Here is a 138,954-nt window from a genome sequence, read left to right as displayed (position 1 = left end):
CCTTTCTGGTACTTGATGATGTCAGTCTTTTCTGCTTGTTACTCCTCTAGGCATTGCTCTCACTGCAGCTCAACGCGCATGGACTGGTGTCTTAGTTATGTCTCGTTGCTGCAGGGAAATGCCTGACTTGAAAGCAGCCTAAGGCAGGAAGGGCTTCTTTGGGCCTGCCGTCTGAGTGAACAGCTCATGAGGAGGAGCAGAGCTGGACCCCCTGAGTCCTCGGGGAGGGAGCAGAGACCACGATACTTGTGTGTACTCAGCGTGATTTCAGCTTTTAATCCAGTTCACAGCCCTAGCAATGCCGCCTGCAGCCAGGGCTAGCCTTCTCCCTCAATGACCCTGATCTAGACCTTCCTTCTCAGACAAGCCAGAGGTTTGTTTCCATGACGATTCCAAAGCCCACCAAGTTGGAACTGGAGAGATGGCTCAGAGGTTGAGAACACTTACTGTTCTTTTAAGGGACCTGGGTTCAAATCGTAGCACTCTGGGATGATCACATCCATTCACAACTCCAGTTCCAGGGGATCTGACAACATCTGACCTCTGTGGAACCCAGACAGGCATGTGGTGCACACACCACGTACATACACACAGGCAGCACACTCAAACACATAAAATAAATAGATCTAGAAACTAAATAAGTCCCATTAAGTTTATAGTCAATACTGACTGTCACACCTTAGGACTCGTGCATTGGAACATCTTTTCCTGTGTGTATGTGAGGCTATTCTGGTACACCTTACCGTATCTGTCAGTGAAGGTATAAAGCTGGAGTGTGCCCATAATCTCAGCCTGCAGTAGGCTGAGCAAGCAGGTCCAGGGTCTGAGGGCAGCCTAGACTACAAAGCAAAACTTCCCTTATCTTCTGTTGTTGGGGATCAGGGATGCTAGACAAGCATTCTACCAAGTTATACCCTGGCCTATGCTACCTATTTTTGTATGTATGTATGTACACATGTCTGTATGTACACTGTGCTTGCACACGTTTGCTTGTACATGAGTCCATAGTGTAAAGGTCAGAGGTCAGGTGTCATTCCTTAGGAGTTATTCACTTTGTGTTTTGAGACGGGGTCTCTGTGATCTGGGGTTCCCTAGGTAAGTGAGGCTGGCTGGTCAGGGAGTTCCAAGATCTGCCTGTCTCTGCCTCCCCCAGCACGCCAGGTCTACATGCCACCAAGCCCGGCTCTTTATGTGGGTGCTGAGGCTTGTACTCTGGGTCTGACTTTTGAGCAGCAACCACGATACCCTCAGAGCCACATCTCCTGTTACATGTTTTTAAACTGTTTCCCATTTAAAACTGTGTAAGTGTTGTGTGCACATAGGCACGGGTGTGCCACAGAACACGTGTGGAGGCCAGAGGTCTGCTTCTAGGAGTCTGCTCTCTCCTTCTGACATCTGTGTCCCAGGATTGAGCCCCAGTGGTCACAGGGAACTAGGATTCAGATTCTCTGATAAGCAGGTGGACAGGGAGAGGGGACATGGTCTCTCAAGATGGCTGTCTTCTTCCTCACCCTCCTGACCCAAGACAAACCTGGCAGTTTAAAACAAAGGCTTTAGCTGGGTGGTGGTGGTGCACGCCTTTAGTCTCAGCACTTGGGAGGCAGAGGCAGATGGATCTCTGTGAGTTCAAGGCCAGCCTGATATACAGAAGGCATTCCAGGACAGTCAGGGCTACACAGGGAAACCCTGTCTCGAAAAACCAAAAAGAAAAAAACAAAAACAGAAACAAAACCAAAGGCTTTGTGGGTTTATAAGACTGGATCTGAAGCCAGGCGTTGGTGGCGCACTCGGGAGGCAGAGGCAGGCGGATCTCTGCGAGTTCGAGACCAGCCTGGACTACCAAGCGAGTTCCAGGACAGCCTCCAAAGCCACAGAGAAACCCTGTCTCGAAAAACAAAACAAAACAAAAAACAAAACAAAACAAAACAAAAAAAAGACCGGATCTGGACATGTTTACAGAAGAGCTGTGGGTCAATCAGCCATCCTGCCTTTCTTCAAACTATCAACCTAAATTAGGGAAGGGAAACCCTTCAAAGACCTTGAAACTCCCAGCCCACTGGAAGCTGGACATGGCTTCCTGAGCCCGCTGTCTGCTGTGCAGAGAGGCCTTTTTCTCTGTGTGCCTGCTGTATACATCTCCTCACCCCTAAAGAAAGCCTCTCGATGCTGAGTCTGTCTGCTTCCGTCTGTGTTCAAGATTTTGCCGATGCTGCCGGATTTTCCCTACCTTTTGATTCTTTAACTCAGTTAAAACCCCTACAGGTCAGACATGCAGTAAGTGCCTTTGCCCACTGAGCCCTCTCAGTTATAATTGTTAATGAGCACACGGTACTACAACATTATTTCATTTGGTCTGTTTCTGTGCTTGTACAGCCTTGTGTATGCATTTCTGCACACTTGCCTGCTTCTCCCTGTGGCATGGGTGGGTGGAAGGGACACTTTAAGGCTCTGGAACCCGCCCCAGTTCATCCCATGCCCTTGGCAGCATATAGAAAATGGTTCCTGCTTCTAATTCAGGCAGAACCCTCCAGAGTGATGACTTACAGGGTTAGAGGAAGTCTTTTAAGTGTGACCTTCTGACTTCTGGCAGAAAGCCAGAAAAGAGGGTAAATTAGCCTCAGGACTCACTCGAGGCTGCCTTGGAAAGTCCTCTGGTGGGGCTTGGGGGAGGAGGCTTGGGATGAAGGGAGGTCTGGGGTCAGACCTGGGCCTGAGTCCCAATGTCGTCAGTCCCCGCTCTGTGTCCCTGGTTCTTCCTAATTGTGGTTTTTCCCAGATGTGGACGAGAGCTGCTAGTACTAGCCCCAAAGTGTGGCAACTATTCTAAGCTCAAGTACTTGCGTTTCTTCAACAATCTGGACGTTGACTCAAATACGGAGTGGAGAACTGAGGAATGATACAAGAGAGTAACCTCTGGCTTCCACATACACCACTAACATACGCAATTAATAGGTAAAAATAAATAAATTTCAATACCTATGTATTTATGCGTTTATTTATCGGTAGGGTCTCATGTAGTATTTCAAACTCAATGTTTGGCCACGAATGATCCTGAACTCCTGACCCTCCTGCCTTTACTCCCGAGTACCGGGACTAGCAATACATAGTGATACATTGCGCCTCATTCGTGCAGTGCTGAATTTCAAACCTTCACGCACACCAAGCAAGCACTCTGCCAGCTGAACTATAACCCTATCCCCGCACTGTTTGTTGAGCATAAGAACATTACGTGATATGGACTGGGAGTGCATCCCGGTGGTTAGAGCACTTGTTCACTGTCCCCCTGCATGGCATGGCCCTGCTGACGTCTCTCCTTCAGCCTCTGCATTCAGGCCTGAATGAGTATTGCTCGACCTTCTCCTCAGGGGCCTTTGCACAAGGAATGCAGCCACCCGGCTCTCCACCCACGTGGCCCCTCCATCTTCTGTCTGATCCGAGGTTATCTGGCTTCCCCACCTTCTGTATAACCCATTCCCGCCACAGGTATCCCTGTGTTCACCCAATGGATCTGCTTCCCCCAACACATCCTTAGGGCTGAAGGAACAAATGTGTTCATTGAGGGGGATCACCACCAAAATCTCTGAGGCCGGTAGTGTTCTTGTTCACAGTTTCTCTGTGTGTGTCTCTTTTGGGGTCATGTAGCCCAGGTTGGCCCTAAATGTGCTATGTAGCCAATGATAACCTTGAACATCTGATCTATTTACTTCTGCCAGGATAAGCTCCAAAGCTACACAGAGAAACCCTGTCTCAAAACAACAACAACAGCAAACAAACAAACAAGAAAGCAAGGCAAAAATATTAAAAAAAAAAAAAAAAAAGGAACTGTGTATGAGACTAGCGGTTCTCAGAGAGTCACCAGAGGGTTTGGGACAGCTAGCCTGTGTATACAATGCTGAATGGCAAGAGAGCCTAACTACAGAGGACTCTCTGACCTCATGAGCCATGGCGCGCACGCGCGCGCGCGCACACACACACACGCGCACACATACACACACGAAGAATTAAAATAAAAACAAATGAAAAGACAACCCTATGTCCAAGGAACCAGGAGCCAACCCAAAGAAGCTCTTAAGTTCAAAGGCAAAGCAATCTGAGCAACAGTCAATAATATAGCTATGGATTGGGGGCTGGAGAGATGGCTTAGTGGTTAAGAGCACTGGCTGCTCTTCCAGAGGTCCTGGGTTCCTTTCTCAGCACCCATATGACAGCTCACCATGGTCTGTCACTCCAGTTCCAGGGGAACCAACACCCATGACAAAACACCAATGTAAATAAATAAAATAGAAACAAATAAAATTTTAAAATAATTTATTTGTATTTTATGTTATCCGAATTGATGTTTTTACCGCATATATATGTGAGGATGCTGGATCTGCTGGAACTGGAATTACAGACAGGTGTGAGCTGCCATGTGGGCGCTGGGAATTAAACTCAGGACCTCTAGAAGAACAGTTAGTGCTCTTAACCACTGAGCCATCTTTCCAGCTCCGAAATAAATAGATTTTTTAAAGAAATAAAATCTTTATTTATTACATATACAGTGTTCTACCTACATACCAGAAGAGGGCACCAGATTGAATTGTAGATGGTTGCGAGCCACCATGTGGTTGCTGGGAATTGAACTCAGGACCTGTGGAAGAACAGTCAGTACTCTTAACCTGTGAGCCATCTCTCCAGCCCGAAATAAATAAATTTTTACAAAATTTTTAAAAATGTAGCTATGGATTACAGTTTGAAGGATAAAATGAGGATCTGGGAAAAACTTAAAGGTACAGAATTTCCCCAACACGAGAGGATCTGGTTTCCAGCCCCCAGTACTGGGAAACAACAAAGTCAAAAATAAATATGCATGCACACTGCAGAAGTCAATGACTAAGAAATAGATTGGAAGAAAGGACCTTCTGTCTTCATAGTAGAACTCAAATAATTTATGGTTCTTTGTCCCGGAAGTAGTTCAAGTCCCTGCCCCTTGAGTGAGCTTTTGACTTAGTGACTCACTTCTAAAGTATAAAGAAATGACTGGGCTGAAGTTCAGAGCTGGAGAGCACGAGCGAGACCTGAGTTTGCTAAAAGAAATTCTGAGCTGGGCATGGTGGTTCAAAGAATCCAACACTAGGGAGACTAAAGCAGGAAGGAGGCCAGCCCGTGCTATGTAGTAAGACCCTCTCCCTCCCCCCAAAAAAACCCTACACTATAAAACAAAAAGAGACAGAGACACAGGAGAGGAGAGAGAAGGAGAGAAGGAAGGAGGGGAAGGGGGATGAGTAGAAAGGAAGGAGAGGGCACAGGAGAGGACACAGAGAAAGAATAGCCAAAAGCCAGCACCGTGCATGCCTTAATCAGGTTAATTCTGTGTGTCCTATGGTGAGTGTGTGTGCCTGATCCAATGTAATGTAATGAGCTAGCATCCAAGGTAATCAGGAGAATATATATATATATATATATACATATACATATACATATACATACATACATACATACATATATATATATAATCACCTGACTGGCAAGCCTCAAAGTTCAAGACTGAAAATCTGTCACTGAAGAGAGTCAAAGAGACATGGCCACATGGTCACACATTTGGATCCAAGGCAGGACCTGTGTGTACCATCGAGTGAAATCTGAATTCAGGCTGGGTTTGGCTAGCAGTCATGACAAACTGCTAACAGATTTGGACTAACAGTTCGTGGTTGGTAAGGTGATGACATGAGGGTTAGTACACAAGGCATGTAAACTCTGTAACCATCGGTCAAGGTTTCTGTAAAGGAAACAGTATCCCAAACTAGTAAGTTTGTTAGGAGCTGTGTCCCAGGGGAAGAGCCTAAACTTGATGTGTGTGAGGCTCTGGGTTCTCTGGCCAGCACACCCCAAAAGAAACCTTAGTAAAGGAGAAAGCCGGGTGTAGGAACAAAGACCTTACATCCCAGCCCTGAAGAGGCAAAGGCAAGTGGATCTCTGTGTGTCTGAGGCCAAGCTAGGCTGCATACTAAGTTCCGGCCATGTATGGCTACACAGTGAGTTGGGCTGTCTGTAGTAAGTTTGAGGTCAACCTAGACTGCAGGGTAAGAGCTACTCAGAAGCAAAATATGACAAAAGCAAAGGATGGCATTGCTTTTGAGATTAGATTGTAGAGATAGACTGAGGATGTAAGTCACACACTGGGAATAAATCAACGTTCTGGTTCACACCTTCTCTCCCAGCACTTGGGAAGTGGAGACCGGAGATGAGGAGTTCAAGGTCATCCTCTGCTACGCAGTGAGTTTAAGGCCAGCCTGGACCACGTCACATCACAAAACAGAACAGACGGGCTGCTGTCTTGCTTGCTGTGTCTGATGAAGCCACCTGCCATGAATAGACAAACAGACGGATGAGTGGATGAATGATGGGGGGGGTGCGGAACCGAGGACCGAGGGCATTGGCTTTGGAGTCCCAGGCTGTACCCTCTCCCAGCCTTTCCCTTCCGCAGCCATGGGACCTCAGGTGAACAACACAGTCTCCCTCTTCCTGAGAATCACAGGCTCTTAGCACAGGCCCTACTGTGCCCACAGGAGAGTGTCCTTTACAGATCTATGCCAAGGTCCTGTGGTTCCCGCTTGGCGTTAGAGGCAGGCAGGTGCCTGGGGTGGTTCATAAAACCCTTGGGAGGGTTCATGATGCAGAGCCCTTCCCTAAACAGCCACACCCCAGGCCATGGTCCTGACCCTGGGTGGAGATGCAGGAGGGGTCAGAAGACTGTGTTCCCAGCTGGACCAGACAGGCTAGGCCTCCCTCTGAGGAGAGTTAATAGGTTTCTAGAATGTTCTGGGAGGCCAAGGGATGTGCTCTGGGGCGTCATCAGGGCCTGTGCCCTGAGATGACCGTGGCCAGTGTCTGTGAACACCAGTGAAAGTGGAGGCAGCATGTGTCGATGAGGGAGGGCAGCTGAGGGGCAGGAGGTCCTGGGTCATGGAGTGGGAGTCGTGCCAGACTGTGACTGGATCCTGACAGAGGGGACAATGGGCTGAAGGGACCCAGGCATCACTTCCAGAGCTGAACCACAGCAAATCTCCAACTCTTCTTTACTCTCTTACCCACCACATCTACCAGCAGGACGTCTGTGGCCATGTCACATGTACGTCAGATGACTTCGGGGTCACCTCTCATTGTCTGGTCGTGATCAGGACCTATGACACCGCTTGTTGTAGACCCTCAGGCAGACTCTACGTTGGCTCGTCTCTCATCCTTGTAGGCCTTATCTTCCTACAGTACTTCCCATCAGTTTATAAAAAAGACACAAGTATTACAGAAAACACATGTATCAGTCAGATGGGGGGGTGCACACTTACAGTCCTAACATTTAGGAGACAGAGGCAAAAGGGTCTGTGAGTTCTGGGCCAGCTTGCTGAGTTCTAGGACAGTCATAACTGCATACCAAGACCCTATCTTAAAAAAAAGTTTGAGCCGGGCAGTGGTGGCGCACGCCTTTAATCCTAGCACTCGGGAGGCAGAGGCAGGCAGATCTCTGTGAGTTTGAGGCCGGGCTGGACCGATAGCCTCCAAAACAATACAGAGAAACCCTGTCTCATAAAAACCAAAAAAAAAAAAGTTTGAAACTAGTCTAGGTCACATGTTAGGCATTGATTCAAAAGACAAAACAAACAACAGAAAAAAAAAAAAGATGCAACTATCACAAAACTGAATGAAGGTCTCTGCAATCCTTCCTGACTTCTGGGACAAGAGATAACAGCTGGAAAACCCTGCTTGTTACTGTAAATACTCAGCATATTTTTCTGCAAGAGCATCATAGCTGGGCAGGTCATCCGAGCACTTGGGGGGCTGAGGCAAGCAGATTGTTCTATGAGCTACATTGTGAGTGCCCAGGCCAGCCTGTGTTACACTATGAGACCATCTCAAAGGAAACAAAACTGCCTCCCCAGTGCTGGGATTAAAGGTTTAAAATTCTATTTGTATGAGTGTGTGCCTGCATGTAAGTATTTGCATCACTGAATGCCTGGTGCCCAGGAACCGGATCCTGAAACTGGAGTTACAGATGGTTTTGAGCCACCATGTGTGCTAGGAATCAAACCCAAGTCCTTTGTAAGAGCAACAAGTGCTCTTAACTGCTGAGTCGTCTCTCCAACCCCAAAGCACACCCAACATTCTGTGTGTGTGTATGTGTGTGTGTGTGTGTGTGTGTGTGGTATATGTAATGTGTGTATGTGTGTAAATGGTGTTTGTGAGATATGTGTGGGTGTTTGGTATGTGATGTGAGTGTGTGGTGTATGTGGTGTCATATATATATGTGTGTGTGTATGTGTGTATATATATATGAGTGTATATATATGAATATATATTTGTGTGTGTATTGTGTGGTATATGTAATGTGTGTATGTGTGTAAATGGTGTTTGTGAGATATGTGTGGGTGTTTGGTATGTGATGTGAGTGTGTGCTGTAATATATATGTGTGTGCATATATATATATATGATTGTGTATATATATACACATATATGAATATATATATGTGTGTGTGTGCGCGTGTGCGTGTGTGTGCATGTGTGTGTGCTCTCCAGTTGTTCTTCTGAGACAGGATCTCACTATGTAGCCCTGACAGGCCTGAACTTATGGCAAGCCTCTTGTCCAGGACTCCTCAATGCCGAGATTATAGTTGTGAGCCACCGTGGACATGGAGTTAAAATAAAAGTATGCATTTTCGCCGGGCATTGGTGGTGCACGCCTTTAATACCAGCACTTGGGAGGCAGAGGCAGGCGGATCTCTGTGAGTTTGAGGCCAGCCTGGTCTACAAGAGCTAGTTCCAGGACAGCCTCCAAAGCCACAGAGAAACCTTGTCTCAAAAAACCAAAAAAAAAAAAAAAGTATGCATTTTCTTGGGCTTGGGGGCAAACACAAACCTCTGACCCTATCTAGACCATTCCTGCCACCTAGAAGCCTGCCCCATTTCCCAGATCTAGCCTTTCCTTTGCAGTGAATTCCGGTCCAGGGAGCCCAGCAGCAGGTGCTGTCTTCCCTGGAAGCTTCCCTGCATCGCATGGATAGTGCTGCCTGTGTCAGTGGTTGGCCCGGTTTACTGCTGAGCAGTATTCTGTGACTACAGTACAGTTTGCTTTTCCATTTCCTGTTGATGGCTGTCTGGGCCGTTTCCAGCTTTGGAGTTTTATCAACCAGCTACGAATAGTCTTGTCTACGTCTCTCTGTGGACACACACTTGGTTCTTAGGTAGGACACCAGGAGAATTGCTGACTCATGGGCTACAAGGGTTCTGTCTCTTTCACATCCTCACCCATTTTGGATGCTGTCAGTCTGTCTACTTTTAACACATTGGGTGACTGTGGGAAATTCCTCAGCAGGATCCCCACCTGATGGTTCAGCGGATGCAAGCAAGGGGCTCCCCAGCCCCCCAGTTCAGATTCCAGCATCTACTTAAAAAGCTGGGTTTGGCTGCACGAGCTTGCAACCACAGTGCTGGTGGGGCGGGGCAGAGAAAGGAGGATGGATGGGGCTTGCTGGCGGCCAGCCTGGCTCCAGGTTCAGTGAGAGACCCTGCCTTGTTGAAGTGGAGAGTGATGGAGTAGGACACACAGTGTGTTTGTTCCTTTGGGCTCTGAGAGTGCAGGCATACACCAACGCACACACAAATATGTGTATACTGTGTTACATGCACACTCACACACACCCTTTGCACAGATTTTGATGTGCATTTCTCTGATCACTAAAGATGCATTCATTTCCATGCACATAGCAAGCATACACCTACCAAAGACTGTTGCCCATTTTTATTGGATTTTCTTTTTGGGGGGTGTGGTTTCTCTGTAGCTTTAGAGGCTGTCCTGGAACTAGCTTTTGTAGAGCAGGCTGGTCTCGAACTCACAGAGATCCGCCTCCCAAGTGCTGGGATTAAAGGCATGCACCACCACCGACTAACTTTATTGGGTTTTCTTACTGAATATTTTTTAAAGATTTGTTTATTATATATACAGTGTCCTGCCTGTGTGTATGCCTGCACATCAGAAGAGGGCATCAGATTTCATTATAGATGGTTGTGAGCCACCACATGTGGGTGCTAGGAATTGAACTCAGGACCTCTGGAAGAGCAGCCACTGCTCTTAACCTCTGTGCCATTTCTCCAGTCCCTTCTTATTGAATTTAAAGGGTTGTTTACATTTTAACATACCTTGCTTATCAATATTTCATCTGACTCATGTTTTTCAGATATTTTCTGTGACTTTACACTTAACACTATTTTGTTCTGTCTTTTTAAGACAGGGTCTGATGTAGCCCAGGCTGGCCCCAGACTCTGAGTGTAGCCAAGAATAAGCGTGAACTTCAGATCTTTATCTTTCCACCTCCCAAGTGCTGTGATTATAGGCATGTGCCACCCATCATGCCAGGCTGCCTTATTTTGTTTGTTTTTTGTTTGTTTGTTGTTGTTGTTATTGTTTTGAGACAGGGTTTCTCTGTATTGTTTGGAGGCTGTACTGGAACTTGCTCTGTAGACCAGGCTAGCCTTGAACTCACAGAGATCCGCCTGCCTCTGCCTCCGGAGTGCTGGGATTAAAGGCGTGCGCCACCAACGCCCGGCTTGGTTTTTGTTTTTTGAGACAGGGTTTTCTATATATATACCAGTGGCCAGGCTGGCCTCAAACTCGTGCTTGTTCCTCCTGAGGGCTTAAATCGCCAGTGTGTGCTGCAAGTACAGCAAGACTTTCTTTCATATATCTGCACACCCAGGGAATTCTGCCAGCTTTGGACAGTGGGGTCTGTGGCATCCTTTTGTAACTTTAACGTGTTATCTCCTAGTATGTGTGCATGAAAATATACTTAATGAGTCTTACCTTAGGTCTTACATCCACCTGCCTCTGCTTCCCGAGTGCGCCACACCTGGCTCTTCCTCACATTTATGCCGTACTTTTTTTTTTTTTACACTGCTGAAAGTACTCTATTAACATTTTCACAGTCTACACTTTTTTTTTTTTTTTAAGATTTGGTCTTGTTACCTTGCCTAAGTTGACCTTAGCTCCAGGGCTGAAGCCATCCTGCCTTGGCCTCCTGAGAGGATGACACAGAGACACATCTCAAAGCTTAGCAGCCAAGGGGCTGAGGAGATGGCTTATTGTTCAAATTGCTTGCCTTGCAAGCCTGAGGACCAGAGTTCAAATCCCCAGAACCCATATAAATGCTGGGGGAGCACAGCGGCATACCTATGATTCCAGCCTCGGCAGCCAAAGACAGGGATCTCCAGAGCAAGCTGGCCAATGAGGCCGCCTATCAGCCAGCTCTGGGTTCAATGGGGAGACCCTGTCTCAGGAATGGCGTAGAAGAGTTGGCACCAACCTCAAGCCTCCACAGGCATGGGCACTTTACTCCTACACACATGTGCCTGCAATGTGCACTTTAACACAGCTACTCTACCATACACCCGTAAAACAAAAAAGAAAACAGCAGCTTAGAACTGCGAGTATTTGTTGTTTCCATTTCTGGGGGGCAGAAATGAGGGGGAGAGCTTTGTGAGTGGTCTGGCTTGGGGTGTTTCAGGAGGTGATGGCTGTGCTGAGTCCTCGAGGGGCTGGGGTCCGACCAGCAGGCTGTGGATCCTGTCTGGATCTCAGGGTTCTCACTCTCTTGCTAGCTCTGTCCCTGCATGACAGCTGCTCCCCCAGAGAGTCCCTGAGGGAGCATAAGAAGAGTGCAGCTTCTCTAGTAACTGACTCTGAGATGTGCCCCCACCACTCCGCCACGGGCCCTGCCAGTTCTTCTACAATGCACCGGTTTGCTGAAGTCTTGGGTCAGCTGAGACAGTAGGAGATGGGCTCCCTCAGGCTGGAAAAGCATCCCTCGGCTAGCCAGCCACGTGACTGTCCCAACGCCCTCCTTGCACACCTACAGAGAGCAGGTGTTCTGTTGGAGCAAGAGCCGTGGCAGAGTGGAGGCACCGTTCCCCACTTCATGCCCCTCTGGTAAAGCCCACAGGGCCACCATGCCCATTTGGCAGGTACACGACTTGGTGCTGATGGCCACAGGAGCCACTCTGGGATTCTGAACATCTCGGTAGGTAGTTTTTGGTTGGTGGGTTTGTTGTTTGAAACATGGTCTCACTCTGCAGCCCTGGCTGGCATGGAAACCAGATCTACCTACCTTCCTCCGCCTCCTGGGTGCTAGGATTATAGTGTGGACCTCCATGCCTGTTGGGATATATAAATAGTATGATTATCTAACCCTGCTTTCTCGGTGGGAGGAGAGTCCCGCAAAGCTGAGGATGGAGAATGTCTGCCAACCGCAGGGGTGCCTCACAACGGATCAGCTTTGGGTACATGAAGTGGGAGAGTCCCTCCCTCCTCCATCTCACCCATGAGGTGATGGGGGACTGGAGAGGGACAGACACTTGCCTCAGGTAGCACAGCTGATTGGTGACAGAACCAGGAGTCACAGCCATGTCCCCTGAATCTACTACCCTCATTCCAGACTCCACCACCAGGGTTAAATGTCAGGTGAGGAGCAGGTGTCAGCCACCCCCCCCCCGCCCCCTCACCCCTACGGGGTTCCACGAGAATCCCAGGGTAAGCTTTATACTGGAAGAAACCAAAACAGCAAAGCAGGAGGTGTGCAGGGGCTATGGGCAGTCTGGGACTTGCTGGGGTTTTGTGACAAGGACAGAGGAGAGAGGAAGGAAAGAGGGGGTGGTGCTTCACATAAGAGATCAGTTCCTGGTGCCCCGTTATCACGAATTCATATCTCTGAGGCAGCAGTGGAAACAGGATGCGGGCTTCCTTTGAGGAGTTGGTGCCCCAAATTGACGAATGCCGTTCCACACGTGAGTGTCACGGGAGAGGCAGTGGGGCTAACTGGTCGGTATAGTTGGGCTCCTAGCTGTGTGACAGGAGATGTGTTGCTCGACCTCTCTGGGCCTCTGAATAGAATCTACATTACGGGCTGTTGGGGCTCGTGGGATGGCGCTTCACTGATGGTGACAAGAGGCTTTGTCACACCGGAGGAGCACTTAGCTCTTCTCTACGCAGTGGCTCGGCCAGTTTCATCCTGTTCATTCTTTAGTCATCTAATATCTATCCCAGCCCTCAACCCCAGGAGTCCAAAACACACACACTATTGGAACAAAGAGAGACCCTGCTATGTACACAGCTTCCAGACAGGCCCAAATCTTCCCCAACATGTCCTTCCATGCTGCTGGCCCAACTCCTGGCCCAGAAGCACCTTGTAGTGCAGGTTGTCTGGGTCCCTGCCAGGTGTCAGCTGCTTTGCATGGGTGGAGAGGCAAGGGCCCTGCCCTGTCCCGAGAGTCACCACCCAGGGACCTGCTTGGCCCTGTGGGTGTCACATGCACACAGGAGCCACAACCCAAGTTCTCGTCCACACAAGATTACTAGACGACATATTAGAGGCTCTGAGCCTTACACCCAAGGGGTAGGATTTGGGCTTCTTTCAAACCAGTCAAAACAGAAGGAACTGCTCTGCTCTGGAGTCAGACGTCCTGAGGTTTGACTACTGTCTGACTTCGCTGGCTGGGTGACATTCAGGAAGTTATTTAACGTCGCTGAGCCCATTTCACCAATCCAAAAGCTCAACCAACATAAGGATTGCTTAGAAAACTAAATGTGTCGGGCGGTGGTGGCGCACGCCTTTAATCCCAGCACGCGGGAGGCAGAGGCAGGCGGATCTCTGTGAGTTCGAGACCAGCCTGGTCTACAAGAGCTAACTCAAGGACAGTCTCTAAAGCTACAGAGAAACCCTGTCTCGAAAAACAAAAACAAAAAAATCCAAAAAGGGGAAAAAAGAAGAAAAGAAAGGAAACTAAATGGTAACTGAGGAAGAGAGGAAGAGCTGTGCTCCCAGCAGCTGCTCCTACAGAGAGCGCACTTTTTTTTTTGAACAGTGCCTCACATAAGCCCAGGCTGGCTGGGAACCTAGATGTGTAGAAATCAAGGATGTCCTTGAATTCCAAGTCTTGCATTACAGATACGGTCTACCATGCCTGGCTTTCAAATCTCTACTTTATCAAAAAGAATGCCACACTTCAGTGAACCTCAAATCACCAACTATGGGGTACACCTCTCTTTATATACCAACAAGAGAGTCCACTGGCAGGCTGGCCAGGCAGCTCAGTCCGAGAGGCGTTTGTCAAACACCCAGAAGCACCTGGGCTTGATCCCAGAATCCACATAAAAAGCCGGGCGTGGTGGGGTTGGCGATCCCAGTGCTGGGGAAGCAGAGAGAAGGGTCCTTGAGGCTCTCGGGACCTATTAATCCGGTCAAAGGGCCAAAGAACCTAACTAACACGCCAGGCAGGTCTCGATGAGAGGCCCTGGGGAAGTGCACCCAAGCCTGTCCTCCTATGTACACACACACACACACACACACACACACACACGATGGTAACTGTCGAGTACACCGCCAGCCGTTGAAGGCGCACCAGATGCTATAGCACAGAAGACGCTAACGTTGAGGAAGTGGACCTCTCCGAATCCGGAATCCGTGAGCTGTGGTCTGTGCAGGAAGAGAACAATCATCTTGTTACCCACCGGGTAGTTTCCCCTCTACCTCTGAGCTCCTCGCCTGCCCCCAGAAGCATCCTCTCTCTGCTCAGAGCTGATTATTTTTCTCTCTAACACTCGCTTATTTCTGAGAAATGAGCCCACACCGCTATCTCTACAACAATACAATCTGCCTCCAACCCTACCTTTCCACCCACCCCCTGTCTGCCATGGCTGGGACCACTTAACACACTGGAAGAGGACTCACTCCTCCCCATTCCCAGCCCATCTTCCCCTCCCTCATGCATGGTGGAAGTAATGTTGCAACTTGGGGTTAAACTGCTGGTTCTTTTTCAGCTATGTTTGTTCACTTGCTGGCTTAAGACAGAGTCTCGACGGGCGGTGGTGGCGCACACCTTTAATCCCAGCACTCGGGAGGCTGAGGCAGGCAGATCTCTGTGAGTTCGAGACCAGCCTGATCTACAAGAGCTAGTTCCAGGACAGCCTCCAAAGCCATAGAGAAACCCTGTCTTGAAACAAACAAACAAGACAGGGTCTCTCCATGTAGCTCTGGTTGTCCTAGAACTTGCTCTGTAGACCATGCTGGCCTCAAACTCACAGAGATCCACCTGCCTCTGCCTCCCGAGTACTGGGATTAAAGGTGTGTGCCGCCACCATGGCAAGGATTTTTTTTTGTTGTTGTTTTTTCGAGACAGGGTTTCTCTGTGGCTTTGGAGGCTGTCCTGGAACTCGCTCTATAGACCAGGCTGGCCTCGAACTCACAGAGATCCGCCTGCCTCTGCCTCCCAAGTGCTGGGATTAAAGGCGTGCGCCACCAACGCCCAGCTTCATGGCAAGGATTTTATGACTGTAATTAAATGTAAATTTATCTTGTAAGGCAGTCAGGCCACGACCCTTCCCACAGCAAGACAGACAGTGTTCCAGTCAGTCCACACGCTGTTTTGTTTTTTGAATAAGGGTTTCTCTGTGTAACCCTGACTGCCTATAGACCAGGTTGCCTTGAACTCAGAGATCTTCTTTAAGTAGCTTTTGCTAGGGTACTTAATCACAGTGACAGGATAGTAACTAGCACAGTAAGGTGATCTTCATTTGTTTGTTTGTTTATATGCATAATAAATATGTTTAGATGGGGTCTTGTAGTTCTGGCTGGCTCAGAAGGGCTATGAACTTGAACTGACTTGAACTGTATTTCTCCTGTCTCCATTGTCTCCTGAGTGAGCACCCTGACTGTGGTTCCACAGTGGGTGTCCTAGTAGAACACCATTCAGCAATAGAAAGGAACAGACTAGCTGGGAGGGGTGGCCCATCTCTGTAACCCCTAGCATTTATGAGACTAGAAAGAAGGATAGTCAAAGGTTCAAGGCCATCTTACTGAATGAGATCCTGTTTCAAAAATAATTGTAGGATAGATGGTTCAGTTGTTAAGAGCCCTGGCTGCTCTTTTACGTGTACCTGACTTGCTTCAGGTGATCTTATTTTATGTGCATGTGTGTCTTGCTTACATGAGGAGGTCAGAACAGGCTGTCGTATTCCCTGGAATTGAAGTTACAGATGGTTGTGAGCTGCCTGGTGGGTACAGAGAATCCGATCTGAGTTCTCTCCAAAAGCCAGGTGTGTTCCTAACCGATGAGCCGCCTCTCAAGATCTGCTTTGCCAATTTGTTTGTTTGTTTGTATGTTTGTTTGTTTTTCAAGACAGGGTTTCTATGTGGCTTTGGAGGCTGTCTTGGAACTAGCTCTTGTAGACCAGGCTGGTCTTGAACTCAGAGATCCACCTGCCTCTGCCTCCGGAGTGCTGGAATTAAAGGGTGTGTGCCACCACTGCCCAGCTAGAAAACTATTCTTAACAATGACTTTTTTTTTGTTGTTGTTGTTTGTTTGTTTTGTTTTTCGAGACAGGGTTTCTCTGTGGCTTTGGAGGATGTCCTGGAATTCACTTTTTAGAGCAGGCTGGCCTCGAACTCACAGAGATCCGCCTGCCTCTGCCTCCCGAGTGCTGGGATTAAAGGCAGGCGCCAGCAACACCCGGCAACAATGACTTTTAAACTGTTATTATTATTATTGGTTTATTTTTCTGTTTCTCCTCTAATAAATCAATGAATTTAATCTTTCTTGTGTTTGGTGTGTGTGTGTGTATGTACAACATACCACAGCATGGAGGAATTAGAGAGCGGCTTTCAGGAGTTGGATCCTGGGGATCAAACTCAGGTCGTCAGCCTTGGCAGTAAGCACCTTTGCCCGTGGGCCATATCAATGACCTCGGCAAGCACTCAGAGCCCATTTCTTCAGGGAGAAGTCTGCACCTGTGCTGTGGCCCTCCTGTACAGCACGAGAGGACGCGGTGGGCTCCACCTTTCTTCCTGCTCTGACCACTCACAGACATTCCTCTGCAGAAGGCCATTTAATCTTTTGGAGCCTGAGGGTAAGGAGAACATGAAGGGTGAATAGCAAGGTAGGTTAGGACACGGCTGTCACAGGGCTCTGCTGCTTCTTGGAGAGGCCAGATTGAGAACCTTTGAAGTCTCCACGCACTCTGAGCACTGCAGGGGAAACTGAGGCCCAGAAGGGGAGGAGCAGTAAAACCTATAGCTAGTGGGGGTGGAGACCCTGACTTCTTTCCTGAGCTCTCTTTGTACCCAAAACAACCTCTGTGCTAGAAGGGTTTGTAGAACCGGCTCGGTCCTCTCCCCGGGGTTCGAGAGGCCGGCCAGAGCTGGATTCTCTGTGACCCTCCGGGCTCTCACTCCAGCCGGAACCGCGGGAGCCTGAGGCTTAGTGCAGTTGTCTACCGCCACCTCCAGGACGGAGATCGACACATCCGACAGCTTCTGTCCGCCCCAGTTAGCCACATATACACATCTGTATGCCCAGGCTAGAGCCCCGTGCCCAGTATGGGCCACTTGAAAGATCTATCATTCATTGTATTGCCTAAAAAAGAAACATACTGCCTGTTAAAATATAAAACCACCCCTATTAGTTGGACATTTTATTTTGAGCTACGCATGTGGTACACACCTGTAACCCAGCACTTGGGAGACGTAGGCAGAAAGATGAGGCGGGTCAAGACCAGCTTTCGCTAAACTTTGAAGCCAGATTGGGCTACATGTGACACTGTCAAGGCGACTTGGAGATGGCCCTTGCTGCTCTTGCAGAGGACCTGGATCCAGTTCCCAGATGGCTCAGCAGTAAAGGAACTTACCATGAAAGCCTGGAAAACTGAGCTTGATCCCAGGAGATCACATGAAGGTGTGAGAAGAGGAGTCTGCAGAGTTGTCATCTGACCCCCACACACATGCAGTGGTACACACGCCCTGTCCCATCACGCACACATGCACAATAATAGTACATCTGCAGAGAAACCCCGCCTCAGAAAACTCAAAACAAAATAGTACATCTGAAAGACATTTATTTGTTTGGGTTTTCTTTTCTTTCTTTTTAGTTATTCGTTTATTTATTTATTGAGACAGGGTTTCTCTGTATTGTTTTGGAAGCTGTCCTGGGTGGCCTCAAACTCACAGAGATCCGCCTGCCTCTGCTTCTGCCTCCTGAGTGCTGGGATTAAAGGTGTGCGCCACCACCGCCAGGCAAGATTTTTAATTTTTTTTTTTTTTTGGTTTTTCAAGACAGGGTTTCTATGTATTGTTTTGGAGGCTGTCCTGGAACTTGCTCTGTAGACCAGGCTGGTCTCAAACTCACAGAGATCTGCCTGCCTCTGCCTTCTGAGATTTTTAATTTTTAAAGACGTTTGTTTATTTTTGTTGTTGTGTGTTGGTTTCTTTATTCAAGACCAGGTCTCACTATGTAGCTATTGCTGTCCCGCAAAATCACTCTTTTGGACAGGCTGGTCTCCAACTCGCAGAGATCTGCCTGCTTCTGTCTCCCAAGTGCGTGGATTAAAGGTGTGAGCCACTACAGCCAGCGTTGTCTATATTTTATGTGTTCTGCCAACATGTATGAAAGTGCCCCAAGTTCATGCAGTACTTAAGAAGGCCAAAAGGGGGCTCCAAATCCTTTTGGAACTGAAGTTATCAACAGTTGTAAACCATCGTGTGAGTGTGTCTTTCACAATTGTGCATACACCACCAGACATACATCTTTAATTCCAGCACTCGCTGAGCATTGGTGGCGCACGCCTTTAATCCCAGCACTCGGGAGGCAGAGGCAGGTGGATCTCTGTGAGTTCGAGGCCAGCCTGGTCTACAAAGCGAGTTCCAGGACAGCCTCCAAAGCCACAGAGAAACCCTGTCTCGAAAAACCAAAAAAAAAAAAAAAAAAAGGAATCAAATAAAGACTCCCGGGTAGGAGGTCTGTCGGGTGGTTGTCTCTGACTCTGCTCTTGCCTATAGGCTGCCTACAGTTAACGAGCACGGGAGGCACAGCACAGCCCTGAGAAAGCAGGCTTGCTGGGACCCTGCTGGCTCACTGGTCAGCGTCCCAGTGAGAGACATCAGCGGTGGGGTGACTGGTCTGGGGTCCCAAGGGCTACTGCCTTAAGATGTTCTCTGCTGCTGTAACTGAATACAATGGGCTGGGTTGTTTGCAGAGACAGGTTTATCGAGCTCATGTTTCTTTAGGATTCCACGGTGCTGACACAAAAGGGACCGTCTTGCTGTCTCATGACATGGGAGCAGGGCAAGCATCAGCACTCTCCTCTCTCTCTGTCTCTGTCTGTCTCTCTGTCTCTCTGAAATAGGGTCTGTCTACATAGTCCTATTATAGACCAGGCTGGCCTCAAACTCAGAGATCTGCTTGCTTCTGCCTCCTGAGTGCTGGGATAAAGGTGCACACCACCACTCACAGCTTATTTATCCTTCTTAAGGATATAAGTGGTTTTGCTTGCTCACACATAAGTGCACTGTGTTAGCAGAGGTCAGAAAAGAACACCAAGTCCTCTGGAAAGGTGCAGCCACTGCTCTTAATCACTGAGCCATCTCTCCAGTCCTACATACTTTTTTTGTTTGTTTGTTTGTTTTACGAGACAGGGTTTCTCTGTATTGTTTTGGAGGCTGTCGGTCCAGCCCGGCCTCGAACTCATAGAGATCTGCCTGCCTCTGCCTCCCGAGTGTGAGTGCTGAGATTAAAGGCATGCGCCACCACCGCCCGGCCAGTCCTACATACTTTTAAAAAAGAAGTTTTGCTATGTTTTAATTTCACCTGCATGTATGTCTGTGTACCGACTACATGCTGTGCCCTCAGAGACCAGAAGAGGACATAGGATGATCAGGAACGAGAGTTACAAGTGAGTGTGAGCCACCACGTAAGTGCCAGGAACTGAATCCCAGTCCTCCAGCAAGTGCTCTTCAGCACCGAGCTGTCTGTCCATCCTGAATGCACATTGCTTTGCATGGACAGATGAGCCTGTATATGTATGTATACAGGAACATGTACGCGTGTACACAAACATGCATATGTGTGTAGGTGCTTATACATTACAGTTGGACTTTTCTTATGGCTGACAACTCACAAAAAAATGACATGGAAACTTATTAACTATGAAAACTCAGGTGATAGCTTAGGCTTGTTTCTAACTAGCTCTTATAACTTTAACCCATTTCTGTCAATTTACTTTCCGCTTTTTTTTTTGTTTGTTTTTGTTTTTGTTTTTACGAGACAGGGTTTCTCTGTATTGTTTTGGAGGCTGGTGGTCCAGCCCGGCCTGAAACTCACAGCGATCCGTCTGCCTCTGCCTCCCGAGTGCTGGGATTAAAGGCATGCGCCACCAACGCCCGGCGGAACTCACTCTTGTAGACCAGGCTGGCCTCGAACTCACAGAGATCTGCCTGCCTCTGCCTCCCGAGTGCTGGGATTAAAGGCGTGCGCCACCAACGCCCGGCTATTTGATTCCTTTTTGAAAAAAAAAAAAACTAGAACAAGGCTGAGCAGCGGTGGCTCACACCTTTAATCCCATCACTTGGGAGGCAGTGGCAGGCAGATCTCTGTGAGTTCGAGGCCAGCCTGGTCTACAGAGTGAGTTCCAGGACAGCCAGGGCTTCACAGAGAAACCCTGTCTTGGAAAAACAAACAAACAAACAAAAACCCCAAACAAGAAAAAAACAGAAAACCAAGAGACAAATCACCACAGTCTCATATAGCCCAGGCTGGCCTTGAGCTCGCTTTGTAGCTGAGGATGGACTTGAACTGATTCTACTACCTCCTCCACAGGTGGCTTCTCTAGGAACATTGGTGTCCTCAGGACAGCATTAAAACAGTGTGAGGAGAGTGAATTCTGGCGATAATGAATGAGCATTCCTGTGCCCACCAAACTGCGGCCAAGTGAGAGGCTCTGTTGGGTCTGTTGAAGCTTCGAGTCTACCTCCCTTGACAGGGTGTAATTTGAAATGAGGGCTGCCAGAGGAAGGTGAAGTACTCTCTTCTGTCACTCTGTCTTGAGTTATTGGGTCCACCAGGTGGCAGCAGAGCCAGGACCTTTCACTGTTACAACAGTGCAACTGAGATCATTAAGCAGTCGAGTTGGTGTGATGTCTGGGGGAGTCGGTCTGGTTTGGGGTGTCTCCTATCCCGTGCATGGGCCTAGCATGGGACAAGTTCCCAGTACTGTTGTTAACACATGGTGTGGGCGACACCACGCTTCTTCTGTTCTAGAAGAACTGCATGCACACGGTTCTGTAACCCGCATGCACACGACCTAACGCCTCTTAAGGTCATAGCAATCAGGTAACAACCGTGACGCACTCAGACAAGGCCTTCTCATGAACATACAGGGAGAACACTGAAGCAGGTGAAATAGAGGGAAGCCCCAAAGAGAGGCCACATCAGCCATGCTCTGTGCAGCATGGAGGTCAGAGTCTGGGAGCACAGCACATAAGTGGCTCTGGGCTGAAGACCCAATGCTCCTCCATGAAAGTCATCTCAGGAGGTTCGATGCTCGATGTTGCACATACAGATGTACTTAATAGGAATACATCATCATTTTATTTATTTATTTATTTATTTATTTTGGTTTTTACCAAACAGGGTTTCTCTGTATTGTTTTGGAGGCTGTCGGTCCAGCCCGGCCTCGAACTCACAGAGATCGCCACCTTAATCCCAGCACTCGGGAAGCAGAGGCAGGTGGATCTCTGTGAGTTCGAGGCCAGCCTGGTCTACAGAGCGAGTTCCAGGACAGCCTCCAAATGTACAGAGAAACCCTGTCTCGAAAAACCAAAAAAAAAAAAAAAAAAAAAAAAAAAAAGGCGTGCGCCACCAACGCCCAGCTACTTTCTACTTTGTGGCTTTATTATCTCATCTCCATAGTGCCCATCCTGCTTGCTGTATGTCTCCTGGTGTCTCCCCCTTTCTTTTTCCCAACATCATCTGTGCCTGGAAATCCTGCCTAGCTATTGGCCGATCAGCTTTTTATTAAACCAATCAGAGTGACACATCTTCACAGTGTACAAAAAGATTATTCCACAACACACATGTGTGCATGACCATGTATATGTGTACAGGTGCATGTGTATGTGTACAGGTGCATGTGTATGTGTAAAGGTGCATGTATATGTGTACAGGTGCATGTATATGTGTACAGGTGCATGTATATGTGTACAGGTGCATGTATATGTGTACAGGTGCATGTAGAGGCCAGAGGTTAATGTCAGGTGTCTTCCCCAACCATTGCCCACCTTAGTTTTTGAAAGAGTTTTCCTTTGAACCTGGAGCTTATCAGTTCAGCTAGACTGGCAGGCCAGTAAGCACAGGAATCCTATGCAATGATAGGGTTATAGGCACACGAACCACCACACCTGGCTTTTACATGGGCCTTGGGGCTAGAACTTAGGTAGGTCCTCATGCTTGCACAGTAAGCACAATTGAGCCATGTCTCCAGCCCCCATACTCTCCTTATAAAGCCAGCGATGCTGCAGCAGCGAGAGCTCAGCACTTACCTCATCTAACCCTAGGCAACAAAAGTCCCACCTCAACACTATCAACACATGGTTGGGGGGCGGGGGCAACTGCTGTCACTACTGGGGTGTCCTCAGACAAGACAGCAATGCCAGTGAGTGGATTGGTAACAGGCATGGAGATGAACGACTCCAGAGATGGTTTCAGGGAACACTGTCTGCTTTTATTGCATACGAACAAGTATGATCGGTTAGCACATTACTTCCGATCGGACAGTGAGCGCTCATACCATCAGGGTCTCTGTGGCGGAGAAGCATGTAAAAGGAGACACGGAGAGCACAGACTCCTCAGCAGGCTTGACTTCTAGGAATATTCAGTAGCATGATGTGCCGTGCTCCTTATTTAGAAGTGCAGTGTGCCAGTTCAAACCTCAATTTTCTCCTACATGTAAGTCTTCGGTGCAGGGATTTTGGGGAGACATCCTGACCACAGCAAGTACTCCGATTAACTAAACCATGAACTGTGAGGAGCCAGCTGGGGGGGGGGAGTGGAGAACACGAGAGGACGAGGCCAGAAAATAAGTAAGGGGCTGCGGCTGGAGGGGGAAATTTAGGGGCTTCTCTGCACTGACAGGTAGCCAGTGTGGTTGGCGTGTGACGGCATGTGATGAGTGAGGGACAGGAGCTGGATGATGGGAGGGGACAGGAGCTGGCAGAGTTGTTCCCCAAACTACAGTGAGGGAGGGGCATTGCTGAGCTTCAAATCGAGAAAGACATCAAGCTACCAAAATTAACTCACATTCCTGCAATCCTAGCACTTAGAAGACAGAGAGAGGAGGATTGGGAGTTCCAAACCAGCCTGGGCTGCACGGCAAGGACTTGTTGCAATAAATAAAAACTACATCAAGTCACAGAATGTGGTAGGGCTGGAAACGAGACCCAGGCCTGGTTGTGTCTACGTATGAGCTCTCAGTCCCCTCTGTTGTCAGTTTTGGTTTGGTTTTCAGTTTCAAGACAGGGTTTCTCTGTGTAGCCCTGACTGTCCTGGAACTCCCTCTGTAGACCAGGCTGGCCTCAAATTCACAGAGATCCACCTGCCTCTGCCTCCTGAGTGCTGGGATTAAAGTAGTGTGCCACCAACGCCCATCTCTCAGTCCTCTCTGAGTCTCAGAGCAGACTGATCTACTTTCAGCTCTGACCACCTCAAAAAATGGGGCCTAAGGGGGGAGGGGCTTGCCATAAGTGGCAGGCACAGCAGGTCAGACTCTAATCTAGATATGAAGTTTCCAGGCTCCTAGGCTTCCATGCTCCCAGGCTCTCCAACCACATGCAGTTCCAGCAGGCCAGGCCAGGTCTCAGCCACAGCCACATCGCTCTGAGCCCCAGAGAAATCACCAGTGCTTGGAGGGCAAAGGGCTGTGTGTGTGTTCCAGGAAGTGGTGTCTGCAGCAGCCAGGTTTTTGGTCTGTGCTGGTGGAGGCTGGTTTCAGCCACCTGGATCTCTCCTAGGCCATGAGGGCTCCAAGTGGACCTGGGCTCGTGAGGCAGCTGGTAACACCTGCCCTCGTCGATTCTCTGCCCACCATGCTGGGCTCAGGTTGAAATTCGGCCCCTGTGATTCTTCAGTCCCATTGAGCCCTCTACCAGTGCTCGTGCTTGGAGACCAAAGGGCTCTGGCCGTAGGATCCAGGGATGGTTCTGGGATCCATGGCCAGCCAACCAAGCAGGCCTGCAGTCCCCTCCCCTAGCCAGGACCAAAGATCTTTTTTTTTTTTTTTTTTTTTTTTGGTTTTTCGAGACAGGGTTTCTCTGTGGCTTTGGAGGCTGTCCTGGAACTCGATTGGTAGTCCAGGCTGGCCTCGAACTCACAGAGATCCGCCTGCTTCTGCCTCCCAAGTGCTGGGATTAAAGGCGTGCGCCACCAACGCCCGGCTTCAGGACCAAAGATCTTAGGACAGATAGTTTGCGACTCTGGTTTGCCTTTTTCCCCCCAGAAAAAGAAATCTCTAGAATGAATCTGCTGAGTCAAAAGAACATGCATTCATTCATTCATTTATAGATGAGCTTTCACTGTGTAGACTAGGCTGGCTTTGAACTCACACAGGTCTTCCTGCATCTGCCTCTGGACTTCTGAGGGTGAAGTTGTATTCCACCATGGCCAGCTTACTTATTTATTTTGAGAGGTCTCCCTGAGTATACCTGGCCGGCAGTGGATCTCAGCGCTCACTAGTTAGCCTTGACCTTTCTGTGATCTGCCAATCCCTGTTTTTGGAGTGTTGGGGTACAAGTACCCACTACCTCACCTGGCTAAAATGTTTGCACATGTTCTGAAGGGTGAGCACAGGTGTAACACAGCTTGATGTGGACGTCAGAGCACATTCCTCACCTCCCACTGCTGCATGTGACAGGCCAGGTGACTCCTTCCTGGGACTCTCTAGTCTCTGCCTCCCCTCTCACCTTTGGAATGCTGGGATTACATGAACAAGCCTATCTGGCTTTACATGTATTCCACAGATCTGAACTCAGGCTCTCATACTAGTACATGATCTGAGGTTGCTTGGGGATAAGGATAGGGGACAGTGGGGATCAGATAGGCCCACACACAAGCACTGAGAACCCTCCCGGGAGTTATAGGGAAAGTTTGCATGACAGCTCATTCCCGTCATCAAAGCCATGGTATCCCAGATGTACATCCAGATTCATCAAATTACTACATGCATGGATTTTATTGTATGTCAGTTATACTTTAGTAAAATTGTAAAAAAATAAAATATAGATAACCAGGCCCCATCAAACCTACCTAATGACCCCAGCTTTTACATGAGGCCCTAGGCAATCGAAAAATTCCAAGGCATTACTTTTCAGCCTGCTAGCTATGATTGGGTGTTTAAAAAAAATAATAACTACGGGGATGGAGAGATGGATCAGTGGTTAAGGCTATATGCTGCTCTTCCAGAGGACCTGAGTTTGGTTCCCAGCACCCACAACATATGACTCTAGCTCCAAGGGATTTTTTTTTTTTTTTGGTTTTACGAGACAGGGTTTCTCTGTATTGTTTTGGAGGCTGTCGGTCCATCCCAGCCTCGAACTCACAGAGATCCGCCTGCCTCTGCCTCCCGAGTGCTGGGATTAAAGGTGTGCACCACCAACGCCCGCTGCTCCAGGGGATCTTAAGACCTGGCTTCCAAGGTGCACAGGTGGCAGACACACAGACACATAAATAAAAAATTTAAACTAGCTGGGCGTTGGTGGCACACACCTTTAATCCCAACACTCGGGAGGCAGAGGCAGACGGAATTCTGGGAGTTCGAGACCAGCTTGGTCTACAGAGCAAGTTCCAGGACAGCCTCCAAAACAATACAGAGAAACCCTGTCTTGAAAAACCAAAAACCAAAACAAAACAAAAAACAATTTTTTAAATTAAATGACAACAATAATAAATAAGGTGCATGCCTTTAATCCCAGCACTCAGGAGACAGAGGCAGGTGGAGCTCTGTGAGTTCGAGGCCAGCCTGATCTACAAGAGCTAGTTCCAAGACAGCTTCCAAAGTCACAAAGAAACCCTGTTTCGAAAAAACAATAATAATAACAATATTAATAATAATAAAATAATAGTAATTGATAAGACTTCCTAGGCACTTAAGTGCAACCTCAAATTAGAGAAGCATCATTGTAGCAAAATACAATGGCTGCTGTATCTATGTCATTAAGACCTCTTAATGGAGTGGTGAATGCTGGCACACCCCAGGAGGCAGAGGTAGATGAATCTCTGTGAGTTCAAGGCCAGCCTAGTCTACAGAGTAAGTTCCAGGACATCCAGGGCTACAAAGAGAAACCCTGTTTCCAAACTCCAAAAAACTCACTGGCCTCTGAAAGTTCTACACCATGTGTGAACACACACACACACACACACACACAATTTAAAATATAACTTTTAAGAAAAGATTTTGTTATAGAAGGAGAGGCTTAAGCAGGGACCGGCCTGTGACCTGTGGGGAGAGGGTGCTGCCATTTTACAGTGAGGAAACAGGTCTTGAGGTAAACTACAGCTCAGGGGAGGAGCTTGTGGTGGCTACTGTTCATTGTAAACACAACTGGCCCTGGAATTACCCAGAAGTGTCAGTAAGAATATTTCCAGGGAGCTTTAACTGAGAAAGCTGGAATGGGTGTGGTTGCCGTACGGGCGGGCTGTCGGCCTGGGCTGACTAAAAAGAAAAAGGAGAAAACGATCCAGACGGCTGCATCCATGCCCTTGCTTCCTGCTCTGTGGTAATAACACTACCCGCCTTGCCCTCCAGCAAGGACAGCTCTCTCAAAGGGTGAGCCAAAACAAGCCCCAGCTCTTGTCAGGTGTGTTGTGGTCACGGTAACAAGATAAGGAAGTCACTGTCTTTCCAAGTAACAGGACCACAAAACAAAAAGGGAGCGGTCAGAAAAACATGAAAATCCCTCAAAGGCACATTGAGGGCTCAGCGTCAGTCCTGAGACGGTCAGGAAGCCCAAGCTGTCTGTTGGGAGAGTCCCAGCCTGGCTTTTCACTCCGCTGTTTGCATCTCCTGCCTGTTGGTGTGTGGGGTACCACGCACGGCTGCGAAGACTGGGTAGGTAGCCCTCTGGATCCAGTGCTCAGTTTCCAGAGGGTTTGGACTTTGAATCCTTGTCCAATCAGCCGTGGCCACAGGGGCAGCGTCAGGAAGCTCACACGTGGAGAGAGAGGAGGGTCGGAAGGAGGGGGAGGGAGCACCGATGGGCGTGTGGCTTGGTTAATCATCGACACCCCACGGCCTCCCTCCCACCCACACATGGTTCCGAGGTGGGAACCGGAAATGCGCTTTAGCACCCAGGACGCCCCGTCCCCGAAACAAGGCTCCCAGCGCCAGTGAACCGCTGTGGGATTTAGTTTTGAATCCCGGCTCTCGGGTGAGGTAGGGGGCATGAGGACGCTTCCAGCTGCTGACGGCTGAGGAACGCAGACTATCCAGGAAACCTAGACTGGCCTCAAATTCCTCCGCCTCAGCCTCCCACACACGAGGGACTTCAGGGTGGAGTCACAGGCACCTGTGTGCTTGCCCGCCCGCCCTCCCACCTCCCCTCCCCTCCCTTCCACCTCCCCTCCCTCCGTGCCTCCCTCCTTCCTTCCTTATTATGGGCAGGGGGGGAGGGAGCATCGTGCCTGGCATTAGTGCAGAAATCGAAGGACAAATTTGTGAAGAAAGTTCTCTTCTACCTTTATGTGGGCTCTGAGGATCCAGCTTAGGCTCCTGTCCCAGCAATCACCTTAATCATCTTGTCAGCAGCAGACCTACTCAACTGGTTATTTATTTATTTCTCTGTCTATTCCTGGCTGTCCTAGAACTCGCTCTGTAGACCAGGCTGGCCTTGAACTCACAGAGATCCGCCCGCCTCTGCCTCCGCCTCCCGAGTGCTGGGATTAAAGGCGTGCACCACCACACCTGGTTTAAAAGTTACCGTATGTGTTTTTGTCGCTATGTATGTCTGTTCACATGTATGCAGTGCCCACAGAGACCAGAAGAGGACAAAAGCTCCTTGCACCTGGAGTTACAGTCGGCTGTGAGGTGTTATGTGGGTGCTGGAATTGAACCCGGGTGCTCCGGGAGAGCAGCCAGTGCTCTTAACCACTGAGCCTTCTCCCCAGCTATCCCACCCACCTCTTTATTTAAAAAACAAACCACGGTTTCTTGCATCCCAAACTGGGCAAAAACTCTCCCATATAGCTGAGGATGGCCTTGAACTCCTGACCCTCTGGCTTCTACCTCATGAGTGCTGGGACAGGGGTGTGTTTCACCACACATAGTTTGTGGGTTACTGGGGATGGAATCAAGGGCTTTAATGTATGCTGGGCAAACATTCTACCCGCTGAGCTGTACCCTCAGCCTAAAACAGGCTCCTTTTGCCCTTTGTCCAATATGTCAGTCCCTAGAACAAGACTTTTGCAAAAGATGAATGTTGTTCATTATTCACCAGTTGTCTGATTTTGAGTCGGGGGAGTCGAGCTCCCTGTCCATAGGTGCAGAGAGGGGTTGGGTTTTTGTTTTTTCTCATGGATAGGACTGAGCAATCTCTCTGTAGTCTAAGGCATGGGGAAAGGCGCTTGGGGGTGATGAGAAGTGTTTGTGGTCTCCACATGTGTGGTCAAAGTTCAGGGCTCCTATGCTACATATTCCCAAAATGGTAGCTTCACGTGATCTGAGGATCAAGTTCTGTGTCCTCTCAAGCCAAAAGATCACCATCAGACAGCTGTGCAGCCCTAACAGCTAATCTGAGGTGGACAAACAACCTCCTAATCTCCTGAGGAGCCATTTCCACAACCGTTACCATGGTGACTGGGCCTAGGGGTGTCACAGACCGCAGAACTAATGGGAATGCTGCTTAGCTGTGGTGGCCTGGAAAATCCATAGTCAAAGCCAGCAGTGGAACGAGAGAAGGTCTGTGCAGGGCTGCCCTTGGCTTCAGACGTGTCATTCCACGGGTCAGCCCGAATCACATCCTCCCCACTGAAGGACAAAGGGAAACCTTCCAACTACACGGACTAAGAATAGGAAGAATGGAGCCGGGCGTTGGTGGCGCATGCCTTTAATCCCAGCACTCGGGAGGCAGAGGCAGGTAGATCTCTGTGAGTTCGAGACTAGCCTGGACTACCAAGCGAGTTCCAGAACAGCCTCCAAAGCCACAGAGAAACCCTGTCTCGAAAAACCAAAAAAAAAAAAAAAAAAAGAATAGGAAGAATGGCCCTCTGAGACAAAACCAGACTTCCATGTCCGGGAGAGCCCTGTGAGCTGTGCAGACACCAGTTATAGCCAGAAGGAGGAGAGTGTGTGTTTGAAGCCAGCCTGAGCTACATAGAGATACTTTGCTTCAAGGAAGGAGAGACATGACTCCCCGAGTTGTCTTCTGATCTCCACGAGTGCCCCAAAGGATATAGGAAACAGACAGCCGCTGATGAGGAATCAGTGCAATGGGGAAACAAGTGTTTTTATTAACAGGAGAAAGCGCTTACACACAAGCTGGGAAGACAGAAGCGTGGCCGGCTTCCAAGAGAGGGGGCTTTTGCTTTCTCTTTCCCTTATATCCTCACCTGTCCCCTTTGGGCATGGACAGTATTGTGGGCTCACCCCTACACTTCCCCTTTTAGTCTAAAGGAAAGATTTAAACTTGATACAAACCTCAAACATATACAACATATATACACAGGTGATAAGCAAGTTATAATCCACTTATATCCTAAACTAAACATATCTATCCCATCTAAATCCTAAACTTATCTGAAAGAGATGCCCAAGTCTGAACACCTCCTTCCAATCCCAACCCTAAAATAATTGAAAACTAACACTAACAGGTGCAAACTATCCTGTAATATCAACAGTAGGGAAAGAAAGAACAGAGATACCTTGCCTTAACAAGGTGAGAGGACAGAACCAACCACTCTCAAACATTGCCCTTAGACCCCCACACACTCTGGGACATGCACACAAGCACACACAACAATAATGAATAAAATTAAAATGGAAATAAAAATCTGGGCATGGGGCTGGAGGGATGGCTCAGAGGTTAAGAGTGGTGCTCCACCAGAGGTCCTGAGTTTAATTCCCAGCAACCACATGGTGGCTCACAACCATCTACAATTCAATCTGGTGCCCTCTGCTGGCCTGTAGGCAGAACACTGTGTATGTAATAAATAAATAAATCTTAAAAAAAAAATCTGGGCATGGCTGCACATGCCTCTAAACACGGTGCTAGATGAGGGGTCAGGCCAGGCCAGAAGGGAATGGGTAATAGAGGATGGTACAAAGTCCTTCTCTGGCTTTCTTACACACACTCACACACTCACACACACACTCACACACTCTCTCACACACACTCACACACACATACACTCACACACACGCCAGGCCAGAAGGGAATGGGTAATAGAGGATGGTACAAAGTCCTTCTCTGACTTTCTTACACACACTCACATACACACTCACTCACACAGACGCCAGGCCAGAAGGGAATGGGTAATAGAGGATGGTACAAAGTCCTTCTCTGGCTTTCTTACACACACTCACACACTCACATACACACTCACTCACACACACTCACACTCTCACACACACTCACACACATGCCAGGCCAGAAGGGAATGGGTAATAGAGGATGGTACAAAGTCCTTCTCTGGCTTTCTTACACACACTCACATACACATTCACACACACTCACATATACACACACACTCTCACACAACACTCACACTCTCACACACAACACTCACACACACTCACACACACACACACAGAACCGGATGATATTAATAATACGTTTTTTTCTTTTTGTTTTTTGGAAACAGGGTTTTTCTATGTTCTGTGTAGCTTTGGAGCCTGTCCAAGCATTCACTCTGTAGACCAGGCTGGCCCTGAACTCACAGAGATCCTCCAGCCTCTGCCTCCCAAGTGCTGGGATTAAAGGAGTGTGCCACCAACACCTGGCTAATGATACATTTTAATCTAGGATTTTGCTGGAGGTCCTCTGTGACCTCAGCCTAGGTCTCCTGTGACATCCAGTCTCCCTTTGTACTCGATTGCAGACAAATGGGTGGCATGTGCGTATCACGGCAGCTTGTCACCCTGACTCAGTGAGGACAAAGCAGAGTCTAGTCTAGGTCCCCAAGGTGAGTCAGGCTGGCCTGGGCAAAGGAGGCTTGTTCCTTACCAGAGGCAGCCCAACCAGGACAGCCACTCCATTGAGGAGGGGAGTCAGATCTCGAGAGGAAGAGGGTCTGGCCCTCCAGCCTCCTGCGGGTCAACCTCCACCTCCAAAGACAAAGGCATTAGTCACTGGCCCCAAAGACTTTGGGTTGGGAACTTGAAGACTGACCCCCGTGGGTTGAATCCAGCCCAGTGGTCCTCACTTGGCTCATAGGAGTTTTGGAAATGTATGTAAGAGTTCACATTCAAGCCTGGGATTCTTGTTTCTACTGAAAAGGATAGTCAGGCAAGAGCTCATCTCTGACCTTGAGAAGCAAGTTCCAGCCTCCACCTGCAGAAGCCTGCAAGGAAGTCCTTATCAGTGCCGTGCTGCTGCTGTTATCTGAGTAGCCTTGGTCTGTGGGCGAATGAAACTCTGAGACGGGGCTAGCACACCCTGGAAAACTGTGCTGTCTTCCCAGATGGGCCTCTTCACACTCTTTCTCATCATTTCTTCCCGTCTATTACCCTCATGGCCAGGCTCTGGACCATTGATCTTGGCAAACCCGTCTCCATCATCCCTTGGGCAGGGTTACTCTGAAAGCACCTGGGACCCAGCAGGTGGACTGCCCAAGGTCCCCACACTCAGGTGTGTCTGGGACTCACAGGGTGAGGCCCTTGATGCTTCTGTCACAGGTCCAGGGTCCAGGCTGCAGGAATGGGAGGGTGATTCATGCCCAGGTTGTCTACTGTCACGGGAGGGTGACTCACCGAGGGAGGCTGCAGCAGGCACACCTGGTGGGAACTTCTGGCTCTGCCACTTACAACTATGCGCCACCGATGAGTGAGTCTTGGCTCTGGTGTCTACCTCTCCAGTAGTGAGGTGTCCAAATTATCTTACCGTGATGTTGTCAGCCTTCGATTTAGGCAACACTCCAGTAAAAGGTGTAACAAAATGGTCCAGGTCTGTGGCGTGCACTTGAACAGTAACTATATCTAAGACTCATGTTGTCATCGGAAGAGGAGATTTTTGTGCCTTCCCCCAACATTTGATAAGGTCTGGAAACATCATTTCCGACAGTCACAAAGGGAAAGGGCGCTACAGTCTTGTAGTGGGTAGATAATTGTCGATGAAAAACATTCTAAAATATCCTGTACAGGCCACGGACCCGAGTCAACTGAAGGTGTTGACTACCAAGCTTGATGACCTAAGTTTGGCCCCCAGAACTCACAATACTGGAAGGAAAGGACCAACTCCCATAAGTTGTCTGTCCTCTGCCTCCACGGCATGCCATGGCACATACGTAGCCATATACAGATATACACATACAAGACATCCCTCAACACCAAGTAATCTAGCCCCCAAAGGTAACCACGCGAGTTCCCACAGCTGAACACAGACGTTTAAAGTGATTGCATGCATGTACACATGAATCCAATGTGGTAAACACAGGACAGAGGAAACACAAGGTGTGACCCAGAAAGGCTCCTTGGAAGACGTATGTCCACACTGGACACGAAGGATGGCTAGGAGTTAGGAAAGCCAGGGAAGGGAAAGGGTCCTGAGCGAGAGAAACCACAAAGGCTGAGATCAGCAGGCTAGACCTAGCCTGGGGTCTTTAGGTGCTAAACTTCTGTGGTGCCTGCATCTAGGAGCACAAAGGAGGAAGGGGGTAGAGCCAGAGGACTTCCAAAGTCACGTGGAGAACCTAGACCTCATCCAGAGAGTCAGGATGAGAGTGACTGAAGGGAAGGGCCTGGCTGGATTGCCTGTTGAAGGAGCTCCTTAGAAGGGCCTGGAAGCAGGGAGGCCAACAAGGAGGCTGCTGAGACTCACTGCAGAGAGAACCAGTGAATGGCCTCAAGGATGCCATGAGGTCTTATCAACAATGTATTTTTAAATTTCTTTATTTTTTTTTCAAGGCAGGGTTTCTCTGTGCAGCTTTGGAGGCTGTCCTGGAACTCACAGAGATCTGCCTGCCTCTGCCTCCGGAGTGCTGGAATTAAAGGCGTTCGCCACAACTGCCTGGCTTATTTTTACATTTCTTTTTTTTTTCCAGAGCTGAGGACGGAATCCAGGGCCTTGCACTTGCTAGGCAAGCGCTCTACCACTGAGCTAAATCCCATACCCCTTTACATTTCTTAACTATATTTAGTGTGGAGGGGATGACAAGCAAGTCGGGGTACAGGATAACTTTAGGGGGGGTTCTCTCCTTTTACCATGTGGGTCCCAGGCATCAAACTCAGGTCATCAGGCTTGGCAGCATGTGCCTTAAGTTGTTGAGCCATCTTGTCAGACCCTTGCCAACTATTGAATTTGAGGGGTGACAACCCTGGTGATCATCTCTGAGAGCTGAGACTGATGGCGCCCCTGAAGAAGGTGACCTGGAGCCATAGACCTCTGGAAAAGGGAACCAAATAGGGAACAGGAAACCCCACAAAGTTGACAGAGATACTTGGGGCCACGGGAAGGGCAGCAGGGGACAGTGGTCTATACTGCTTGGGGCTTGGAAAGTTCCCTTTAAAAAGTAAAACATGGGTGGTGGTGGCGCACGCCTTTAATCCCAACACTTGGGAGGTAGAGACAGGTAGATCTCTGTAAATTCCTGGTCAGCCTGGTCTACAGAGTGAGTTATAGGACAGCCAGGGCTAATACAGACAGAGAACATTGTCTTGAAAAACCAAAAACCAACCAGACAACAAAAACCAAACCCAAGCAGAGCCAGAGAACTAAATGGAGCAGAAGCAGCCTTGTGGCAGAAAAGAGACAGCAAAATCCCGTCCAGCCTCTGGGCCTCCATCCTGGGAAAGGCCAGTTTAAGAGCCACAGTGGAGGCTTGGCAAACATCCATGCTAGGTTGATTTCATTATCTTCAACCCAATAGTTGGGTTTGACCTAGTCTGCTTTTCTGAAAGTCCAAGCAATGTCTGAAATCCCCAGGGTGAAGAGATCTTTCCAGGGAGATTTCCAAGCAAGACAAGTCAGTCACCTTAAAAGTGTATTTTCCAGCACTGGTAAGGCTATTCAAATTGCAAAGTCTTGAGCAAGGGCCAGGTAGGGTGGTACACGCCTTTAATCTCAGCATTCAGGAGGCAGAGGCAGGGTGCAACACATGGCAACTGACTTCATGGTGTCAGCCCACCAGGAAGCTGGCCTCCAGATGGTGACAGCAGGGGATCTCTGTGAGTTCAGGGGGCAGTATGATCTATATAGTGGGTTCCAGTTGGCCAGAGCTGAGACCCTGTCTTAAAGAAAGAAAGAAAGAAAGAAAGAAAGAAAGAAAGAAAGAAAGAAAGAAAGAAAGAGAGAAATCCAGGCGTGGTGATCTTTGTCTTTAATTCCAGTACTCAGGAGGAAAAGGCAGGTACATTTCTACAAGTTTGAGGCCAACCTGGGCTGTACAGAGAGGCCCTGGCTAAGAAGAAATAAATACATAATAAAATATCTTCATGGGGTTGGAGAGATGGCTCAGTGGGTATTGTTCTTACAAAGGCAAGAGTTGGCTCCCTGCACCCACAAGGTAGCTCACAGCCAGGGGATCCAGTGCTCTCTTCTCCAAGAGTACCAGCACCACACATTGTGCAACAATACGTGCAGCCAAAGCACTCACATACACAGAAGAAGTAGATCTACAAAAAGAATTAAATTCGTAGTGAGCACATGGCGCTAGTTTTAAAAGCCCTGTCTTAAGGTGGGTTTGCTACACTGCAAGCGCCTACTGAAACAAGAACCTACTTTGACTGGGCATCAGCCTCCAGGAACCCTGTGAAGTGGTCTGCCAGCAACTTGCCAACTTCCAATCAGCCTTGCTTAGAGAAGGTGTTTGGATGAGGGAGTGGAGGCACGGAGAAATCAGAGATCCTCTCCCAGGCCACAGCCTCTGTAAAGGACAGGCTGACTCTGAAGACCTCCACGTGATCATGCAGGTGGACTGTAGGCAGCTACAGAGGTTCAGACAGGCAAGCCTTCCGTGGAGGGGAGAGATGCCCTTGTCATTCCCAGACTTGGTATAGCCAACCAGCCAATTAGCCTTCCTGACCCTCCATATACTTATGCAAACCTGTGTTCTTGGTTGGGATGCCTCCACCACAGGCCTCTTTACTAGGCATGCTCAATCAATCAAAGCCTTTTATTTATTTATTTATTTATTTATTTATTTATTTGGAGGCAGGGTTTAAAAGCCTGCACCACCAACACCCAGCCAAAGTCTTTTTTTTTTAAAGATAGGGTTTCACATCTTCCAAGATGACCTTGAACTCAATATGTACCTAAGGATAATGTTGAGCTTTTGGTCCAATAGACTTTATCTCCCAAGTGCCCAGATTACAAGCATGCGTCAGTCACCATGTCCAGTTAACATGCTTCTGGGAATCAAGCTCAGGGCTTCCGGCATTCTAAGCAAGTGCTGTAGCACTGAATTACATTCTTAGCTCTTTAACCAAAGCCAGAGCCTTCCCTCGTCTCTACCAGGACCCCACAGCCAGAACTGGGAGAGGTGGTGTCTTGAAGACTCGATCCAGGAGGGGCCAAATAATTATTTTGTTTGTTTGAGGTAGGGCCTTGCTATCTAGCCCAGACTGACCTAGAACTTGTGCACTTCCTGTCTCTGCCTGCTGAGTACCAGGATAACTGGCTCCAAAGATGCCTGAAGATGCTTTAGGCAAGGTATTGGCTTTTTTCATTCTTTCATTCTTTTTCTTTTTTTGGTTTTCTGAGACAGGGTTTCTCTGTATTGCTTTGGAAACCGTTCTGGAAGTTGCTCTGGAGACCAGGGTGGCCTCTAACTCACAGAAACCTGCCTGCCTCTGCCTCCTGAGTGCTGCCTTTAAAGGCATGCGCCACCAACACCCCACCTTGCAGCCTTGCTATGTAACCTACTCTGACCTTAAATCCAAGCTCCTCCCACCTAGGATCTCACATTCTGACTTAGAGCATGTTCGGGTTTTCTGAGGGAGTCTGGCTATGGAGACTTGAACCTGCCACCTTCCTATCTCAGCATCCCAAGGGCTGAGGTCAGAAGGGTGTGCCACCGGTGACACCTGTCAGTGACTTGGAAAATTCTGTTATATGAAATTCCAGCCAGGTGAGGTGAAACACACCTGTAATCCAGAGGCAGGAGGGCCACCATAAATTTGACAGCAGCCTGATCTATATGACAAGTCCCAGGCAAGTCAGGGTTACAGACTAAGACTCTGTCTCAAAAACAAACAAGCCAAGCCTTTGACTTCAGTACTCTGGAAACAGAGGCAGGTGATCTCTGTGAGTCAGAGGGCAGCCTGGTCTACATAGCAAGTTCCAAACCAGCCAGAGATATACAATGAGACCCTGTTTCAAAACAAACAAACATTTCATATTTTCAGGGGATAATCCCCCCAAATAATACCTCCAGATCACCCTTATTTTTGTATGTGCAAGTGCTGGAGATAGAACCCGTGGCTTTCGCATTTGCTAGCAAGTGCTCTGTCATTGTCCTCACTCTAAATAACCTGAAACAAAGGAGAGTTCTGCCTGTGTCATATCCATCATAGTACTTTGGGTTTATTCTAAATAAACCATTATTGTCTCCTTCCAAGACAGGGTTTCTCCGTGTAGCCCTGGCTATCCTGGCACTTGCTCTGTAGACCAGGCTGGCCTCAAACTCAGAGATCTGCTTGCCTCTGCCTCCCGAGTGCTGGGATTAAAGGTGTAAAGGCATGCATCACCATCACCTTTTCTCTAAATAGAAGACAATGCAGTCATGAGCAGGGGAGCCTCCTTGACCTAGAAGTTCCCCAAGGGCGGTCTGTTAGTACTTGGGCACCTATACTGGCCTGCCCTTGAGGTTCTGACAGGATACGCCCTCAGCTGCAGCTGCTAAGAGCACCTCCTGTGCATAGTCACTATGTTCTCTCTTAAACGGGCCCCACCCACCTCCCGTTCTCCTCTCTCTCCCTGCCCACCTCCCATTCTCCTCTCTCTCTCTTCCTCCCCCTCTCTCCCTCCCCTCTCCCTTCTCTCCCTCCCTTTATCTCTCTTTCCTTTTCTCCCCATCTGTCTCTCTCCCCCTCCCCATCTCCACCCCCCTTCGCTCCTCTCTTTCCTCTCTCTGTCTGCTCCTGTCCCAGAGGCCAGCCTCCCCCCTCCCCTTTCCCTTTTTTATGATCCCTTTCCCTAATTAAAACAAACAAACAAAAACCCTGTGCTTGAACCCTGTCACATGGTGTCTTTCTCTCTGTAGCTGCTTTTCTTAAATTACAACACAGGCTTAACTCATTTCCAAGTGACTTTGAGTCTCACAGGCCCAAAGGCCAAGGTAGGTTAGGAGCTAAAAGCAGTAATAAAACCTGGCTTGGCATGGCAGGCCTGTGAACCCAACTACTTGGAAGGCTAAAACATCGAGATGTGAAATTCAAAGTTTTTCTGGGTGACAGAGTGAGTTCAAGACCAGCCAGGCTGATTTAGCTCACTCAGAATAAAAGGTTAAGCAGCAAAAGGACTAAGGATACAGAACAATGGTAAGAGCACTAGAAAAAAAAAATATGTAGCTAAAGGCACAGACTTCCCTGGAGAGCAAAGTTGCTTGGTGGCCTTTCACAGGCTGTTTGACCTCTGACCCTTCAGTGTCCTCAACTGCGCAGTGAGAACCATATCGGCACCCATTTCCTGCCGCTGCTGTAGGGACTCAGTGACTACAGCTTCTAAGGGCAGGGCCTTTAAACAGTGACAGGGAAGAACAGAGCCCGCCCTGGGGAACCCAGATCCTTTCAGAAGACCAGTCTGCCAAGCAGACTCCTGAGAGGCTGCACTCTGGGACGGGATCTGGAATCCTGCCAAAGCTCCACGAGACTCATTCTAAGAGCAGGGTGTGCTATGCCACATCATTCAGCCCAAGCACTCTCTCCTGGAGTTTATCCTAGGTTCTGGGTACGACCTGGATAATTGTCCCTACATCAGAAGGCCATCACTAATCCGGGTATATACTTCAGGCTTTGTGGTCCAGCTGTTGGTGGTTACAGCTACTCAACTCTGTTATCATAATATAAGTCAGCTAGGTCAGCCAGTTTCTTAAATGAATGCATGCCTGTTTGTTTTTTGGGACAGGATTTCTCTGTGTAGCTTTGTAGACCAGGCTGGCCTTGAACTCATGGAGATCTACCTGCCTTTGCCTCCCAAGTGCTGGGATTAAAGGCATGTGCTACCACCACCCCAATGCAATTTTTTAATATAGCCAGATTATCTCTAATGATACACAAATGGTTTGTATAGAAACAACAATTTTCTCTTAAAGCCATACAATGACTTCCTTGTTCTATATATAGCATATTGAGTTCCCTATCATATTGTAAAACTACTTTAGCTAAAGAATCTACCTGTGGATGGATCTTGGTCCATTTGGCTTTAACAGGCACTTTCCCTGGTATGCCAATAGGCACTATGCCTTGGAGTTTCCTTTTGACTTACCCTTCAGTCATTTGTTGAGAATAAGGGGTGACATGCTCTCTTCTGTAACTACTTCCTGCTGAAATTGGAGCATTGTTGTCAGGGCCCAGGAAGGCTGAAATGTCAGTCAAAAGCCAAAAGGGGATTCAGGTAATGCGGCATTTACCAGAACCATCTGGTTCACTGACCTAGCTGAAGAGACAGGGAGCAATCTTCACACCAGCTCTCAACAAGTCCAGGGGTCATAACTGTTTGGAGAGGGAGAGAGAGAGAGAGAGAGAGAGAGAGAGAGAGAGAGAGAGAGAGAGAGAGAGAGAGAGAGAGAGAGAGAGAGAGAGATCTCACCCTCAGGAATAGGCAGGTGGGGAAACTTGGACTGTACTTATGTGCTTACCTGGAGTCCTTTGACCTGTGAGAGGTGGATCCAAGTCTAACTCAAGTTTACGTGATATTTTAGTTTACAAAAAGGGATACAAGTTTTAGCTGAATTAACATTACCACTGTAATCTGTACTGAAATTCGCATTGTAGAAAAAGTAGCTAACAGGTGTCTTTAAAACAGCTGGAGTAGAAACGAACTTTTGAATCATAGCAAAAGCTATGGCTTTGGGTTAAAAAGCATGAAAATTTTTTCTTTTCTTCAGAGGGTTGGATATATAGGTTGGACAGAGATGATTTTAGCCCCATGAGAAGCACCTTTAAGTCTATTCTTAGATGACAATCAAAGGAAATTTAAAATCTTGATCTTGTGACTATGATTTGGTCACTGTTTTATCAGAGCTAGATTAATAGCTTATCAAAATTCCATTGATTTTTTTTTTTTTTTTGGTTTTTCGAGACAGGGTTTCTCTATGGCTTTGGAGGCTGTCCTGGAACTAGCTCTTGTAGACCAGGCTGGCCTCGAACTCACAGAGATCCGCCTGCCTCTGCCTCCCAAGTGCTGGGATTCAAGGCGTGCGCCACCAACGCCCGGCAATTCCATTGATTGTTAAAACTCTAAACTTCTTGGAATCTTAGTATAACAATATCATAGAAAGGGAAAGAAATCTGAAACTTTTATATTACCTTAAGTCATATGTTATTATATACCTTTACAACTTGCATTTGCATACTTTCTTAGACCCTCAGAATTTACATAAGGTTAAAACCTTTTTATTTATTTATTTTTTAAGTGGGCATGGTGGCTCATGCCTTTAATCCCAGCACCTGGGAGACAGAGGCCGGCGGATCCCTGTGAATTCAAGGCCAGTTTGGTCTATAAAGTGAGTTCCAAGACACCTAGGGCTCTGTGACACAGAGACCCAGCCTTGAAAAACAAAACAACAACAACCACCCCTTTTAAAAATAAATCTAATCATTTACCATTGAGACACAGGCGGTTAATTACTGAGTCCAGTCACTGCATAGAATAAATAAAAGAATATAAAAAAAAATTACATCTGAAACCTGTTTATCCTTTAACATGAAGCCTGTTAGCAAGGCAAACATGTCTTCCTTTCTCATCAGGAGACACAGTAGCTATAGAAAAAGACCTGATTTTACTTATGAAATGAACTAACAAAGGTAGCTGTAGCCTTGGGGATGCCTTGGTTTCCTGCTGCTGCCAAATGGACAAAGCTACGTACATTTAGCCTAGTCACCAACACCCATCAGAGCTCTGAGAAGGATAAATTATAGCAGGAAATATAGACCCAATGGCCTCTATGTTGATTAAAATGACGGAGATTTGCCAGCTTCCTGGACAATAACCCTAGTGGGGCAGAGGTAACCTTTGCCTGTCACACCTTTGGCTGCCGTGTAGGACAGCATGGGCCTTCAGCTACCAGACCCAGAATGTCTGAGAGATTTCCCTGTGGATGAGGAACTTGGGAAAAGTGGCCTATACTCACAGTTTGCACAGAGCCCTGACAGCAGGCAAGGCATGGGCAGTATTTCCCAGTGGTTTGTGCCACCAGAATCCAGGTCTGTGCCCCATCTGTGTCTCGTCTCCAGGAGCTGGCATGTTTGTCTGTCACGGGAAGCTTCTTCCAGTAAACATTTTAATGACATATTAGGCGGATCTCTCTCTGAAAAGTGTTGAGAGCCACCTATTAAGGTATACTAGATTTTTAAGTAATTTTTACTTGTTATTAGTTATTTGATTTAGGGAAGCAAAGTAAAACTTATTTCTATAATTATTTACATTAGTACTTAGCATGACTGCAAGTACAGTTTTGAACACACTAAAAAGTTTGATCATGCTGGGAGGTGGTAGTGGTGGAGGTGTACACCTTCAATCCCAGCACTCGGGAGGCAGAAGCAGGTGGATCTCTGTGAGTGCAAGGCCAGCCTGGTCTACAGAGTGAATTCCAGGACAGCCAGAACTCTTACAATGAGAAACCCAATCTCAAAAAAAAAAAAAAAAAAAAGAAAAGAAAGAAAAGAAAAAGAAATTTGCATTTTTGTTCTTCTTCTTCTTTTTTTTTTTTTTTGGTTTTTTTCGAGACAGGGTTTCTCTGTGGCTTTGGAGACTGTCCTGGAACTTGCTCTGTAGACCAGGCTGGTCTTGAACTCACAGAGATCCATCTGCCTCTGCCTCCCCGAGTGCTGGGATTAAAGGGGTGTACCAACAACGCCTGGCTTATTTGTTTTTCAGTTAGGGTTTCTCTGTGTAGCCCTGGCTGTCCTGGGACTCGCTCTGTAGATCACACATGCCTCAAATCAGACATCTGCCTCTCTCTGTCTCCTGAATACTGGGATTAAAGGTGTGTGTTACCACTTCCCAACAGATTAAAACATTTTTTTTAACTCCAAGATTCCTTTGTTTGTTTGTTTGTTTGTTTGTTTGTTTTTGGAGACAGGGCTTCTCTGTATTGTTTTGGAGGCTGTCCTGGAACGAGCTCTTGTAGACCAGACTGGCCTCGAACTCAGAGAGATCCGCCTGCCTCTGCCTCCCGAGTGCTGGGATTCAAGGCGTGCACACCAACGCCCAGCCCAAGATTTCCTTTTAAGGATTCAAAAATCTCTGAACTGTGGGCTCCTGCAAAGTTAAAACTAAAGTACCTGTTTCACTTCAAGAGGGAAGATACAGGGCAAAGACCAACCATGCAAATAGCTCACTGCTCAACATCTGGGGTTCACCCACAGTCCTCTGAGCTTCCCCAGGGGGCTTAGGTCACCTCTTTGGCCCCACCCTTGGCAGCACACAGCCCATTTTCTCAGTTCCAGCAGGTTCCATTTCATTGTGACTGCTGTTCCCAGTAGCCATCACTTGGCATCAGTATCTCCAAAACTGCTGGGGTCCCTCTCCTGGGCTCTCTTTAGGAACTCTAGCCTTGCCACACAGTGCCACGTCTCAGCTGCTGTTTGTGACCCCTTCATGCCTTTAAAACCAATACCACCTGGGTGACTTTTTTTTTTTTTTTGAGACAGGGTTTCTCTGTGTAGCCCTGGCTGTTCTGGAACTCACTCTGTAGACCAGGCTGGCTTCCAAGTCAGAGATCCACCTGCCTCTGCCTCCCAAGCGCTGGGATTAATGGTGTGTACCAGGTTTTTATTTTCCCCCAAGACAGGGTTTCTCTGTAAAACCAATAATCTAATTTTTTATTATCTATCTATCTATCTATCTACCTACCTACCTACCTACCTATTTTAGTTGTTTTGTTTTTCCTCTCTTTTCCCTGTCACAGAGTTGGGTGGACCATCTGACATAGGACAGACAGGAAACTTTTAAATAAGCATGTTTTGGGTCTAGAGAAGGGAAAGCCACAACGCAACCCCAGAGCCAGCTTTTCAATAAAGTAGAACAGCATAAAACAACTTTGATATTATCCACACCCAAAAGCACTTTAGAATTATTGCTAAATTGAATTCAGTGACCAGAAAGCTGAGAGATAAATTGTGAGCCTTGGCCATCCAAGCAGTCATGGCAAGTGATTTTAGCTGTGGTGGCTGGCAGCAGCAGAAACAGCAAAAACAAAACCAATAAATCCGGAGCACAGGCAGATCACATTCAAAGGGAACCATTCAGAAACCAGCACGTGGTGGCCACCATCTTCCATACCTCCATCTGAGCCTGGTCCATTCTCATCTCAGCTCCCATGTTTGCAGCAAAACTTCTACAAAGACAAGACAAATGAGACACAGAGCCAGGCCAAGAACCTCAGGTGGGCCCCGCAACGTCTCACTTTTTTGCCTTGGATGGGGGAAGAGTTGGGTTCTATCGATCCTAAGACCAGGATCCCAGCAGAACCAAATGTCTCAGAAAACGACTGTGACTTACCAGGGGAGGTCTCTGTAGATGCTTGCTGCCTCTCTCAGCATGGCAGTTCACAAAATGAAAGGTCACCTCAGGGCCTTGCAGTGTCCCAGAGTGAAGGTCCAGCTTCAGATTCTGGTGGGTGGTTGGATCTCGCTGGAGTCTCCAGAAATTACTAATCCCACCAGTTAAGAATAAGACCACTGCCAGGCGGTGGTGGCACACGCCTTTAATCCCAGCACTCGGGAGGCAGAGGCAGGCGGATCTTTGTGAGTTCGAGGCCAGGCTGGACTGACAGCCTCCAAAACAATACAGAGAAACCCTGTCTCGAAAAACCAAAAAAAAAAAAAAAAAAAAAAAAAGAATAAGACCACTACAACTTTTTAGTCAAATTTGAAGAAAGCTTTATTGAATACTGGTCAAGATGATGGGCACTGGCCAGGTCCACACCTGGGATTCCCAGAGCATGGCATCAAATTACATTAGACAGGGGCTTGGAAAGGCAAAACACACAAGGCTACACATACTTCCCACCTAGTCCAATCGGGGGCAAGCATATATCCCGATGTACTTCCTGCCTATGTGTGATCAAACACATCCTGTGCTGTTGGGGCAACCAAACTTGTTTACAGAAGCAAAAACACTCGGCCTGTTATCTTACATGAACAACAGCCCCCAGCATTCCAGGAAGTTATCTCTTCTTAGGCAAGTGGGGCATTCTGGTGAGAGACATTTTTGTTTTATAGATCTCTTAAGTACAGTAATTTAAAGTTAAAACATAACTTTAGCTACAACAAGGCCCGCCAGGGCGACATAGTGACACCCTGTATCAAAAACACAAAAACAAAACAAAACAAACAAAAGTAGGTGATGGACCAGATTTAGCCTGGAAACCATAGTTTATTTCTACGTGTGATCAATAAAGACACAGGGAAGCGTGTGTGGAAAAGTGATATTTCTTTAATTTAAAGTTGTGACCCGGAAAGAAAAAGTTGGCTTAAGTAATGTAGGCTTCCTCTTCACACACAAATGGAACAGATACAACGCTGGCTCAGATTTCTAACTTCAGAGGAGAACCCAACTGGGTCCAAATCTTTAGGAGCCTCCTGCAGCAACCCTGCTGGGGCCAACAGGCTCCACAGGGTGAGGAGGTCCACTTCACTCCCCTCTCAGCAGCTGGCATTATACAGGCCTCCTTGGAGAAGGGGACAGCGGGTAGCCACCTCCTAACTGTCTCCAGGGGTTCACTTCCTGGGACCATAAGAATGGTGCTAAGCATCTCAGTGTGTGCATGCAGGGAAGGACAGCTTGACTAATACCTGGAACTACGTTGTAGCCAGTGGTCATGATTGGCCCAGTTATGGCAGCAGAATGGCCAATGGGGTGGTGCCGTGGGGAGACTGAGACCCTAGCACTCAACAGCAAGTCTGAAAGAGATTCAGACAAATCCTGCCTGGCTAAGGTTTTTGTAAATGTCTCAGACAGACAAGTCCTTCAGCCCTCTGACCTTACGCCCTGCTGGAGCACAGAATCAAACAGGCCCCAATCCCTGTCTCACTCAAGGAGAGTCCTTGCGTGGGATTCACTTAGCCATACTGGAGGAGGGGCATCTACAGCGCACCAGGTACTGAGTAACAGAGCAGGGCAGGGGATGCTGAGCAGGGCTCTAGTGTGCACTGCCCTTCAGATATGTGGTCCAGCAGAGAGGAAAGAGCGTGGCCACAGAGCTAGAGCCCTCCCAGAAAGGGTTCAGCTATAGAATAAATACAACTGGCTAGAAGTGAGTTTTCTAAGAAAAAAAAAACCTAATAAAATAAAATAAAAATTAGAGGTTCACCTCAAGTGCACTGCAGCAGGAAACAAATCTCCACAGGGGTCCGCCTTCTAATACCGACAGCACCTAAGCCCACCTGTGTCAAAGTCTGGGGGTGGGGCAACGGCATAACCCCTCCCTTGAGGTGTCTCGGAAGACTAGAGCGAGGCCAACCCATTCCCTCCACACACAGCATTCCTGAGCCCCGCCGGCTGCGTCCGGCTCAGGGCGTTTCCAAGAGCTGGGCTGTGTCGAGGTGGTTGTGGTACACAGCTGTAAGGAGAGTCCCCTGAGCATGGAGCACAATGAGAGGAAGAAAGGGCTGGGTTTCCCAGTGGGGCTGGGAGACATTCTTAGGTGGGTGTTATTGCATTTCTGCCAGCGCCACTGGCGGGATGGCACAGAAAAAGATGTCGCACCTGAGGTGGGGCAGCCCATTGAAGACCCTGTGCTGTGACATAGCCCCATGAGAACCAGTCTGTCTTTAAAGTCGACCTGGACTGAGTCTGGGTGATGTCCTATCATCAGCACACACACACCCAGGTAATCTTCCAGATTTCAACAAGGCAGCTCCAGAGGTTGAATTAAGAGACTGGGTTCTAGGGGACTAGAAATCTCCTTTTCCCAGCCTCCTTCATTTCTCTCAGACTAACAAGCCCCCAAATATCTATCCAAGAGGAAGCTATCCACATGGTCCACTTAAAGCCACTCACAGAAACCACTTACAAGTCCACAGAAGTTTCCTTCAATTATGGCAGAGAACTGGTCTTGACCCCTGTCCTCATTGGATGATGTTGTCTGGCTGCCCATTCTGGGCCACCTGTCCAGGGTCAGGGACTGGGGCCTGGGCCGGGGTGGGGGTGTTACTCTGCAGGTAGCGCCGGAAATCTTTAATCATGGGCCGGAGGACCTGGATGAGGACACTCAGGGCTGCCTGGGTGCCCTCCATGGCCTGGGCCTGCCGCTCCTGGGCACAGGCCTGCACCTCCTGGGAACGCCGGATCATCTGTAGCAGGTCGTTCTGCTGTTCCAGGTGCTGGGCGATCTCCTTTATGTGTAGGTTGGTGACCCGCTGCTCCTGGATCAGCTTGGCGGAATTGAGGGCAATGCGGCTCTTCAGCGCCTGCGGCTTGACCGACGCATCTGTGTGCTGGGCCAGCATCTCCACCGGGGCCTCAGGCGGCAGGGGTTGAGGAGCCTCCGCTGTGCAGTACTCCACCACCCCCTCCTCCAGTGTGTGATAGGTGGTCTCGGTGGGGACTGTCGAGAAGAAAGAGTAAAAGCAGAAGCAGATCATCTTTTGGAAGGAATGGCATTGGCTCTGCAACACAGGGAGGCAGAGGGGGATTCAGGCCTCCCCCGGGTGTATCGACGCAAAAACACAGTATCTGGGAGGTTCAGCTCTCTTTGTTCCTCAAGGCTGGGATGGAACCCAGGACCTTGCATATGCTAAGCATGTGCCGTACCACCCAGATACTTCTCCAACCAGGTTTCAGGATTTTACTCTATTGGAGCCAAAGAGAAGCTGCTCCCAGATCTGACAAATACAGAGATGCCAACAATAATGCCAGCAAAACCTTAGGATACTCATGTACCACTCTGCTGTATTCATTAGCTCAAGGAATCCTCTAAATGACAAGAGTTAGAAACCGCCGGGCATTGGTGGCGCACACCTTTAATCCCAGCATTTGGGAGGCAGAGGCAAGCAGATCTCTGTGAGTTCGAGTCCAGCCTGGTCTACACAGAGAATTCCAGGACAGGCTCCAAAACAATGCAGAGAAACCCTGTCTCGGAAAAAAAAAAAAAGAGTTAGAAATCGTGCCATCAATTTCAGAGATGATGCAATACAACCACTTCTCTGAGTGGCTTTGAACTAAGTCTATCCCTTCTGTGTGCCAATCAAAAAAGGAAGAGTCACAGCAATTTACATGTCCAGAAAGTGCCTCTCTGTCTCACTTTGGTCTTTAATCTAAACATCCAGCCTGGTTGTGGTGCACATGTTTAATCCCAGCACTCAGAAGGTAGAAGCAGAGGCAGGTGAACCTCTTAGTTCAAGGCCAGCCTGGTCTACTGTGTGAGTTCCAGGACAGTCAGCTACACAGAGAAACCCTGACTCAAAAACCAAAACAACAACAATAAAACAAAACAAAACAAAACAAAACCCAACCAATCAACCAAACAAAAAAACCCCTAAATTATCCTTGAAGATGCTGTCCCAGAACAGTACCCAACTTGGACCTGTGATTTTCCTGCTCTTCCCACCTCATATGGATTGGAGAAATAAGCAGGGGAGAGCACACTCCCACACACCATTGAGAGTCTGGTAGATACAGTTCAAAGCCTATCGTGACCGAGCAGAGTTCACAGCTGTGGGCACACATCCTTATCTCAAACACAAAACCTAACCAAAGTTAGCTCTCTTATCACTTATCGAGGAACCTCCGAAGGGACATTAGTGTTTGGAGCTTCATGCACATGGGAGATGTCAATCTTGTTTGTCTTTTCAAAGACCGTGTCTATATGTTCATTTATCCGTAGGCACACGTGTGTTTGTGCACACATGGAGGGGATCAGAAGACAACCTCAGGTGTCATTTCTCAGGTGCTGCCAACATCTTTTCTTTTTCTCTCTTGAGACAGAGTCCCGTCACTGGGCTAGGGCTCTCCAAACAAGCTAGGCTGGCTGACTATTGAGCCTTAGGATCCATCTCTTGAATGGTAGGGTTACAGGTGTGCACCTCCACCTCCTATTTCCCTTACCTTTGAGAGCCATCAACCATGTGTTTCCCTCACACGAGGAAATCCCTTTCCTCTTGTGAGTGCTTGGGTTTTCCCATCTCATAGTAAAGCTATTCATGTATATATATGCTCTAGTAGTATACAACCGGCCTATATATTTAATTTCTGTGGTGCCAAGCAAGTACTCTACCACTGAGCTATCTCCCCAGTCTCCAGGGAATGTTAGCTACTTTGGTATTTTTGGTACCCAGCATAAATTTCTTGATGAATGGGTGACTAGATAGGAACCATGAAGATTCTGAGAAGTGCCTGGTGAATGTTTGTGTATTGAAAACACAGGATATCTTTGTGCAGAATGGATGTCTCCCTTGGGCAGTATTATTCCTAGCCAGTCATTCAACAAGTATATCCTGGCTGCCTACTAATATAGCAGATCCTAAGTCCTCCCATGGGGTTACGGATATAGTCTTGTCTTCAAGACTACATAGGTCAGCAAGTGGAAGTCATGGGCATCCAGCTATCCACATGCAGAGGAAGTCCCCCAGAAGAACAAGATCACTTCTGTCTGGGGAGTTCTTGGAAAGCCTCATGGTCTTTCAAGATCGCCATCTGACTTTTGACCCTTGGCAGCAAATTTGCCCCAGGCTGCCCCAGTACTTGCTGGCCCTTCCCATTTATGCAGCTGAACTGATCAGGAGAGGTCACTCACTCTGTGTCAGGGTGACCGTGGTTGCAGCTGCTGTGGCCGTGGGTCCGAGGGCCACGGGATGGATCTCGGCGGTACTGGGCAGGCTGATGATGGTGGCCTCACCCAGCAAGTTGCAGATGCGCTGTTGCATAGGGGTCAGCAGTACAGGAGCTATGGCTGTGCCACTGCCCCCACTGCCACCGCCTGTCCCAGGTCCACCAGCTCCGTCCTCTTCTGCGGTCCCTGGGGCCTCTCCACCTTCTACTGCTGCTCGGACTTGGGCAACCTTGCGGCGGACCTCGGTCTTGAGGTCGGACCACTTCTTCTTGACTTCGGGCAGCTCCCTACGGCAGGTGGCCACAGCGTTGACCCTTCTCAGGATGCCATGCCAGGCTGCACTCTTGGCGGCCAGAGGGACGCCAGCATTGAAGTGGTTCACCAGCAGGTGCTTCTTCAGCTCTAGTTCTTCCACGATGATCTCTACCTCCCGCTCTGAAAAGTTCATCTTCCTCTTCTTGGCTGGGACAGCCATGGCCTCCCCTTTCCTCTTTTTAAAGAAATTATAATGTCCTTAACAACCCCAATTTCCCTCCTCTTTTTCAGCCTCGCTTGTCGCCCACTTACCAACCCCCTCCCCCCCAAAGGGGGACAGGCAGGGCTTGCTCGAGGCCAAGCACGAGGCCTTAAGTAATCCCCCTCGCTACGCAAAATGCGTAGGGCCCAGCCCTGACCGGCCCGACCGCCGCCAGCCAGCTGCGTAATGGCTTCCTGAATCTGCCTCTTCCGCTGGGGTGTGCGGAGATCCGCCCACTTCCCTTCTTCCCGCCCCTGGACACATCCCTGGGAAGCCCCGCCCTCCAGGTTAGCGTGGCTCAAATGTTCCGCCCATCACTGGCTCTCAGGCCTGCCATTCCTCTCAAGGACACACCTATTTGCTAGAACTAGCTTGGCCATTGGTCTAAAGGCGTGTCTGTCGCTTCAGGGCGTCCGCCCACATGCTCTTTATTCACTTCCATTGGGAAAGCAGTCTGTCGTTCAGTTGTTGGTGCCGCGACTATTACGTTGTTAAATTCAGCTATTTTATTGGTAGTTTAAGAGACTGCTAGAAGCCGGTCTCCTGGTTTTGATTCGTGTTTTCTGTCTTGAGTCGTCAGTCCATCGAATTTTCATTTTACTCAATGGTGCTAAGTGTGCCTTCTAACTTCAGCCTACAGTTGCCCTCACACAAATCTCAATTCCACGGATAGCTACGATCTCTCCGTACACAGCCGCTCCTTCCAGCCTCATTCCGCAATCCAAATAGCGTTTCTGAATGGGAACTGGACACAGGGCCTTCTGCTCGCCTATTACCCAGATTCAGCCAATCCCCGCCTCTCTCAGTTTGAATCGACTCAGAGCCAGCGTGGTGGCCCCGCCTCCTCATTGATCCGGGCGTCGCCATCCCCGCCTGCGATTGGCGGGCAGTGTGCCAGGGGGCGCGGCCAGCGCCTGGGCGCGCGGCGGGGCGGGGCTCCCGGAAGCGGCCCCTCCCTCCAGCCTGCCGGCTTCTGGAAGCCCGCGCTCGCCGTCTGAGGGAAGCCGGCGTGTTTCCTCCCTCGCTCCGGTCGCCTGCCTGCCGCCCTCAGCCCCGCGTCCGGCGCCCCCCGCCTCGCGCCCGATGGTGAGCAGTGTGTTGTGCCGCTGCGTGGCCTCCCCGCCGACGGACGCCGCCGCCGCCGCCTCGTCGTCCGCCTCGTCGCCGGCTTCCGTAGGGGACCCGTGCGGTGGCACCGTCTGTGGCGGCCCCGACCACCGGCTGCGCCTGTGGAGCCTCTTCCAAACACTCGACGTCAACCGCGACGGCGGCCTCTGTGTCAACGACCTGGCGGTGGGGTTGCGGCGCCTGGGACTGCACCGCACGGAGGGCGAGCTCCGGGTAAGCTCGCGTGCGCCGTCCGCGCGGGTGGCGAGGATCCGGGAGGTCCTGGAGAGAGAGACCCGTGCCGCGGGGGACGGGTCAGGACTCCAGGGCCTCTCGGGCGACCCTCTGGAGTTGTCGGGTTTGGGTGGACGCTGCTAGGGCTAAGCGGAGCCGTTGGTGTTGGGGCATTCTGTGCCTTGACTGACAGATGGAAAGGACACTCACCCCGTGTTGAGCGTGGGGCTCCTCAAGTGGGGGAGAAAAGCTCGTTGTGGGTACGAGTGGCCACCGTTGGGTGTCTTTGAGGGGCAGAAAGCCCCTTCTTGCTCCTACTTCCATTAGGGCAGAAGGATAAATCTCAAGAATGCCTTCCGGACCTCAAGGCCAAGTTGGTGCCAGCCCTGCCCCCACACCCAGGCTCCTACCCATCCATTCTTATTGGCGCCTCACCCACTCTTTTTCTCCCTGTCGTTTCCATGCCACCGGGGCCCCTGATCTGGTTGCTCGCAGAAACTTGTGGGTGTTGTGGGGAAGAAAAAATGGGAACTGGGGTTCTAGGCAGATCTGTGTGGATGTGGTGGTGGAGAGGGCTGCACAGTCAGTCAGTCTTATGGCGTAGGCCCAGCCCCTCACTGCTGTTCCAGCTGGGAGTGTAGATACGTTAAAGAATCTGAAGGAAGATTCTCTCTTTTTTTTGTTTTGTTTTGTGCTTTTTTTGAGAGGGGGTTTCTTTCTCTGTGTATCCCTAGCTGCCCTGGAACTCGTTCTGGTAGACCAGCCTGGCCTTGAACTGACAGAGATCTGCCTGTCTCTGTCTCCTGAGTGCTGGAACTACATCTAAGGGTATAGTTGACTGGAGTGGGGTGGGCCAAATCCAGGAGACAGGGGCGGAGAAAGGGCCATCACTGGGTCTGCAAAAAAACAGAAATGCTGTCGTTCCTGCACAAGGAGTCCTGCCTGACCAGTGGCCTTTTTTCCCTTTCTGTTTCATGGTTGTTTTTCAGTTTGACTATTATTAGTTGTGGCTGCCCTTTACCATCATTATTGTGGCCCAGCCTGGTATGCAGTCTGCTAGGTTCTGCTGAGCAGTCTGCCTAGTAACCTGTTTCTTTCCAGAGTTCGTGTTTGTTTCATTTGTATGCACAGTAATTAAATCTCCTAGTCAAGTATGAAGAAAGCCTGGTAAGGTGGCAGTGAATCATGACAGTTGGTTGCTTGCGTGGCCACACAGAAGGTATCATGTCCAAGATAGTCTTGGATCAATATCCAAGATATTTAACCTACTTGACAGCACTGTGTAATGTAGAAAACTTTTGTTAAGCCCAAGAAATTTAAAGATAAGGTTTCTCTATGTAACCAGGTTGGCCTTGAACTCACAATACTCTTGACTTTAAAAAGAACAACAACAACAACAAAACGTTTTTTAAAAAGTTAGTTTTAGAGGCTGGAGAGATGGCTTGGCAGTTAAGAGCACTGGCTGCTCTTCCAGAGGACCTGAGTTCAATTCCCAGAAACCACATGGTGGCTCACAACCATCTATAACTGGATCTGATGCCCTCCTCTTTACATGCAGCTGTGCATAAGTAAATCTTAAAAAAAAAAAATAAAACCAACTTCTAAAAACGTTTTATAGCCGGGCAGTGGTGGCGCACGCCTTTAATCCCAGCACTCGGGAGGCAGAGGCAGGCGGATCTCTGTGAGTTCGAGGCCAGGCTGGACTGACAGCCTCCAAAACAATACAGAGAAACCCTGTCTCATAAAACCAAAAAAAAAAAAAAAGTTTTATTAAGAATAGTGTTATGAGCTAGATATTTTCCCATATACATCTGATGAATAAATCATTTTTCTTTCTGTTTTTGTTTGTTGGTATGTTTTGGTGTTTATGAGATAGGATCTTATTATGTGGCTGTCTGGAACTCACTATGTAAATAGACCAGGCTGACCTTGAACTCACAGAGATCTGACTGCCTCTGCTTCCCAAGTGCTGGGATTAAAGGTCTTTTTTTTTTTTTTTTTTTTTTTTTTTTGGTTTTTACGAGACAAGGTTTCTCTGTGTTTTTCAGAGGCTATCTGTCCAGCCCCGCCTCGAACTCACATAAAGGTCATTTTTTGAAGATAGGATAGCAAACTGACACCCGAGGGGTCAGTGCAGCCTGGGCCTGCTCTTAGGTATAGGCATATTGAGGACGGCTGGCAGTGGGGGTGTGTTCCATGTTTACACCAAGATTTGTGACTCTACAGGAGTCACAGTGTTGTGGCATTTACAGCACATTGACATTGATCCTAATCCATTTTTTTGGCAGTGATTTTTGAGTAAAGGCAAATAAGGAGAGAGTGACAATTTTCCAGTGCTAAGAGAAAGCCAGTTTGTGACATTTTCTAGTCTGGTAGCTCAGGCTCGGAACTCAATATGTAGCACAGGCTGACCTCAAATGCACATACATCTTTCTATCTTAGTGTCTCTGTCTGTCTGCCCCACCCCTTCATGTTGGACTGTAGCTAGGAGTCACCACGAAGGTAAAAGAAACCTTTTGGTTAATCTAAGGGGGTTTAGCTCTTTGGTTACTTTGACTCCACAATATTTGACTCTTTGACTAACCTAAGTTCTATGACATGAAACTTTTTTTAAAGCAGATTGAACATAGATTTATTAGGAAGTCAGAACTCCCAAGAGTGGGAAGGAGAGGAATATCTTAAGTTTTTTGTTTTGTTTTGTTTTGTTTTTTGAGACAGGGTTTCTCTCTGTAGACATGGCTGTCCTGCAACTCAACTCACTATGTAGACTAGGCTGGTTTCAAACTTGCCTCTGCCTCTGCCTCCTGAGTGCTGGAATTAAAGGCATGTGACACTACCACCTGGGTTATATATATATGTTAATTTGAGGTATGAATTTAATATTAACTCTGTTATCTTCTTTTTTTTTTAACTCTGTTCTCTTCTAGCTTTAAAAATATTTTAAGTTAGCATACCAAGCAATATGAGTCATTGGGGCTTCTTCATATGTATTTCATTAATACTTTTTTTTATTTTTCTCCTTCCCTCTCTTCCAGCCTTGAACAACTTGCTTGTTATACAGCTTTGAGAAAGATTAGAAATGACCCACTTTGTTAGTTTATTGCATCTGGGGAAACATTTAAACATTAGAAAGAAAAATGTTCTTCCTGTAAATAACTAGGCCATAGCAAGACACCTCACCTTGTGCACACACCCCCCACTTCCTGTTGAATTCATTACTATCAGCTGTCTAAAGGAAAAGGCAGCACTATTGTTTTTATATAACTGGTAAGAGCCAAAGGACTTGGGGGCCCTGTGGGTAGAAGTGGGTGCCTGCTGTGGGATAAGCCTTGACAAACATGGTGCAGTTGGAAGCTGCTTCCTGTGGCCCATGGGAAACTGCTCTGAGGTAGAGGTTTTCACAGGAATCAGCTGTGAGCTCTTATCAGCAGATGTCGTGAACTGGGGTCATGTGACTCCACAAAGCCTCTTGCTAGCTCATAACAGTTTGAAGCGAAGTTCTCTTTTAAAAATAAACCAGCAAGTTTTGCCTTCTGCCTTTGTTCCAGAAGAGACTGAGACAGAAAAATTACTTAAAATGGAAATGGGTTGAAAAATTCATGGCAGCCAGCCAAGGAAATTTTCTTTGTATGGGACATGCGAGGAAGAAGCCGTCTTGGTACAAAAGGAAGGGAAGGGTTTATTAAAGAATTAAAAGATGATGTCATTGGTAGTGGCTTTGGGAGATGACACTCAGCCTGAGCTAATTATAGCATTGACTTTTTCAGGCATTTTCATGTGACCAAACAAAATTTATGTCTTAAAACAAGTTTAAAACATAGGTTAGGACTTGGCAGCCACGTAGGGGAAGAAGACAGTTTGTTTTACTTGTGAACAGTTGTGCTTCTCTCTAGATAAGACTTGTGAGCTCAGGCTGGAGAGATGGCTCAGCAGTTAAGAGCACTGGCTGCTTTTCAGAGGACCTAGGTTCAATTCCCAGCACCCACATGGCAGCTCACAACTGTCTAACTCCAGTTCCAGGAGATCCAACACCCTCACACAGACATACATATAGGAAAAACATTAATACACATAAAATAAAAATAAATTAAAATTTAAAAAACACTTAAAAATACTTGTAAGCTCTCATAGGACAAGAGTTTCATTCAGAACATTCTAGATGCTATATTGTTTGCTGATCTAGAGACTTGTGTGCACAGTTTGAGTTCTACAAAAACAAGCACAACAGTAACATAATTTTATATCATTTTACAAAGGAAGAAAAAGCCATCCAAAATGATGCCTTTAGTGGTAGCATGGCTTCAGGTTAGGAGAGTGGCTAGACAGCAAGATCACTTGAGTCCAAGACACACTCCTCTCATCTTCAATGAAGGGAGATCCAAACCTGGACTTTGGGGAGAACTTGAGAAAGTTGAGACCTCCCCAGTGCCAGGGAGGTCAAACCCAGGGTCTTGTGCAACCTAAACAAGCAACATACCCTTGAGCCTTATCCACAGCCCCAAATGCCCATTCAGAACCAACTATGGTGCTTCCAAAGTACAGCTTTCAAGGTTATGCCAAGCATCCCTGTCAGAGAGCAAGAGCTCCCTCTGCCCTGTATCTTTCTCTGACCTGTAGTATACACAGGAGGCAATCTCTGTTGACTCAAAATCATCAAATAAAGGATTGCTACTGTTGAAACATCCCTAAACTTCCTACTTTCTTCACATTGCTAAAACTAGACAGATTTAGATAAGATAGGCTTGCCTATAGAAGAAAAGGGCTTACTTTTTGGTTTTTCCAGACAGGGTTTCTCTGTGGCTTTGGAGGCTGTCCTGGAACTAGCTCTTGTAGATCAGGCTGGCCTTGAACTCACAGAGATCCTCCTGCCTCTGCCTGCCTAGTGCTAGGATTAAAGGTGTGCACCAGGGTAGTCTTGACCTTGCTATGTTGCTGATTCTAACTTCTGACCCTTGAGTGTTGGGGTCACAGGTATGTGCCACCCTGCCTGGTTCAGGGCTTTGTGCACATTAGGCAAGCACATTACCAACTGAGGTACATTCCTAGTCTCCCCCCACCCCCAGCCCCCTTTGGGTGAAGACAGGATCTCTTGTAGTTCTCACTGGCTCAAAACATGTATCTATTCTCAGGACTCTGTCTCAGAGTGCTACAGGTACAGTGAGTTTTATGCCCAGCTAAGGAAGAGCCTTTGCCTTGGAAAGGGAACAGGCATCATTGGGAATAATGTAATGGCTCATTAGAAAAAGATTAGACTGAGTGTATCTATTAAGTTAATTGTGCTATATTGTTGCCAAATTGATTATTGGCTTAAATTTGTGATGATGGGGACAATTTGAAAAGTGGGTATATATTTGAAACTAGGCATAGTAGTACTATGGAGGCTAATTGAAAGGGTTGAGAGTTCAAGGGTAGCTTGAGGTGCATATTGAGTCCTTGCCTGCAAATTAGTACTCCTAGGCTGATACTTGGAAAGATGGACCAAAGCAATGAGAATGCAACCTAGTCTGTCTGGAAAAGTAGTGCTTCACAGATGCATCCCTTTTTCAGAGTCTGCTGGAATTCATTTATAGTAGTCCAGCTAAATACAGCTGTGGCTAAAATCAGTGGGCAAAACTATTGGTATAAGGCTGATGTCATTACACTAAGTGCATAGAAATGTACCCATTGATTAGAATTGTTTTTTTTTTTTTCCTTTCTTTCAGGACATGGTTACTCTCTTGTAGCCCTGGCTGTGCTAGAATTAACTATGTAGACCAGGCTGGCCTTGAACTCACAGAAATCCATCTATCTGCCTCTGCCTCCCAAGTGCTGGGATTAAAGACATGTGCCACCACACCTGGTTTAGAACTTTGGGAATTGAAAGAGTCACTGACCATCAAAGTCATGCAATTACTCTTCAGCTTTCCACTTGAAGTAGTATCTTCCTTGTAGCATCCTTCAAGGATTGTCATCTAACCTGTAACCTGGATCCTGTTAGTTTGTTAACTGAGACCTATAGTCTTACATCAGCTATTCACATGCTGAAAACTGCCTTCAAGAACAAATGAGCACTCTTGCAGGAGCCCTTTAGGAATCCAGAAGCTAATATCCTTATATGAAAATGTCAAAATGAAACTCATTATTTTGTATACTGACTAAAAATGTAATAAAAATGTTGAAAACCACCAGCCTTGGTTGTGTACACCTGTAATCCCAGAGTTTAGGAGTCTGAGACAGGAAGATTGCTAATCTGAAACCAGCCTGGGGTACATAGTATGAGACCTTGTTGACCTCTACCCTAACACACATATAAAAATTGGGAAAGTTGTGTTAACTTCTCATGATGTCTGCTGATCCTGCCAAAAGCTGTAGGTGCTCACACAAACATTTCACATAATACACTTTACATTCAATTTATGGCTTCCTGGTAGTTAATAGTATAGTATTACTCAGCCAAGACAAAGAAGCCAGGCAAGGGAAGAACATGCATTTTAATGGCTTGTCTATATAAAATCTTGAGTAGGATTATCCATAGGTACTGGTGTTCTAATCCTGGAGGAGAGGTGGAACTGTGGGAAGGATGATAAGGTTTCTTCTTCTTTTTTTTTTTTTTTTGTTTTTGTTTTTTTGTTTTTTTGTTTTTTCGAGACAGAGTTTCCCTGTATTGTTTTGGAGGCTGTCTGTAGACCAGGCTGGCCTGGAACTCACAGAGATTCACCTACCTCTGCCTCCCGAGTGCTGGGATTAAAGGTGTGCGCCACTAACGCTCGGCTTAGTGTTTCTTCTAGAATGGTAAAATGTCTTCAGGTTAAAAAATGACTATGAACACACCTATAGAGATTCCAAAAACTACTTTATTTCAAAGGGTTGGGTTCTCTTGTATATCCTGGTTGTCCTTGAATTTAAGTCTAGCTGATGATGACCTTAACCTCTTGAACTTCCTGCCTCCATCGTGCTAGGAGGGCAGAAATAGGCCACCACACCTAGTTAATTCAGTGCTAGGGATTAGACCAGAGCTTTGTGCATCCTTTGTAAACAGCGGAGCCAAATCTCTAGCTCCCAATTGTGCACTTTAAATAGTTGATCTGTGTGGCATATGACCTGGACTCAGATGTTTCTATAGCTTGTTTGCTAGCTGCAGGACCGTGGCCAGGAGGTCCGCCCTTTCCAAGAATACGTTTGAATCTCACATTTCAGATGCTGGTTGTATGACTCAATGTATGTGTGTGCCCTGTGTTTCCAGATTTTGTCCAGTTTTTTAAATTATTATTTATATTTTATGTGCATTGGTGTTTTGCCTGCATATGTGTCTGTGTGAGGTTGTCAGATCTTGGAATTACGGACAGTTGTTAGCTGCCATGTGGATGCTGGGAACTGAACCCAGGTCTTCTGGAAGAGCAGTCAGTGCTCTTAACCACTGAGCCACTTTTAAGAAATGTGGAAATTGGGCTGGAGAGATAGCTCAGAGGTTAAGAGCACTGGCTGCTCTTCTAGAGGTCCTGAGTTCAGTTCCCAGCAACCACGTGGTAGTTCACAACCATCTATAGTGGGATCTGATGCCTTCTGGCATGAAGGCATACTTGCAGACAGAGCACATGAAATAAATAAATAAGTCTTTTAAAAATGTGGGAATTTTTTCTTTTAGATTTTTGGGTTCTATTCTGTTGCTGTGAAAACACTAAGACCAACTTGGGGAAAAAAAGGATTTATTTGGTTTGTGCTTCTTAGGAACAGACCATCATTGAGGGAAGTCAAATCAGGGACCTGGAGGCAAGAACTGACACAGAGCACAGAGGCTTGCTGGCCTCTTCCTCTGGCTTGCCCAGTTCAGCTACTTTCTTCTTTTGGTTTTTTTTTTTTTTTTTTTTTTTTTGTTTTTTTGTTTTTTTGTTTTTCGAGACAGGGTTTCTCTGTGGCTTTGGAGGCTGTCCTGGAACTCGCTTGGTAGTCCAGGCTGGTCTTGAACTTTCAGAGATCCGCCTGCCTCTGTCTCCCGAGTGCTGGGATTAAAGGCATGCGCCACCAACACTCAGCAGCTACTTTCTTATATAGCCCAGACCCACCTGCCTAGGGCAGGCACTGTCCTTGCCTATATAAATTACCTGGCTAGACTTCAATTTTTTTTTATGATGAGAATTAAAATCTTCTTCAGGTTTATTTTTGTTTAATGTGTATGTTTGCTTACTTACTGTACATATATATGTATGTATGTATATATGTACGTACATGAGTGTACCATGTGCCTGCTGGTGCTGGTGGAGGCCAGAAGAAGTATCAGATTGGGTTCTACTAAGTTGCCCAGACTGGCAGTTGTCCTCTGCCTTCCAAATAGCAGGGACTGTAGGTATGAGCCACCATACTGGGTCTGATGCATACCAGGTAAGTCTCCTCCTGTGGATTGTCTAAAAACATAATGTCCCAAATTGGCTGAATGGGTCTGCCTCCGGTTTGCTTAGGTGCAGAGTGAAAGGTGCAGTTTGGATATCAGTAGTAAGGAGTGTGGCAGTAGAGACTAGGCTCATCTCCAAGCTAAAGTAGCTTGGAAGCAGGTATGGGTTCCAGGAAAGAAGTCTGGGCTTGTGAGCTTTGGGAAGATTAAAGTGAAGGACTAGAATTACTGTTTATAAGTGTGTGTGTCCATCCAAATGTTTCTTTTTTGGGGGGGAGAGGTTTGGAAACAGTTTCTCTGTGGCGTTGGAGACTGTCCTGGAACTTGCTCTGTAGACCAGGATGGCTGTGAACTCACAGAGCTCTACCTCCCTCTGCCACCTGAGTGCTGGAATTAAAGGCGTGTGCCACCAGCGCCTGTCTTAGCCAGTACTGTTTTACATTCGTGGGCCAAGTCAGTAGCAGAACCCACTATTTTGATTCTGCCCAATTTAGTTCAGCACAGTCTCCTTCCTCCTGTAGATAGGAACTTGCCCTTAAAACTTTCACAATATTGCACTAGGTTCAATTGCAAGTTCAAGGCCACTATGTATGAAAACAGATGAAAAACTTTACAATGTCGTCTTTCAGCTTATGACATTGACACAACTGTGCATAATCCAGTTGAGCATGTTAAGGCCTTTGACCATGCTGAGGAAGCACCTCAGAAGGTAAGCGCTGCTCCAGTGTGTGGGACAGAGAAGAGCTGAACAGTAAAGACAAGACCCTGAAGAACAAAGCTCATTCTAAACGTGCGCTTTCCTTTAAAGCAATACATAAACGAATGAATAAGGCAGGCAGGCCTGCTGAGCTGCCTGATGCCTTCTCCCTTTTGTCTGGGTTTCCAGGAAGGAGGAGGTGAGTCATTCTCCACTGGAGCAATAGAGAAGGAGGTGCCTGCTGTCCCTGGTGGTCCTGCTGGTCCCTGAAGGTTCCTCATTACTCCATCCACCCCTTGTCTTAACTTCTTCCAGCTTCCCTCCACCCCCAGAGTTAGAATTTTTACTGAAACCCAAATCCCTTTGTGCTTGAGAAAATTCTATCTAAAACCACTGAAATGCCGGTGGTGAAAAACAGCAGAGGAGGTTAGTTTTGTGTCTTGCTGGGGATCAAACCCTGGGCCTTGTATATGCCAGGCAAGTGTTCTTAAACTGAGCCAGTCTTAGCCCAGGATAGTAGTTTAGGTTACTTGAAGAAACTGTGCTAACTAAACCTTCCCCTTCAGTTGTGTGACGTAGTTGAATCATCCATCCTATTGGATAAAACTAGGGACAGTGGCCACCTTAGCCAATTCTGTTGTCCTTTTGCTCATCTCCATCTTCTGAAATTCTGCTCTTGCTTTTGTTTAGTGTCATCTATATTTACTTGTAGGTAGGTGTTTAGAGTCTTTGGATTTTTGTTTTAATTTGAGGGTCTCACTATGTGGCCCAGGCTGGATGGAACTCAGAATCTTCCTGTCTCCACCTCCACCAAGCACTGGGATTATCGTCATCCACAGCCACCTGTGCTGGCCAGTAATGCTATCTCCAGGTGGACTTTGAACCCATAGTAGATCTGGAACGCATTCGGTTGTACAGTTTAGCCTTCACACTCTGCTCCAAGGAGGTTAAAAGGCTTATCCAGGACTCTCCAGAGGCATTGAGGGAGACATTCCTGTAGCACCCCATAGAACACAGTGGGATTCACTTTTTTCCATTTTGCTTTCACAGTGTAGGTCTATTTTGTTTATTAGAGTTTCTTCTTCTCTAACCTATAGGAAAAGGAAAATAGGACTAGAGAAGTAAATAGGTCCATAATTAAATCTATCTCTGATTTGTTTCCAAGAGGGGATCTGGTTCAAACCAGTCATTCTTTTTTTGGGGGGGGGGGTTCTAGACAGGGTTTCTCTGTGACTTTGGAGGCTGTCCTGGAACTAGCCCTTGTAGACCTGCCTGCCTCTGCCTCCCGAGTGCTGGGATGAAAGGTGTACACCACCACCGTCCAGCTAAAACTAGTCATTCTTTAAAAAAAAAAAAAGATAAATATTTATTATGTATACAGTGCTCTGCCTACATGTATGCTTGCCCACCAGAAGAAGGCACCAGATCTCATTACAGATGGTCGTGAGCCACCATGTGGTTGTTGGGAATTGAACTCAGGACCTTTGGAAGAGTAACCAGTGCTCTTAACCTCTGAGCCATCTCTCCAGCTCCCACCAGTCAGTCTTTGTTAGAATTCTCTCAGCTTCCCTTAGCAGCTCTGCTGTCTGCAGAAGGCAGTCTCTGAGAAGTTTCCTCTTCTGCTATTTGTTTGTTTATTGCTGAGACAGACTCTTACGATTTACCCTGCCTGGCCTTGAGTAGTACACAGACCTGTCTGCCTTCGTCTCCCAGTGCTGTGCCAACATGCTGGCTCTCCTTGCTCTTGAGCCTGCATTCCTGAGCTGTGCCCGGCAAGTGGTCTTGGGAAGTCGCAGTGGCGCTGCCACTGCTCTGTTTTGTTTGACTCTGCTGGCTTGTCCCGGTTGGCTGGGAATTCCTGGCTCAAATAGTTTCCATGTGCTGGGGCTGCAAGTGGCACTACCTGATCTAGCCTGATCCCAAGCTTTGATCCTTAAGTTGGCTTTGAGAAACAAAAAACACTGTTTATGGCACCTCTGGGGATCAGATCAAATCCCAGGGCATTGTGCAAACTGGGCAAGCAAGCATCTTACCACTGAGCCTGCAGGTTTGCCTTGCAACAGAGAGAAAGAGAGGATGGGTATGAATGGGAAGGTTTTGATCATTTTAGACATATGAATTTTACGTGCTGGCCTGGGTTCATATCGACATTCTCTTTAGAAATTTGATAGATAATCTAATTGGAATGAGGATCATGGTTTTGGAAGAACATAGATTATGACATGTTTCAATGAAGACTGGCTTCCTTCTTGTCCTAAGACTCAAGAGTCCTGTGCTTAAAATCACTTAATTTTGTACACTTTTTTCTTTTAGAAATGAGAAAAAGACATCTTTGTTAAACAGGCATTCACCTTGAGCAATGGGGATTAGCTTTTCACCAGCAGGAACAAGCCATTCAGGAGACTGATGTGTAGACCTCTTGTTCTCTGCCACAGTCAGGGGCTTTCTACATTTCCTTCCTAAGATGCAGATTAGGGGATTCCGTGCTTTCCATTGATACCACCTTTACTGCCAGAGCAGTGCCAGGGGGACAAGGGCTGGCTCTTCCTCATTCTCTAATTGAGGGCTGAGTCACTGGCAGGAGGGTCTGGTCTGTTCACTCTGCCTTACATCCTGAAACTTTGGTTCCCGTGGGGTAGCTTAGTAAGGAACACGATTGAATAGCTGGTTGATTCATCTCAGCCTAGACAGCTTCACCTGCTACAGTTGTGCCTCTAAAATAGTAAATCGTGACCACGTGACTTTGAACTCCCGTATCTTTCTCCTTGCACATAATGTATCTTTTGCTGGTTTCGTTGTTTTCCATTCTGGTTTTAGTAAAAAATCTTAGAACAGTGATTCTCTACCTGTGGGTCCCAATCCCTTAGGGGAAGTGTCAGATTACCCTTTCACAGGGGTCATTATCCCATACCCTGCATATCAGATATTTACATTATGACTCATAACAGTAGCAGAGTTACAGTTACGAAGGAGCAATGAAAATAATTTTATTCTTGTGGGTTACCACACTTTGAACTGTATTAAAGGGTCACAGCATTAGGAAGGTTGAGAGCCACTGCCTTAGAGCTTTAGATTTGACCCATTTAGCTGATGGACAGGGGCCTTCCTGTGACCTCATTGGCATAATCAGCCCTCATTATGAAATCAGTCAGCCAAATCAACTTGGCTTTCTGTCAAATGAAATCTGGTTTCGTTTTTCATTAAAAAAAAAAAAAACAGGTTTCTCTCTGACAGTACATGTTCTGAATATTATGCAAAGATGAACATAATGCAGTGATGAGTAGTGGGTAGTTAAGTAGGTAGAAAAGCCTTTGATTGAGATGGGCATTGTCAGCATGGTCACGGGCACTCCTTTCAGTTTTGTTATGAGTCTTCCACAGCCCTCTGCGGTTGTCCTGTGTGCTGTGAGGCATTCGACCCTGGGTAATTCCCCCGGTGATTTGAAATGAGCCGTTTGACTGCTTACCACAAGATCCATTCCCTGGAATCTTTTCCTAAGACAGACTTTCATCCATTCAGTCTGTTTTCTAGGTTCTTGAAGTGTGGGTTACTCTTGCAAATGATCACCATCATCTTACTAAGCTGCTGACATGTACAGGCTGCAGGTGTAGGGAGCTGCCTGTGCTGGCCCTGCTTTGGAGTTGGGTGGGTCTCAAACCCAGGAAGCCGAGTGAAGTAAATTGGAGTTATGGTAATTGACAGGTAATCCAAAGAAACCAGTGATCTCCTCAGTGCTCTGATGTAGATGCCTGGTCATAAGAAATGGACTGTATTAACCACTGGGAAAGGACTAGATAGGCAACAAAGATGGAAGTGTCTTAACAATGTATTGGGGAAGCTAACAGTAAACCATCGCTGGTCCTGGCCTGTGCAGGAGAAGAGAAAGTGTGTGATAAAATACCCTTCAGCTTTAATCTCTGTGTGGTTATTTAAAACAGATTGAGCATTGGAGGGCTTGCTTTGATAGGTGCCTTCTAATGGCTATGCCCATGTTGGAAGCTAAACCCTCTTGAGTGTTCTTCCTTAAACCTGAATTGTGAAGCTTTCACTCTGGCTGGTAGATCAGGAATCATTTCTGTGAACCTAATGGTGTGTGTTGTGACTCCCAGGGGACCCTCTCTAGCTCTGCAGCTGTCTCCTCTTTGGTACCCTGCCCCTGAAAACTCAGACTTCTCTGGTAGTGGCCTCATCCCTTTAATGCTGGGAGATTGCCCAGCTCCATTCAAGCAAGCTCTTCCTCTGCATGAGAGCCTGGAAACTCCAGGCAGGAAGCTATGGTAGTACAACAATTGCCTCATCTCTACACATTTCTCAGGAAGTGTTGTCCTTTGTACCTGTTCAATGGCTTGAAAACATTGCTTTATATATATTCTTAGTTTTTTTCTTGTTATGGGCAGGAAGGTGTGAATCAGTTCCTGATACCTCTTCCTGGTTGGAAGCCCTGGTGTGTAACTCAACTCCATGATAATGGAGAAGTCCATTCAGTTAAAAGCCAATACATACTGCATAAGTGAATTTTGTAGGTGGGAACCCCAAACATCACTATCTCTTTCATTTCTTCTTCCTTTCTGTGCTTAAACAGGGTTCAAGCTTATGAAAGGATTAACTTGTTAGGCTAGGGATGTGCCTTGTTAGATAGAGCACTTGCCTTCTATGGACAAGACCCTAAATTCAATGCTCAACACCAAATATATATGATGTGTTTACTTAGGGGTCTTGGCTCTAGACTGGTTCAAGGCCTATCTGGATATATAGAATGAGTTCGAGGGCAGCCTGAACAGCTTAGAGACCCCATCTGAAAATGAAGTTTTCTTTAAAAAGCACTGCGATACAATTCATTGATAGAGCCCTTGCTAGCAGAGGCTTTAGACTCAGTAGTCCTTAGTTTGGGGTGGGTTGTATATGTGTGTGGTGGGGACAGAAGGATAAAAGAAAGAAAACTGAATCAGTAATAAAGATTATTGATGATTTTTATTTTTATTTCTATGGTATTTTTGAAACTGGGTTTCTCTGTGCATCCCTGACTGTACTGGAACTCACTCTGTAGACCAGGCTGGCCTCAAACTCAGAGATCTGCCTGCCTCTGCCTCCCAGGTGCTGGGACTAACGGTGTGTACCACCAGTGCCTGGGCACAGCTCACTCTTTTAAAGGAATGACTACCTGGTGGTGGTGGCACATGTTTTTAATCTCAGCACTCAGTAGGCAGAGGAAGGTGGATCTCTTGAGTTTGAGGCCAACCTTGTTTACAGAACTAGTTCCAGGACAGCCAGGGCTGCACAGAGAAGCCCTGTCTGGAAAAGAGAGAGTCAGCTGTTGAGCTGTCAAGTTGGCTCAGAAGCTATCAAGCCTGATGACCTGCGTTTGATTCCTCAGGATTCACAAGGTGGAAGAAGAGAACCAATTCCTGCAAGTTGTCATCTGACCTCCGTGTATATACCTTGGCACATGCCTGCCCACACATGTACATACACTTTATGCATAAAACAAAAAATGTGAAAACATTTAGCTGTGTGTGGTGGCACACGCCTTTAGTCCCAATACTCAGAAGGCAGAAGCCAGTGGATCAGTGATTTGAGGCCAGCCTGGTCTACATTAGAGAGATCTAGGCTAGCCAGATCTCAAAAAACAGAAAAGTCTGGAAAGACGGCTGAGTAGTTAAAAGCACTGGCTACTCTTGGGCCTCGATTCAGTTCCCACCACCCACATAGTGGGTCTCAATCATCTGAAACTTCTGGGGTTTTGACACCCCTTTCTGGCCTCTGTGGGCACTAGGCATGTAGGTGGTACACAGACATCATGCAGGCAAAACACCCATACACATTTTAAAAAGCTCAAGATAGCTTTTATGTCATCTTGACCATAGGCTAGAGGCATTTTGGAAGAGGGAACCTCACTTGAGGCTCAGTTGAGAAAATATCACTAAATTGGCCCATGGGCCTGTAGGACATTTTCTTGATTGATGATCAATGGGGCCTGCTCACTGTGGGCAGGGTCACTAGTGGGCTGATGGTCTTGGGTGCTATGAGAAAGCCGGCTGAGCAGACAATGGGGAGGAGCAAGCCAGTAAGTAGCACTCCATGGCCTTTGCTCCAGCTCCAGCCTCCAGGTTCCTGTCCTGACTTCCTTAGATGGATTGTAGGGGGTGGGGTAGTGGCACATGCCTCTAATCCCAGCATGTAGGAGACTGAGGCAGATGGATCTCAGAGTTCAAGGCCATCCTGGACTCTGTGGAGTGGGTTCCAGGACAGTGAGGGCTACACTGAGAAACCCTGCCTTTAAAAAAAAAAGCCTTTCACCCAGTTTGGAACACCGTCAGGCTACTCACCCTTGGTTCAAGAAGCTTATTTTTATGATGGACAGAGGTCAGCAGGGAGATTTGGACCCTCAGGGTGTTAATAAAAAGAGACTGAGTGCCCACCCCTAAGCAGGATAGCCACCAGTGTTCACGGGACATCTTAGGAGAGTAGGTAGACAGCTGGAGGATGGGGTGGAGTGCTGGGACATGGGGCTTCTACACATACCTGGCCACAAGGATCATGATCTCATAGAGCCCAGGTTACCTGCTCAAGACCAAACAAGGTATAGATAGTCTTCAGGCCCCCCACACTGAAGCTCTCCTAAGTTTCCCATGCTCTAGTTGGATGACCCCAGACCTGTGCATCAAGGCAGCACTAACTGGAGTTAGTGGATTGTTTAAAAAAAAAAAAAAAGATAGGGTGAATTGAGGGGTTCATAAGTTGGGGAAATGAGTAGATATTTCCTTGGATGCATTTATGGAATTCTCAAGGAAAATTTACGTCAGAGTTAACAATCATTTGTATATAGCAAAGGTGTGTGTGTGTGTTTGTATGTGGGCTTATGTGTGTGAGTACTTCTTACATATCCCAGGTTTGCACAGTAAGCTAAAAGTGGGACTGCAGTGCAGAGGGCAGGTGCTTTAGGAAAGCTCTTATCTGCAACTAGGTTTCTTTTCTAGGGGTTGTAGCAGTGGGAGAAGCTTAGGTTCCCCATCCTCTTAAAAGAATTTAATGAACTTTTGGGGGGGCTTGCATCTTTTAATGTGATTTTATGTCTGCATATATGTGCATGTATATATTTGTGGGCACACACGTGGAGGTCAGGACAGATTGAGGGAGTACGTCCTCGGCTCTGACTATGGATCCGAGATCAGCCGGCCTTGGCTAGTGCCTTTACCAGCTGAGCCATCTCCCCAGCCTTGGGTTTGTATCTTTAAGATAGAATGATTACGAGTCACCTTTGTGAGGGATGATAGTTGGTCACTTGTATTTGTCTGCTGTTAAGCTAAAAAACAACTAAAGATTAATCATGGTCGTTTGCCCATCGAGTGGACAGATGTTAAGTCCAGGGCCTGGTTCGAGGGACTGGGGTGGGGGTGGGGTGGATAGAAGGGTTCCAGCTCTGATGTGATCTCAGGAAACAACTACCATGTAGGGTTGCTCTCTGCTAGGCTTGATAATGGGAGGGGGAGAGTGATTCGAGGTGACTTAGGAGGTGTTGCCAAGGACCCTGGATCAAGTTGAATGTGGTGAGTGGCATTCGGGAAGCTACCCTGGGGAGAGCGGGAAGTTGTCTCCAAAGATGAGCCTGCTCAGGTTCTGTAAAATGAACCTTGTCTGTACCTCCCAGCGGACTAGCTGGGCTGCAGGCAGGAAATACTCCGCCTGTGATTGGAGGGTTGGTGGTCGGGATAAAGAACCCTGTAGTGTCGGCAGAGGTGATTGGCCAGGCCCTGCTGCAGTGAGAATGCAGACTAGATGCTCTGTCCTGGGTTGCGGAATGAGCGAGGACGGCTGAATGACTAGGAGCCCCAAGTTGTTTCTGTCTCCAAGAGAGGTCTGTCTGGATATCATTTTTTTTTTGCATTAAAAAAAAGAGCCAAGCCTCTGATCGTTCGCCACCTGACGAAGTGAGTTTTGATTGAAGTAGCCCAGCTGCTTTCCTTATTGCTGGCAGCCAGCAGCCGGGGAGGCTCCCTAAGTGAGCTACTTCTCAGGCTAGGCACGAGCGAATTTGAAAAAGCAGGAAACAGCCCCTGCGTGTAGAGCTTCAGCCTGGGAACTCCCAGGCTGTATTCCAGACAGCTGTGTAGCTAGAGACCCTTGGTATTGTGGTCACATCCCTAAGAAGTGAACAGTCATCAGTAGTGGCATTTGGAGGCAGCCGGGATGCTACAGATGCTGTGGCATTTTCTGTCTAGCTTTTTCCCTAGAGCTGGGTGTCAAGACTCCAGAGAGGGCATCGATCATGGAGTCAAAGGCACCCAGACCCCTGCTCGGGGAGACCAGATGTCCACCTTTTTGGGGAAACAAAACGGAAGGGCTGAGGCCACGGAAAAGAGACCCACCATCTTGCTGGTGGTCGGACCTGCAGAACAGTTTCCTAAGGTAACAGCACCTTCAAAAGGACCTTCTAGCTTAGGGGCTGGGCTGGGACCATTTTCCTGGAAGGGGAAGAAAGGCATGTGGGAGGGAGGACTAAAAAAAAAAAGTTTGGTATTGGAGAAATGTTGGGCGAGGAAGAAGGCCACGAGATTTGGTTCAAAATGTCTGTCACCACTGTAAACTTCTTTATCTGCTGTGACTGTCCCTGCCTGGTCATTGAAAGGTTCACTTCAGTAGATTAGCCTGCAGGTTTTTCTGTTTCACTAAACAAGCCATTTGAAAGTAAGGGTGAATTAAAGTATATTGTCTTCATTTGTCCAGAGTGTGAGAGGACAGTTGAAAGAGAAGGTTCCTTGAAAAGGGACAGTTTCCCCCCCCCCCCCCCCTTGGCTGTCCTGGTACTCACTCTGTAGACCAGGCTGGCCTCAGCTTATGGATATCTGCCTGCCCCTGCTTCCTAAATGCTGGGATTAAAGGTGTGTGCTACGCCAGGGTAAAGGGGCAGATCTTGTCAGTTGTATGAAGGTCACATTCCCCTTGCCTGACTGGTCATGATTAGTTTCCCTGAGGTCCCAGAAGTTGTTCCGGATGGGGCTGGGTCCCAGGAGAGCCTGAAGTCCTGGAGAGTAGAGGCTGGTGACTCTTGTTGACCACGGCCACCGGGGTCAGCTAAGCGTTAGGCCTTTTGTACCTGCGTCCAGTCCTCACAGGAGCCAGAGTAAGTGACAGCACTCCCCAGTTGGAGGTTGGAGAAGAAAAGTTCAGAAATCTGCCCAAATTACTTAAGGGGAAGAACTTGACCCCAATCTTTCTGGATCCTTGTTTGCTTCCCTCCAGAAAGCTGTTAATGGGACTGGCTGAGCTCTCAGAACAGACCGGGGCTGGCTGCAGCAGGTACAGCCATATTCAACCCCTGAGTTCTCATTCCTGAATTTTCTTCTCAGTCACAGGCCAAAGAGAGTCCCAGTGCTTGGTATATAATAGACATGCCCAAAATGTCCCATTGAATCTCACGAGAACTTTACTGTGACAAGTTTTGCAGTAGTTGAACATTGCCATCAGTGGGAGTCCTTAGACTGTGATGAGTTCCCCGTTGTCAGGCCTCACAGAAGCTGTGTCCTGCCTGACGCCTTTGAGCTTATTGTTGCTTCCAGAGGGTGCCACTTTCTCCTTCAGATCAGGAGGGGAGGTGTGTTCGTTTTGTGAGGAAACCATGCTGAGCTCTGCAGTCTTCTGTCCAGAATTAGCCGGCTGCCTTTTAAAGTGATCACCTTTTAAAATTTAATGATCAACTGTTCTACTTCCTAGCTTCCTATGGATGCCCCTTGCCAGATTTGCCTCTAGGGGGTTGCCTTGGGTAGGACTTTCTAGCCTGGCCAGCAGAGACCGAGCCATTCTCTGGCTCTGTTTCTGGAGGGGAAATGGATTGGTGGGCTTCATGGGGAGAGCAAGAGGGAGGTGGAGCAGCTGTCACGGTTCAGAAGGAGAGAGCACCTCTGAGCAGTGTACTGAAGACTGGGAACAAGACTTGCTGCACAAGGGGCACAGAGATGGGTAGGCCTTTGCCTTGCTCAGCGGAGCCCCCGGCAAGCTTGGGAAACTGCCTGGAGAACCTTCAGTTCTCAGGGTCTCGTTGTCCAGTGCACTACTGTTTCACCCCACCCCCACCCACGTAATATGTGTCTGTGAGTGGTTTCTGCCGGCTCTTACCATAGGAACTGCTCCAGTTTCCTCTTTACCTTTGTCTCACAGTTAATCCGAAAGTTGGGAAAGAAAGCCATTTGTCTGGAGTGGGAGGTGCCCTTGCACAGTGGAGCTTAGCTCCTGAGGGGCCATCAGGATTGCACTCATTGTGTGTGCAATTACCAAGTGTAGGCAGGTTTCGTTGGAAACCTGCTACACTGGGCTGTCATGGCAACCCGATCATAAAATGACAGAGCAGCCAATGAGAGTTGAGAGTCTTGAGGGTGGGGCTTGCCAGGCTCCTTCACACAATACTCCTGGCTTGGTCTGAGTCATTGCCGAGGAGCAGTGAGTTACTTTCAGACCCAGTGCTACGCTCCCAGAGGCGCACTGTACCTGCCCTCCTAGTGTGTCCCTGCCCTTGCTGGAAGTTCCTGCTTGGGGCATTGCGCATGTGATGGAGTGGCAGGATGAGGAACGCTGACGGTGGTCCTGGTAATCAAAGTGGAAAGATGCTCATGAAAAGAACTGCTTCTTTACCTATTAAATGAAACCTGATGCCACTGGATTCTAAGTGTTCTAGTGCTGCTGCCGTTGTTTTCATGCGTTAGCCATAGGAATGGGCGTCAGAGGACAGGAGACAGATTTGGGTCGCTGAACTAGATAGAGTAAGGAAAGAGAGCAGAGAAGTGCGCGGCGTGCTGTCATCTGGTCCCAGGGGCCATGAGCTGCCTTGGAATAACAGGTGGGTCCTAAGTCTGCCGTCGATGCCTCGTGTGTGGCTCACATTCGCACGTGATGTTGCTCATGGGATCTACATGGACTTTCAGGTCTTTCCTGGAAACTGGGCTAAAAATCTTCCTCCTGTGGAATTAATTGGCTTTGGGCACTGTTGTAAGTGGCTGTTGTAACAGAAACTTGGCCCTGGTTGTAAACCTGAGTTCTGTCACCCATAGCTTTGGGGACTTGGGCAAGCCAGGTCATTCTGCAGGGAGGTTTCCTCTAGGCTGAGAGGCCTGCGATGACTGTCTGCAGTGCCTAGTGTCCTACAGTCTGAAGTTCCAGGACACAGCAGTCGCCTCGGACATCAGGCGCCTAGAGATTGACTCTTTCTGAAAGAGTCCATTTCTGTGATGAAAATGGAGTTCTGAATTATGAGATGGGTGTTTAGTTAAGCACTGGGCTTATTGTGTGAAGACCTCTACTTATCTTTGCTTTCTCTCAGGGAAATAAGGTATGGATATGACAACAAAGTCTGCCTGCTTGTCTAGCCCAGGCTGGTCTCCAACTGAGTCTCCTGGAGATACAGACAGACAAGTGCCACCATGCTTGGCCTTTACTGAACACAGTCCATGTTCAAAAGAAAAATGTTCCAAAGCTTCTTAAACTAAATAATGGTGGTGTTTCATGTCTGTAATTCTAACACTTGGAAGGCCAAGATAGAAGATTCTGAGTCCAGGGCCAGCCTGGGCTACATACAGAAACTGTCTCAAAACAAAAAACAACTTATGTTGGGCCTGTAGGTGTATCTCAATTGTAGAGCACTTGCCTAGCATTCAAGGTCCTGGATTCAGTCCCTATCACCACAGAAAATGAAGCAAAACTAATGTTGAAATGGAATGATACATTATTGTAAAGTAGTATATTGACAGTCACTTGCAGAACACTTCAGAGAACATCCTTGTCTCTTCAAAACTATTAGTCTGTATAAAAAAAATGACCTCTGTTATAGTAAAGGAAGTTTCTTTTTAGTTAATTTTTACTATGTGTGTGTGTATTTTTATGAACATTTGAACTGTATGTACATCTGTGCATGTGCATGCCTGGTGCCCTTGGAGGCCTCAAGAGGCTGTTAGGTCCCCTGGAACTGTAGTTAAGATGGCTGTGAGCCACCTTGTAAGTGCTGGGAATTGAACCCAGGCCCTCGTGGAAGAACCACTGAGCCATCCCACTAGCACATCCATCCATCCATCCATCCATCCATCCATCCATCCATCCATCCATCCATCCATCCATCCTTGGGTTTTTTGGGACAGGATTTCTCTGTGTGTAGCTCTGACTGCTGGAACTCACAGATCCGCCTGCCTCTGCCTTCCAAGTCCTGGGATTAAAGGCGTGCCCACCACTACCACCTGGCTTTTTTTTTTTTTTAATTTGTGTGTGTGCGAGTGAAGGTTGGAGGACAACTGGCAGGCATCTGTTCTTTCTACCATGTGTCCCAGGTATCAAACTAAGTGGTAGGCTTGGTGGCAAGCAGCTTTACCTGCTGAGTCATTTCCTCAGCCTTCACCCAAAAACTTCTGGCAGAGCCCCATTCGTGAGTCAAGCAAGAGGTGAAGGCCAGGGCATGCAGGGTCTGCAGCTACAGGCTTCTGTCTTTAGGACCCCAGCAGTAGACTTAAGATGTGTGTTAAAATGGCTCCAAAGCAGAATGTTCTAGATAGGGCAGTTTCAGAGATGGCTGCATCTGAGCAGGAATCTGCCTGGACATTGCCTCCTTGTCAGATCCCGTTCACACCAAGGTCTGGGTTATAAACTTACGTCTCAGGAAACCCAAAATGCCTTCTCCTTTGCTAGATTCTGTTTCAGTGTTAATACAGTGATACAACAGTGTCTTAGTCTAGAATCTTAGCAGGTTTATTCTATGCTGGCTTTGAACTCACAGAGACCCACCTGCCTATCTCCTGAGTGCTGGGATTAAAGGCATATATCTTCACAGATTCTCAGCAAAACACTTTGGAGTTGAAATCCTTTAACTTTTGCTGAGCCCCAAAAGCTAACTATGCATTTTAATCCCTCCCAGGAGTGACAAGGCTTAGTCTATATTAGGAAGGGATGAAGGGATAAAGGGTATGCCGTAGAAGGAATGGGGGTGGACTGATCCTTCCTGTCACAGTGATGTGATCTCGCCCTCAGCAACGCTCATCTGTAGGGAAGGAAGGAATGGAAAGGGAATGCAGGCTGGCATGTAAGGAGTGATGTGTCTGGGGGCTGGAGAGACGCCTCATCAGAAAGCATGTGCAGCTTTTTCAGAGAACCTGCGCTCCCAGCACCCACACCAGGCTTCTCCCTACCACCTGGCTCCAGAGAATCCGGTGCCTCTGGCCTCTGAGGACATCTGCATGCATGGCTTGTGCACAGCACACCACACACACACTCAAATGCAGTTAAAAGTAATACAATTTAAAAATAAGAAATCGGATCCTTCTAGGCCCAGAGGTCTTCTGTCTTCTGAAAGTGTGGATCTAGACCTGGCTGTCTGTGGACATGGCAATAATGGGAGTGCCCACAACCACATGACGAGTATTTGCGTAGGTGAGAGGTCCAGTTTAATGCCATTCTCCCCCTCTCTTCTTGCTGCTGAGTAAGATTTGTGCTAGTCATCTTATTAGCTTTTGAGATTAGTTTTTTGAGTCTGACACTGTAGCTCAGGTTGGCGTTGAACTCTCCACAGTCCTGCTCCGGCCCCCAAGCGCAAGCCTGTGTTACCATGCCTAGCAACGAATCAGATTTGTGCTGCTGTGGAAGCACTTAGGGAGGAGAGAACAGCTGCCGGCTTTGTGCTGTCCCCCTTTCCTCCATCTGGAGCCTCATCCTGCCCGGGTAGGACCTCTCCGCTTAGCTAGTCTTCTCTGGAATTACAGGGACACACCCGGAGGTGCACTGTACTAATCTCTCAGGCGCTTCCCAGTCGGTCCAGAAAGCCCAGAGCCTTCAGGGTGGCTCACAAGCCTACCTCCAAGCCTCCATCCCACCCCATTTTTGAGACAAGGTCTTAATATGTAGTTTAGGGCCTCAAAGTGGAGATCCTCCTACAGCCCCCAAAATGCTGGGACTATAGTTTGAGCCACTATGCCTGAATCATTTAATCGTAGTCAATTTTAAAAAGGCTTCAGGATGGCAGAGCAGAATTCTTAAAGCTATGACCAGACCAAGGTTTCAAGTGCTCTGAGTGAGCATGGGCTTTGAGGACTTTGAGTCTCACCCTTGGCTAACCCCAGTGATTGATAGAAGTGGTTCCCAGGTTCTGCATGCTGGTGGGTTGTGGGGTCTGTGTCTCAGGAATGCTGGGGATGTGGCTCTCAGATTCCTCTCTCACAACAGCCTGGGTCAGTTCTCAGTGGGCTCTGATTCAGCCTCTAATTCCACTAAATTTTCAGTTGGGACTTATTTACTAAGAGGAGAACGTTGCATAGTGACGCATTTGGGGACCTTGTATGAAAACAGACTGTTGGCTGTTTGTTTATTTTCAGGGGCTGACAGCCAGGGGTGAAGGTTTGTTTGGGCATGGGACTACAGCCCTAGGTAGTACCTGCTGCCTGGGCTCCAAGAGTTAATTTCTGCTAGCAGTGACGTTAGTCCTGATCTTTGCTCCTCTGTGCTTGAGCAACCTGATACTGCCGGCTGCTGGGCCTGTGCTCATTGGCTGCTGGTTGCACTTACAATGGGCGGATTTCTTTTTTTTTTCTTCAATTAAGTAAAAGGGGAGGACTTAAGCAGCCAGTGACGGCTGAGGCAAGACACATCTTGTGCCTCTTCCCTGGGAACCCCGGCACTGTCCACTCCTGACTTCTGCCAGCACTTGCTCCCAGTGGTGGCTGAGCACCGGTCTCGACAGCATGCTTTGCCTGTGCTTGTATGTGCCAATCATTGGGGAGGCCCAGACTGAATTCCAGTACTTTGAATCTAAGGGGCTTCCCGCAGAGCTGAAATCCATCTTCAAACTCAGCGTCTTTATCCCCTCACAGGAGTTCTCCACCTACCGCCAATGGAAGCAGGTGTGTATGCTGAGCCAGTGTAGCGAGGGGCAGCAGGCAGGGACTGGTTTTGAGTGAAGAGATGAATGGTACTTAGGCATGACTTCCTGCCTAGAGGAAAGGATGTCTGAAATGCAGGTGTTTGCCCAGACTTCTGATGCTGTAGCCAGCCTGTCTATGTCGTATCATGGGATGACAGGCTGGACTGGGAGAGAAGTCACCTGTAGGAGGCAGAATCCCTGGTGGGAGTCCTTCTCTTTGGCTAAGGTGGGGTCTCCTAAAATGTACAGGGTGTCAGCAAGACCTGGGCCTGTCTCACTGCTGGGGCCCAGGCTACAAACACCGGAGGAGGAGAAAGGCAGGATATAGAGGGCAGCATTCCCTCCTGAACTTTTTTTTTAATGTTTAGGTGCCCAGGAAACAGGATGGCAGCAGTGATCACAGCCCTTGTATGATGGGAAACTGAACCATAGCTTGGGGGTTTACCTTTTTCGTTTGTTTTTGGGTTTTTTGTTTGTTTGTTTTTTTGAGACAGGGTTTCTCTGTGGCTTTAGAACCTGTCCTAGAAGCAGCTCTTGTAGACCAGGCTGGTCTTGAACTCACAGAGATCCACCTGCCTCTGCCACCCGAGTGCTGGGATTAAATGCGTGCGCCACCAACGCCTGGATCAATGTAATTTTTTAAAAAGTGCTACTGAGTTGGAATGATTCATATTCCCACGAGTTCTCAAGTTCTTGAGATGAACTTTTAGTTAGGACAGCAGTAAGATCTGAAGGTGGTTCGAAATGCATGCGACAGTCCTGGCCATGGCATTCTGTGGACACCGTCTCCCTAGGTGCTGTTCCTTGCTTTGTAACATGTGGGAAAGGATAAGCTGCACTTCCTAGAGCAGCTGCTGACGAGGCCTCACTAAAGCCTTCACATACCACCCACTGCCTGGCATCCACCCGCTGCTGCCGAGGACCAGTCATTTAGAGCCTTAGGTCACTGCACTGGTAAAGATGCCTGGCCTTCAGCACCTGGTTGGGAATCTGGAGTTGGTTATATGTGATATCTCTGAGACCAGGGACTGAACTTGCAGTGCCTTCATGAGCTCAAGAATAGTTGACCTTGGCTCCTCTGCAGCCTCCAGAGTGTTCCCTGGCAACATTTCTGCTAAGTAGGCATTGTCTGTGCCTTCACCTGGATCACCAAATTGTTATTGGGCTAGTGCCACCACAGGGAATGGAGCAAATACCAGAGTTCCTAAGGGAATCTGGATTCCAACACTACCCCACATCTCAGCAAGGAACACGGGGCTAAAGTCTGGCTCCAGGGACAGCCCTATGGGGGAGCCAAGCTGCCGACTGTGTAACAGACTGGACTGGGGATGCTTTGAAAGAGCAAGCACCAGACTGCCCTGCTGGCCTCTCTGAAGGCTTCATCAGAGGAGAGCCTCTCTTCACCTAAGCAGTGTGCGCCTTGCTTGGCTTCTGGATATAGCCTTTGAGAACTTGAGCCTCGGCTCTGCTATATGGGTAAAATTGGATGCTGTATCCTCAGAGATAGGACATCTTGGGTGGAGAGCAGCTGTTTCCCCATTGTGACAAGAGGCTAGTGAGCCAAACCTCAAGTTCTTACTTTGGTTTTCTAGAAAATTGTGCAAGCAGGTGACAAGGACCTTGATGGGCAACTGGACTTTGAAGAGTTTGTGCATTACCTCCAAGATCATGAGAAAAAACTGAGACTGGTGTTCAAGAGTCTGGACAAAAAGAATGATGGTGAGTTTGGCTTATAGCTCCCTGCTGGGCAGGTCCCAGGCTTACCAATTGCTGGACCCTGCTCATAGCCCTTGTTGTCATAGGACGAATCGACGCTCAAGAGATCATGCAGTCCCTGCGGGACCTGGGTGTCAAGATCTCTGAACAGCAGGCAGAGAAGATTCTTAAGAGGTGAGTGTGGGTGGGCTGCTCAGTTCTGTGGGATGTCTTAATGGCTTTTGGACTAATCCACCTGCTGCTCATGTTGACCTGCTATCCTGACACTGGTCCTGTGGTTTGGAAGGATGAATAAGAAGCCCCTTCCCAAAGCAGGCTTCTTCCAAGGTTTGCAGCCCTATTCTAGGACTCACAGATCTGGAATTAGCCCATTTGCCAGTGACCCTTAAAATGACAAGATGAGTTGTGGGCATTTCATGTTGGTAAGAAGTGAGTGACCCTGGAACACTTTCTCTGCCTGATGGAGAGGAGCTTGTACCATGTGTGGTCCTTGACTTGGGTTGCTGCTAGTGGCATGTTCTTCACTCTCTAGCTACATATGCTACCAGAAAGATGGCTCACTCCCGGGCAGAGGGCTTTTGGGAAGTTCTGCCAATAGAACACTTTGTCCCTGGCTATACTGAAAGCTATCTGGCCACAGGGACGGCAGCCCCTGGAGCCCAGGCTTTGTCCTCTTGTTGTGCTGACCTCTAGTGTCCTTGGATGTGTGCTTGCTTTACTAACCTGCTCAGAGCATTTATTTGTGTTGTTTCTCCTCTCTCCTCTGCATCCTCCTTTGTCTGTCTGTCAGAATACGAACGGGCCACTTCTGGGGCCCTGTCACCTAGTAAGTACCTATGTCACCCCATGACTGCCTCCCTCCCTGATCAGAATGGGGTTCTTGTGGGCCAGCATATCTCCATTTTGTGGAATATGGGGTTTGGAGCCACCTTACCCCTATGGGCACATAGGTGCCTTTTGGTTTCCTTGGTGGCTACGGCACCTGCCTTCATCCCATCCCGGAGGTGGGGCGAGCGGCTGGCAGAGGGGGTGTGACCCACGGGAGTAACCATGCTTCTGCCTTACAGCATGGATAAGAACGGCACGATGACCATCGACTGGAACGAGTGGAGGGACTACCACCTCCTGCACCCCGTGGAGAATATCCCTGAGATCATCCTGTACTGGAAGCACTCAACGGTGAGGCCCCACCCCCTGTCCGTCCAGCAGCCTTCTTTGACTGCATCAGTCACTCCTTCCCCATCCAGGCTGAGCCAGTGAGTGTGGTTCCCCCTTCGCCAGCCTGTGTCCCTCCTCTTTCCACACACTGACCAGCCTGATGGCATGGCTGTTCCCTTGGCCTCTCCCCACACGCCACTGTCACTGTCCTTCACTGTCCATTCCAAACATCTTTCCCTGATGCTGCTGCTTCTCTCAGAAGCACACAGTCTGTCCTTGAGGTGGGGGAAGAAACCTTGCTGCAGATGCCTCCGCCTTCTTCCCTGGGTTCCTTTTTAGTATCCTTTGTCTCTATGGCAAGAATAGCATGTCCTTGCTGAGACCGAGGAACATCATGAGTTAAAGGCCAGCCTGGGCTACAGAGTTAGACTCTGGCTTTTTTTTTTTAATAAGCACGCCCTATAGGGGTCTACATACTGTTCTTTCACTGTTAGCATAGTTGCACATTTGGGAATGCAGATGTGTTTCCACAGTTAGAAATGTCATTCTGACTTAACCCCCGTCCAAGACTTCTGCTGTTCTTGGCTGGGCTGCCCCTGCTTTATCCACCATGCTCCCACAGAGCTAGGTCAGGGCTTCTTGGGTGAAGGTAAGTGGCTGCTTCTAGGGTTCAGAACAGCTGGCCTGTCTCTGGCCTGTAGCCCAGAGGTCAGCAGAGCTGACTGGGACCAGTTCCAGAGAGAAGGTGTTACGCAGGCAGCACAGCATTATGCTTGTTGAGGCCTTGCATAACACTCTGTCCTGCTGGCAATCTGGTTCCGCATCAGGTTGCAAGGTCTATATCCATCTTCCCTGATCCTGTGGTCTATCCCCGAAGTCCTTGCTGGAAGCTACAGGAGCCACCTTAAAAGGGCAACCCAGCCGTTCTGTAACGCTCTCCCTTCAGTCATTACCTGCTCCTCTCTAGATGGCTTGCAAGGCCAAGAGCTGCAGACACTGTCAGAGCAAAGGAAAGAGTTCCTGTAAGTCTTCAGTGCCTACCATCCCCACAGCTTGTGTGGCCACTTGAGAGAGCGGAAGGCAGTGACTCTCACCAGGTGGCTAGCAGCTTGGCCACAGATGTCCTGAGTAAAGTTGGCAATGTCTCTACTTGTCTTTGTCTTCTCCATAGATCTTCGATGTGGGTGAGAACCTGACAGTCCCAGATGAGTTCACAGTGGAAGAGAGGCAGACAGGGATGTGGTGGAGGCACTTGGTGGCCGGAGGTGGGGCAGGGGCAGTTTCCAGAACATGTACTGCTCCCCTGGACAGACTGAAGGTGCTCATGCAGGTGAGAGCAAAGTGGGAGACTTCTACCAGGGCTTCATTGGTGGCTCAGCTTCCCCGCCACCCCCCCAGACCCCCCAGCTGGGACCCTGCTTAAAAAACCCAAACTTCCACCCCAGATAATGGCATTAATGCCTTGCAGGCATCAGTAGATCCAGCCTAGGTGACTTTGTATTTAGCTGGTCTAATTTATTCTGAGAATTATAAGCTATGCATAATCGTATATGGGCTTGCTGCTTGGGGTGTGGCAGGACCTGAGTTCCCTTAAGCACATCTCAGGATGGATAGGGTACCTCATGGAAGGTAGGGTGAGCAGATCCTGTCATGACCTAGAGGCCATCAGGAAGCTGTCTCTCTACCTTGCCTGGGTATGCAACTCCACGTCCACAGGGCAGAGATCAGCTTGTCTGATGTCAGGGGAAGCACTGGAAAGTGACCCACATGTGGACACTCATGGACTTTGATGTCTGTCTGAACAGTGACCAGTTACCCCATTTTGCTTCTCTCTGGCACTTTTTGTGCCAGGAGGCCTGCCCAGAAACAGCACATCCCCCACAAGTCCCCTGGACAGACTAAAAGTGCTCATGCAGATGAGCAGGAAATCAGTTTTACCCGTGTGATTGGTGGCTCAGCTTCCCCTCCCCCCCCCCCAGCTAGGGCCCTGCTTTAAAAGCTCAAACTTCCCGCCCCAGCTAATGGAGTTGGAGTTAATGGTTTGTGGGCACCACCCCATCCCTCTGGGCTCTCCTATACTCCAGAAGCACAGGCAAAAGACTTAAAAGAGCTTTAGGCTTACTCTAGCTTGGGCTGACCCCTCCTCCCAGCTCTGTGACCCTAAACAGCCATTTCTCCTTCCATGGCCTCTGAGAAAAAGAGAAACTCAAACAGTTCCCTCTCACTTTTGTTTCTAACAGAATTCCAGGGATGTGTACATAGAGATTAAGAGCTGTCCTGCCTGGGTTGGTGGGGCATATTGCTAATGCTAGTACTTATGAAGATGGAAAATTCAAGGCCAAACTGAATGTCAATAATAATAATAGTAATAATAATAATCCAGGCATGCCTGCTGAATCCTTGGGATGCTAAGTCATTCTTCAGATTACTCAGAGGGCAGAGCCTTCCTGGTGTCCTCCCAAGGTGGACAGTGGCAGCCTCGACCCTGCTGAGCTCCTCTGACTTCTTCTCCCCTCAGGTCCACGCCTCCCGCAGCAACAATATGTGCATTATAGGCGGATTCACACAGATGATTCGGGAAGGCGGAGCCAAGTCTCTCTGGCGGGGTAATGGCATCAATGTCCTCAAAATTGCCCCTGAGTCGGCCATCAAATTCATGGCATATGAGCAGGTGAGGACCTGGAAGAGATTTGCCAGATAGTAGCTGCTTATGTGGTGTCTGCAGGACTGAGGTCCCTGAAACTAGAGCCAGTACTTGTACCCAAAGGACAGCAAGGTGATGATACCAACTCTCCTACCACTTGCTTCCATTTGGGGACCGCATAAAGTAGCGTCAGGGTCACAGGTCTCATCTAAAGCTGATGGCTGTGAGAGGAAGGGCAGGGCCAGGAGAAGTGCTATAGCCCCCTGGTGTATCCCATTGTTTTCTCCTGTTTCAGATGAAGCGCCTTGTTGGTAGTGATCAGGAGACGCTGAGGATCCATGAAAGGCTTGTGGCAGGCTCCTTGGCTGGGGCCATTGCCCAGAGTAGTATCTACCCAATGGAGGTAAGGGCCACTGGGTCCTGGAGTGGGCGGCACTTGTGGGACACAGGGAAGGATGGGTTATACTCATGCTTCGTGTCACTCTCGTTGTAGGTTTTGAAGACCCGAATGGCCCTGCGGAAGACAGGCCAGTACTCGGGTATGCTGGACTGTGCCAGGAGGATCTTGGCTAAAGAGGGTGTAGCTGCTTTCTACAAAGGCTACATCCCCAACATGCTGGGGATCATCCCCTACGCTGGCATCGACCTAGCTGTCTATGAGGTGAGGCCCTATTGGGCATAGACCCTGGGGCCAGAGGGAAATTGAGCGCCTGCCCAGTACCCACATCCTCCCTGATGGAGATACAGATGAGAGATAGCAGTCAACTGTTCACTACAGTGGTCCTCTGGCACAGTGGATTCTGCACCCTCTTAGGGTCCAGCGGTTCAGCAGACAGACCCCAGAACACAGTGGCCATTGGGGACTCACAGATCTCTCAGACTGCAGACCACAGAGGCCAGGTGCTCTGCATGGGAACACAGTGCTCCCTTCACCCTCCTCCTGCTCCCTGTCCTAGCCAAGAACTCCAAGTGACAGAGGATGCAAACGGTAGGCTGGTCAGGAGTGCAGCGAGGCCCAGGCCAAGGGAGTCAGTTTACATCGGCTTCTCGGGTCTCATGTAACAGGAAACAGCTTTCCCTGGATTTCAGACCTGCCCCACCCCAGCATGTCTCTCCCACGCTGGCTCTTACGGCTCACCTCTGCCCTGTTTGCCTCTAGACCCTGAAAAATACCTGGCTCCAGCGCTATGCCGTGAACAGTGCAGACCCTGGTGTGTTTGTTCTCTTGGCCTGTGGCACTATCTCCAGTACCTGTGGCCAGCTGGCCAGCTACCCCCTGGCCTTGGTCAGGACCCGGATGCAGGCACAAGGTAAGATTGGTGTTGCACTGACTTCCATGTCCCTAGTAGTTGGGATGGCTGACGGGTGGCATCTGACCAGTGACCTCTCTCCCGCAGCTTCCATTGAGGGTGCACCCGAGGTAACCATGAGCAGCCTCTTCAAACAGATTCTGCGGACTGAGGGGGCCTTTGGGCTATACCGGGGGCTGGCCCCCAACTTCATGAAGGTGATTCCAGCTGTGAGCATTAGCTACGTGGTGTACGAGAACCTGAAGATCACACTGGGCGTGCAGTCTCGGTGACGGGAAGGTGGTGGACTTGGTGGTCCTGGGTTGCCGCCCAGGACGTGCAGCCATCTCATTCTGTGAATGTGCCAACACTAAGCTGACTTACCCAAGCTGTGAAACCCAGGATGCCACAGGGAGGGGCAGGTACCGGCAAGCTCTAGGCTGGTCCTGCTGACCTGGCAGGCCCTGTGTCCCTTCCAAGGAAGGCCTGTGGACATGTCTTGGGGTCCAGAGGTCAGTAGGATGTGGGCTCCTGCACCTAGAGAACAGGATGTTTTCTGCAGTGCCTACCAGACAGTGAGCTCGGAGGCCAGCTTAGCTCTTCCATCTTGTTCACTCAGCCAGACCTCAGCCACATTCTCCCTCTGGTCCAAAGAGCATTCCTGTGCCCCCTCGTGTCTTTCCCATTGATGTGCTGTGGTAGGAAGTGGGTGTATCCCCCTTCTTCTTGTCCCTCTCCCCTCAGTGCTGGTCCTCCAAACCTGTTTCCCAGGCTGCAGCATCCATGGGGACCTTGCCTCTTCTGAGCTCACCAGCAAGGCTACCTGGATGTGCCCAGGTACTCAGGCACTGGCTGCCTGGCACCATGGTGCATGGCTTTGCTGAAAGCTACTATAGGACCTGGATCCCAGAGGATTTGTGCTGCCTGCATGGGCCTAATGTCCTCTGAGCTGTCCCTAAGCCCTGTCAGGACTGGCACCAGCTCATGACCACACTTATTGTTCCATTTTGTGGTGTGAGAGCGGGGCAGGGTATCTGCCCCATGCGTACTGCCCTGATGGTTCGGAAGGACAAGCTGGACCCCGCTCATGTGCCGCACTTACAGAGAGAGCATGAGGGGGTGCAGCAGAAGTGGTTTGGCTGCTTGGAAGTCTGTTCCGAGGTCCTGTGGGCCGAGTGGGACTAGCCTCACATTCCACACGGTGTATCACACTGCTTGGAGCCTATTTATTTTGTATTTATTTGAACAGAGTTATGTCCTATTTTTATAGATTTGTTTAATTAATAGCCTGTCATTGTCATGTCAATTTTTTATTCGTATTTTATGTTCATGGTTTATTGTACTTTCCCATCACCGCCTGGTGGGGGTGGGGAGACAGGTGGAAGAGTGGCCACAGAGTGACCTCACCTGCTGCCTATACTGACGGCATGTCTGTCCAAGGAAACTCCTCTCTCAGCTGGAAACAAGAAAGGCACAAGGGAGGGCCTTGCTGTGAAAAGCAACCCCTGGCAGGCCGGGTAGGGTGGTGGGAAAGAGGGGAGAATCTCTTTATTTTGCCCTTTTGGAATGACAAGGCAGGAGGACTGGGTGACCTGGGCTCCCTCCTGGCCCATGGCTGCCCTTGCTCAATGAGTGGTCAGCTGGCCACTTGGCAATTGTGCCTCCACTGTCTCAACAGCCTAACGAGGAAAATCCAAATAGGATGCAAAGATCAATGCAAAAATTACTGTTCTGCATAGTCTGTTGCTGTAACTGGACTTTGTCTAAGGCAAGCAGCCTTCTAATAAAGTTGCTTCAAAGTGACGATGGAGCCGGGGTTTTTCTGCTCTGGACGTGGGTGTTGGGGGACATTTACATTTTCCTTATCCATTGCCTACATACTTACACCTCAACTTCTCGGGGGCACTTCGTCTTCAGTGGGTGTTGGTTAGATTTGGGGCTGCTCCATCTGTGGCATGGGCCTCCCCTTCCTGCTGGGATCTTGTTCTTCACATGGTCTGCAGGCACACACTACAGGCTGCTTTTGCTCGGGCCTTGCGGGTGCTAAAGGCCGGTCAGCTCAGACGTTTCTCTCTCTGTCACACCTGTTCAGCCTGTCTCGTCAGAGCTTTGTTAGAGAGCTCTCACTTAGTGCTTGAGCAGATGAGCCTCTGCAAACAACCACAAGCTCACCCTTTACACTGGACAGCTGACGGGCATGAAGTGTCACACGTCAAAGGCCAGGTGCTGGCTTTCCTCCCAGATCTGCATCTCTGCCTCCGTTTCCCCAGCAAAGGCTCCATTCTTCTAATGGCTTAAGTAAAAACCTGTGGTTGTCAACAGCACCCGACTTCCTATCCTCTCATTCTAGTCTAGTCCATCAGAGAATCCATCCCATCACCTCCAGGTACATCTGGGACCCCACTGCTCACGACAGCTCCACTGCTTCCCTCCCTTTTCGTCCTGAGTGACTTACAGACCTAAACCCTTAAACTTTGGTTCCTGTCCCCCAAAACCTTCCTTGAAGGCAATAAGCCACAAGCTGGGGGGAACCAGTGGGTTAAATCCTGTAACTAAAGATGAGGATTCATTTAAAAATGACACTTAGGTACTGGAGAAATGGCTCAGACAGTAGGTTCAGCAGGCAGGCTTGCCAGCTGTCAAGCCTGATGACCAGATTTTTATCCCTATCACCCACATGGTGGAGGGAACTGACTCCCACAAGTTGTCCTCTGCACCCATACACATAAACCCCAAAAATAATAAATGTGATCATCGCCTATTGAGATGGCCCGGGGACTAAGAGGGTCAGACTCCCTCTGTGGGCCCTGCATACATGTGGCATATACCCACAACACACGCTACATAAATAGATTTTTTAACTAAAAGAAAAAGTTGGGCATGGTGGCATATGCCTTTAGTCACAGCATTCAGGAGGCAGAGGCAGGGGCATCTGAGTTTAAGACCAGCCTGGTCTAGAGTTGAGTTTCCTGCCAGCCAGGACTGTATAGTGAGACTTTGTCTCAAAAACAAGTAAGTAGTTTACGCTGGGTGTGGTGGTTTAGTCCTGTGATCCCAGCACCGGGGAGGGACTGAAGGGGGCGTGAGTTGAAGGCCAGTCTCTAGCAAGACTATCAAAATTCAGAACTAGAGAACCGGAGAGATGGTCCATTGGTTACAACACTCAGTATCCTTCCACAGACCCTCATGGCAGCTCACAATCATGTGGATTCAGGCATCCATCATCCTGTTCTGTCCTCCACAGGTACCAGACATGCAAGATATACAGGCAGGCAACACACACACACATAAAATAGAATTAAAAAAAAATAGTTAATACAGAGAAACCCTGCCTCGAAAAACCAAAAAAAAAAAAAAAAGTTAGAAAATTGGGGGTGGGCATAGTGGCATACTGGGAAGGCAGAGGCAGGTGGATCTCTGTGAGTTTGAGGCCAACCTGGTCTACAAAGCGAGTTCCAGGACAGCAAGAGCTGCACAGAGAAACCTTACGTCAGGAAAAAAAAAAACTACAAGGAACTCAAGAGTGGCTCTGGTTAAGAGCGCTGGCCCCACAAGCAGGCTACCAAGAAGCCATGAAGCTTGTCTTAAGTGTCCCCTTGCTCAGCCAGTGCTGGGCCTCTGTGCTAGGGATGAGACACAAAGTGTCCTCACTTCAAGGCTCCCGTGTGTTGGAGTAGTACCCAGTTTTTGGTTTGTTTGTGTGTTTTGTGTTTTTGTTTGAGACAGTTTTGCTATATAACACGGAGCTGGCCTTGAGTTCAATCCATCCTCCCACCACCTCCAACTGCTGGAATTGTAGGCTTATACCTCGGCTTTCTTTTTCTTTTTTTTCTTGGTTTGGTTTTTCCAGACAGGGTTCTCTGTGTAGTTTGGAGCCTGTCCTGGAACTAGCTTTGTAGACCAGGCTAGTCTTGAACTCACAGAGATCCACCTGCCTCTGCCTCCTGATTCTTTTTCCTTCTTAGCAAAAGCCTCTGAAATACTCTATCTGCTCCCATAAAACCTAACTGGGCCCCTTCCTGGTTCCCCTGCAGCCCCACTGGCTGTACAGGGCTTCAGCACGCCCGCCTGTAGCTCTGCTCAGCCTCCAGCACCTAAGCCTCCCCTAACAGGTGTGGTTTACATTCTGTCCCTAGGAGAGCTTCAGCCTCGTGGCAGGGAAAGCCTTTGCAGTTGTCTCTCTAGTACTGAATCTCCCTCCAATGTCCTTGATGGTCCTGGGCAGCCAGTGCCAGGCCGGGCTGCTGTGGTGATGGCAGGAAGCAGCTCGCAGGCTCTGGCACACGCTGTGGGGTATTGCCAGGTGTGGAACTGGGATGTACCACCTGTATGTTAGCATCCTTTAACTTTGGGTCCACCCAGAACCTCAGAGTGTCACCTTATTTAGGAATAGGATCTTCGTGGAATCAGATAGGATGACATCACTGCAATTTGGATACCTTTCTCCCGGAAACTATAGAAACGAATCGGTCAAGTGTGTGGGTGAGTCTCGGCAAGAGTTTATGGGACTTGGGTTCCTGAGAAGGGAGAGGCATTGCCTGACCACAGACTGGCTGCTTGCAGGGAAGGGAGGAGCAGACATAATGGCTTGTTGTAGGCGGGTTAACCTGTCTCTAGCTCCTCAGCTTGTCAGAGGGACTTCAGCTGCTCAAGCTGCCAAGGGCTTGCTTGCCTTTTGTCCTGCTGTTCCCAGTGTGTCAATCCTATCCTAGATCAGGAGGGGGCCCCAAAATCCAGTGTTTAGTGATTATCCTTGCAAGAATTAAATGGCATGAGCCAGGCGGTGGTGGCGCACGCCTTTAATCCCAGCACTCGGGAGGCAGGGGGATCGCTCTGAGTTCGAGGCCGGGCTGGACCGACAGCCTCCAAAACAATACAGAGAAATCCAGTCTGGTAAAAACCAAAAAAAAATAAAAATAAAAATAAAATAAATAAATTAAGTGGCATGATGTAATCTCAGCATTTGAGAGGCCAAGTTCAAGGTAAACCAGGATACATGTGGTACCCTGATTTAAATTTCATCACAGTGTGTGTGTGTGTGTGTGTGTGTGTGTATTTAGGTGCTGGTGGGAGGTCAGAGGGAACCATAAGTTCTGTTCCGTTCTGTTCTTTTGTCTTGAGGGTCCTGGGGATTAAACTCAGGTCCTCAGGATTAGTGGCAAACACCTTTACCTGCTAAGCCATCTCGTTGGTCTTGATACTCTACAAAGAGGGAAGAGTCTACATGAAGAGGCAGAGGTTAGGGGACTATGTCTGCAAGCTAAGAAACACCAGGGATCCTGCTGGCAGCCACCATTGGAGACTGGGAGCTGGCCCCACCCACACCTACATCTGTGGGAGATGTAATGTCTCTGCGTTTTGCCGTCTAAGGTTCTAGGAATTGGCTAGGACACCAGTACACCACTTATTTCAGGAATTTGTTACCAGGGTAACAGGTCTTGGCTGATTGGCTAGCGCAGCCTCCCCCCCCAGCCTGTTCTCCCACCCGTTCAAGTCTTGTCCTCCAAGCCAGCTGAAAGGAGAAGCCTTACCTGCAGTTGAACCAGCTTTCAGGCCGTGAGGTGGGCATAGTGCAGTGCTCACCAGGCCAGCCTCCCTAGGGACGACATGGTTCTCTGCCTGTCCTGTGTATCTGGGTTTGATCTTCGTGAGACCTCCACTGCCTGCCTCGGTTAGAAGACTGTTCCCTGCCTAAGCTGGCCTCTCCTTCCTGCCCTGTGCCCGGCACTATTTCACTCCTGAGGCTCTCAACCGCCCACTCCATGCTGGGGGCTTTGTTCCTGCCAGTGTGCACACCTGGAGCCCAGAACTACAAACACTCACATGTGGTTTGGATTATGTTGTCCCTGCCGTAGCCTGTGAATTAGCTTACAAGGTAAATTAGGGCACTGTGGAATGGTCTTGAGCAAGGTTTGCATGGGGGCTTTCTCACAGCCCTGAAGAGACATGTCCCAGTTCATACAAAGGGGAAAGTGGCCTTATCTACCATAGTGGCCTGTGCTCTGCTGTCCCCAATCCCCATCTCACCGGCCTGAGTGGATTGGAATGTAGGGAAAAGGTTGGAGGGCGGAGCCTTATGCTGGCCCAACTGCCCAGGTGGACCTTGGTCCTTGCATGGAAGGGCCAGCCAGCTCAGTCGTGGGCCACCGTTGGTCTGGGCTGGATGAAAAGAACTCCAGTATGTGGAGCAGAAGTCAACTTGAAGCCAGAGACAGCCGGTGACTGCTGCAGGGGCCATCAACCTGGGCCTGCTGGACAGAGAGTCCTTGAGCACAGGGCCAGAGAGGAGAGCAGCACAGTGAATGACTCTTGTCCTTTTTTGTCGCTGTGAGCCCACCCTATGGTCCTGGAGGGGTCTTTATTTCTAATAGCTCTTGCTGAGGTTGATGGGAGAGGAAGCTGGTCTCATTAGCCAACAGCGGGTGCCTGGCTTTCGCTAACTTTACAGATGAGGATACAGTAGACATTGGGCTTGCTCCCTGCCAAGTCCCTCACTCATTTCTCTTTCCTGACTTCCCTCAGCATGTGACATGCATCTGTGTTAGCATCCCAGGGCCGCTGTTACCAACAACCACAGTCAGTGACTCAGAACATGCCAGTTTCTGGAGACCTGAAGTCCAAAGTCAGCTTTGCTGACGTCAGGTGTCAGCAGGTCTGGCTCCTCCTGCAGGCTTCCGGACAGACTCCTAGCTTCTGGAGGCTTCTGCAGCCCTTGGCTTGTGACCCTTTCTGATTCCTCCACACACAGGCACATCCCAACTCTGGTCATATCTCCCTCTGTTTGCTGTGCTTTTTAAATGTGGTCCAGGCTGGCCTCAGACTCACCTTGTAGAGGAAGAGGATGACCTTGAACCCCTGATTTTCCCGGTGTTGTGGAATCACAGGCTTGTGACACCCACCTGGCTACTTGCCTCTCTTGATTGCCTTCAGTGTCTGCCTGAACAATCTCCCCATCTCAGATTCAGCAGTTTGATCACACCTATAAATTCCTTTTACCACATCAAGCGCAGCAGGTTCTGGGGATAGAGGGCTTCGAGTCAGCTGGTCACCCCACTCCCTGCCCTACACACAGCTCCCTGCTGGATGTGACGGTACATCAATAGCCCCAGCATTCAGGAGGCCATAACAGCAGGGTTAACATGGGTCCGAGGCGAGCTGGAACTACACATTGAGCTCTAGAGTTGCCTGGAATACAGATAGACCCTGTCTCAAAAAGCACAAAGGTGCTCATTCTCCGATCAAACTCCCGTACCGATCAAAACTCCTTCCTATCAGTTAAATACAGCAGAAGTGATGCCCAAGGAATGCGGCTCACTGGAAAACCAGGCAATGTTTGGAACTGGTAAGAACAAAGAGCTTTAACCTAGGATGGTTTCTATGGAGAATAAGCGTTCATTGTTCACATAATCCCAAAGAAAATGTAAGGGGTGGGGGAGATGGCTCAGTAGTTAAGAACACAGAACTGCTCCTGCAGAGGACCCAGATTCAGCGCCCATGTCAGGCAGCTCACAGAGGCCTCCAGCTCCAGCTCCAGGGGCAACGGACGCTTCTTGCCCCCTCTTGTGCTCACACACACCATGCACTTGCACACGCGCGCAATACTTTAAAATAATTTCTAGGATATTTTAAATGAAAATTTAACAAACAAAAGCAAGAAAACCAGAATCCTCCCTGTGGGCTCCCTCCCTGTCTACCATGGACAAGACATCTTGGTCTCCGGTTCTCCAGTCCTACTTCCTAGTGTAGCCACGGGGATGTCGCTTTGAGATACACAGCTGATGGATTACACACTTCAGCCCTTGAATACCAAGCCTGTACCATCTTCCAGACACCTCTGGACCCCAACCTCACCAACCCCACACTTGGTCACTGATGCCAGTTCATCAGTGGGATGAGGCTTGCCCAAGGTCACAGCCAAGAGTGGACAAGGGGCCCAAACTCCAGCCTCTGCCTCTGCTAAGACCATAGGTGAAGCTGGGCAACATGTTGCACATCTGTAATCCCAACACTTAGGAGGCTGTAGGAGGCTTGAAGTCAGGTTCCAGTCCAGCCTGTGCTACAGAGACCCATCTCAAAATCAGACCACAGGAGATTTAGTTTGACCTGAGCTGACAAAGATCAGGCAGTAGTTCAGGGTTAGCTCTGAGCCCCCATGAAATGTGATTTTTCCTACTCACTCAACTCCAGACTTAAATGCTAAACCTTAGATGGGCTGTTTGGACAATGAAGGCCACCTAAGCCCGCAATTGGCTGCAATGTGGCAGTCCCAGGCTATTTCCACCTCCTGCAGGCTTTGAAGGCTCTGTAGTGCCTCTTGGTGGCATTGGGAAGCATTGTTGTAGGCTCTGTTTACTCTCTAGCGCCTCCTGGTGGCTGTGGAAGCACACTGAAAGACGTACTCTAGGAAGAAGCTGGGCCTAGGTGGTTTGTGGCAGCTTCAGTCATTCTCCAGGACAGCCGCAGGAAGCCATTCTGGCTAGCACAGTCCTTGGAGTTCCCATCACCTGCCCAGCCAGTGCAGGCTTCTCCCTACCTACAGTAGCCACTGGGAAAAGACCCTCAGGTTCACTCTGGAGTTCCCCATGCCTCTGCCAGCCGTACTGCTTTCTGTGGAATGCAGAGACGGAAGAAAATATGAACACCACCTCTGTGAAGGGGAATGAGGGTACGTCTGACAGCTGAGACACAACCTGCCTGTCCCACCTCCTAAGTCAGATGACCTCATGGGGGCTGGACCCAACTGACGGGCAGTGCAAGACTAGCCAGAGCGCAGGCTACAGGCAGTGGGACTGAATCTCCAGGTTACGGTGTCCTGGTGAGAAGGCAGACATCTCACCGCAATACAGGTGTGTGTGTGTGTATCTGGGGGAACAGGACTAAGAGAAGTGAGTCGGCCTCCTCGGCAGGGACTAAGGAACAACACTGGGCAGAGTCTTGAGAAGGGACGGGAGGTTAGAAGCAGGGATGGAGAGACGAAGGCACAGAGGAACAGCTGCAGGGATGGAGGGATGAAGGACCCTCACTTTCCTGCCACCCATAGCAAGAGTGGCTAAGTTCCTGTTAGCTGTGGGTGCTCAGGGTCCCTCGGACTTCAGGTGTGACCAGAAACTGGAAACAGCTGTGGCTCTGAGACCTCCACCACACTTGGAGATGACCTTCATGTCGTCTTCTGCCAGGCACACTCACTGCCTCAAGCCCAAGTCTTCACTCCCTCCCACAGCCCCTGACGCTGACATCTGATACCCCAAATGGCAAGCGCTAGTAAGTGGGCCATGGCGCATGTGAACAGACGCCCTGCATAGAGGAACCGGTGCGGCACATACTAACAAGGGCGGAGCTCCAGGGTTGGAGGCAGAGGCAGAATGGCCTGGCTGGGGTGAAGCTCTTGACAGCTGTGTGGGCCAGGGCCTCACGCCTCCTGTACTTACATGGTGCTATTAGGAGCATGTACTGGAGGGGGCTACAGATGCCTTTCAGAGGACCCAGGTTCCCAGCACCCATGCTGGGTGGCTCACAGCCATCCACAGCTTCAGTTCCAGGGGATGCAGCGCCCTCTTGTGGCCTCTGCAGGAACCAGGCACGCACATGGTGCACAGACAGGCATGCAAGCAAACACTCATACAGTCTAAAACACACTAAAGGGGCTGGGGATTTCCCTCGGTGGCAGAGTGTTTGCCGGCAAGTGCAAGCCCTGAGTGCAGTTACAGACTCTGTCCCAGCCTCACTCAGCCTTGCTGAGCTCAGTGTCCTTGTACACCCTTGACCTACACCAAACCAATTCCCCTGCCTCCTAATCCCATGGCAACGTTGTTGGCTTTTGGGTTTGTCCTGAGGCTATCTCATAGTCCAGGCTGGCCTCAGACTCACCGTGTTGAAGGTGACTCTGATCCTCCTGTCCCTGCTGGGATTACTAGTGTACACTGCCACGCCCTTCTGCGTGACCTCTCCACACCCATTCTTTCTTTCCTGGGAGACAGGGTCTCACCATGCCGCCCGGGTGAACTCTCGGGACTCCTTCCTCAGCCTTGGCTTTGCTGGGATTACAGGTGTGTCTACTATACCCCATTTCCCCACGACTTTCCCAGAAGTAGGACTACCAGTCTGACAGATGGAGGCTTGAAAAGGAATGTCACTGCCCTAAGCTCTATGGTCAGTAAAACCACACTAATCCCCATGTCCAAGATTCTGGTGACATTCATGGGTACCAGTTGTACAGCAGAGGCACCGGGTTAATGCAACCTGCCCTGGTTTTCCTTGACTGACAGTCCCTGCAGCCCCTCCCACACAGACCAGACGTCACAACAGTGGCTGCCAGAGGGGAGCAGCAGACCTCTCCTTTATTGCGAACACAGCAGTCCCGGGGGTACCCGGGAAGAGCTGGAACCAGGAGACATAAGGACAGGGCTTTCCCCACTGCAGACTGCCCTCCCCTTGTCCAGGGTGGGAGCCCGGTCTGATCCTTGCCAACAAGGAGTCACGGAGCCCTGGGAGAGTTGAAAAGAATTCCTGTTGGGAGAGCAGGGCCCTGAAACTGGGGTTGGAGGATAGTCCTCTGTGAACCCCTGACTCTTTGCCCTCAGACAGCTATGAGCCCGGGTCTTGGCTCCAGCGTCAACATCCCTAGAAATGTCCAATAGAGGGCCAGGAGGGGCTGGGTGGACCACAGAGAAAATGACTCTGCCTCCTACCAGCATGGCCAGGAAGTCTTGGCCCTCAGCAGCTAGGAGGCACAAAGCGCACTGAGGGGGCTTCCTCGATGGCCCGCTCCATCCGAAGGTACCAAGGTTGGATTCGTGAGTGTCGCATCAGGTCGTCGAAGGCCTCCAGGCCCTCCATCACTCTCAGCACACCATATACTGCCTAAGGTAGGATCAAGGACAGTCACTGCACTGGGCCCACAGGACACCAAGGCTTCAGATGCTGCACCCAAACTGCCTGTGTGCTGGGTAAGATTTGAGGAGATATCTCAGCGCCTGGTCAGACCCAGGCTGTCTGGTTACAGGACTGCTCAAGGCCAGGGCTGAAAGCCAGGGCAGTGAGACTGCCACATAGGAGCCTGGAGCCCACGCATGCCACAACCGAGCCAGGAAGTTAGAGGGGGAGCCGAGACCCTGTCACGGTCACTCAGGCTCCTGGAGTCTGCCCAGCCTGAAACAAGCCCCTTCCCGAGCCTCACAGGTACAAGAACCACGAAAGTTGTTTTCCCCAACAACACACACAGGGGAACCAGACAGTTCCCCGGGGAGCGGACCGCTCTATCTGCCAGCATCATACCCACCAGGTCAGCAAGGTTAGGCTTCTGGCCCCCCATGAACGGCCGGTCCTTGCCCACAGCTGTCACCCACTTGTTGGCTGCCTCGTAGAGGTCTGCACGAACATCATCCTGCAGGCGGTGCCTGGGGAGAGACAGGAAGGTTGGTCAGGGAACTCCTGCGCCAGCCCACGTGAACACAGCTCCCTTTGCATAAAGCAGAAAGGCTGCGGGACTGCGTGGCCCTTGATGAGGGCATGGCCCCCACATCGCTGAACACCTGCCTCCAGAGAGTGATGGGGTATGGCTGGAGATGAGGAAGGGACCCTGACCAGGAGGCAGAAGTAGAGGGCACAGGGAGGGGCGTGACTTTTGACCCCAAAGCCTGAGAAATGCTGGGTCCCAGGCCCGGCTTGTCTTCTCTAGGCCTCGGTTCCTCTCTTCCCTCCTGAGGGGTTTGAAGGAGGCTACACAGACCTCCGTGCCAGGACTGGAGGACAGCAGCCCCTGTTCCCACATGTGTGAGCAGTTACCTGCTTTTGAGGCGCTTGCTGATGAGGTACATGGCAGCTGCACCCACGTACTTGGCCATGGTGGCCTCTACAGCCCCGAACTTTCCCTCCCGGACGATGTAGTCGAAGGAAGCCAGGGCCTCAGCAGGCGTTCGGTACACATTGGGGGAGATGAGGTGCACCAGCCAGTCATCCGCCCACTGCCGCCATTTCATCTCTTCCCTGCAGAGACAGGACACGGAGGGCGTCCCGCTGCCCCTGGCCCAGGCTCTGCCCCAGCACCCAGTCTCCCCCAAGACCCCCAGAGCACTGGTTCCCAGCACTCCCTACTGCTGTGACCCTTTAATACAGTCCTCACGTTGTGGTGACCCCAGCAGTGATTATTTCATTGCTACTTCATATCTGTAGTTTTGCTCCTGTTATGAATCATAATGTAAATATCTGGCATGCAGGACGTCCGACTCCCCAAAGCGTCGCGGCCCACAGGTTGAGAGCCACTGCCCCAGAGCATCCAGCTTACTTGGTCCTCATTATCACCCCAAACCCCGCGGCCACAGCTCCACTCACGTCCTGGCTTCCTTGCCGCCATACATCCGCTGGGCCTCCTTCTCATCCAGCATGAGCCAGTACTTGTTGCAGAACTCGGTCACCTCCTTGCCCTGGTCATTCATGGCCTTCATGGGTGGGTAATAGGTGATGACCTCTTCCAGGGGCTGCCTTCAGGGGAAGGCTCGAGCTTCAGCCTGACTCCAACCTCCTGCCCCCTGGCCCACCAACCCAGCCTGACTCAGCACCCAGTGACGCAGCCTGTGAAGGGTCACTCACTTGCAGCAAAAGGGACTAGGTTAGACAGGAGGAACACATTCCTGACAGGACGAGGAAGGCGGGCCTTGGAGTAGGACACCCTTGGTCTATTCTAGAAATAGCTAAGCAGCCCCACTCTTAGATGAGGCCGTGGTCTGCCTCCCAGGAGCAGCTTACCCTGAAACCAGGTAGGTCTTGAGGGCGCTGATGATGACCGAGGAGTCATTCAGCTGTTGCTGGAAGAGAAGAAACAACTGTCTTGTGTTGCTGGGGATGGAACACAGGGCCTGGGGCAGCTACAAGGATCAGGCTCCTTAAACAACAACAGTGTCAAAAACAAACAACAAGGGGCTGGAGAGATGGCTCAGAGGTTAAGAGCACTGACTGCTCTTCCAGGGGTCCTGAGTTCAATTCCCAGCAACCATATGGTGGCTCACAACCATCTACAATTCAATCTGGTGCCCTCTTCTGGCATGTAGGCAGAACATTGTATATGTGATAAATAAATAAATCTTTAAAAAAAAAAAAAAAACCAAACAAACAACAAAACATCAGCACCCAAGGTATCGATCAGTCCTCGAAGCTGGGCTCTTCTGATCCACCACAACTCCCCCAAAACCAACGCCCCGAGCTCACTGCTCCCCTCCCTTGGGTCCTCTTTCTGAGTAAGAGTGACCAAGTATGGCTACTGGGGACATATGACTGGGAGAGCCTTGGCCTCTTGGCACCAAGGGCAGGGCAGGACCCAGAGGCAACATACAGAGTAAAGCCCAGTGCCAGGATTTTATGCTTACTGTCCCCACAGCCCAGTGTCTGGGCTCCTGTGGACTAAGAAGAAGCCAGCCCAAAGCCTCACGCGGTAGTTCACATCTGTAACCTCTAGGCCAGCCAGGGGTCCAGAATAAGACCTTGTCTCAAAAAAACAAACAAAAAACCAAACAATCAAACAAACAAAAACCCTCTCGAAAACAAACAAAAACCCTCTCGAACTATGGTGTGCATGGACACCTGCACACACACATCAAATAAATTTTTAAAATGCAATTTAAAGAAAAAAATGGGAGCTGGGCAGTGGTGGCGCACGCCTTTAATCCCAGCACTTGGGAGGCAGAGGCAGGTGGATCTCTGTGAGTTCGAGGCCAGCCTGGTATACAGAGCGAGGTCCAGGACAGCCTCCAAAGCAATACAGAGAAACCCTGTCTCGAAAAACCAAAAAAAAGAAAAAAAGAAAAAAAATGGGGAGATAGGTCTCATTATGTAGTCCTGGCTGGCCTGAATGCACAGAGATCTGCCTACCTCTGCCCCCCACGATGCGGAGAGTAAGGGTACATACCACCTGGCGGGTTTTGTTGTTGTTGTTTTTCTTTCTTTCCCTTTTTAGGGGTGGTGGTGAGACACGGTTTCTTTGTATAGCAGCCCTGGTTGTGGCTGCCCTAGAACTCACTCAGTAGACCAGGCTGGCCTTGAGCTCACAGAGACCCTCCAGCCTCTGCTTCCCCAGTGCAGGGGTAGGGGTGTTTAAAGGCTGTGCAACCATGCCCAACTGCCTATTTTGTTTTTCAGATTACATTTTATTGTGTCTGTGAGTGACACTGCTTGCAGGAATTGTTTTCTCTATCATGTGAATCCAGGGACTGAACTTGGGGTTGTAAGGTTTGGCAGTGAGCACCTTTACCCAAAGCCATCTCCTCAGCCCTTAAGTAAAAATTTTAACAAACAAGGAGGGTATTGGTGGCGCACACCTTTAATCCCAGCACTCGGGAGGCAGAGGCAGGCAGACCTCTGTGAGTTTGAAGCCAGCCTGGTCTACAGAGCAAGTTCCAGAACAGCCTCCAAAGCAATACAGAGAAACCCTGTCTCAAAACAACAAAAACAAACAAAAATTTTAACAAACAAGCTGGGCACAGTGACACACACTTTTGATCCAGGACTCGGGAGGCAGTGGCAGGCAGAGCTCTGTGAGTTCAAGACCACTCTGACCTACAGAGCTAGCTCCAGGACAGTGAGATCCTGGCCCCCAAAATCAAAACAAATGTACAAATAAACAGACCCCACATTTGGGCATGGTGGCACATGTCTACAATCCTAGCACTCAAAAGACAGAAGGGTACTGAGTTCTGGGCCAACTCAGGCAACATAACAAGATTATATCCAAAACAAAACAAAGGCCAGCGCATGGAAGTCAAAGTCATGAGGTCACAGGCAGGTGTCCTGGCCAGTCTTATGCCAACCTGACACAGACTGGAGTTAGCTGAATGGAGGGAGAGAAAGCCTCCATAAGACCCAGCGGTAAGGCATTTTCTTAATTAGTGACTGATAGAGGAGGCGTGGCCCATTGTGGGTGGCCATCCCTGGACTGAAGCAGGCTGAACAAGCCATGAGGAGCAAGCTAGTGAGCAGCACCCTCCACGGCCTCTGCATCAGCTCCTGCCTCCAAGGTTCCTGCCCTGTGTGAGTCCCTGCCCTCACTGCTTTTGCTGATGCGGCGAGTGAAATAAACCCTTCCTCCCCAGCTTGCTTTTTGCTCATGGTATCTCATCGAAGCAACAGACCCCTAAGACAGCCGGAGAGTGGGAGAGCCACACCTCAGACCCAGATCACCCCAGCTGCAAGCCCAGTTTGTTCATCTGTAAGTGCATCTCCACCCTGACCCCCAAGACTTGACTAACAGGGAAAGAAAGGGCATTTACTGCATCCTGCTATGTTGCCCAAGAGGCATCAAGGGCTCAGGGAACCACCGGAGCAGCCGTGACTACAGGCTCCCACCACCCAGCCCACACTTAGAGGCCATCTCTCTACCCTAGCTCTTCTCCCTATTCTCAGCGGAGACCAGGGAGTCAGTCACAAGTTCTTTTAGATTTAGGGAAACTCCTAGACAGCCTGGGACAGAAAAGAGGCACAGGATCCCCAAGGCTCACCAAGCTGTCTCCTTCCTGGGCCACCAGGATGGGCACCTTCCTGTAGGAGGAGAATTTGATCTCAGCCCTTCGGACAGGGTTCACCTCCACTACCTGATACGGCAGGGAGTGGAAGTCGAGGAAGGCACGGACTTTGCTGCAGAAGGGACATGTCTTGTACTGGTACAGGGTCAGCTGCAGGTGGCTGGATAGGGACAGCTAGGGGAGAGAAAAAAAAGCCTGGTAACACCTGCAGTCCCAGAGCTCTGCGCCACCCCCTGCCCCAAGCAAACCTTTCTCCACGGAGTCACCTTCTAAAGCAGAGAGAATGAACAGAACCCAAGTGTGCCCAAGGAGTGACAGGCAGCACAGCTGCAACTACCTAGCTGGAATACCACAGAGCCAGGACCAGCCATCTGTGAAGGATCCCCCACCCCCGTGTGTCTATCGTGTGTGTGTGTGTGTGTGTGTCTGTGTCTGTGTCTGTGTGTGTGTGTGTGTGTGTTCATCTCCCTCCTGCCCCAAAGGGGGCAGCAGACAATCGCTGGTTGTGTCCTCCCTTCAGCTGCACTCATGCTTAAGATTCACCCCGTCCCCTCCGGTCCTCCCTAAGCAAGGGGCGGAGCTAGGTAGCTCCGGCCAGAAGTGAGGTCTACCCCAGATGTCCACAAGTGGAGGAAGGTTGCAGGTGGCTCCTCTGCAGTATAGCACCCCCTCAATTTTCAAATAGTAATCGGATAGACAGGGAAGAGACCAGCGAGCCACAGGGACTCCGCTCCCTTTCCAGTTCCTGCGTCCAGGCCAAGGGAGGCAAAGTGAAGACTCGGCAACTCAAGAAACGACCACAGGGTGGCCGAGCCACCGCAGGCTGGGGCACACCTCCAGTTCTGGGTCTGGAGTCAGGCTCACTCATTCCAAAAAGACTACTCGCGGGCCGCGCACGCCCCTAAAACACAGCAGAGACCACGGCATGAGACGCACACAGCTCTGGGTCATGGGTACCAGTACCAACCTCCTCGGACTCCTACTGCCAAGAGGCCAAGACACTCGCCCAAGGTCACGAGCCGGCGAAAGAGACCGCTCCAGGCCCCGCAGCTTCTCGAGAGCCCCGAGCTCCACATCCGCAGCCCGTGCCAGCCCAGCCTTACCTGCGCGGCCGAGCGCTCGGCGCGGACGTCCTGGGCGCGCAGGTGCCACCGCACGGCGTGGTACAGCCCCAGCGCGCCGCCCAGGGCCAGCGCCGCCGCCCCCAGCAACCGCGGGCTCCCCTTGCGGACCGCGGGGCCGGGGCTTCCTGCCGCCGCCCTGGTGAAGCCGGCCCAGGTCTGCGCCGAGACTGGCGGCCAGGGTCGTGTGCGCGACCCCTCCGCAAGGGCGCAGCGGCTCAAGCCAAGAACCCACGCAACGCGCGCCGCCCGGGCCATGTTTGCTCTGCCGGCGCTGCGGGCGGGCGCGCGAAACCAAAACGACCAAGTCGCTAGGGTGCCTTAAAGAGACAGGACTCCCGCCAGGACTGTTGCCGAGGTGACGGTGACGCCAAGCAGGGACTAGAGGTTGTGCGAGACCTGGGAGCGCACCCCAGGGGCTTTAGAAGTGACTTGACATCTCGGTCTTTTGGGAGTGCAGCGGTGACCTGTGATTTGCGGTCGGTTGTTTCCACATCGAAGGAATCTCAGTGGAAACGCCGGGCTTCCGACCCATGCTCGCTCCGGAGGCCGCAGTGTCTCGGATTCTTTCTGCCCTCCCGCAACGCTATGCCCTTCTGTTAAATATCCAAACCATAAACTTTTCTCAAACCCGGCGGGGGCCTTGGAAGTCACGTGCCTCGGAAATGGCCCACGCTGAGGGGCAGGCTCGCCAACCTGAAGACCTCCAAGGCCTGAATTGACGGAGTGAAGGTCCCAGGACGCCGCAGGCCTTTGCAGAGCCCGCCGGTTCTAATCGAGCGCCCGATCTCCACCGCCTGGGTTTCTCCGCGGGCAGCCCCGGCATGGCCCCGCCCCGAGGCCCAAAGAAGGTGGGGCTCTACCAGTGGGTGCGTTATCCGGAGGCGGGGCTCGTGGGTGGGCGGGGTAATGGAGATGGCGTGGGGTGGGCGTCCCCACCTGAGTTCCATCTTCTTCCTCCTCCTTTTCTTGGACCTGGGAGCGCCGGAGCCCACACTATCCAGCCAAAAAGGTCCAGTGGCCCCAACGTGCTTCGCTCTTCTTTGAACACCTAGCTGGGAAGAGAATAATGGACTTAAAAGGCAGCGGACCCCGCCTCTGACTGGAGCAGGAGTTGTCCCGGAGCAGTCTGGGGACCAGACGGGAGAGCATCCCGAAACAAATCCCTGGAAACTGCACTAGATAACTGTGTTTACCAGTCTCCTCTTCACAAACAAACAAGCAAATACATAAACAAATAGAGGCTCCTAACTGTACCATCTTAGCATGACATGAGCCAGCCTTTGCCTAGGAAACCCATACAGGGGCTGCACTCTCTGTGTTGACACTTAGTAGAGTTATTTTCTGCTCGTGGCGTGTTGCCCAGGTCTCATCTAGGTACTACCCTTGGTACCTCGTCGCTGTCTCTCATTCCTGCTACAGACCTTTGCTGTAGCCAGCACCAGGGACAGCCCTGCTCCATGCCCAGGGTACCTTAGGCTGAAGAACCAGCTGTGGCCTCACTCATTCAACCAAATGGAGCCTTAGAAGCCCCAAACTGATGAAATTTCAGAGTATAATATGGAAAGGGGGGATCAGTCTAGATCCTAGGCCCTAAATGATCTCTGATAAGAGCCTGGCCCTCCCCTCTCCTCCCCCTTCTCTCTCTGGCCCTAGAGTGCCTCATCCCAGGACTCAGAAAATAAGCACGGCCTCTTCCCGCATGGCCATGTGAAACCCGTCCGAGGTGTGGTTTGGATGTTTGTACTGCTCCAAAGTTTATGAGCACGAGGCCGGTTAGGGGGTGATCAATCAGCTTTCAGAAGTAGGTTTGGGCTTTTCCCAAAGGGCTCCAGGAAACAAGCTAGACTGTTATGCCCTCCTCTGACTTCCCAGACGCAAGGACGCCGGGAGGCTGCCAACTGTAAGGGACTGGACAGACACCAAACCTTGAACTTTCCCACCGGAATGGATGAAGCTGTGGCTTCAGGTCAGCCCCATCCTGACTCCAAGCCTGGGCTTGCATCTGCCTTTCCCATTACTGTAACATGGCCCAGAGCCCGTCATCCACACAGACACCCCTTCCTCCTGGCCGTGGTCCCAGCTTCTGCTTCTGCCACGGTGGCCAAGCAGGAGCCCACAAGTCCTGTCACTCATGCCCGACTCAGTGTACCTCCTGAGCCTGCCACCCTAAGACTCCCTAGGGCCTAACTGACTTCCTCCCACACAGAACTTACTCAATAGCTGGTTTGCAAAAGAATTAGGCTGACTGCAAGAAGCCATGCTATCTCATCACTCAGGAGGCTGAGACAAATAGATCTGTAAATTTGGGTTTAGCTGGTCTATATAGTGAGTTCCAGGGCAGCCAAGGCTCAAAAAAAATACAAACACAAATAAAAGAAAGAATCCAGGCTATAGAGACACTTCATGTTCCCATTTGGTTAAAAAACTGTATATTTTTATTTTATGTATATGGGTAGTTTTGTGGGCATTTAAGTCTGTGTACCATGTACATGCAGTACCGGCAGAGGCCAGAAGAGGGACTCTGATTCCGTAATACTGGGTTACCAACAGCTGTTAGCCACCATGCTGGTGCTATGAATCAATCCGGGCCCTCTGCAAGAGTAGTGAGTGTCCTTACCTGCAGAGCCACCTCTCCAGTCCTTGTTTTCATTTTTCATCATGTGTATGTGTGTGCCTGAGTGTGTTTATATGTACTGCATGCCTGCAGGTGCCTGAGGAGGCCAGAAGAGCCCATCAGCTCTCTTGGAACTAGCATACAGACAGTTGCCACCTGCCATGTGAGCGCTGGGAGCCAAGCCCAGTCCTTTGCAAGTGCAGCAGTGCTCTTCACCACTAAGCCCTCTCTCCAGCCTTTATTTTATTTTGCTTTTGGACAGGATCTTACTTTGTAGCCCAGCTGGCCTGGAGCTGTCTACCTGGTTCAGCCTCCTAAGGACTTTCAGCTTCTCTGAAGATATATATATATATATATGTGTGTGTGTGTGTGTGTGTGTGTGTGTGTGTGTGTGTGTGTGTGTGTGTGTATAAATGTGTGTAATATATATCCAAAAATGTCCCTGTGGATTGTGAGTCCCACAGGTCCTTGGGAATCTGTTGCTCCCCGGGTTGTTGTGCCCAGGGGAGGAAGGGCCCCTCAAGGTTCAGCACGGACTGCTTTACAAATGGGTGCTCCTCAAGGTGCACTGGCCCCAGGAGGCGGACACTCCAAGCTAACCAGAGGCCACTGTCTGACTCTGGCCTGCAGCTCTAACGCACAAGAGGAGTTCAGAGATGGGCGGGGAAGGATTTCCTCCAGACCTGCCCTAGCTCCTGGGAGGGACAGCAACTCAAATGAGGAAGGAAGGACCCTCAGAGCCCCAAATAGCAGGCAAAGCCCTGTGGGTGACCAGTGTGCTCAGCGCACTCTGTATAGGGTGGGACAGGATGTGCACTGAGAGGAGACTGACCTGTGACCTTTAACTTTGAGAGAGGCAGACAGCTGCTCAGAAAAGTCTAAGGCAGCTCTTGGGCATTTGCACCTAGCCCCTGGCTCCCACTATGCTCTCTACCTTGGACCTCTGTGAAGGGCCTCCAGCCCTCATTCAGGCTGTTCAGAGCTCTGCAATCACACCTTCCCTGCTGTGATGGACACAATGAGCCTTCCCTTCCTTAAGCTGTCAGGTATTTTGGTAATAGAAATGAATGTAACTGATCCAGGGAGATTAGAAAAGGCTACACCTCGAGAAGATAATGATGGGGGCCCAGGCAGGTGAAGTTAGAAGATGCTAGATCCTTGGAACCATGGAAGGAGAAACACCTTGAGTCCACACAGAGTAAATGTAATCTTTTTAAAACTTTTTATTTATGGAGCTGGAGAGACGGCTCCAAGGTTAAGAGCACTGGCAACTCTTCCTAGAGGTCCTGAGTTCAATTCCCAGCAACTTTATGGTGGCTCACAACCATCTATAATAGGATCTGGTGCCCTCTTATGACCTTCAGGCACACATGCAGACAGAATACTGTATACATAACATAATAAATAAGTAAATAAACCTTTTTTTGTTTTTTTGAGACAGGGTTTCTCTGTATCGTTTTGGAGGCTGTCCTGGAACTCGCTCTGTAGACCAGGCTGGCCTCGAACTCACAGAGATGCTCCTGCCTCTGCCTCCCCAGTACTGGGATTAAAGGCGTACGCCACCAACATCCAGCAAGTAAATAAGTCTTAAAACTTTTAAACTAATTAGTTTCTGTGTGTGTAACCTTGGGGAGTTCTCTCTGCCATGAAGGTAACTCGGGGTATCAGGCTTGGTGGCAAGCAGGGACCCACCTTGCCAGCCTTCTCTTTCTTTCTTTAAAAGCAGGGCCTCATACTATAATCCACACTGTGTTGGAATTTTCTGTGTAGTCCAGGCTGACCTCCAGTTCTTGCCTCAGCCTATCAAATGCTGAGATTATTAGTGTGAACCACTAACACTTGGATACTGTGTGGACTGCTACTTTTTATTTGTATATGAATGTGTGTGTGTGCTTGAGAGAGAGTTGTGTGTGTGAAATGTCAGCATGTGCATACTTGTGGACACGGGGGACAATGTGTGTGAAATGTCAGCATGTGCACACTTGGGGACACGGGGGACAATGTGTGTGAAATGTCAGCATGTGCACACTTGTGGACACGGGGGACAATGTGTGTGAAATGTCAGCATGTGCACACTTGTGGACACGGGGGACAACCGGGTCAGTCTTTACCTACCACCTTGTTTGAGAAGTCATGTATGCCAGGCTAGCCCACCCATGAGCATCTGAGGTTTATCCCTTCTCTGACTCCTATCTCACCACAGGAACGCTGGTACTGCAGGCCCATGATACCGCATCTGTCTTTTCTGTGGCTTCTAGGGATTCAGACTTGGATCTTCATAATTACACAGCCAGGGCTTTACTCCCTGAGTCATCTCACTAGCCTCTATGCACAACACTTTTCTGATTTGGGAAGATGTGATTCTAAGACAACAGACTCAGTAGTCTGTTGTAATTTGATTATTTGGGAAGCTCTCAGGCTTTGCCAATCTTAGAAGCCATTGGCAGGAAATACACTGTTAGAAAAGTTTGCTCTTGAGAGAAGGCTGGGTGTGGCTAGCAACAGACCCGTGGATGGGGGAAGAGATGGGCCGACGTGGGAGGCCACAAGAAGTGGGGAGGGAGTAGACTCAATCCTCAGAACCCACAGTACAGGGGAGCCAGCATGGTGTCTGGAGGGGGACCCGTGGGCTGTCTCAGGCTGACTAAGGCCGAGCATCAAGGGCACCTGGGGCTGTAGGTCCCACTCCCTGTCCTGAGGAACCTCTGGGTCCTGTGTCCTCTGCCTGTCTAACAAACCAATACAGAAAGTTACACCCTGGTCTACAGAGCAAGTTCCAGAATTGGCTCCATAGCTACTGGGAAACCCTGTCCTGAAAAAAATAAAAAGTTATACCCTGTGAACCATGGGGGATAGTAGTCACTCTGACCTCATCCCTGTCCCCAGGAACTCACTCCCTGATATGACTTCCTGAGAAGAACTCAAAGAAGCACAGCAGCTGGGCCAAGGCCAAGATCTCAGTGGCCGAGGTCAGCATGGCTCTCCTCTGTTCCTAGCGACATCTAGGATTCCTGAGATACACTAATCTAGGAACATCTTAAGCAGATTAGACCCAGGTGGGGTTTCAGAGCAGCTAGGGTTCTCCGGGTTTATGACCACAAAAAGCCCAAGTGTGAACTACACATGGCAGTGCACTTGGTGAACTGAGGCAGGGGGATGGTCACAAGTTTGAAGGTGGTCTGGGCTACTTACTAAGTTTAGTGTCAGCTGGAATTACACATTGAGACTTGGTGTCAAACTAACTAAAGAATAGCTGGTGTGGTTGGTGAGCATGCCCATATTCCAGGGGTAGGGTGGGGGAAGAAGGAGATGGAGACGGGAGGATCAAAGTCACCTTTGGCTACGGGGAATCTGAGTCCAGCCTGGGCTATGTGGAATCCTGCTCCAGAGAAAAGGGGTTGTGGAGACCTAGTAGAGTCCTTGGGGAAGAGCACACACACCAGGAATCAACGGATAGGCAGGAGGGGTTGTGTGTCGTGCGCCTGGAAGAGTCAGCCGTCAGAACTGGCCCAGGGTCCTACGCTAGGCCAGCTCCCCTCCTACTCTTAATTTTGACCTTTTTGTTTTGTAGACCCAGAACTCTGCCCCAGTTCACACTCTATAGAGTTCCACTGGTTGCTTAGTCCCTGATTTTTCAGAGTCTAGAATATTCTACCTGCCTAGCTCCTTTGAGATTCTGGGGTCTGTCTTTCCTGACTGAAAACTCTGAGGGCTCCTCTGTTCACACCAGTCTTCCTGATCCTCATTTGTCACCAAAGACTCAAGAGTGCCTTTTATTTATATATTGGTTTGTTTTTTTAAGACAAAGATCTTGAAAAGTAGCCTTGGCTTGCCTCAAACTCCCTTGAAGATCAGGCTGGCCCAGAGATCCCCCTACCTCTGCCCCCAAGTGTTGGGCTTAAAGGGGTGAGCCATCACACCTGGTTTTCCAGGGTACCTTTTAAACTAAAATGTATATTAAATTGCAAAGTCTGTTTTGTGCTGTTGGAGCTAGAACCTGGGGCCTCCCACGTATTAGGTAAACCCTTCCCCACTGAGCTACACCCCCATTTCGTGGATACCCTTTTCAGATCACAGAAGGTAGAAAGGGTGGATTCCCTAGGGCTGAGATTGAAGGGGCTGAGAGGCCATTGGCACCTCAAAAGCAACAGGATCTGGTGGCCACATGGTCCCTTCACTTCTGGCTCTTTCATCATCCGGGGACCGGAGGGGACAGATTCTAGTGGTGTCGTTTTCCTTGAATGGGGTCAGGGGTGAGGCTGCATCCTACTTATGTGCTTAGGATCCTGTCCTCCTAGGTCATCCTTCCCTCAGGGCTAACCACCCCAGAGCTCAGGGGTAGGGTGGGAGGCCAGGAGCAGCAAATGGGTCCTTTCAGTCCTGAGCAGGGCCAGGGGACTGCAGCCTCAGGTCAGATGTTTGGGTGCAGCTCTTAAGTGAGCCACCTCAGCGGGGACACAGTAGAGCCCCGAGATCCTCACAGGGGGTCAGTGAGGAAACGTCTTCCCTCAGGAGTAGGCTCGAATCAGCTTGGGAGAGACTGAGACCCCTGTTGCTGGGCCGCCTGGTTCCCCTAATCAGAGAGAGCTTCTCAGGGACTACTAGAAGGCAATCTTGCCTTCTTATCCAAAGTAACTGGAGTCCTTAGGGCAGTGTGGGCCATCCTTTTCCCAGGGTCCCCCCAAGTGACCCCCCTGTCCTCTGAGGTAAGCTGGCACTGCAGTGGCAGCCTTTGGCTTTGAACGCAGCGACACAGGAGAGGGACGTCCCCCTGAGAGTTCACCTGCCATCCTATCAGCTCCTATAAATGACAGTGAGATCATGGGAAAGGGAAGGGTTCAGGGCATGGACACCCCCAGGCCAGTCTGGTGGACATCTCGCACCCTGTGCCAAGACCAAGTCTGAGCTTGACAGGATCAGAACAGGGTGTCCCATTCTTCCTTGTCCAGAATGTTCACCGTCGGCTGTCCCACCCTTCTCCAAACAAGGACACTGCACAGGGTCTGGTAGGTAGGACGTTTCTGGTTGTCAGCAGGTGTGGGCCCAGGGAGAGGCCTTTGCCACACACAACATCTTGAGTTTCTGATGAGCCAGGGTTCCTGGTGGGTCATAGGGGTCGGGAAACTGTCCAGATCTGAGCTGCTGACCCAGTCAGGGCCAACTAGACAAAGAGGGTACACACAGTGCCCTCTTGCCTGCCAGACTCCAGAACTCGGCCAATGTCCCTCCTGCCCCCCTCTCCTGAAACCCTTCCTGTCACTCAGCCTTGCACAATCCTGACCTGGGAGAGAAGGGACAGAAAACTTGCCAAGAATTTCAACAGGACATGCTGGTAATTACTTCATGCTTCCTGGACTTGGTAAAGGATGGACCTCCCCCGGCCCCCCCAACACTGGGGCTGGCAGCCAGGTGGCTGCTCATAAAGAGACTCCCTGGGGAGTCCTTCTCACTGTCTTCCTCCCCCTCTTACCCACTGGACCCAGTCCAGTCACCGCTGAAACCATGGCTCTGGGTGTCCTGTGTCTGGGTCTCACCCTGCTCGGGGTCCTGCAGAGTCAGGCCCAGAACTCCAACCAGCCATTGATCCCTGCCCCACTTGTGTTTAAGATCCCCCTGCAGCCAGGCTTCAAGAAGGATCAGGTAGGGACTTGGAAGGGCAGCTGCAGGAGGGTGTAGGGAAAATGGGGAGCAGATGGGAGGAGAAGCTAAAGGCTTCACAGGCAGCTTTGGGTAGGGTGGATGGAATTCCGGGAGTCCAGGGTTCGGGCTTTGCCCACCCCGAGTCCCAAAGGAAGCCACACCTCATTCTGCTCTGACAGTCACTCTGACAGAGCTTCACAGAACTGTACTGCCTCTCCTGCGATCTCCATTGTCCATGTAAGGTAGGAATCCCTTCTGTCACTCTGCATTGAGGACCATCCTGCCAACTCAGGGCTAACTCCACCTAGGGCCTTGTCCAGCCTTGAAGGAGCCCAACTCTTTCCAGTACCTGCAGACAGACGGAGGCTGAGGCCCTTCTGCCCTCCAGTTGCAGGGCCTGGAGGTACCAGAAGGGCCAGCGTGGGACAGGCAGCCAGCGGGGCCACCCCTGGCTCCACCTGTCATTAGCCCCTTGCAGTTTCAGGGGAGGTGGTACGTGGTGGGCCTGGCAGGCAACACAGTCCAGAAAGAAGAACAAGGCCGTTTTATGATGTACAGCACCATCTACCAGCTGCAAAACGACACCAACTACAATGTCACCTCCATCCTGCTCAGGTAAAGCCCTGTGGCCCCACGCGCCACAGCCAAGGACTTGGTCCATTTCTTGCTCTTTCCTCCCCTCCTATCAAATGGGGATGGACACGCAATCTATAGATAGCAGGACGGAGAAGGCTGGGAAAACGGCTCAGTCCGCAGCGTGTAAGCATGAGATTCTGAGTTCAGTCGCCCGAACCAGCATAAAGCATAAAGCCTGGGGGGGGGGTGTCTGGGACCAGGATCCCTAGGACTTACTGGGCTCCGTGAGAGACCTTGTCTCAAAAATAAGGTGAGGGGGCTAGGGAGACAGCTCAGCGGTTATGAGCACTGGCTGTTCTTCCAGAGAACCTGGGTTTGATTCCCAGCGTCCACATGGTAGCTTATAACTATCTGCGATTCTAGTTCTAAGGGGTCCAACATCCTCTCTCTGTCGATCTCTTTTTGTTTTTTTTTTTCAGGGCAGGGCTTCTCTTTGTAGTCCTGTCTATCCTTCCTGAAACTCACTCTATAGGCCAGCTGGCTTGAACTCATTTACACCCGCCTGCCTCTGCCTCCTGGGTGCTGGGATTAAAGGTGTGCACCAGCACTGCTCAGCCCGACATCCTCTTCTGACCTCCTCAGTCACCTGCATATGAACATTGCAGAGACATGTGCAACCATACATACACATAACAGGACCAAACCAGGGCTTTGCACTTGAAGGCGAGCACCTACCACTGAGCTAAGTCCATTGTCACAAATCTACAATTTTAATTTAAAAAAGTGAGGTGGAGAGTGATGGAGGAAGACACCAGATCTTGTTCTTAGGCAAGCGTGCATGTGTGTGTACGTGCGAGGGCGCGCGCAGGCACGTGCGCACACACTCACACAAGGCCTCCCGGGAAGTGACCTTAGAGGAACCACGATGCCTCAAAAGGAGGCCGAAGTGTGCCCAGCAGGAGCTGGTGGGCACTGTGTGTCAGATGCTGTGCCTTCAAGATGGGTGAATCAGCCGGGCATTGGTGGCGCACGCCTTTAATCCCAGCACTCGGGAGGCAGAGGCAGGTGGAACTTTGTAAGTTCAAGGCCAGCCTGGTATACAGAGTGAGTTCCAGAACTGTCAGGGCTACACAGAGAAACCCTATCTAAAAACAAAAAACAAACAAACAAAAAAAAAAAAAAACCAAGAAGATTGTGTGAATCGTTGGCCACCCGAGCAAGGGCTGACGGGCAACTAGAAGTCTCTGGGGCACCCACCCTATGCCAGGGCTTGGTCTGGGGCTCCTGCAGGGACGACCTCAGCTCAGCTGGAGCAAGGGAGCGTGGGGGAGGGCGTCAGCAGAGTGGGGAGAACAGGGCGGTGAAGCCTGGCAGTCAGTTGGGGAGGTGACGTTGGTGAGTGAGACCAGTGCCTGGAGGGGGCAGCTGGGCTCACCATCTGTGGGGCGATTCTGACTCTGCCAACCAGATAGGCTGGAGCTGGGGCAAAGGGTAGACAAAAGGCAGGTTTGGTGAGCTCAGCTATGGAGCACAGTGGGACTGGAGGAAAAGTCATATTTGGCCTAAGGGCTAGGAGTGTAGGGCTTAGCTCGGAAAGAGCTGCCTCAGCTGCCAAGGGGGGTGGGTGGCAGAGAGTGAACAGGGAGACAGAGTAGGGATTTTTGCATGGGGCCTGGATTGTGTGTGAGGGGGAGGCCACCCAGGAAAGGTACCGGGAGGAGGGACTATGGGTGCTGGAGGAAGGGGCTCATCAGGGTCAGACAGGGCAGACTGGTGGGGGATGGCCCACATGCATCTAAGTGGGTGGGTGGGGCCTCTCATGCCAGGTTTGGGAGCTGGCTGTTATCAGATGATTGGACAGGGGTGGGGACACCAGAATTCTAGCCCCAACTGCTCCAATCCAAGGGGCAGTCCAGCCTGTGTCACATGCCTTCCCACGCCTATCTCTCCCACAGGGACCAACGTTGTGACTACTGGATCAGGACTTTTGTTCAACACCTCACAGCTGGCCGATTCTCCCTGGGAAACATTCAAAGTGAGTTCTGAGTGGAGTGGGACCCTTGTCCTTCTACCCAGACTTTATTATGGGGAGAACCATTCTGAAAGTTGAGGGGAAGTGCACAGCACCCCCTTTCCTGCACAAGGACAGAACCCATCTTTCACATCCGCAGATTATTCTAACATACAGAACTATTTAATACAAGTGGCCTCTACCGACTATGACAAGTTTGCCATGGTATTTTTCAAGAAGACTTCTGGAAACAAGCAATACTTCAAAATTATCCTGTATGGTGAGTTCTTGACTAACTCTTAGGGACTCAACTTCTTTTTTTTTTTTTTTGTCTGTTTTTTTGTTTTTGTTTTTTTTTGTCTTGAGACAGGGTTTCTCTGTGGTTTTGGAGGCTGTCCTGGAACTAACTCTTGTAGACCAGGCTGGTCTCGAACTCACAGAGATCCGCCTGCCTCTGCCTCCCGAGTGCTGGGATTAAAGGCATGCGCCACCAACGCCCGGCGGTACTCAACTTCTGCTTACATTCAAAGTTGGGATCCCACAGCCTCAGCCCAGGGAGTGGTCTTTCTGCAGACCTCCAGGGAAAAAAATGTGAACCTCATTTGCTAGTTCAGTGACACTCACTGCCAATCTTGGTTGCAGGAAGAACTAAGGAATTGCCCACTGAACAAAAGCAGCATTTTGTCCGCTTTGCCAAGATTCTGGGCCTTACAGATGACCACATCATCTTCCCTGTCCCCACCGGTAATGGCCAGTTGGGGAGAGGGGAAAAGGCTGTGGGGGTGTGGGGGACTGTCCAGGATGATACCTACCCCACCAAAGAAAGGGACCCACTCTGAGGTCTGGAAGACCCTGTGACACCCTGGGGTCTATGGGGCCCTCAGGGATCCCAGCCCCAAGTTTTCTTTCTGGCCATTGACCCAGGGCATGCCAAGATGAGAGTTTCAGGTCCAAACATCCTTAGTCTTGCTTCCCCAAGCTACTTCTGCCTACAGCTGAAAGCTATTTCCTCTCCAAACCCTGAACCTTGCTGTCAGGGACCTCTCTGCATCCCATGACCTGGGAGACATTTTGTTTTCAAGTAGCTAGGACAGGAGGCTCCAGCCAGGCCACCCGATGAGAGGCTATCAAGGCCCAGCGGGTAAACAGGCGGAAAGCCTGGGTACATGAGCCACTGTGTCCCTCCACCCCTGCCCTACAGCAGCCCTGTGGGCTTTTCCCTCACACATTCTGTTCCACATGGGTCCCTTTACTGCCCCAATCCTGGAAGAAGCTCCAGATCTTTTGTAGTCAGGCTAGTCCGGAGCTGGCGAAGCACAGACTCCTAGTGGCCAGACATCCTGCGCTCTGTCCTGATGAACTTTTCTCACCTACAGACCAATGCATTGACAACTGAACAGGCGGTGAGTGTGGCTGACTGGGACGGGCAGGGGCCCGGTGGGAGGCCAGGGCACAGTGGATTGGGGTCTGCAGCTTGTCTTTGTTCCTCCTCTGAACTGTGGTGTCATGATTCTGCTGCCGTCTCTCAGGTGCCTCCGGTCTGCCCACAAGCCCATCTTTCCTGTTGCCAGAGCGCCGAATGGTTACCCCACCAAGCCACGATACCAATGAGCACCAGATGACTCATTATCTGGGCTGCACTACCCGGCCACCCATCCCAATGACACCCCTGAATAAATGCATGTCCCCAGTTCTCTGAGTCTGTGCTGCTTAACCCCATATAATGAGGGGAAGGGCAAGGTGGGGGGGCTCACACCAGTATTATTCCAGCATGGTGCTAGAGCTGCAGAAGGAAGGCTCAGGGAAAAGAAGGCTCCAGAATTATGGCCACTAACTGCCCCACGTCCCTCCTATACAGAACAATACTGCGTTCACTGCTGTTTCGGTCGGTACCCCTAGTCAAGCCCAGGCCTCACCTTGGGGGCAGTGTGAGCTTCTCACACCTCACCTCCTAGGGATATTTTGTACTTGGTCACTTGGCACAGGTCCCAAAGGGGCAGTCCCTCTGGAACTGGGAAGTCGGAAGGGTCCGGAGAGGTTGTGAGGCACAGTCGTCACACTCTCATCTGGACCTTGTGATTGCCAAGAGTGTGCAGCCAGAATGCATGAGGTTCCAAATGAACTCCCCACCACACATATGTTCTTCCCCCTTCCCGCTGGCCGAGGACAGGAGTGTGTCTAGATGCCGACTACCCCACCCTCAGCCCGGGACAGCACAGACCTGAGACCCAGCTCAGCAGATGGTGTTGAACTCTGGGCTGGACTTCAGGAAGAGGTCTGTCTGGCACAGACCGAACTGCCAGGGAGGAATAGAGGCCATGTGCGAGGCCAGGCTGAGAGGTGCTGGTTAAAGTCTCAATGGCTAGCCATGAAAGGAAGCTACACCCCACATACTACACTCCTGAGCACCAGTCAGAGCCCAGATCTAATTTCTTTCCTTAGGGTCTGAACTGGAACTCTATGTAGAGCAGACTGGCCTTGAACTCATAGAACCCTGCCTGCTTCTGCTTCGAAGAGCTAGGATTAAATGTGTGTACTATCAATCCCAGTTTATTGAAGTGGATGTTTTTCCTGCCTATATGTATGTGAACCACATACATGCAGTTGCCATAGAGGCCAGAAGAAGGAGTCGGGTCACCTGGAGCCGAAGTTACAGAGAGTATTGAGCTACCATGTGGATGCTGGGAACTGAACTCAGGTCCTTCAGAAGTGATGGTGTTCTTAAAGTTTGAGCCAAGTCTCCAGTTCTTTTATTTTTTCTTTTAATGTGTGTGTGTGTGTGTGTGTGTGTGTGTGGTGGTGGTCTGTGTGTGTGTGTGTGTGTGTGGTGGTCTGTGTGTGTGTGTGTGTGTGTGGTGGTCTGTGTGTGTGTGTGTGTGTGTGGTGTGTGTGTGTGTGGTGGTGGTCTGTGTGTGTGTGTGTGTGTGGTGGTGGTCTGTGTGTGTGGTGGTGGTCTGTGTGTGTGTGTGTGTGTGGTGGTCTGTGTGTGTGTGTGTGTGTGGTGGTGGTCTGTGTGTGTGTGTGTGGTGGTCTGTGTGTGTGTGTGTGTGTGTGTGGTGGTGGTCTGTGTGTGTGAGTGTGTGTGTGTGTGTGTGGGTGGTGGTGGTCTGTGTGTGTGTGTGTGTGTGTGGTGGTCTGTGTGTGTGTGTGTGTGTGTGTCTGTGTGTGTGTGTGTCTGTGTGTGTGTGTGTGTGTGTGTGTGGTGGTCTGTGTGTGTGTGTGTGGTGTGTGTGTGTGTGTGGTGGTGGTCTGTGTGTGTGTGTGTGGTGGTCTGTGTGTGTGCGTGTGTGTGTGTGGTGTGTGTGTGTGTGTGTATGTGTGGTGGTGGTCTGTGTGTGTGTGTGTGTGTGTGGTGGTCTGTGTGTGTGTGTGTCTGTGTGTGTGTGTGTGTGTGTGGTGGTCTGTGTGTGTGTGTGTGTCTGTGTGTGTGTGTGTGTGTGTGTGGTGGTCTGTGTGTGTGTGTGTGGTGGTGGTCTGTGTGCGTGTGTGTGTGTGTGTGTGTGGTGGTCTGTGTGTGTGTGTGTGTGTGTGGTGGTCTGTGTGTGTGTGTGTGGTGGTCTGTGTGTGTGTCTGTGTGTCTGTGTGTGAGTGTGTGTGTGTGTGTGTGTGACTACAGAAGTCAGCTTTCCATAACCTTTGCTCCTGTTGGTCCCTTCAAGTCAAATCTATGGCACAAATAGGACTTTGTTCCCTCTTCCTGCTACTGCAGATATGAGTTTCCCATTGGCATTGAACGGGTTGCAATACATGACCAGTTACAGTGGCATGCATGTATTCTCTTCCGGTTCCAGATGTCCAAGTTTGAATTAGTTATATGGTATCCATAGGGTTGTGCTGCCTCTGGGGTTCTGGGGAAGAATCCACTTCCCTGCTTCCCAGATTAAGGCCCTGTGCTGAGAACAGTCCCCATTCTGGACTAGCCACTGTCACACCAGGAACAAGCTGCTGGTGCCATGGGGTCTCCTGGCCGTTGCAGATAGAGGAGTCCTGAGACACCATCCTAACTCCCAGCTGGACGTAGGTGCAATCCACAGGCGATTTCAGACAGTGACTGGTACGGGCCTCCTTTTCCCACCCAGTGCATGGAGTAGGGGGATGATGACCTCAAGCAGGGCTTTATCCTGAAGCCTTCTGTGATGGACAGTGTCAATCAGGGCCACTTAGCACAGAGTTTCCGTGGCCCGGGGGGCACCTACAGCAGGGTCCAGCGAACCCTTTGCCTACTGGGAACCTGACACAGTCCTGGAGAAGGACTCCTCTCCAGTCCATGCCCCATTTGTTGGCATGGGTCAAACACACTGGGTCTACATCTACTGTCCAGGCTGGAATCTGGTCTGATTCCCACCCGGTAAGTGTAGCCTTTGAGTCGTGGGTAAAATCTGGGTTGCACCTGAAGGAGTTGGGAAGAACGTGGATTCCCGGGGACTGGGGAGGAGCGGTGCTGGGAACAGAGTTCTCTAGACAGCATTTGAAACCGCCTGTCTGATTCCCACCATACAGAGGGGCGGAAACAGCTGGATGGAGCCTAGTAGAAGTCTCAAGCTCTAGCGGGCCAGGGTCTTTACTCCCTGGCTTTCGGTGCGAGAGCTCGCTCCGTTGACCGCGGGGAGGGTGGGGAACAGGGGCGGGGAGGGTGGGGAACAGGGGCGGGGAGAGGGACGCGACTCGGAAGCGAGACCAGGAGGAAGCTGAGAGCGGAGGGGGCGGGGCCCTGCTTGAGGGCGAGGCTTGATAGGCTGCGGGGCGGGGCTCGGGGCGGGGCTCGGGCGGGGCTCGGGGCGGGGCTCGGGGCGGGGCTCGGGGCGGGCCCCCGTGCGCCGCTGCGTTCCACTCTTCCGGCACGGCGTTCCATCAGCTGCTTGCACCTTCCGCCCAGCGCCGGCTTTCCGCGCGGTGGTCGCCAAGTTCCATTTTCCCGTGGCCTCTGCGGCGCCCGATCCCGCAATGTCGGGCCCCAACGGGGACCTAGGCATGCCGGTCGATGCGGGCGCGGAAGGCGAGAATGACAGCTTCGGGGAAGCAGGTGACCTGGGCGAGGGGAGGGTGCGGGTGCTGCTGAGCCGACCTTTGCTTTGCTGGGGGTGCTGTCCTGGAATGGGACCGGGATGTGTGAGGGACTGGAGAGCCGTCCCACCGCTCCCCTGGGTGGCTCCGGAGTTGTCCCCACAGCCACCTCGGAGGCAATCGCGAGCGCTAGTGAACGGATCCCTGGATGCCGCAATACTGGGGAACTGTCGCTAACCAGCCCTGGTTACATATGGGGAAACCGAGGCAGCCTCAGAGACGCCTATCGGCTTGGGATTTGTCTCAGCCACTTTCTTCGCTGAAGGGGAGCAGGCCCCGCTTGGCTCTGCAGGTGTTGGCCTGGTGGGCGCCCCACTATGATGAGTCAGCACCCCAGCCACCTGGCTTTGCTGGTGTGACCCGCTTACCAAGGACTGTGTTGGGTGCACAGCACTGCAGAAGGACCTCAGGGGAAGCATCAGCCCACAGACTCCCTTTGCACGTTTTGGAACCTCAGTTTTCCCATCTGTAATATTAGGTACATTGGTGTCTACTGTTTTGATATGTGTCGGGATTAAATGGAAAATGGTTAGACTCTAGGATTCCAGCGTACAAGTTCCTTCTGAAAGTGGATATATATATTCATTCATATTCGGTCAGGACTTGTGCAGTAAGAATGGGGTATGCTTTTGTTCTGTTATAAAAGCTTTATTGAGCTGTATGTCACACTATGGATTTTACCATTTAAACAGTACAGTTCTGTAGGCTTTCATATATTCACAGCATATCCATTGTCACAACAGTTTTAGAATATTTTCATCACCTAGCTTCTGCTTTTAATAAAGGCTGGCCTCCAACTGGAGGCATGTTGTGGGTGGGTCATTAGGCTTACAGTGGGCAGCCATGGTGGCAACATCGTGAGGGGGCAGTGTAACACTGGGTGGACATTGGGATGGTGGGGAGGAGGCTTTCTGTCCCAGGACAAGGAGCAATGGCTAGGAGGTACCCTTGACATAGATGAAGCCTAGCCTGGAGACACCACCTCTCCTCACCCCTCTGCTAGCCTGCCAGACGTGGGAAGGATGTTGTGGCCAGACCCCAACTGAGCTCTTGGTTCCCTGGAACCCTCGGTGTTTCCTACTCCAGTAAGGAGTTGCCAGGGTACAGCAGATCTGGGACTCAAACCTAAGGGTCTCTGACCTCCAGTTCTGAGTTTTGGCCCCGTCACCGAGTAGCTTTGAGAAGCTGTTCTGGTTCCTTCCTTCTTAGGTCTCAGTTTCTCCATCTGTGCCATGATGGATGGACTTTAAGATACAGCAGCCTAATCCTAGCCCTCGGGAGGCAGAGGCAGTCTGTGAGTTCGATGCCAGTCTGGTTACAAGAGCTAGTTCCAGGACAGCCTTAAAGCCACAGAGAAACCCTGTCTCGAAAAACCAAAAACCAACCAACCAACCAAACAAACAAAAAAACAAAAAAACAAAAAAACCAGCAGCCTTCAGAGGCTTTATCCTCTGTAAGGGATGCCCGCTTTGGGAACCATCCCCCAAAGGCATTTGCACTTATATCCCAGACACCCTCCCTGGCCTTTTTCTTAAATCCACCAGCTACTTCCCCTCTGGTCCCAAGCTGGCAGCTGAGTGTTTGAGTCATGGGCTGGCTCAGAACTGGGTCCCGCAGTGGGCACGGACCCAGACCTTGGGTCCTAAGGGACGTAGCATTGCCAAGAGGCAGGCCAGCAGCCGCTGTAGAGGAAGACAGGGAAGACGTCTCAGACAGGGGAAGACTCCAGGAGGAGGTATTTTGAGGTGGTCCTTGAAGGGTTGTTGTCGATGAATTCTAGATGGTGGACAGTTGAGCAAAAGCAGGGACTGGGAAGTCAGAGCTTCATTCATTCATCCATTCACTCATTCATTCAGTAAGTGCTTACTTGTGTTGTCGAGGGCACTGGGGAGACAGCAGAGAACACAAGACCGTCACCTCTCCCAGATCTCCACAGTTGAGTGTGAGACTGAGTGGAGGCCAGCACCCAGATAGTCACAGCAGTGATCCCTGGTGGGACAGCTATGGAAGGTGGCTAGAGGGTCAGAACAAAGGCCTGGTCCAGGGTGGGGATAGCCGTACCGAGACCTGGAACAAGTGGTGTTCGTCCCAGAGGGAAAGACAAGAAGGCCACCCAGTGCATTCCGAGGGCCTGGGAGAGGCTAAGCAGGTCTGAGGGGAGATAGGGATGAAGAGGGAAGTAGGGGGCTGGGTCTGCTCTAGGGCCTGGAAGCTACGGGACGCTACTGGGAAGGCACAGAGAGCCACAGACGGGCTGGAGGTCACATGCCTAGCACAGAGCCTTTGACTGCCCAGCTCTGGAACCTGGGTTCTGACTTCCAGGTAGCTATGGAAGGAAATGCAGAGGAAGCATGGCCTATGATAGGGCCACCAGCCAGGATACTGGCAGATTGCCCCAGGACCACACTAACCCTACAAAGAAGGTGTGCTAAAGATGATTTCTTTGACATTTTGCCTCTTGTGGTACCTACTCATTTGCCACATGGTGACACTGAGACTCAGAAAGTTGTGTCCAAAGCCCTGTCAAGGGAGAGCTGGGGACACTGTGCACTGTGTCTATCAGCCCTAAGGAGACACAGGACCTTTCCTCTGTCTTTTCCCTCCTCCCAGAGTATGCTGCCATCAACTCCATGTTGGATCAGATCAACTCTTGTCTGGATCACCTGGAGGAGAAGAATGACCACCTCCATGCCCGCCTCCAGGAGTTGCTGGAGTCTAACCGACAGACACGCCTGGAATTCCAGCAACAGCTTGGGGAGGCCCCCAGTGATGCCAGCCCCTAGGTGCCAGGAGCCCCCAACCAGGCCCCACCCTTGCCTCTCTAGGCCATGTTCTGGCCCGGGTAGATGCTACCTGGCTTAGACACCATCTCAGGTACTGGCCTTCAGGTTCCCCAGTGGGTCTACCAGCCTGGACCAGACCCGACTGCCCATCATCCCTTCTGGGCCAGGTGTGGTCCTACAACTCATTCACTTGTCTGCCCGCCCATTCCCAGTCTCTTTCCCCTCCCCCAGGACTGAGTGTCCACATTAAAGAGGCCTCCCACACAGCACCCTCTCATCTCTTAATGGGATAAGGACCCCATTAGCCACTGTGGCTTGTGACCACGTGACAGGGCTGGGGTTCTCAGCCACTTTCATTCCTGATGCAGAGGATACAGGCAGAGCCACGGCTGCCTCCCTGCCTGGTGTGTGGCAGCTGCTTCCCAGCCTGGCTGAGACAGACACACTCTGTGACTGTGAGATGCATTGGGTCTCTTTGGCGCTAGGGCCTTTCACCATGATAAACACCCTAAGGAACTGATGGTAAACCTTGGCACCTTCCACTCTAGCCTCAGTCTCCCCAGCTGGCATTAAAAGCCAGGCTGCCTTATCTCTAAGGGTCATCTCTCTAAATGAGAGAACAGAGCTAAGCTGGGCCCCTTCACTACTTATCTGACTCTGGATAAGGAGGGCTGTGCTCTCTTGGCAAACCAAGAGCTAAACCTCAGCAGCAAGGAGCACCGCCCCCCCCCAATCCTAACTCCATGTCTGACCCTGGCTCCCCACCCCCCACCCCCGCCATCCTAACTCCATGTCTGACACCCCCCACCGCCATCCCAACTCCATGTCTGACACCCCCACCACCATCCCAACTCCATGTCTGACACCCCCACCACCATCCTAACTCCATGTCTGACACCCCCCACCCCCCACCATCCTAACGGACTTTTGTGAGGTGTAGCTGGACAGAGGCCAACTCAAAGGTCAAGAATTTACACCTAGGGTTAAGTCCTAGCTGTTTGCCAGTCTGACTTTTGGCAAGTCACATGACCCTGCTGAGGCCTCAGTTTGCTTATCTGCAACTTGGGGGGGAAGAACAAGACCATCTGCTAGGGTTACCAGCCATAAGGACTTCCTCTCAAGTTGCCTTCCTAGCCCTGATACACTAAGAGGTAAACTGAGGCTCAGAGAAGATCAGAGCCTTGTAGTCCTATCCCAGAGACCCTGCATCTCAGGGAGCCTGATTTTGGCTTCCCTGGTCCTCCACCACACTGTGTCCAGAGAGAGTAAGGTGCCCTTCCCCATACCACCCCGACACAGTGCTGGTGGGGACTGCAAAGTCAGACAACACTTTATTGAATTTTGAGTAAAAACACCAGCCATGTGAACATTTCCACGGAGACACCTAGAAGGCATTAGCAGATCCCGCCCTAGTCAGGCTGGGTGGCCAGAGCTCCCTCTATCAGGTTCTGAGGCGAGTTGAGCGCCGAAGGGGGGGAGGGGGGCTGAGGGATCCAGGCTTCACCTTGCTGGGTATTTTCGCTGTCTCCTGGGTACCAGGCTGGCTGGGTGGGCGGCCACTGCCACTGCTAGAGGTGAACAGCGCAGTCAAAGCATTCCGGGCGTTGATCGCACACCTGCGGCTCACGGGCCTCGTGGCAGGGCTGGGGTTCTTGGCTGCTTTGTATTTCTGGATACAAAAGTTTTCAAGTTAGGTGTAGCCTATGGGCACTCCCGGCTGGCAACTACTTCCCAACTTGGACCAAAACAGTAATCATCTGTTGTGTGACCCTATGTGAAGCTCTTAGCCTCTTTAGGCTCTGGAGTCACCCCCACCCAGACCCCCAGCACACACGTGAACACACACACACACACATACACACACACACACATACACACACACACACACACACACACACACACACACACACACGGACATGACACAAAGAGCCAAGCCCGAGTCCCTCCCTGCTGTGGGAGTGTGCCAGCTTGAACACAGGTTGTGCCCCTGGGCAGGGCAGTCAGATGGACACTCACCTGCAGGTTCTCAAAGTGGGCCAGTGACTTGCAGTGGGAGAGCCGCAATCCTGAGTTACTGTCATAGAACTTGTGACAGATGCGGCAGACATAGCCCATCACGGGCACCAGGAAGTCCACACCTGGGGGACAGACAGCAGGGGCTGTACACTCAGGTCCCCCGCAGCAGCTGGGTGTCCCCACCTGCTCTAGGTGGGAGAAGAGAAAAGCCCAGGGGTGGGCTGCCTGACTGGAGAGCTGTGTCTGGGACTGGAGGGCGGAGCTTGGGGTCTCACCATATGCCGTGTTGGGGCTGTAAGTCTCTGGGCCTTTCCATTCCTCTAGAGATGTATCTCTTGACTTCACCTGGAGAGGGAGTCAAGGCTCAGATGTGCCTGCGGTGCGCCCATGGTCTCCAGAGCAACAACCATGCCCTCTGCTTACAGCTCGCTGAGGGTGGCCTTCTCTGGGCTGTGGCACATGCGGCCCTGATGACTACGTTGTGGGCTTCAGTTAGCTCCTTCCTCCAAGCCGAAAGACCCCCTTCCTCCTTAGGCTGCTTTTGTAATGCATTTGAGTGTGTGGGGTCTGGGTACCTGAGGCTAGTGCCTGTCAAATCTCTGGGAACTGGAGGCAAAGGCGTCGGTGAGCGACCTGACATGGGTGTGGGGACTGAGCCCAGGTCCCCTGGGAGAGCCCCACAACTTTTCACCATCACCATCCTGGAGACAGGGGCTTGGTATGGAGCCCACGACGGAGCTCTCAATTTTCCTGTCTCAGCCTCCATGGTGCTGGAGTCTCTATTGCCCCTCCTCCTGCTACTGGAGAGTGAATCTAGGGCTCTTCACATGCCAGGCTCTACCACTCGGCTATAGTTCCTAGTCCTCTGCCTTCCCCTCTCCACCCCCAGTCCACCTGTATTTCTTTTGCTCCGTCCAGAAATAGCAAGCATGAAGATCTTATACAAAGCCTCGCAGGACTGCAGACAGTCTGCTGTAGAATGCCTTCTGGGTCTGGCTAAGCACTGTTCCCTCTGCCCTCCCTTCCCCACAGTCAGTACTCAGCCCTTGTCTATTTCACCTGTCACTTAATGGTCATCCCTGTGCCTATCTCCATGGCCATGTGACACAGCCCATAACTGTGTCATGCATTTAGTGCCTATAAATGCCAGCGTGTCTGTACCCCTCAAGGAGCAGGAAAGCCCCTCTGTCCCCAGCAGCCTCCGGCAGCCCACCCCACATACCTGCTTGCAGAATTCCTCCTCAGCCTCAATCTCTTCCTCTTCCTCGTCATCCTCATCCTCTTCTTGATCACTCTCAAAGCATCCAACAGCATCCACTGTGATGAAGTGGTCCTCCTCCGGGCTGCCCATCTCCTTTTCAAGTGTCTTCAGCTGCCCAAGGCACGGGCTTAGGTCAGCTATGGGCAGCTGAGGTACCACACACCCCTGAGGGTTCTAGGTCCTCCACCTGCTCTATGATCTGGGGGGAAAAGCTTCATGCTATACTCGGGCACGGGGGGGAGTTACCTCCTTGGCCTTATCTTTGTGTCCCTGGGACTTCACATGCTCCACAAACTTTCGAGGAGTCTTGAAATAACGGTTGCATATGGTGCAGAAGGGCCTCAGGGATTGTTTGGCGATCTGGGGAAAGGAAGGCAGGCCATGAGGCGCATTGTAGCACCCTCCCCCCAGGTTCAAGCCACCTATCAGTGGCCCAATGAGAGACCTCACCTGTCAAACCTGCGGGCCCAACTCAGCTCCACCCTTGCAATGGGACATGCAAAATCACTTCTCTCCAGTATGTGGGATGGTAGGTGGCAACAGAGATGGGACAGGAGGGAGGACAGCCACCAAAGACCCCAGTAGGCTAGTGGCTGAATAGCAGGGGGAGCTAGCTAATACCTGCACTGAACGACGGGCAAAGTAAGGCCCAAAGAGGAACATGACTGACTCACCAGAAGCCGCAAGAATGAGTCACATGGAAACCTCCCACTCCCACCCTGGACCACCTCCCCCACCTGGCTCGTCTGTGGCGCACATAGGTGCCTTTGCAGCGTGTGAGGGGCTCTCACACCTTGTGCTCCTGTGTCCTGCGGTGCTGGATCAGGTCTCCCATGTAGTACACCTGGCAGGTGTTGCACCAGCGTTTTGGAGGAGGCTCTCTGAATGATGACGATAAAAACAAGCAGGGCATAATGCTATACTCTCCTAGAATGCTCCCCAGATGTAATGCGGTTTGGAAGCCAGGGTGTGGGCCAGCCCTACAGTGCCTTCTTGAGGGGCCAGGGTTCTAGTTGCAGCATCAAAAAGACAAAGAAAAGAGCAGCGATTCCTGACTCCTCTGAATGAGAGCTAACAGACATGTGCTCTCTGTCCAACAGGCAAAAAGACGAGCAACCGAGTCCCTGCTGTCCCCTCATCCTCAGTGGAACCCCCAACCATCGACTCAGACACTGTCCAGTCTGAGAAAGGCTTTCATTTGTCTTCAACAGCATTTACTGTAATTCTAAAACAAGTCAACTCTGAGATCTCACTACGCAGCTGGCTTTAAACTCTTGCTCTTAGCTGGGCATGGTGGCCCATCCCTTTCATCCCAGCACTCAGGAAGCAGAGGCAGGCGGATCTGCGAGTTCCTGGACAGCCTGGTCTACACAGAGAAACCTTGTCTTGAAAAACCACCACCACCAACAAAAACCTCTTGATCCTTCTGCCTCAGCCTCCCAAGTGCTGGGATCACAGGTGTGGGTCACCACAGCTGGCTTTGTTGTTGACACTCCTAAGTTATCCAGGTTCCTTGATTCTCCTGAAAAGCTGGGCACGCTGGCATCTGGCAACCACAGAGGCAGCTGATCCAGGAGATACAGCCCTTATCTTCCAGGTCCCAGGTCTATAAGGTTCACTTTCTCCAACAACACTTCCCAGCCCTGCAGGCTTGTGACACCTCACTGGGGCCAGACAGCTCCTATAGCTTCCCACCCAGCCTTGTCACTCCAAGTGCTAGTTCCAGACGCCAGGGTGGACATTTCAGACCAACCACATCCCCTGTGACAATGGAATGAGGACTCACCAAGGTCTAACCCCGGGGCACAAGATGACCTGATCCTTCCCATTGTGTTTTTGTGGTTGGGGCCAGCACACAGACCAGAGGAGCAGGGCTCTGTACCATAATCCCCCTCGAACACAGAGGTGTCACACTATTCTTATCTGGAAGGACCCTTAGGAGGCTGTCACTACACCCCTCATCAGGCTGCTTTATGGACAGGGGAAACTGGGGCCCAAGCTTACAGAGTTAATGGCATACAGAGCAAGGCTTAATCCCCAGGCAGACCTCACAGAGTATACTGAGGGCCTGGGCTGTGAGGCTTCATGCCCTACAACATGAGCCTCTGCCAGCCTTTACTTACTCTGCCTCTCTCTCCAGGATGTCCCGAGGCATGGGCAGCAGGGACAGCAGGCAGGTCTGGCTCGAGTGCTGCATTTCCCCAAGCCGCTGCTGGTGCTGAGCTTCTGACATGTGGTCCTGGAACTCCTGAAGCATGAAGGAACCAGAGGTGGCCGCGAGCCACAGGCACAGGGAGGGCAACTCCAAGCACCATGGCCACCCTGCATCTCTGATCCTCCTGACTCCGTTTCTCCCACATGTCCTACGAGCGTGTGCCACCACAGCAGGTATTATTTTACACAGCTCAGTGTAGGCCAGGGCAGGGATGGTAAACTGAGGCATGGCAGGGATGCACACCCTTTCCAGGAGTGCTTCAATGATAAGAGACAAGGAGCACAGTCCCAGGTAACAATGGCTACTGGAAGTAAGTAAAAGCATTAAAAAAAGACTGGGGAGTGGGCTGGAGAGATGGCTCAGAGGGGAAGACCACTGGCTGCTCTTCCTAAGGGCCTGGGTTTGGTTCCTAACAACCACATGGTGGTTAACAACCATCTGTAACTCCAGTTGCAGGGGATCCGATGTCCTTTTCTGGCTTCTGTGGGCACTGGACCCTTGTGGTGCAGATAGACATATGGGCAAAATACTCATACACATAAATGAAAATAAACATTTTTTTAAGTTGGTCTGTTTTTAATTTAAAGATAGATACTGAGTTCTGGCTATATTGCCCAGGCCAATCTGAAACTCATGTGTTCACGTGTCCTGTTTCAACCTCCCAGGCGGGTAGGAGCTGCTGCAGGGAGTCCTGACAGTCCTAGCCAAGACTACTATTCATTTATTTCTTTTGCTCCTCACATGTTAAGCAAGGGCAGAACTATATCCCGATTATACTTTCTTTTTTTTTTTTTTTTAGTTTTTATTTTGAGACAGGCTCTCTCACTAAGTTGACCAGGTTGCCCTTAAACTCATGATCCTCCTGCCTTGGCTTCCCAAGTGACTAGAATCAGCCCAGCTAAGACTACTATTATTCATGCTGCGCTTGCTTGGGCCGGACCTGGACCCAGAGCTTCAGTGTCAAGTGCTGGACCCTAAGATGCAGTAAGCTCTTGGCTATATGCACTGAACACAAGAGGGAAGGACACAGAGGTGAATTTACTTCTGGAGACCCTGATGGTCAGTCAGATTTGAGCTAAGTTTTCCTTGGCCCTAAAACCCTGCTCTACCAGCTGACTAGGAAATATGTCTAAACGGACGGACAGTCACGGGCTAGTGTAGGGAAGGCAAACCGGCAGGCCCCCCACCCCCGCCCCCGCCCGCCCCAAGTACCTGCTGGCTGCTGCAGCTGGCCTTGCAGATATAACAGAAGAACTGAAGGCTCTGCCTGGAGGGTGCGCTGCCAAGGGCAGGGGCGGCAGAGGTGGGGTCCCCAGGGCGAGGCCCAGACGTGAGGGGTGTGGTGTTGAAAGCCCGGCTGTCGCTGCTCTGCAGGATGGTGACCTTCAGGGAGCCCCCAGCTCCCCACATCTGCAGTAGATTCAGAGGTGAGAATCTACCATCTGGGTGCTGATGGTGTGCTGGCCCCGACAAGAAACTGACTGCCCAAACTACACAGATCTGAACCTAGATTGAATGTGTGCGTGAGTGCATGTGTGCGTGAGTGCATGCGTGTTTGCGTAGGTTTGCAAGCGCCTGTCACTGTGTGGGCCAAGGCTGGCCTGAAACTCGAAGAGATCACCCTGCCTCTGCCTCCCTAGGGCTGTTTTAAGATGTGCACCACCACTCCCAACCCAGCTCTGCTTAATTCTAAAGTCCACCCCATGCCACCCTCACATGGTGGGTGGGAAACTGAAACCCAAGGAAGAAAGGAGGCTGGCTTAAAGTTTGTTGTAAGGGAGAGCTGGGACCCGAGGCCCACAAGGAGGCTTTTGCTAAGACACTCTTTGCCCTAAAATGACATCACCACATGAGGGACTGGGGGCTCCAGTGTGGAGTGGCCAGACTCCTGTCACCAAAAGCACGTCCAGATCTTAAGAAAAAAGACACAAGAGCAGAGGAACCACCATGTGGCTCACCCGTGCAGCCAGGTACAAGGCTGCTGTCCTCTCCACACAGGGGAAGCGGGAAGCCTTAGGCCAGCACCGGGCCCTTAGGTCTTCCGGTGGCTGTATGCAGGCCTCTACGCACCCCGAGCATCTCTCTGGCTCTTCTTTCACATTCTCCCGCATCCAGGCCTTCAGCCGGCACCTCCTGGCTCTTGTCTTCACTGCTTTGGGCATCTACTGGTTCTGGCGAGGCCTCCTCTGGGCCTGAAACGACAGACATGTTCCTTTCCCAGTGTGTCTACTATATGGGGTCCAAGATCTAGATCTACGAGAGCTGGGTTCTCTATCCACAGCTATGACCCCAAAGTCCGAGATGGGGATGGTCCCAGATCTGAACTCTGGGCCCAACCCTGTCCCCAGTAAGGCCAGACAGTGCCAGGTGGAGAAAGAAGGGTTGGGCAGGGCTGGATCTGGCCAGGAGCCCACATACTCGCTCACCTCCCCCAGCTCCTGCAGCGGCACACGGTGGCTGTGGTTCTGTGCCACAGGCTGGAACTGACGCTTGCTCTGGTGGGGGAGCTGGCCCCTGTAGCCAGGCCTGAGGCTGGTCCTGGGTCTTCTCTGACGTCTGTTCCTGCATCTGTCCTGAAGGCTGCTCCTGTGGCTGTGCTTGGGTGGGTACCTGTGGATGTGTCTGTGGCTGCCCCCGTGGCTGTACCTGACTCTGCTGCGGCGCTAAGTGCTCTGGGGAGGTCTGTGTCTGGGCCTGCTTCTGCAGCCTTGGCTGAGCCTGAGCCTGGATCTGCAGAGCCTGTGGCTGGAACTGTGGCAGGGCCTGTGCTTCTGGTGCCTCAGGCAGTTGATCTGGGGTCTGCGTTTGCTTCAGTGCTGTCATCTGGGGCTGGCTCTTTGCTTGTGGCTGCCCTGTAGGCCCTTTCTCTGTGGACTCCTCTGAGCTACGAAAGACCCGGAGACAATGAAAACCACAGCTAGTGGTGCTTCATGTCTTTGCTCCTAGCCCTACGGAGGCAGAGACGGGGATATATATATATATATATTTCTTAAGAATTGGAGGGCAGCCTGGTCTACATAGGGAGTTCTGGGTCAGCCAAGGCAGTCTCAAAACAAAACAAAACAACAACAACAAAAAAAAAAAAAAACAAGAAAATAAAAAAATCTTTTGAGAGCCCTATGACTCAGTTCCTAACCCCGGCTCTACTTACAATGAGGGATCAAGGATGCTTGAAAGCTATCCAGGCCTCTTTCACCTAAATAAACTCAGGGGCCTTGACTTTCCACCTTGTAACATGTCTTGATTAACCCTATAAACCAGGTACCACCCATGCACTCTACAAAATCCCCTCCCTCCTAGCTGCCCAGCCTGGCCTCACACCCAGGTAGACACAGGGATGAGTCTCTCTCTGTCTCTCTCTGTCTCTGTCTCTGTCTGTCTCTGTCTCTGTCTCTCTCTCTCACACACACACACACACACACACCTGCGGCCAGAGGCCAAGGCCTAACTTTACAGGCGTGAGACCCAGGCCTGAGCCCCAGCATGTGGCCAGCATCACTCACCTCTTTGTCCTCTTGGCTGGTGGTTCCAACGCCTCCAAGGGCTCAGGCTCAGGCTCAGGCTCAGGCACTGGGCTCTCACTCACCACGCCGTTTGGGCAGATTAGTAACTCTTGGTCTGCAGTGGAGGCAAGTGGGGGAATACAGCTCCAGGAGATGGCCCTGGCTCACCTGCCACCAAGATCTCCCCTGTCCCGATGTCCCTTGCAGGCCAGCAGCACCCATCTCTCACCTCCAGGTGTGTCCATCTGCAGCTCCGAGGCTTCTTCAGACCCCTCTGTGGGGTCCTCCCTGTCTCCCAGAGGAACTGTCTGGGAAGAAGAGTCCTGCTTCCTTTTAGAATCCACTTTGTAACCCCTGCCTCATTTGCAAACACCCTCCCGCTCAACAGAAGGGGCTGAACACCTCAAGAGTCATTGTCTGAGGTGCCCACCTAGCTGCCTGACTGCTGTCTGAATCTGGGCTGGGGACACACAAAACCTCTCGGATCCACCGGAGTCAGGGAGAGCCTTTGGCCTAAACCCTTCCAGGGCCTTCTAGCCCTGGGATTCTCCTAATCCCGAGCCTGGAGGTGTCCACTCCTCCCCACTTTCATACCCTGGATCTCTGCCTCCCTTCCCGCCTCCCGACCCCCTACCAGCCATCCTCCTACACAGAGCCTATCTCACTGGCCTTTCTCTGGTCAAGCCCCGCCTCTTCCTGTCCCCAGTCTTCAAATGGAGCCAGACCCATTGAGTGGAGTTTTCCAGTTTTGTTACTGTTGTTTATTTGAGACAGGATCTCACTTATTTCATAATTAATTGTTTTTGTGTACTGTATTAGCATGTCTTAAACATACACCAAGATCCACAGAAAAGCCAGGCCCCTGGGTGCCACTCATAGCTTCTCTTCCTCCTGCTAAGGTCTCTGACCCTGGCGAAAACACATACCTACCCACATCAGGACTCTAGGCCCTTAAGAAACAGGGAGTCAGGAAGCCTGGGTTCTGTGCCCACCTCAACTGCCCAGTCTGCCAGTTGTAGTTTTTCTGTATGTAAAACAGTAGCACCGGTACACCAAGACACTGGTGTACCAGGCCTAACCCCAAGGTAGAGGCTGAGCCCTTCTCTGGAGGGAATACCTTCCTACAGGTGTGGGAGGACCAAAGCAATTAAGTAAGGCGTGTTGTTCGTGCCCTAGAATACACCTGGGAGTGGACCTTGCACCAAGAGCCGCAAGGGCAGTAAGCATGCGTGCTGGCACGCCCACATGTGTGCGTGCGAGCGAGCGTGTGAGCGTGCATGTGTCTGTGTTTTCTGTTGTGTCCATTTTTGGCTTTTCGGTTTCCTCTGTGAATCTCAGACTCTCCTGCATGAGGTAGGATGAGCCACTACACCGCAGGCAGCTGCTGGTGGCTTTAGATGCAGCTACTTCTGAAACTTGTAGGCAGTGATACAATTCTTCCTTATTTTCTGCAGAACTCAGAGCTTCCAATACCCCAAGCCTGTGCGCTACCAATGGGCCACACCCTCACACCTTAAAAGTAACATTCAGAGCTGCCGTCTACGCAATGACCGCTGGGCTCAGGTAAATACTTGAAATGCTGAGTTTTAATTAAGGTGGGAAGCTTAATGACACAACAGATATTGAATATTTAGTGGTTTCTGTGGGTTTCTTTTTAAGGACAAAATGGGACATGGTGAAATATACCGGTAGTTTTAGGAACTTGGGAGGCTGAGGCAAAAGGATCGTTTAAGCCAAGGCATTTGAGATGAAGGTGGGAAACAGAGGTATTTGAAGTTTGGAGGGTAAGATCTGGTCTCTTAAAGAACAAACAAACAATCATCAAGAGATCTTATTTATTTATTTATTTACTTATTTATGGTTTTTTTTTTTGAGACCGGGTTTCTTTGTGTAGCCATGGTTGTCCTGTCCGTAGATCAGGCTGGCCTTGAACTCACAGAGATCTGTTTGCCTCTTTCTCCTGAGTGCTGAGATTAAAGGGTGCTCCACCGCCACCACCACCACCACCCAGCTCATTTCTCTCTCTCTCTCTCTCTCTCTCTCTCTCTCTCTCTCTCTCTCTCTCTCTCTCTCTCTCTCTCTCTCTCTCTCTCTCTCTCTCTCTCTCTCTCTCTTTCTCTCTCTCTCTCTCTCTCTTTATTTTTAATACAGGTCAAACCGGTAACTTTTTAACATATTAGATTAACTAAAATGTTAGTAAATTTCTCTTTATTTTACTCATTTTTGTTTGCCTGTTCTGGACAGCTGGCCTAGAACTCACTATGTATCTGAGAATGACTTCTGAACCTTCTGCTCCATCTCTAGAGTGCTGGGACTACAGGTGCACAATACTATGCCTGACAGTAAAATTAACTTTATCTGCTCCTTTAGTTTATTTTTAAATTTTAAGGTCTGGAATGTGCAGCAACCTTCCACCCCCAACCTCCCAGTGCTGGGGTATGGTGCCATCACACGCTGACCTTTTTTAATCTTTTTAATGTGGTTATCAAAGTTTTAACTCATATACATGACTCATTATTTTATTTCTACTAGACACTGCTGATGTAAAGAGAAATATCAACAAGGGGTGGCAGCGTTTGGCATCAAAATTAATGACCTGAGTTCTGTCCCCAGGACCGTATGACGGGAGGAGAAAACGGGCACACACAAGTCACTCTGTGACCCCCACATGACCACCGTGGCACATGTAAAGATAAATGATAATGATGAAGTGACAAAGAAACTGCTTAGCCAGGTAGCGGTGGTGGCGCACACCTTTAATCCCAGCACTCGGGAGGCAGGGGCAGGCGGAGCTCTGTGAGCTCGAGGCCAGCCTGGTCTACAGAGAGAGTTCCAGGACAGACAAGGCTACACAAGGAAACCTTCTTTTGAAAAACAAACACACACACATAAACACCAATGAAAACTGTTTGAGAAATAGTACATAAATCATAATTAAGTGGTATTTGGTATGGCTGAAGCCCCGTCAAGGGCACTGAGTATTTGAAGTTTGGGAGGTGCTAGACACCTCCACCTTCACTTTACAGACAAGGACACTGAGGCACAAAAGGCGGGGAGCATGGCCTGCCCAAGGGCCAGCTGAGCCCGCGCACAGAGAGCCAGGGTGACACTGAGGTCACACCTTCACTAACTCCCACCCCTGTGACTCCACCCAAAGCGCTACTCACCTTGTGACTGGGGACGGTGGAAGAGGGGGGTCTTGCCTGTTTCTGGGGGTTCCTCCCTGAGCGGCAGAGCTGAGGAGGGTTCATTGGGACCCCAACAGGGGGAGGGCCCAGCAGGGACTGCCGGGTGGCCTGGGGAAAGAACTCTTGTAGAGCTGGAGGGACCATCTGGGGTGCTGCGAGGCCGGGGGCTGCCAGACTTGGGGCTGCCATGTTGTAAGCCCGGAGGTTGCCTGTGGGGAGGAAAATGTGGGAAGAGAGGTCACACCATGGCCCCTCAAAGCATCATGGGAACATTAGAGATAATTAAAGCCAAGCCGGGTGTTTGCTGCGGGCACTAGTGAGGGAGAAAGGACTTGGGGGGTGGCTTTGTTCCAACTGCAAGTGTGACCTGCCCCCGCTAGCCCTCAGACACACGGTTAAGGACCTTCGAGGGACCCGGCACAGGACCATAGGACAACAGCAAGCTGTTGTTCAGCACCATGTCCCTTACAGGCACTGCCTGAGACACCCCTGTAACTGCCTCAGCCCTCTAGCCTGCCAGGTAGCCGGGCAGGTGTGGCTGCTTATACAGGTGACAAAACAGATACGGAGAAGTAGCGCAGTAGCTTGCCCAGGACTTCTGAGGGATACCGCCGGCTCTGCCACTCCTCCTAACCCTATCCTCCACATCCAAGACATCACCAGGTCCTGGCAACCCCTACAGCTCCCGTTCAGTAAGGAAGCCTGCTCCTTCTAGAGCAAGGTCTGGCCCTGCCACGCCTCACACTGAGCTCTGGGCACATGTACTGGTGCAGTCCTTCAGTTACCCCGCCTCTGGGCCCTGAACGTGCAGCCCCCCTCTCCCGGTGGAAGCTGTTGTGCTCCACCAATTCCCAGCATCCTTCAGACCTCCCTTTAAGTCTTTTCTATTTCCCCTTCAGAAGGCCTTCTGTGATATCTGTGTCCATAGAGACCTCTGTCCCAGGACCATCCACCTTATTTCCTGTTACATCTCTTCTGACTCAGCTCCTTTTGCCCAGGGGAAGGCCCCGAGTGGAGCTGGCGTCCATGCTGAGATTCAGGGGCAATACGGGGCAGCACAGGCTTAGAGGCATGGTCAGTTATGCTGAGGGCTGAGATCAAGCTCAGACTCTACAGCACTAGCTCTGGGCCCTTGAGCAGAGTGGTTCCCCCTCCTCTCATCTGTCAAACAAGGACTCAAGAGTTAGGAACTAAGGTATCTGATAGCCGGGTACAACAAAGACATATACAGGGTCGCAGAGAGCCACCCAGCTCCTATAAACAGCACGATCAAAGATGATGGAACGCTTTCAAACAGAAATGGACGAAGGACATGGACTAGTCACAAAATGAAACGCAAATGTCTAATAGATACGTGTAAAAGTATTTTAGCTACACTAGCACGTGGAAATGTGAATTAAGACATTCAAGACACAGCTTTAGCCTTTGCAAACCAACTCAGTAAATTATATGTACATACACATTTATATAGGTATATATAAAAAAAGCATAGAGTACCCAATGCTGCCGTGGGCATGGTGAGGCCGGCACTGTCATACGTGGCTGGTGGCATTGCAAACTGGTCCAGTCCTTAGGAAAGTAATTTGGCAAAACTTATCAAAAGCCATCAAACATCCATCCCCAACTCAGAAGAGAGTCTCAAATGTTATGTCCATCCCAACGGTATTTAGGATAGAAAAGAGAAAAAGAGGAAGGAGGGGAAAATCAACATATAATTGAGGTCTCCATAAGGGCATATCCTCTAGTGAAATATCCTGATTGAACCAGAATACTGGTTGGGTGTGGCAGCTCACACCTACAATCCCAGCCCTTAGAGGACAAGGTAGGAAGACTACTGTGAGTTCAAGACCACCCTGACTAACAGTTAAGTTCCAGGATAGCCTGGGCTACAGAGTGTGACCCTGTCTCAAAGCAAGGCCAAATAGAGCAGTTTACACTTTTAATCCCAGAACTAGGAAGGCAGCAGCAGGTGGATCTCTGTAAATCTGAGGCCAGTCTGGTCTACAGAGTAAGTTCTAGGCCATCCAGGCTACAGAGTAAGACCCTGTCTCAAACAAACAAACAAAAAACAATTCTAGCACTGCAAAATAAATAGATAAATAAATAAATAAAACATGACTTAGACCCTGCTGTTTATAGGAGCTGGGTGGCTCTCTTTTTTGTGTGTTTGTTTGTTTTTTGTTTTTTCAAGACAGGGTTTCTCTGTGGCTTTGGAGGCTGTCCCGGAACTAGCTCTTGTAGACCAGGCTGGTCTCGAACTCACAGAAATCAGATCCCCTGCCTCTGCCACCCGAGTGCTGAGATTAAAGGCGTGTGCCACCACTGCCCAGCTGACCCTTTCTTGTATTAATCATAGTAATTATACCCAACTCCCCAAGCTCCTTCCTAGAGAAAAAAAAAAACTGAAAGTACCAAAATACTGGCTGGTGACTCTCCCAGAAATGAGTTAACATTTTCCTACCATTGGGCTTTTTGTTTGTTTTCAATGACTTTTTCGGTATTTATTTTAAATTTTAATTTGTGTGTGTGTGTGTGTGTGTGTGTGTGTGTGTGTGTGTGTGTGTGTGTGTATGTGTGTAGGTACAGTTATGTCATATATGGGAGGAGGCCTCCGGGACCAGATGACGGTGACAGGGCTCCTGTCACTGGAGTTGCAGGCACTGTGAGTTGCCCCACTTGAGCACTGGACCCTCACCTGGACCTCTGGAAGAGCAACAAGAACTCCCCAGCACTGAGTCCCTCCCCGCCCCCCTTTGGTTAGTTGTTGCTGTTGCTCTCCTATTTTAACACATTATCCCCACTATGACAAGCATGGCTTTTAGAATGGAAAGAGAAAAGGTGACATATGTATGTCTGCACATTGTGACCCTCTACAGGACTTTTCTCTCTCCAATTAGCCAAGCGTCATCGTTCTGGTAGGGCTGCCAAGTGAGGGCCATCTAACCACGGGCACAGGATCCCTCTTCTGGGCCTCGGGTCGCCATTGTTTTTATTTGTAGAGGAGGGTTATGGGTGTACTTCCCCTTAGGGTTATCAGCAATCAGGAACGACTTTGAGGTAAGGGCTGAGATTCCTCCCCACACAGGGAAACCGAGGCAAGGGTACAGGTTTCGCATCTGAGGTCAAAGACGGGGATTCATGGAGGCCCAGGCTCAGATCTGGCAGGATGCCGAGTTACTCGGGACAAACGCCACGTAATCTTCACGCCAGCGGCCTGTGCTGAGCACAGCCAGAAGAGTCAGTGCTGTAGCTGGGTAACCCTGTCCTCAGCAGGGCAGCTCTCGGACTTCCATCTCACAGAGCCCTGGTGTCCCATCCACACGGATGCCCTCAGGGTCACCGTGTGCGTGGGGAAGACTGAGTGGGATATGGAGGGAACCGGGGACTGCGGGGAACTGCCATACCTTGCAACTGCTGCAGCAGCAAAGCTCTTTGCAGCACGGAGCCATTGAGCAGGGAGGCCGAGTGGGTGGCCTGGAGATTCAGAAGCTGTTGCGGGGATGCCTGCTGGGGGAGGCCCCTGTGTGACGGGAGCAGGGGCTATCAGACCAGTTGTTGGGAAAGCCATCCACCTGAAGACCCCTCGCCTCCGTTCTCTCCCTCTCTATGGCAGGTGGGGGGTCCCCTCCAAGGTGGGGACTGATGACATTTAGTATTCAAACAAGGCTGCCTCTGGGAGGAGCTGGTCTGTCAAACACGGATCTGGGTGTCAGACCGCAGCCTCCATTCTCCTGAGTGGGAAACTCACCGGCTGACAGGTATGGGCAAGGGGGTCTGTGGTGAGGGCTGCTGTAGCAGCTGTTGGAGCTGCAGCAATTGCTGCTGTTGCTGCAACTGCTGCTGCTGGAGCTGTTGCTGCTGCAGCTGCTGGAGCTGTTGCTGCTGCTGGAGTTGCTGGTTGAACATGCTTGCTGAGAGAAGGAAGGTGAGTAAGGTCAGCTCACCACCCTGGGTCAATCCAGCTCCCGGATGCCCTCCCAAAGCACCCATCCTAGCCCACGGATGCATACTGTAGGCTACACCGCACGGCTACACACTCCAGCCCTGCCAAGGGCATGCCACCTTTGGACCCGGGTGCTTCCAGCTCTGGTCAGCTGTCAAGGACAGAATACACACGAACACTCTTGCTTTTAGACCTCTATCTCCGCTCCCATCTCTTCAACTCTGGTGGCTCCACCCTTCCAACCCAAGTACACGTTCCAGCCCCCAGTCCCCCCCACTTCTGCCTCTCTCCCTACTCATCACTTCCTGGCGCCAGCACCTCCCCACCCACACCTCCCGGTTTTGGATTCCGCTGCCCTCTCCCTATGTTGTGTCAATGACATCAGCACCCACGCCCAGTCTTCCACGTAAATCCGTGAAAACCTGGACAGGAAAATCTTCCTTCCGCTACAACACAACCCTGCGTCCCTCCACCGGCCCTCAGCCCTCCACGCCCTTCCCCCGCAGATATATCCAACACCAGGTATCGGATCCTGTGGCCTCGCCTGTCCACAAAGCCTGAAGCCTCCAAGCAGTCCACCCTCCCTCCCTCCCTCCCTCCCTCCCCGGGGGCCCAACCCTCCATTGAGGCTTCGAGGGCGAGCGCCGCGCAGGCTCCCCTAACCTCTCAGCTATCCACGAAGGCGGAAGACGGGAAAGCCACGCACGGACTTAGCGGCGCGGGCTCGCGGGCTCCTCGGGACCCGGCTGTGGCCTGGACATTCGGAAGGCCCGGCGGCTGGCCAGTCCTGCGCACAGCGCCCTCTGCAGGACCGGAGGCCTCACCGCGGCCTCCGCCGCCGTGGGAAAGCCGGCTTCGCGCGCAGGTCTCGCCGCGGGCACTGCCGCCGCTCATCAGTGGCTAGAGCCGCGGTGGCTGCCAGCTGCGAGGAGGCGCGGGGCAGCGCGTACTCCGGGTCCTCAGGCCTCGGCACCGGGAAGGGGTGATTCTGAGCTCCCAGGGCCGTCTGTTTTTCCGGCAGGGGCATGGCGGAGGACTTCTAGGAGGGTCAGTTCCCGACTGACTTGCCGAGGCCGCCACTGTCAGGCGATCCCGAGCCCGTGTGGGGCTGGGACCGGAGCGAAAATGCTAATTTAGAATGCGGGCGTGAAAGGAGCGGTGTGTGTGTGTGTGTGTGTGTGTGTGTGTGTGTGTGTGAGAGAGAGAGAGAGAGAGAGAGAGAGAGAGAGAATTCAGTTTTTTTAGTCTTGTTTTTCAAAGATTTATTATATACACACATATACATGTACATGTACATATGATGCATCCTGAAACTAGAGTTAACGAACGTTTGTGAACCGTGTTGTAGGAATTGAACCCAGGTCCTCTACGCTCTGTAGTCCAGGCTGGCCGCGATGTCTCCCGAGTGCTGGGATTAAAGGCGTGCGCCACCACCTCCCGGGTGCGACGAATGTTCTTAACCACAGAGCAAACTCTCCAGTTCCTGGTTTTCTTTTCTGTTTCATTACACAGCAGTGGCTGACCTGGAACTCACTCTGTAGGCCAGACGGGCTTCGAACTCACAGAGATCCTCCTGCCTCTGCTCCCAGTCCTGGCCCAGTTAAAATTCCCTTTAATGGCTCTCACCCTGCCCCTAGAAGGGTTTAGATATCTCATCCCAAGTAGCTCTGGCAATCTCCCCCTCCCAGGATCATCCCCGCACCTTGCAGCCGCGCAGACTTCGAGGACTGGCCGCACGGTGGCGCTAGATACCTCAGACACCAAATCAACCCTTGCTGCAGTCAGGTGACTGCGCCGATCGCTAGGCTCTGGACTGGGCGTTCTCACGGCACCTGGACCTACCTGTTGAGCAGCAGTCGGGGCTGATTGCGCTAACGTGGCCCAACCTGGCGCGAGGATTGGCTGGGGGGATGCGCGTTTGGATGGTGGGGCTTAAGACGTCGAGCTGAGAGGATGGGTGGGCGGGCTTCAGGACGTCCTTGCAGGACAGGGGTATTTGGGAAGGGAGCGGGTGACAGGAGTTAAGTCAGAAAACGCTTGTAAACCCGGCACACGGGAGGCAGAAGCTGGAGGCTCGCTAGTTCCGGGTTAGGCTAACCGGGGCTGCACAGCAAGATCTTGGGTCAAAATGACATTATTATTTTAAAGTACAAGAAAACGCATTCTGGCCAGGTCGGGCATACTGGCTCCAGCCTATAATCTTCATGCAGAGCCAGCCGGGACTAGTGAGACTCTATGGCAAACAAACAAACAACAAATCTGCAGCCCGGTGGGAACCCAGGCGCAGGAAGTGAAGGAGTCAGGGTCTCCTTTGCCTGAAGGTCTGGAGGAGTCCTCTCAGCTGGTTTCTTGATCTGCAAAATAAGTGTCCCCTCCTGTAGGTGTGTGTGAAGATGACATTACATAATACTTAGCACTGACGCCGGCACACGGCGAGCTTAGCTAGTTGCTAAAGTGAAAACACTAAAAATAATGCTGGTGCTGGCGAAGATGGGAAGCCAGCGCGAGCTGAGTGCGCACGCGCACCTTTCAGGCACGCACCTGCCAAGGGTTTATCAAGGCTCCAGAACACCCTTTGCCCCTTGACCGACTAACCCCCTCGTAGGAATATAGCCAGGAAAACGATCAGAAAAGGGACTTTAAAAGCCAGCAGGCTGGAAAACAGTCAACTTCGGCGGGAAAAACTAAATAGGTCATAGTGTCTGCAGCTTAAATAGGAAGCGCACAGCCATCAAAAATTAGATTTTCAAAGGATATTAAAACAACACGACATAGTGTGAACTCAGCAGATTCTCAAATTCCATACACATTATGAGATGAGCTTCGTGGGGGCCGGGGATAACCGTGGGTAGTGGGCTCGAGGAGATTTTCACTTCCCCTTTTTTTTTTTAACTCCCTAATTTGCAATAGTTGGTTTGGATGACTTCTTGATCACGGGAAGAAAGGTTTTCTTTTTTTGTTCCTTTCCTTTTTTATTTATTTATTTATTTATTTATTTTTGGTTTTTTGAGACAGGGTTTCTCTGTATTGTATTCTCTGGAGGCTGTCCTAGCACTCGCTCTGTAGACCAGGCTGGTCTCGAACTCACAGAGATCCGCCTGCCTCTGCCTCCCTAGTGTTGGGCCCCAGCCCCATGGGGTCTCTGTGAGTTGCTGGTCAGCCTACAAGTGCAACTTGTTTTCCAGTCCAAGTGCTTTCTGTTTTCTAGTCCTGGCTTACTGCCCTGGCCTTGACCCTCTGACATCAACATCTAGCAGGAGGAAAACAACGATCTCTTCTACCTGGGGTTTTTCCACTGTGCTGTAAACCTGTATATAAAGCTCCTCCCTCTTACAAGAGAGAGACCTCTTAGCACTTGCAATGAAGACACACACACACACACACACACACACACACACACACACACTCTCCTGGCAATAAAGGCAACATGTGCATTCTCTTAGTACAAACAAATGGACGTCTTGTCTCTCTTTTCCTGATACCTTGGAGTTGCTTGTGGCGCTGGCGCCACAATTGGAGGTTCCACACCCTAGTGCTGGGATTAAAGGCGTGCGCCACCAACGCCCGCCTTTTTTTTTTTTTTTAATGTGTATGATCTCGAACCTTGAAGGTCAGCTAAGGCCATTGGTTGGAGGACTCTGGGTTTACTTTTGGGGGCTAATTGTCTTTGTTATTTTTACCCTGTTTTAAATTTTTTAGGTTTACTTTATATGCTTTGCTCACGTGTATGTCTGTGCACCACACATGTGCCTGGTGCACACAGACGTCTTAGGAAGGTGTTGTGTCCCCTGGAACTGGAGTTATGGACAGTTGTCATCTGCCATGTGGCTGCTGGGGAGAGAGCCTGGTTCCTCCAGCAAGAGCAAGTGCTTTTAGCTGCTGAGCCATCTCTCCAGGCTTACCCAGAGTTTTTCAGGTTAATAATGAGGTCAACCCAGGAAGCGTCTCATGCCTGTAATCCTAGCACCCTGGAGGCAAGGACTGCTGTAAATTCAAAGCCAGACCTGTCCAGATAGAGCAGGGTTCCCAACCTTCCTAACGCTGCGAACCCTTGTACCGCTCTCCATGTTGTGGTGACTCCCAGGCATTAAATTATTTGCTACTTCATAACTATTAGACCCAAGAAGAAATCTGGTCCCACAGGTTGAGAACCACTGCGGTGGTGAGTTCTAGGCCAGACAGAACTACATAAACAAGACCTTCTTTATTGCCGCCGCCGCCGCCGATGGTGATGAACTGAGGATATAGTTCAGCTAGTAGCGTGCTTGTCCAACAAGCCCCAAAGCCCTGGACCTCAATCCAGCGCTGCAGAAAGCCAGGTGCTGTGGCACATGCTTGCAATCCTAGCGCTTGGGGGTGAAGGCAGAAGGGTCAGAAGTTCAAGGTTATCCTCAGAGTTCAAGGCCGGCCTGGTGGTGACGCTGGCAGTACTAATGACAGTGTCTGGTTCCTGAAGTCTGCGCTGTCTTAGTTCGCAGACTCCCCCATACAAGCACCTGTGTAGTTTCTATGGCGGCTCCTGTCACCATTTTCTGCGTGGTCACTGACCCCACATGGCATCTTCGTTTTGTGACCTGCTACCTCCTCAGCTTACATTATTTCTATCCCCAGTGACGCCATGTGCCTCCAGATGGCAAAAGAAGCTGCCGAATTGTCCCCATGTCCTTGAGACCCCCCCCCATCGCACTTGTGAGAGTCAGTTAAATGAATGGGTGAATGAATGAATAACTCCAGTACATGAATTCAAGTGCTTCCCCCCGTCTCCTGGGTGATGGTTCTCAGAGCAGGTCTTCCTTGCTTGACATTCACACCTATCCTCCTACAGAGCAGACTGCAGCCAGGCGTCCAGCATGGCAAGCCAACAAGGACGGCAAGGTGGGCCTGCCACCTGCCAGCCCAGCTCCGAATTCCTGGGGAACCGGCCACGCACGGCAGGAGCTCCACACTGGGCAGGAGGCAGGACAAATGAGACTGTGTGTCTCTCATGTGACCTTCCAAGTGACTGCCGCCCACTTGTACCCCTTCCACGGTAAGAGAGGACAGAGTGGTGGTGAGCTGGATGTACACAGCCTTGTGTCTGTCCCCGCTGTCCGGAGCAAGCATACTTCTGATTTGGGCCCTTGATTTGGTCATTTCTGCTGGACAGAGCTGACTTGTTGGTGACAGCCTCTCCCTTCCCACACACCTTGTCATGGCATCCAGCCATCCCCTCTTCTACCTTCCTAAGACTCAAGGGTCCCCCTGGAGAGTGCAGTGTGTGGGAGGTGCTGCTTACATTGCTTCTCTACCCAAACTCGCTTCGGATTCTGCAAATCAGGGGCTTTATTATCCATCCTGTTTTAGAATTACAGACGCTGAGGCTCCCAGAGGTGAAGTGACTTGCTCCATGTCATCAGGCCACAAAGCAGTATGTCAAGAATGTACATAAAACCCCAGACTATTGGCTCCATCTGTCCCCAGTGCAGAATCAGCAACAATGTGGGGCCCCCTCCTGGCTCCTGGAGAGTAACTCTCCATGGAATGGGCAAATGCAGACACCTAGACCAGCAACTCCCCCAGACCCCAAGAATGCCTCTGTGCCCAGTCTCCCAGTCCTAAAGAATAGGCCACTATGCAAGCCCCAGCCTGACCCAGGGGCTTCCCCTACAGTGCCCCACCCTGGGTGCCTGTCTTAGGGTTTCTATTGCTGTGAAGAGACAGCATGACCCTAGCAACTCTTATGAAAGAAAATATTAATTGGGGCCATCCATTGTTGTCATGGTGGGAATCATATTGGTATATATGCAGGAAGTGCTAGAGAAGGAACCAAGAGTTCTACATCTGGATCAGCAGACAGCAGGAAGAGAGAGACACTGGACCTGACTTGAGCATTTAAACCCCAAAGCCCACCCTGGTGACACTTCCTTCAATAAGGCCACACCCACTCCAACAAGGCCACATTTTTTTCTTTTTTCTTTTTTTTTTTTTTTTTTTGGTTTTCTGCGACAGGGTTTCTCTGTATTGTTTTGGAGGCTGTCCTGGAACTCACTCTGTAGACCAGGCTGGCGCGTGCGTGCACACACACACACACACACACACACACCATAGGCTTCCAGAGCAGACAATGTTGAGTCATACCCATCTCTATTGACAGCGTGGCTCTGTCGTTTCTTGGCCTTGTGACCTTGGACAGGTTTCTCAGCGCCTCTGCTCCTCATTTCCCTCACCTGTCACAGCAAGCTACTAAAAGTTCTGAGACGGTGCCAATGGAGTCTCCAAGCACGGGAGGAATCACTTATGGATTGTTTCTATTAATAACTGGGCTCCATGGTGGTCACACTTCGGGAGCTCGGCATAGCATCCTCCCTTCCCAGTGTTCAAAGCAGAGGGCCAAGGCATTTGGTGTTTTGGGGGGTCTGATTTGATGGATGTATTGTTCCTCAGAGTGCCCAGCTTCTTTGAGCTCTGGGACCTCTTCTGCAGCAACCCTGGATCCACCTCTGCAAAGCCACACAGAGAGCCTGAGGGCAGAGTGTCTGTCAAGGAGCTTTGACTTTCTGAACTCACACCCGTGTGCAGCATCTTCCCCCACCCACAGCAACACCCTCTCCACACTCCAGCTTCAGTTTGCACAGAATTTCCTGGAGGACTTGGTTCTTGTTACCTTCAAGCTGTGACACACAAATGTCCTGGGTGGTGCCTGGGATTCTGTATTTCTAATCAACTCCCCATCAGGTCCCAGGGACTCAGGGGTCAGTTATTGCAGAGCATTTAGCATGATTCCATTTTGTAAAGATAAAAGATATGACAAAGCTGGGCAGTGGTGGCAAAAGTCTATAACCCCAGCACTCGGGAGGCAGAAGCAGACAGATCTCTGTGAATCTGAGGCCAACCTGGTCTGCAGAGTGAGTTCCAGGACAGCCAGGGCTTCACA

At 50.2% G+C, this 138,954-nt stretch overlaps 6 protein-coding genes and 2 long non-coding RNA genes across 18 annotated transcripts; 3 read left to right on the top strand and 5 right to left on the bottom strand.

Annotated features, from left to right (window-relative positions):
- Positions 1-43,071: 43,071 nt before the first annotated feature.
- Positions 43,072-48,728, bottom strand: Naif1 (nuclear apoptosis inducing factor 1). Its single transcript, XM_040736902.1, has 2 exons — positions 47,945-48,728; positions 43,072-45,757 (listed from the first exon to the last, which is right to left on the bottom strand). Exons 1-2 carry the CDS (start codon positions 48,453-48,455, stop codon positions 45,279-45,281), a joined length of 990 nt encoding a protein of 329 aa, XP_040592836.1. The 5' UTR covers positions 48,456-48,728; the 3' UTR covers positions 43,072-45,278.
- Positions 48,729-49,467: 739 nt separating this feature from the next.
- Positions 49,468-82,397, top strand: Slc25a25 (solute carrier family 25 member 25). 7 transcript variants are annotated; one of them, XM_040736893.1, is made up of 11 exons: positions 49,468-49,838; positions 75,380-75,506; positions 75,590-75,677; positions 76,294-76,329; positions 76,571-76,682; positions 77,833-77,991; positions 79,180-79,332; positions 79,601-79,708; positions 79,799-79,966; positions 80,465-80,615; positions 80,703-82,397. In XM_040736893.1, the coding sequence occupies exons 1-11, from the start codon at positions 49,581-49,583 to the stop codon at positions 80,885-80,887; spliced, it is 1,545 nt and encodes a 514-aa protein (XP_040592827.1). In that variant the 5' UTR covers positions 49,468-49,580; the 3' UTR covers positions 80,888-82,397. The 7 variants fall into 7 exon arrangements, with proteins under 7 accessions (XP_040592827.1, XP_040592829.1, XP_040592830.1 ...); XM_040736896.1 differs by lacking the exon at positions 49,468-49,838 and adding an exon at positions 66,669-67,309; XM_040736900.1 differs by lacking the exon at positions 49,468-49,838 and adding an exon at positions 69,334-69,734.
- LOC121136461 lies at positions 68,305-69,159 on the bottom strand. Its single transcript, XR_005873516.1, has 2 exons — positions 69,017-69,159; positions 68,305-68,561 (listed from the first exon to the last, which is right to left on the bottom strand). It is a non-coding gene; the product is annotated as an uncharacterized LOC121136461 (long non-coding RNA).
- Positions 82,398-90,903: 8,506 nt separating the features above from the next.
- Ptges2 (prostaglandin E synthase 2) lies at positions 90,904-98,053 on the bottom strand. 2 transcript variants are annotated; one of them, XM_021223872.2, is made up of 7 exons: positions 97,883-98,053; positions 96,080-96,277; positions 93,339-93,397; positions 92,925-93,074; positions 92,379-92,579; positions 91,873-91,990; positions 90,904-91,454 (listed from the first exon to the last, which is right to left on the bottom strand). In XM_021223872.2, exons 1-7 carry the CDS (start codon positions 98,048-98,050, stop codon positions 91,308-91,310), a joined length of 1,041 nt encoding a protein of 346 aa, XP_021079531.2. In that variant the 5' UTR covers positions 98,051-98,053; the 3' UTR covers positions 90,904-91,307. The 2 variants fall into 2 exon arrangements, with proteins under 2 accessions (XP_021079531.2, XP_005087735.2); XM_005087678.4 differs by lacking the exon at positions 97,883-98,053 and adding an exon at positions 97,207-97,641.
- Lcn2 (lipocalin 2) lies at positions 97,937-109,758 on the top strand. 2 transcript variants are annotated; one of them, XM_040736892.1, is made up of 7 exons: positions 97,937-98,075; positions 105,960-106,096; positions 108,013-108,092; positions 108,229-108,348; positions 108,711-108,812; positions 109,445-109,471; positions 109,598-109,758. In XM_040736892.1, the coding sequence occupies exons 1-6, from the start codon at positions 98,049-98,051 to the stop codon at positions 109,462-109,464; spliced, it is 486 nt and encodes a 161-aa protein (XP_040592826.1). In that variant the 5' UTR covers positions 97,937-98,048; the 3' UTR covers positions 109,465-109,471; positions 109,598-109,758. The 2 variants fall into 2 exon arrangements, with proteins under 2 accessions (XP_040592826.1, XP_005087734.1); XM_005087677.4 differs by lacking the exon at positions 97,937-98,075 and adding an exon at positions 105,259-105,481.
- Positions 109,759-112,892: 3,134 nt separating this feature from the next.
- On the top strand, positions 112,893-116,181 carry Bbln (bublin coiled coil protein). Its single transcript, XM_005087676.4, has 2 exons — positions 112,893-113,091; positions 115,743-116,181. The coding sequence occupies exons 1-2, from the start codon at positions 113,013-113,015 to the stop codon at positions 115,913-115,915; spliced, it is 252 nt and encodes an 83-aa protein (XP_005087733.1). The 5' UTR covers positions 112,893-113,012; the 3' UTR covers positions 115,916-116,181.
- On the bottom strand, positions 113,768-115,743 carry LOC121136457. Its single transcript, XR_005873514.1, has 2 exons — positions 115,000-115,743; positions 113,768-114,814 (listed from the first exon to the last, which is right to left on the bottom strand). It is a non-coding gene; the product is annotated as an uncharacterized LOC121136457 (long non-coding RNA).
- A 1,036-nt stretch (positions 116,182-117,217) lies between the features above and the next one.
- Ciz1 (CDKN1A interacting zinc finger protein 1) lies at positions 117,218-132,836 on the bottom strand. 3 transcript variants are annotated; one of them, XM_040736878.1, is made up of 18 exons: positions 132,705-132,828; positions 132,109-132,192; positions 131,847-132,009; positions 131,503-131,618; positions 129,596-129,667; positions 128,078-128,307; positions 125,140-125,233; positions 124,911-125,025; positions 123,834-124,291; positions 123,478-123,599; positions 122,620-122,817; positions 121,316-121,440; positions 119,986-120,073; positions 119,439-119,552; positions 119,154-119,303; positions 118,207-118,276; positions 117,932-118,053; positions 117,218-117,584 (listed from the first exon to the last, which is right to left on the bottom strand). In XM_040736878.1, the coding sequence occupies exons 3-18, from the start codon at positions 132,002-132,004 to the stop codon at positions 117,357-117,359; spliced, it is 2,460 nt and encodes an 819-aa protein (XP_040592812.1). In that variant the 5' UTR covers positions 132,005-132,009; positions 132,109-132,192; positions 132,705-132,828; the 3' UTR covers positions 117,218-117,356. The 3 variants fall into 3 exon arrangements, with proteins under 3 accessions (XP_040592812.1, XP_040592813.1, XP_040592814.1); XM_040736879.1 differs by lacking the exon at positions 132,109-132,192 and having other exon boundaries at positions 132,705-132,836; XM_040736880.1 differs by lacking the exon at positions 132,705-132,828 and having other exon boundaries at positions 125,140-125,218; positions 132,109-132,294.
- Between the last annotated feature and the right edge of the window lie 6,118 nt (positions 132,837-138,954).

This window comes from Mesocricetus auratus, unplaced genomic scaffold, assembly GCF_017639785.1.
Source record: "Mesocricetus auratus isolate SY011 unplaced genomic scaffold, BCM_Maur_2.0 Super-Scaffold_100172, whole genome shotgun sequence".
In the NCBI taxonomy this organism is placed as follows: Eukaryota; Metazoa; Chordata; class Mammalia; order Rodentia; family Cricetidae; genus Mesocricetus; species Mesocricetus auratus.
Note: the sequence above shows the minus strand (reverse complement) of the source record. Positions and strands in the feature narration are given on the sequence as shown.

Excerpts from the sequence above, each read along its gene's own strand:
- Ptges2 (XM_005087678.4), bottom strand. The coding sequence starts at position 97,482 with ATGGCCCGGGCGGCGCGCGTTGCGTGGGTTCTTGGCTTGAGCCGCTGC. Across the intron at positions 96,278-97,206 it reads CCGAGCGCTCGGCCGCGCAG|CTGTCCCTATCCAGCCACCT; the intron begins GTAAGGCTGGGC and ends TCTCTCCCCTAG. Across the intron at positions 92,580-92,924 it reads GGCGGCAAGGAAGCCAGGAC|GGAAGAGATGAAATGGCGGC; the intron begins GTGAGTGGAGCT and ends CTGTCTCTGCAG.
- Naif1 (XM_040736902.1), bottom strand. The coding sequence starts at position 48,455 with ATGGCTGTCCCAGCCAAGAAGAGGAAGATGAACTTTTCAGAGCGGGAG. Across the intron at positions 45,758-47,944 it reads CACGGTCACCCTGACACAGA|TCCCCACCGAGACCACCTAT; the intron begins GTGAGTGACCTC and ends TCTTCTCGACAG.
- Slc25a25 (XM_040736893.1), top strand. The coding sequence starts at position 49,581 with ATGGTGAGCAGTGTGTTGTGCCGCTGCGTGGCCTCCCCGCCGACGGAC. Across the intron at positions 79,709-79,798 it reads GTAGTATCTACCCAATGGAG|GTTTTGAAGACCCGAATGGC; the intron begins GTAAGGGCCACT and ends CTCTCGTTGTAG. Across the intron at positions 80,616-80,702 it reads GACCCGGATGCAGGCACAAG|CTTCCATTGAGGGTGCACCC; the intron begins GTAAGATTGGTG and ends TCTCTCCCGCAG.
- Bbln (XM_005087676.4), top strand. The coding sequence starts at position 113,013 with ATGTCGGGCCCCAACGGGGACCTAGGCATGCCGGTCGATGCGGGCGCG. Across the intron at positions 113,092-115,742 it reads TGACAGCTTCGGGGAAGCAG|AGTATGCTGCCATCAACTCC; the intron begins GTGACCTGGGCG and ends CCCTCCTCCCAG.
- Lcn2 (XM_005087677.4), top strand. The coding sequence starts at position 105,344 with ATGGCTCTGGGTGTCCTGTGTCTGGGTCTCACCCTGCTCGGGGTCCTG. Across the intron at positions 105,482-105,959 it reads CAGGCTTCAAGAAGGATCAG|TTTCAGGGGAGGTGGTACGT; the intron begins GTAGGGACTTGG and ends AGCCCCTTGCAG. Across the intron at positions 108,093-108,228 it reads CTCCCTGGGAAACATTCAAA|ATTATTCTAACATACAGAAC; the intron begins GTGAGTTCTGAG and ends TCACATCCGCAG.
- Ciz1 (XM_040736879.1), bottom strand. The coding sequence starts at position 132,004 with ATGTTCAACCAGCAACTCCAGCAGCAGCAACAGCTCCAGCAGCTGCAG. Across the intron at positions 125,234-128,077 it reads CCACCGTCCCCAGTCACAAG|GACTCTTCTTCCCAGACAGT; the intron begins GTGAGTAGCGCT and ends AAAAGGAAGCAG. Across the intron at positions 124,292-124,910 it reads CCAGCCAAGAGGACAAAGAG|CTCAGAGGAGTCCACAGAGA; the intron begins GTGAGTGATGCT and ends GGTCTTTCGTAG.